Source organism: Sus scrofa, chromosome 6 (assembly GCF_054392235.1).
Source record: "Sus scrofa isolate SSC_HxYL_T2T_F1_AM1 chromosome 6, Sscrofa_HxYL_maternal_Yorkshire_Landrace_v2.0, whole genome shotgun sequence".
Taxonomy (NCBI): domain Eukaryota; kingdom Metazoa; phylum Chordata; class Mammalia; order Artiodactyla; family Suidae; genus Sus; species Sus scrofa.
Genome location: NC_139388.1, coordinates 32,177,671 through 32,321,849, shown reverse-complemented (window position 1 = coordinate 32,321,849; position 144,179 = coordinate 32,177,671). Strand labels below are relative to the sequence as shown.

Genomic DNA, 144,179 nt, shown 5'->3' with positions numbered 1-144,179 from the left:
TCTCTTACCTCTTTTTTCTTCCCCTCTTTGTTAAATGCAGCTTTGGTCCTATCCAGGCCCAGAGCAGTAATGGGAGCCACAAATCTTTTTAAAGTGGTTCCCCACAATGGGGATAGAGCAGGAATCGCAGGGAAGGTCAACCCAACCTGGGTCCTAGGAGAGCCTTCTCCTTGCAACTTGAAACTTGCCAAGTGCTCTCACTTCAAGGCACACAGACCTAAGAGGATTAAGGTAAGTATCCTCCTAAAAGCTTGAAAAAACAAAGATTAGTTTTTAGCATCACAAAGAAACCTGTATTTATATGGGATCTGAAGGAGAGGAAATATGTTAAGACTTTTGGAGTGGGGGTGGAGGTCAGGAGAGAGACTGTAGACAGAAAAGACAAATCATTCCTCAGCAAGAGCGAGAACAATGTTTAGAAAGAAATAGGTTGAAATTGAGATTTAGGCAAAAGCAACAAGACATGTAAAACAAAACCTTATTTAGTTTAACTTACTAACTGAGCATTTGTGATTGGACCAAACAGTGGATTCTTTTTGTTTTTTTCCCACTGTGCAAGGGTGATGAGGATTATTAGGAATAATTAAGTCAGCACTGCAAGGACTCGTCCATCTTCATGAAAAAAAATATATATTTCTTTCAATAACTTCAAAAATACTTTACTACATAATCACAGTGGAGTAAATCACTTAAGCTCTTTTGATCCTCAGTTTCCAATGTAGTTTGATTAAATCGGTATTTAAGAAAAAAATTTTGGAGGTTGCAAAACCATTGAAAAGTCTCAAGGAATCCATAAACCTCAGGAAAATGCACTTACATGCAAAATTATGCATAGCATTATTTTGCACTGAAGATAGATTCCTCTCATATTGTCACCAATAAGATCAATTTTCAACAACATTTTGTCTCTTTCACTTTTTTTTCCCAGACAAAAATGAATGGCTACTTCATCCTCTTTCAAAAGGAAGTAGATAGCAATTTCATAAATAAAATAAAAAGAAAACTTTCATTCTGCTTGAAAGTATATTTCCACTGGAAGCTTCTTTTGTTTGGATTGACTCCAGAGGCAAACCCGTGGATGAGTCTTTGACGTGGCCATCGTTGACATCTGACCCATTTAATTGTTCATTCATTCTGCAAGGGACAAGTGCTGACAGTGCAGACATACCATCATGAATAGTGGCAAAAGGTGTCCCAACTCCCTTGCTCCTATGTCCAGGTAAGAGTGGGACTAGTCAGAGGAATACTAGAATTCCCCAAGACTTGAGCGGAATGCATTTTGCATCAGTACCATTGTCAAGTCAGAGAGGTCATCTGTGCCAGGATCTGCCTCACCGACAATGTCCACAACAGCTGACTGTTCCATATTTCAATGTTAAGGCTCCCTGAGCGTACGAAAATTTCTAAAAGCCCCTGTAGCCTCTCCCGTGTTCATCAGTTTCCACCTGTCCACAAACTGACAAGGATCTGCCACCATCAAGTGTACTTGGGAGGTCATTCCACTAGCACTGACCTGATGCCCCCTCATACTTCCTCCATTCCCAGATGCATATGTTAAAATTTTCCCTCTTAGAGGGGATGAGCATATTGGATGTGAGCAATGGCCCTTCATCTGCTTGTAAGGGCATGTTTTACAGTAGATTTCATCTTAAATTCCAGGAAATAGGTAAATTCACCAGCGCTAGTCCCCTTCCTCAGAGGAGAAGCATGAAGTCTAAAGGGTTCAGAGCTTTTTTTGCAACAGCTTCCATAGCAAGGATGCCAAGACCATGAATTAAGATATTTAACTTCTTTATCTGGCTTTAAAAAAAAATCTACCAAGAATGCCAAACCTTAAAGAAATTCTTCTGAGTTGTTTTCTGAATGGGCACTTATCTTCTGCCCAGCATTCAATCAGGTACGTTAAGATGCGCCCCTGGAAACTAGAGAACTTCAGGATTTTGGAGGAAGACTTCCCAGTCTGCTCTCATTTTCTGACAAGCCCCCCGGAAAAGTGGTGAATCAGAAACTAGCTCTAATGTCGTGGAGACACCTCCCTGTGGTCGACCAGATGTCTGTCAGCATTGTTGGCAGACTGTTTTGACACTAGTGGGATGCTCTGGAAAAAAAAAAAAAAAAAAAAAAGGCAGCATGTTAGGATAATGCACAGACCTTCTTTATTCACCAAGTAGTAAAACCAGATGAGATGTCAAGCTTTGCAGGTGTACAGCATCTTAGGTCAGATTTCCCCCAAAACAGTCCCTGACTGGGGGATGTGAATTCAAGTGGTTTATTTTGGAGGAGATCCCAGGAAGCACCTGTAAGGGAGTGGGGAAATGAGTCGGGGAATGGAAAGAAGACATTACAGAGTACGTCATCAATCTGGTTAGTGCTGTGGGCCACTCAGATGCAGTCCTGTTGGCAAATCCTGGGAGAGAGAGGAGAACAGGCTTCAGCACTGTCCCAAGCCAGAGATGCTTAAGCATCGATTCCCCATTCATCACTGATTAGGGGCTGCTCCGCTAGAGATACTAACTTTTCCAGCATTTCGAACCTGCCTGGTGCATGGACTGAGCTTAATCCAACATTACAAACATATTTTCAGGTAGAGAGAATGACAGGTGTTTACAGCAAGAAGTCATCAGAATTCGGGAGATGGTGAATGCCAAGGAGATATGGGCAAGACAGAGACGGGGTCCGCTACACACAGATACTGTGTGTTTTCTTCCAGACAATATTTTGGTCATTTCCAAGAGGCTGTTGCAATTTCTAAAAACAGGGTCACCAGCAACAAGTTTTCTTTGTTGACATCATCCTCTGTATAATGGACAAAAGCAAGGCTGCACAGAGGACATCTCTAATTGCCTCCAATTGTTTGATGAAAAGTGGCTGGGAAGTCCTCCATGCTCTGCTTCAAAATAGTGGAAAACAGATCAGTGATTCTGGAGGGGTAAGTAAGGTCCCTTGACCAAAGAAGTCCTACAATTTTCTTCTTCCTTCCAAATCGTACTCTAGCTCGGCCATTTCCAAGACACAGGGCTTGAACAAGGCTGCCACAACTACATGGATTATTTCATTGATGCTGAGATAAACATTCTCGTAGTATGCTTTGAAATAAGGTAGGCTTAGCATGGGACTAATGCAAGTTTAGGTAAAGTTCCAGTATTCTCAAAACAAGTCTCTGTTCCACTTAATGCTGTTTGGCCTAGAGGATTTTCAGGATGGACAGATGGAAAAGACCCCTTTAACCTGTTGGCTTCATGTTTTCATTGGTCCAAACTTCACTGCACTAGCTTTTCACTAGGTCTTTTCATTTCCAATGCTACAAGTAAAATGGTCTCAGTATATTTTCTTTGCAGAGTTCCCCTTATGGCGCGGCGGAAACAAATCTGACTAGCATCCATGAGGATGCAGGTTCAATCCCTGGTGTTGCTCAGTGGGTTAAGGATCCGTCATTGCCGTGAGCTGTAGTGTAGGTTGCAGACGTGCCTCGCATCTGGTGTTGCTGTGGCTGTGGCATAGGGTGGAGGCTACAGCTCCAATTTGACCCCTAGCCTGGGAACCTCCATATGCCACAGGTATGGCCCTAAAAAGGCATATTTTTTTTCCTCTTTAAGGTTTTTCAATTTAGGTGTGGCCTAGTGCAATCAAAGATGGATGTGTATCAAAATGTCGGAGGATCTTAATTCTTATTGATGGGGGAAATAATCTCAACACATTATTGTGATAATTTGAATGATTGTTTAGCATATTATCTTTTCTCTGGCTTCTTACATTTGGGGCAGAGCACACTTCGTTACCCCACTGATCTTAGGCTGGGCCATGGGACTTACTTTGGGAAGCAAACAGTCAGAGACCATAACACTGGCAGAAACCTTATGTGTCCTTGTGCATTTTGATTTGGCTCTTGTGCTGCTGCTCTCTGTAAGAAGAACATGTTGACAGTAGCCATTGGTCCAAAGAGGATATAGGGAGAACACCTGAGTCTCACCTACCCCTTGGGTCTTGGAGTTATGAGCCTGAAGTCTAGCTTAGTCCAATCAAGTTGCACCCAACCCAGAGACCCAGGGGTGACAAATAAATGCTTGCTATTTTAAGACATTGATTTAGGGGGTGGTTTGTTATGCAGCACTATTGCAACAATAACTGACTAACATATGACTTCATTGTATAAACCAGCATCCTTTTTATACTCACACTTGCTTAGAGTGAAAAACATCTTGGCACATTGGATTTAAAACTTTTTTTTTCTCTAAAAAGCCAGCATTTGAAAAAAATAAGTGCACTCAAGAAAATATAAAATACATTCTTTTTTTTTTTTTTGTCTTTTGTCTTTTGTCCTTTTTAGGGCCACACCCACAGCATATCGAGGTTCCCTAGCTGTGGGGGTTCCCAGGCTAGGGGTCTAATCGGAGCTGTAGCTGCTGGCCTGCACCAGAGCCGCAGCAATGCCAGATCTGAGCCGTGTCTGCGACCTACACCACAGCTCACGGCAATGCTGGGTCCTTAACCCACTGAGCAAGGCCAGGAAGGAACCCGAAACCTCACAGTTCCCAGCCAGATTCATTTCTGCTGCACCACGATAGGAACTCCATAAAATATATTCTTTTTTTGTCTTTTTAGGGCTGCATCCATGGCATATGGAGGTTCCCAGGCTAGGGGTGCAATTGGAGCTGTAGCCACCAGCCTACGACACAGTCACAGCAATGCGGGATCTGAGCCGCGTCTGCGACCTACACCACAGCTCACAGCAATGCCGAATCCCTAACCCACTGATCGAGGTCAGATCCAATCCGAGTCTTCATGGATGCTAGTCGGGTTCATTAACCACTGAGCCACGACGGGAACTCCGAAAATATATTCTTTTTAGTGTGTTTTATTCTCACGTCAAACCCAAAGTATATGATCTGTGAGAACCGGCCTGTCATTCTACTTCTCATTTTGGTGGTTGGCACTAATTAACAGTCCATTACAATGGCGCTCCCCTGGCTGATGCCTTTTGATGTGAACTTTTTCAAGTTCCATCTCCTTTTTGTTATAACTTTCCAACTCCTCACTCTGCCACAGTTTAATTTGTAATCAAAATTATGAACTAATGAAATAACACCGTCTTGTTTTAATAGGGTGATTTGCTTGTTTGTCTTCAAAATTATACCAATTTGCCATTTTACCAAATTCATATCTTTTTTTTTTTTTTTAATGAAGGCTACATCTTCCCTATCACAATTTGAAATGAGAAGCCTCCTGGACTTGTTGCATACAATTAAACCACAACAAAAGGGAGCCGGAGTCATTTCACTTTTCATAAGGCTGTAATTATTCTTTAACTATTGGAATACGACATCCCTTAGGAGCTAATTATCGAAAAGCTCTCATCACACATAGGAAACACACAAACAAATCCTTCAAGCACAAAGTAGATGTTCAACATTAAAGAGCCGCATCCAGGAAGTCATACCAATCAGTTGGTCCAGCTAATTACTAATCTGATTTTTGGAGTAGTTGCATTAGATAATCATGACGCCTATTCATAACATGAAAAGCACAGCCTTTGACTGACTTTAATAAAGATCTAGCTGCAAGAAAAAAATGTAGTAAAAGCCATAATACAAAATTTGCATTGCAGCGGAAACAAATGTGGTAGACATTTTTTTAATAGAAGATGTTTCACGTATCACGATAGATATATTTAATAGACCTTTTGGTGGAGGTCACGTTGAAAGGCAAAGTGAGCTATTATATTGATATGATCTCATATGAGCCAGGCAATACCGTTTAAAGCCCAGTTTATATTTTAAAATGTGTATTATAAAAGGCTTTTCTGAATCTACTGAAATTCACATTAGATAAATAGAGCATATTAAAGATTTTGTTCTGGGAGTTCCTGTAGTGGCTCAGTGGGTTAAGAATCCGACTCGTCTCCATGAGGATGTAGGTTCTGTCCCTGGCCTCCTTCAGTGGGTTAAGGATCTCACTCAGCCATGAGCCGTGGTATAAGTCACAGATGTGGCTCGGATCTGGCATTGCTGTGGCTGTGGCTGGTGTAGGCTGGCAGCTGCAGCTCCGACTTGACCCCTTGACCCCTGGGAACCTCCATATGCTGCAGGTGCAGCCCTAAAAAAAGCAGAAAAAAATTGTGTACTGGATCATCTTTTGAAGGAATCAAAATCAGAATCCTATTCATAATGTGCTGACTCCTCCACCCATTCTTAAATGTATTCCTATCTCAGGAAATTCAAGTCCTTCTTAATTTTAAAATGGTTATATAAATAATAAACACTCTCATATGCTGTTGGTAGGAATGCATATTAGCCCAGCTTTGCAGACTGTAGGCCAATAAGTATTAAAGGTAAAATGTCTATACATTTTTGACCTAGCCATACACCTTCTAAAATATTATCTTGTAGACAGACTTGTATTAGCACTTAAATACTGTTTAAGGATGTTTCATCCCACTTTGGAAGAGTAAAAAAAATAAAATACAACAAATAAAATAATCTAATTGCCAATTAATAGAGGGCTGTATTCATACCAAAGGATAGTAGGCAGCTACTGAAGACAGAGAGAGAGGAGACCTCAGAACCCAGCCACTTACTTCTTCAAGGCCAGCAGGAGAATCGCTCTGTCTTCCAGAAGGATGGGTCCCTCTTTTTAAAGACTCACCTAATTAGGTCAATCCCACCTAAGATAACTCTCTCTTGATTAATTCTAAGGCTACTGATGAGTAATTTAATCATATTCCAATTTTCTCCCATACTCAAAGGGAGAGGATTATACAGAGTACATATACTAGGGAGGTGGGGCAAGGGGGAGGGATCTTGGCAGCCAAATTAGACTATTTCTTACCACAAGGGGTGATAAAGGGATCTGAAGGGCAAGAGTCCTGGGAAGCAGAAGTGTCAAATGGTGGAAGACTTTACAAGACAAGGAGTTTGGAGACTAAGAATGTTTACATTGAGTAGCAGCATAACGAGAACTAGAGCAGAAAATGGCGTATCTTTATCAGAATGCTGTAAAGAGTTGGGTAAAGTTATTTTACTGGCTTGTTAAAAATGAAAATGTTTTAGAGCAAGGACGGAACTCGGTTGCATTCACTCTGATCAAATAGTTGCAGCTGCCCGGGTTGAGGGCCATTTCTGGGCTTCACAGGCAGCAGTGCTGGGATCCATTGGTAATGTCTGGTAGGATGAGGGTGCATCTGAGCCCTACCTAGCTCTGGAGCTGAGGGCCTGCCACCCTGGCATTTGAGAGAGTAGTTTCTGACCTTGTCCCTCTGCAAAGGAAAATAGCATGTCTGTTTTTTCAGGATTCTGTGGTTTAAGCTAGCATCCCACAAAGCAAATCAAAAATAACAAACATGAGGAAGCTCTTCAAGCCCTTTCCAAATGTCAGGAGCTAGAACAAAATACAAATAAATTAATCCACTGGGAACTTTATCTATCCCTTCCTCTCTCCCAGTGCGGGGGCGGGGGGGGGAGGAAAGAGGGCGGAAACAGCTCCAAAATTTAGGAATTTCTAGCAGTCTCTTTAAACACCAGAAAACAGGTCGGTGAGGCAAAGAATTCAAATGCTTTTGCTTTGGACTTTGATGACGCATTCCAAGGCTGCATGGAGACATGTGTTAAGGAGAGTGATGAGAAAGCTAATCCTCTAATGATAGGTCTGAGGCCCGGGGAAGCCCAATCGCAGGGTCATGTGTGTAGGTGGAGGGGAGGATGTGGGCTGGGCAGTGCACACACTCACCTGCCCTCTCCTTTGCTCAGGCTCTCCTGCCATCTCGCACATGCTTTTGGAACGGTCCTCCTTCCAGCTCAGAAGTGAAAAGCCCAATAGACGTCACAGGCATCGCTTCCTTCATGTCCAAAAGCTCTGCCCCGGGTGTTAGAGAACCTAACCCAAGCCGGTCCCCTCCCCGCCATCACCACCCTCCACCAGCCCCGTCACGCCATCCCACCCCAGCCAGGCACGATAATAACGGCTCGAATCAGCTGTCTCACAACAGGAGGTCCTGGCAAGGATCACAGTACTGCCACCACCAGAAACCAACTGGGAGAATTCAAGAAGAAGAGCCAAAAGGCCATAAACACCTGCCAAGCTCCCGGAAACCCTCAGGCTGGAACCCATCTTGGCTGAGAGATGAACACACCACCAGGAAGGACCCTGAGTCAGACCAAATAAAGGCAGGAGCAAGATGACTGGCCAGAGACAACCTAGAAACTTACTCCACCTCCATAAAACCTGAGACTGAGCCACGTGGGAGATTATATTCTGGATCCAATTCGAGAGGTTCATATCCTGGCACTATGTGTCTGCTCTAAATTGGGGTCGGGAGGGAGAGTCAAGTCTGAGAGCAATTACAAAACCAAGGCCATGTCTGCTCTAGCAAAGGAACCTAAATCTGGACCTCCTGATTCAGCTGCGTATTCCTGCATCACTAAGGCCCTACTATACCCAAGGTCCTGGGATAACTCTCAGGACACAGACTTACAGGTATCTAATCTTGGAAGGGTTCTAAGACATGGAAGAGGCAGGAGTGAGGCTCCCAGGGTGCAGAGGAAGTACCCAAGAAGGGCCTACAGATTCAGGGCGCACAAGGCAGCCTGCTCTGGCGCTGGGCTGCAAGAGGCAACTTGCTTTCCCTGAGGCTATGCCTTGAGAGGAGTTGAGGACCACTGAAGTTTGCAGAAAGTTCTGGAAAATCTCATTCCAAGCAGATAAAAATCCAGTACCAACTTGATGCTGGTAGCTTGAAGCTCTGAGTTAAGAGTTCAGGGTCAGAAAGCAAGAGAGACAAGCCAGATGAAAGGTCTGAGCTGAATGCTGTGACCAACTCCAAGACGGGGCATTCAGAATAAGTACAGTGTAGCAAGTAAGAGTTTGGACTCTGCCAGATTGCCTTAGGTTCAGACCCTTGCTCTGGGATTTGTGTGCTGTGTAACCTAGAGCAAGTTATATAACATCTCTGAGCCTTAGTTTCCTCATGGGTTACATGAAAATAGGGTTATTACTAAAATTTATTTTCTCAGGTCTTGATGAGGATTAAAATCATTAAATATATAAAGCACTTAGAATGAACTATAGTGATGTCCATTATTATTATTATTATTATTATTATTATTATTATTATTATTATCATTATTATAGGCTCATCACCCCATATCTCAATCATTGAGCCAGAGGTATGTGTTTTATAATTCAGAATTGTTCAGACTTTAGAAAAGAAATATGACATACTTATAAAAATTATAGAAAAGTAATATGGTGCCCATGCAAAGACTGTAGAACAGAATACAGTATACATGTTAAATCACAACAGGACTGCACTGTATTCTGCAACCCAAATACATGAATATTTATGTAGTGAAATATGTGAATATTTAGATCAAACAAGAACTAGAAATAGCTTCATGTCAGTTCAGGTCAGGTTTTGCTACCATAGAAGATTTTTTTTCTAAAGCAAAACAAACCAATGCAAACAAAACCAAAACTCTTTGAGTTTCTAGCGCTTTGAGGATTTGGGAAATGCACAGACGAGACTGTAGCTTTTATCGCTGGAGGTGATGGAGGCTGCATAAGTGTGTTGGGCCAGGAGCAGGGCGCAGAGAGAGGCCTCCTCCACCCACGCTGGTCGGGAAAGGCTGTGTAGGAGATGGGCTTGGAGCCGAGACCCTCAAGGATTGGCTTGGTCTCAAAGACAGGACCGAGGCAGCAACACGGTTACCAATGATGGGCAGGAATCAGAGCCCAGGATGGATGGCTCAGAACTTGCCAAGGGGTGAACTAAGGCTGGGTTGTGAGTAGCCATGGATGCCAGGTTAAGAACATGGGCTTTGTATCATGAGCAGGAGATGATTTCATTGGGACTGCGTATGGCATCTCAGGCAATGTCTGCCTCTGGCATAGAGCCTAGTGGTTCTTTTAGAGATGGAGGGCCTGAAGCTATGCCCCTGTGTGGATGGGGACCGTGTTCTAGAAATACCCTTTCCTTCACCTTTGAGGTCTTTCTCAGCAACCCCGCACCCTCTGGGACACACTTTGTCGGCCACCACAGTGGCAGACACTGTCAGCTCCACGCCCGCATCACCTTGGCCCTCACCTGTAAGTACAGAAGGATGCTCAGTGAGAAATCCTGCAAGTCTCTAGCAAGGATTTTTTCCGGGCTCATGCACAGAGGTCACCTGGAAATGCAAAATTTTAAAACCCTTAGAAGCAGCCCTTAAGCGGGGATGGACAAGGCACTGAGGACAAATACCCCAGGTCCTTCACCCTCAGGTCAGAATAACACTGAGGCATGTTCTCCACCGCCTCCTAGAGTTTCCCAGGGAAAAGGGGCCCCACAGGTCCTTGGCAGTAAACTTCAATGCACCCTGTGTTGACTTCCTGCCCTTTTTGTCTCACTCCTTACCCTGTATCCACGTTTGTTGGGTTCACCTTGCAAATCTACCATTTGCCCTTGAATCTTTGTCTCAGGGTCTGCTACTGGGGCAACTCAGACTTCGTCCCTCCAGTCACAGGCGTGGCCTCTCTGCTGGACTGACCCATCTGTGCTTTGGTTGATGGTTTCTGCCAGGAGCAGTTAAGCCCCGTGGGGACAGGGAAGACAGGAACTTCCCATTCGCCTTTGAATCCCCATGGTGCGCTGCAGAGCGTCGACTCAAATAAGGCTGATCATGGACTGACTTGGAAGGTGAGGTAAGTTCCAATCACTTGCAAGTAGCTGAGGTTCATCAATGACTTCAGGGGTCAAAGCTTGCTTCTGGGCTCTAAGCACTGGCTCTCCCACTTACTAGCTTGGTGATCTTGAGCAAGTCCCCTCACTGCTCTAGGACCGAATCTCTATCTAGGAAATGAAGATGAGAAACGGCTGCTTTAGAGCTACTGGGAGAATTAAATCAGATCATGCGTGTGACGCACCAAGCTGATTTCCTGGCTTTCTGTGTCAGTCGGAGCTTTATTTTATTTTATTTTTTTCTCTTTACTGCTGTACCTGCGGCACATGGAAGTTTCTGGGCCAGGAATTGAATTGGAGCGTCAGCCGCAGGCCTACACCACAGCCACAGCAACACCAGTTTGGAGCCATATCTGCAAGCTGCACTGCAGCCTGTGGCAACGCCAGATCCTTAACCCCCTAAGCAAGGCCAGGGATCGAACATTAGCGTCCTCATGAACACTATGTTGGGCTCTTAACCTGCTGAGCCACAGCGGAAGCTCCTAGTCAAAGCTTCAGACCCATCTGTTCCCAAATATCCCCATTCTTCACCTCTTTCTTATCCATAACCAGTTTCTCAGAGTCATGGTCTTGAGGTTCTCTTACTTATTGAAGTGGGTTCAAGACCACACGCATGTGATCTATTGCACTCCACCCCCCAAATAGAAAATCTCCATCTGTAAATGAAGACTTTATGGCAACTTTTTCATCTTTCAGCCCCCGACACAGACACAGGCAAACACACACGTACACACATAGACGTGTTCTTTCCAACACACCTTCTCAGCTCCATTTCCTTCTCCTTCTGCAACTGCCACGTGGCCGCCAACTCAACTCTCTGCTGTTTAACCAAGATAACACTTTATCCCCTAGAGTAAGAAGATTCCTAAGCTTGGAGCCTAAGAATTAGGATTTTCCCCTCTGTTATCATCATCCAACATTTCACAAGGCATCATGGCACATATGGCCCCAGGCTAGGTCCTTGGATGCCTGGATGCCTGGAATAATCCAAGGACGGTTAGTACCCAGGTAGGTTCCCTGTGGAGATTGTAAACCTGGAGCAGACACCTGCTGAGCTCAGTCCCACAGTCAAGCAACAGTTAGCACCTGTGTAGTGTGTGTGTGTGTGTGTGTGTGTGTGTGTGTGTGTGTGTGCGCGCACGCGCACACATGTCTATGCAGAAATGCATGCTTATACTAGCACAGATCTTACCTGTCTGCTTTTCTAGTTTTCCTGCAGGTAAGTGTGGAGACAGAAGATAGTTTAGGTAGAATTCAAGGAGTTCCAGCCTCCAGTGCTAAAAACAGTAGAGGCTGGATGACTCCGAAAATCTCAGTCTCCTTTCCAGGCCTCAGTGTCTCTACCTGTAGGAGCAGGTGAGAGTGAATGTTTCCGAGGACTCTACTTCTATTTTTTTTTTTCGTCTTTTTGCCATTTCTTGGGCCACTCCTGCGGCATATGGAGGTTCCCAGGCTAGAGGTCGAACCGGAGCTGTAGCCACCGGCCTACCCCACAGCCACAGCAACGCCAGATCCGAGCTGCGTCTGCAACCCACACCACAGCTCACAGCAACGCCGGATCCTTAAACCACTGAGCGAGGCCAGGGATCGAACCCGCAACCTCATGGTTCCCAGTTGGATTCGTTAACCACTGAGCCACGACGGGAACTCCCATCAAGGGCTCTACTTCTAAAGATGCTGTGTGTAGAAAGTTAAATTCGAGAAAAATCTGGAGGCAGAAAGAATGCACCACATGGTTTTATGTTTTCTTTTCCTTTTGCAAACACCCAACTGAAAACTGATTTGTTAAAAGAAAAAGAAAAAAAGTCTGTGCTATTACACCCATCGTGCGTTCTTTATGAACTGGAGTAAAGAGGAGGGATTTATTTGAAAGTCAATAGACTAGAGTATTTATGGCTGTACGGCTGTTCCGGAGGTGCTAGTTTAAATTCAACATTTTGAATGGGGTAGAAACAATCACATCGGCATTTGACCAAGGATACATTCATATGTCAGTTTAATGCTCCAGCTGTTTAATCAAAATAGGAATAAAAGGTCTAAAGCCCAACAAGCAAAAATATCATAGTTGTGGGATTCAGCGATTGCTTCCCCATTGTCAACCAATTACTGTGTAATTTTTCCCTGTGACTGAATAACTAACTGTTAGCAAATAATGAAAAGGCAATTACAGCGACGCTTTGTTCCTATTACTCCCTTCATTTTATTCCAGCTATAATTATTGTCAGAGCTGGAGGTTTACTGTACCATGGAAGCAGCACCAGGATAGAAAATGGAATGGGCTGGTGCATGGAAAATTGCAAATGTCACAGCTACCTTCATCGCCACTGTTGGACTTCGGAGATTAAAAAATCAGAGGAAAAAGCTCTCCATGTGGGTTTTACAAATGCTCTACCTCAAGCTGTTGTGGCAGCTGACGTGGGGCTGGAGTTGAGGGGGGGCGCGGGCAGGGACGCAGGCACGAGGTTTGTTCTTTCTTCCTGTGTGTAAATCCCAAAGGACAGTGCGTTTTCGCCACAGTCTGCCTCAACCTGACTCGTGGCTGCTTCCTTTAGCCTTTGCCTCTCATTAAGGGTCTCCATGCTGTTTCATAATGGGGAGTGGCATATAAATGATGCAGTTTATGGGGTTTGATCTTTCTGCAGAGAGGAAATATGCCACATATGGACAGATATCTGGAAGAGAAAATGACTGTGCCCTCTTTGTGCCGTTGCTGGGCCCAATTTTTAGAAGCTGATTTTTGCTGATCAATATACCTTCCTTTTCGACTTTATTCGTATTAACCAGAAACTGTAAAGTTAAGACCAAAGGGAAAAAGGTACGCCCCTCATCTTATTATCTCTAATTTATTTATGTATTTTTTTAGTCTTTTTAGGGCCACACGCACGGCGTATGGAGGTTCCCAGGCTAGGGGTCAAATTGGAGCTATAGCTGCTGGCCTACACCACAGCCACAGCGAGGCCAGATCCGAGCCTCATCGGCAACCTACACCACAGCTCAGGACAATGCCGAATCCTTAACCCACTGAGTGAGGCCAGGGATGGAATTTGCGTCCTCACAAATGCTCATCAGATTCGTTTCCACTGAGTCACGATGGGAACTCCTCTTATTTATTTAGTGAACGTATCCTGACTACCCACTATGTGCGAGGTACTAGACTGGGCTCTAGAGATCAGACAGGAGTAAGGCATTGTCCTTGAGCAGAAAGGCTCTGTCTCGAGGTATTTTCACATCCAAATAAATGTCTCTCTGCATGAAAAGCAACTTAGCATAATGGAAAGTGTGCAGAATTATACCTTTGAGGATCCGGATTCCAATTCCAGCTCTACAACTTACTGGCTGGTTTATCCTGATGTATCAGTTAGCTACCGTTGAGTAACAAACTATCATCCAAACTCTGTGGCTTAAGCCAACAATCATATTTAATTAAGTTTGTCAGTCTCTTGGTCAGTGGGAAGCTCTGCTTCAGGTGGGGCTTGTCTGGGGTCTCTTATCTGGGGGAGCTTTGCTCCAATGTCTCTTACCTTCCTCCTTAGAACAGCTGGCCAGCCTGGATTGTCCGAAGAGCAAGAGGATAGGCAGAAACATGCAGGCAAATCCTCCAAGCACTTTCAAATCTCTGCTTTAGCCATGTCTGCTAATAACCTGTTGGCCAAAGCAAATTACATGGTCAAACACAGAGTCAGTTGGGGAAATATACTCTGCCTCTCAATGGGAAGAATTTGAAAGATAGTTGGCAAAGAGAATGAACGCAGTTCAAGGTAAAGAGTTAGGCCAACACATGCAATCAGCTGCACTTGGGTAAAACCTCATGCCTCAACTTCTTTGTCAAATGGAGCCTCCGTTTACCTGCAAGATCACTGGAAAACTTAAAAGAAAGGAAGAGCATTAATATGCCGACCACCATAAAGAAATATGGCTGTGTAGTCTACTATTGCTCCTATTTCTTTCTACCTGTTTTTATACCATAAAAATTTTTATGATTTTTTAAGACTAAAATGGAGATTCTCTAGCGACTTCAAATTTCTGAAAGTTGAGCCATCAGATATTCTTTCATTCATCAGAGGCATTAAAAATGGAAAGTGGAAATTACTTATAGAGGCTATTCATTTTTTTGTTTTGCTTGTAAAACAGGTCCCTTTTCCAAGTCCCTGGTCTGCTTTGAGGATAGAGCGAGGAATCTCAAAGCTATTGTGATTGGTTCCTGCGGCAACAAGCCATGAGATTCCCCTGGGTTTAAGGTAGGAAAAAAAAACTTTTATAGACAATCAAGCTGCTTTGGCAACTGCTAACCTTGGGTTATTTTTGTCGCAAAAGGAAAGCGGGTTATGAGGGGTTGGTTGATTGTAAATAAATAAGCACGGATATATATTCACAAAGAAAGGAGCAAGGCAGATATAGCAAAACTAAAGACAAGCGTGCAGTAATAGTAATAAAAACCCTTAGAGAGTCAGACAGATCTGGGTCTGGATCTGTGCTCTGCCACTTAACAACTGGTCTGTTTAGCTTCTTTGAGCTTCTGTGTCCTTATTTGTAAACTGGGGCTTTAAGATCTAACTCACTGTGTTCTTGTGAGGACTAAATGAACTGTAAAGCCCCTAGCGTCACGTAGGACCTGGTACATAGTGTGTATACAAGAAATAAATTTCCTTTTCCCATGCTGAGTTTCTAAAGTTTATTCTCTTTAGAATATGTCAGGTCACAGTGATTCACTTCTATGATTAAAACTTTGGAATGAGAGTTCCCCTTGTGGCTCAGTGGAAACCAATCTGACTGGTATCCATGAGGATGCAGGTTCGATCCCTGGCCTTGTTCAGTGGATTAAGGCTCCAGCTTGGCCGTGAACTGTGGTGTAGGTCTCAGACGCAGCTCAGATCCGGTATTGCTATGGCTGTGGCGTAGGTCAGTGGCCATAGCTTCGATTCGAACCCAGCCCTGGGAACTTCCATATGCCTCGGGTGCAGCCCTGAAAAGACCAAAAAAAAAAAAAAAAAGACGATGGAATGTATTTTCTCTGTCAACCTATCTCAGGCTAGGATGGCTCACAGTAACAGTAAAGTGTCCAAAAATAACTGACAAAACCAGCAAACTAACGAAAAAATATTCTGCCTGAGAACATCTCAACTACTGCAGGAGTCAGAGAACCCAAAGAACTCTGTTCTCTTCCTTGACATCTAGCACCTATTCATGTATAGATTTTCCTCAAGGCCAGAACATATGCCTCTCTCTCTTTCTCTCTCTCTCTCACATACACCTTGTCTTAAATATGGCCAGAGTCTCTTAGAAGCCAGGTGCAGTGTTTTGGAAGCAAACAGAGAAGAAAAAGCTCATCAGGCAGAGAGAGAACCACATAAAGAGAAAGAAGGAAAAAAAGCGTTTACTTCAGAATGTAGAAGTGAATACCCTATGAAACATAGCTAGCCAAATTCAACGTATCCTTTTTCAAAATAACGCATATGAACAAATGAGATCTATCTGAAAATATAAGAATATTCATATAAGAAAAAATTCAATATCATGAAGCACATTAAGAAATTGAAGGAGATCAATTACATGACTAAGGAGAAACATTTTTATAACATTAACACTGAAGATTTCTTTTTCAATACTTAAAGAATTAAGGAACAGGACTGTCAAGACCTGATAAAGAGGCCCAGGCGAAAGGCATACTCTATGGAGAAGCTTTGAATGGGTTCCCTTTCAGCACAGGTGTAAGTCCACAGGCCTTGCATTAACAATAACCAATTCGAACAGGCATGAAAGATGTGATATTATGTTAAATAGTAGGTAACATTATAAATCATCTAATATGCAATAGACCTCTAAGAAGAAAAGGAAAAACATTTTTAAAGGGCACAAAAGAGGATCTTTCCCCACCCCTGACCTGCCATCATTCGGCTCTTTCAAACACTTCCTGTAACGTCTCCCAGTTCCGAAGAGAACACGGGGCCATGGGACTAAAAAAACAGTGATGCTAAATCTAAAGGTAAAAGGAAAGACATCATTACCAGATTAATACATCGTGGAAAAATTCACATTTCGGATAGATAGTTAACAGCGCATTGGTGATTAAATTAATTGCACGTGGCGAACAGAAAGATAGCTCTTTAATGCACATTAAATATTAACAATTTGAGATAATAGGCGTCTACGTGTCTCCTCTTTACGGCTTCCTTTGTCAATGAAGTGGACTTTTGTGAAGGAGGAAGAGACAGTTTGGAATGTGCCAGACTTCCCCAACAGAGGCCAGCCCTGCTCCCCCCCCAGCACCAGAGCCACCAGCAATCAGCTTAATCATAAGTGACCGGAACCAAATGGATTCAGGCAGCCATGCTGACTACTGAGTTAAAAAGTTTTATATATCAAGAGTCTGAATGCCAACTAAATCAAAACCTTTCAAGGCAAATCAAAGGGCCAGCAGCCCTCTCCCTGCTTCTGCCAAAAGCTTTGTTTCGCCATTTCCTCCCAGGGCTGTCACGAGGTGGCAGCTGCTGTGGTTCAGCTCAGCCTCATCTGGGGGCATCCATACATGTCCCATTATCCTCAGAAAGTCAGCCCATCACCTTTACATTAAGAGCATGGGGGGGGGGGGCAGACGGGGAGCAGAAAGAAGCAAAACAAACTGATTGATTGCAAACCCAGCTATGATGTCAGCATGAATTAATGTTTCCCACAGGCATGCTAATCAGCTCCATGACATAATAACGGCTTCTATTACACCGGTGGGACTTCAAAGTTCTTCCAAAGATAACACAACACAACACTCGAAGCCCCAGGAAACTTCCACCACGCTTTTAGATGTTTTATAAAGTTACCAATCTTTTCATTGCTCGGGAAACACAAAATAAAAGGCTGAAAGGAAACCGAATATTGAATTTGGGATGAATCAGGCCTGGAAAGTGATTTCATTACAAATTCCAAATGTTCAAAGAGATAGTGGCAATTAAAAAGCTGCGAGGGGTCGCCCATTTAAAAGCAGCTCTACGCCAACTTTTCTCAGGCAGGTAAATGGGCGTACTTCCCAATTTGGGGAGAAAAAAAAAATCTACCCCTGCGTGAAAGGTATTTGTTCAAATGAAGACGTGAACCCACTCAAAGTGTGTCAGAGAGGCGAGTAAGGAGATCAATGACCTTTGCTGGTCTGATCTCTCTTAGGTATTTGTCTTTGGGCCAATCATTTAATATCTCTGAGATTCAGTTCCTCAAATATAAAATGGAAATAATGATACCTGCCTCACAGTAGGGTTGGCAGGTCTAAATCAAGGACACTATTCACAGCACTGCTTCGAAGCGGGCACCCAGTAATTGCTCCTTTTATTAGTCTCATCAGTGAACATTTGATGTACTGAACAGTGGTATGTGATTCCTCCTACAGACGTGTGGACTCACACACATCATCACCCTTCTAAGTGCTCATAAGCCTGCGAGTGAGGCACCACTGTGCCCAATGTACAGATGAGGAAATGGAGGTGGAGAGAGGTGCGAAGTGACCTGCCTGAGATAATACAGAGATACAACGGCTGGATTCAAACCTGTACCATATGGCTCCGTTCTACATACCCACAACTTTCTCTACACATGTACACACAAGGGGACACATATGTACACATGCCCTCTCACACAGACACACACTCACACACACTCATGCTCCCCCTGGAGAGTCTTGCTTTTGGATTATGCATCTGATACGTTTGGATTTCTAGAGACACTGTGTTCTGTCGTGGCACAGCAGAAACAACTAGGAACATGAGGTTGTGGGTTCGATCCCTGGCCTTGCTCAGTGGGTTAAGGATCCGGCATTGCCGTGAGCTGTGGTGTAGGTCACAGATGTGTCTCAGATCTGATGTTGCTGTGGCTGTGGTGTAGGCCGGCAGAACCCCTAGCCTGGAAACATCCATATGCCATGGGTGCTGCCCTAAAAAGCAAAAATAATAATAATAATAATAATAATACACAGCCAGGAAAAGGTGCTTTTGACTTTTAATCCCCTGGATCAATATGGCTTTTTTCCCAAATTGGGTAATGGATCAAAATGAAAGCTGTCAATGTGAATTTAGCTATTGAACGTGTTACTTGTTTTTGCTAGAAATGTGATTAATAGAATAAACCTCAATGTGGGAGATAAGAGAAAAAAGCATCATACAGGGCTTAACCACCTCCCAAGATGATTAAGGACTCAGATTCTGCAGTTTGTCCTTCCTGGGGGTGAGGCCACCAATGCCCCTGACTTGGTGTGACCTGGCATAAGTCCTTTCCCCTCTCTGAGATTCAGGCTTTGATCTGTGCAATGGGAATAGTCATAGAATCCAGGAGACATCCCTGGGAAGAGCTTCGCACGGGGCCTGAACTTGATAAACACCCCCTCGATGTGTCAGAAGTTCCGAGAGATCACCCACTGGCAGATTCCTGCCACGAGCTGTGGCCCCAATTCAGGCCCTGCCTGGAGGACAAGCCTTCCATGGCCTAGAGGCTCCTATACCACCCCTGCAGGCCCACTGGCTCATTTTCTTTTCCTTTTCTTTCAGTTTTTCTCGGTATTTTACTTAAAATTGTCTCCATATATCTAGCTGTAATATTTTATTTATTTATTTATTTATTTTACAATATATCCTCGTAGCTTATTTATTTGATTTTATTTTTTTGGCCGCACCCACTGCACACAGAAGTTCCTGGGCCAGCAGCTTATTTATTTTATAGATAAGTTTGTACCTCTTTATTCCCTGTCCCTATCATGCCCCTCTCCACTTCCCACTGGTAATCACTAGTTTATTCCTCACATCTGATTTTTTTTTTTTTTCTTTTTTGGCTGCCCGAGGCATATGGAGTTCTCAGGCCAGGGGTTAGATCCCAGCCGCAGTTGCAGCTTAAGTCTGAATCCTTAACCCACTGTTCAGGGCCAGGGATCGAACCTGCATCCCAGTGCTCCCAAGACGCTGCCAATCCCGTTGTGCCACAGTGGCAGCTCCTATTCTGTACATCTGTGGATTTGACATTCTCTGATGATTTCCTACTAGCTAAGGACTTGAGGTTTGCTGGGAGAAAATGCCCCTAAGTGTCTCCAACCATGGCCTTAGCTGTTACCCATTTAACTTAATTTATCTGAGGCTATTCCTTTGAATGAAACCAAATATCAGCTACAATTTTGCCTCAGAATTTGCTGATATCTTTGAGTGAAGAATCCCAATGAACCTAGTTTCTTTTTTTGCTTCTGGCAAATTTATAATGTGTATGTGAATTTCCTTGACATGTACTTTCTTCCAACTTTTTAGAATGGACAGAATTGGGGAGAAAAAGGGCTATGTGAGAGAGACCAACTCTTAGGATTTCTCTAAGCTGAGTGGTAAGCAGCTTTGCTGAAGCTGGAACTGAACGAAATTTGGTATCTGTTGCATTCATGCAACAGGTTATCATCAAACACTGTGTCTAGCTGGGGACCCAATGGTCACCAGCCCCTGCACTCTGGTTGCTTATGCTCTAGAGGAGAAAAGGTGTCAATACAGAGCAATGAGTGCATTGCTAGGCACATCTGGGGACCAACCCACCCGCTTGGCCCTCCTTCTGATTTCAGCCAGGACTGGGTGGACAGCGCCAGGCAGGTCACTGCCAACAGGAGTGACACACAGTTTTGTTTTCTGGGTGTCTCCTCCAGCTCTGCCTAGAGAGCTTGGCCAGCCCATGCAGCTGCACAGCTGGAAAGTGCCAGGAATAAGCAAGTTCTGCGGGACCCTCAGCTAATGGTCACCATCCCAGTGGGTAAACGTCCCAATTTCCAACCTCCAGGCAGTCATGCTGGAACCATTTCACACGCTTCCCAGGAGGATGCTGTGGAACTGAGCTCCCTTGCAGACACCAGCAACCTCAACAAGCCCCACCCCCCAATATTGCTCTTCTCCCTCTCTGGCTTTACTCTCCCAGCTCCCCCATCCCTGCACCCTGGGACCACTTCCCAATGCACTGCCTATACCCGAGTCTTTGTCTCAAGGGTTGCATTCAAGGGAACTCAAGTCAAACACGGTGTTATAGGAATTCACTCTAAGCGCGTGGAAGAAGACATCCTGGTGATGTGTAAATGGTACACCGGTTGTGGAGCGTATGTTCAGGAAATAGAGATGCAGGGAGAGGGGAGGGGTGGGAAAGTAGCTTACACAGAAAACACAGGCAGGAGCTAGAAAATGCATGACATGTTTGCAGGGCTGCAATTAATTTATACAGAAAGGGAGTCCACCCATGTCGGATTAATACGTTCGTGGAATCAGATGGAAAGATTCTTCCCTGTCCTTGACGGCAAACCCAAGAGCAACCTCTTTGGCATCACAAATAATTACATGAGCTTTGGCAAATAATTTTTTTTAACAAAGCACCTTTGTCTATTGCAAAAAATACAGGAGAAAGCCTTTTGTATGGCAGGTGGAGGCCTTGGCAGAGAAAGTAAGCAAAGACTGGGGGTTCCCATGGTGGCTCAGCAGAAACGAACCTGACTAGTATCCATGAGAATGCGGGTTCGATCCCTGGCCTCGCTCAGTGGGTTAATGGTCAGGCGTTGCCGTGAGCTGTGGTGTAGGTTGCAGACGCAACTCGGATCTGGCGTTGCTGTGGCTCTGGCATAGGCCGGTAGCTGTAGCTCCAATGCATTCCCTAGCCTGGGAACCTCCATATGCCAGGAGTGCAGCCCTAAAAGGCAGGAAGAAAGAAAGAAAAAAAAGGAGATCCCATTGTGGCACAGTGGTTAACGAATCCGACCAGGAACCATGAGGTTGCGGGTTCGATCCCTGGCCTTGCTCAGTGGGTTAAGGATCCGGCACTGCCGTGACCTGTGGTGTAGGTTGCAGGCGAGGCTCGGATCCCGCGTTGCTGTGGCTCTGGCGTAGGCCGGCAGCTACAGCTCCGATTTGACCCCTAGCCTGGGAACCTCCATATGACGCAGGAGCGGCCCTAGAAAAGGCAAAGACAAAAAGACGAAAAAAAAGAAAAAAGGAAGGAAGGGAGGGAAGGAGAGAGAGGGGGGAGGGAGGGAAGAAAAAAAGAAAAGACAGTGTACCAGGCAGAACCTCTCTGATCCTCAGTTTCTTCATCTGTAAAATGAGCCCAAGTGTCTCAGGCAGAACTGAGATAACTGGTCCCCACGGTGTCACAATACAGCTGGTTTGCACATCCAGTCCAGTCTGGAGCAAGAAATTTGTCTGGCCAAACCTTTTTGGACCCAATGACAGACTACCTCCATCCAGCTGTCTCTTCAAAACCCATTCATAAATAGCTTCCCACAAGGAAGATATTCCAGTTGAACACAACGGGACCAGGGAGAGGCACGGGGGTAAAAGGCAGAGGGGCTAGAAGAGTAATTGTACATTTTGACATTAAATGAATTACATGGAAATTATATGCAAATCATTATGTAAATGTGGCATATGTTGTTTTCGAGTTAACAGCTTGGACACTTTTAATAATTACAGCATTTTTCAGGGTGAATTAAGAGCCCCACTAAACTATATTTAGGATCCACTTCAAGTGAATAGGATTTGATAGCCTTTGTGTTTCATTTTAAGTGGCTCAGGTTAAGAGAGAAACTTGAAATTCTCTCTCTTAGCCCTGTAAAGGCCACTATATATTATACAATAATCTTTTGATGACAGTGACGATCTATGACAATTAATAAGCACATTAATGCCAAAAGCCTTTGAAAAATATGGACCTCTCAAGAGAGCACTGCTTCATCTTATTTTATCCTTCTGTACCTTGTGAACAGATGTAAAAGATTAAAATGAAATATCCTTCCCACTCCTGCATTGTTCTTCCATAATTTAAGAAAAAGAAACCATCACACCATGAGATGTCCTACAAGGCATGTCATTGTCCCTTCAGCAAGGGCAGGGGTCTGAAACTCCCCTCACTTATTTCTTTACCTAAAACGGAGAAATCGGATTAGCTCCTCTTTCTTCCTCACTCTTTGAAACCTCCTCAAAAACGCTTAATTTCTGAGCCAACTCCATCCCTGCCCATCCAGGGTAGGTAGCGCTAGCAAAGAGGGGGCTTTCAGTTTCTTCTGCGGACTTTTGTTTCTAGGAATATTTTGGACCTGATAACCTAATGAATCTCGGATCACACAACCTCCAGGACTATGGATGACATAGAATGAATAGCCTTTTAAAAGCAGCAAAGCTGAACTGGCATTAAAAAAAGAAAAAGAAAAAATCAGGGAAATTCCTAAGGTCTTCAAACTAAAAAAGGATTCAAAGTTTTGAGAGTTCTATGTGAAATGATACTGCTAGAGTTTCCTGGTTGCCTAGTGGTTAAGGATTCAATGTTGTCACTGCTGTGGCTGGGGTTCCGTCCCTGACCCTGAAACTTCCACATGCTATGAGTATGGCCAATAATAATTAATAATAATAATACTGCAGCTGCCTCAAGGTGGGGTTCATGGTAGCCAGTCTGGACCAAACAGGAGCTTGGACTTTTACCACTGCCTAGGGGTAGGAGTTAGGCTTTATGAAAACATCAGGCCGGGACACTCAAAAAGTAGTACGCAGGACAGACTAGGCCATCTTTCCAGCAAAGACACTAGCAGCAAAGATAAAGCAGTTTGACTGTCTAGACTTGGACCGGGTGGGGGAAAAAAATGTCAGTCTCTCTCATGAGCATTCCCAGGGACAAGGCTTTTCTTACCCTGCAATCTGAGTGGTTTCAGCGGGGACTATCTCTAGGGGTACCTAGCAGATATAAACAAGCACCCTCCCAAACCGGCTGCAACAAGGTTCCCTTACATAAAGCTCCACTAACAAGAAGGTCGCAGTGCAAAATTACAAAGTGCGCGAAAGAGGAGTTTGCTTTATGGATCAGTGGGTTACGGATCTGACTGGCATCCATGAGGTGGCGGGTTCGATCCCTGGCCTCACTCAGTGGGTTAAGGATCCGGTGTTGCCTTGAGCGGTGGTGTAGGCTGCAGACCCGGCCCGTGGCTGTGGCTTGTGGTATAGGCCGGCAGCTGCAGCTCCAAATCAACCCCTAGCTTGGGAACTTCCATGTTCCACAGGTGTAGCCCTAAAAAACAAAGCAAAAACAAAAACACAGCAGGAAAAAAAAATCAGCCCCCTGGGGACCCAAATTTGGGCCTCCAGGTTTTGCCTCAGTGTTCAGAGACAGGCCGATGGCCTCCGCAGAGAGCCATCTCTGCCCCACCCGGCTTTACAGACCCTGCCGGCTGTTCCACTTGCCTCAGGAATGTGGTTTCTGGTGGAAGAACCTTCCTACTCTCCACACGGGGAGTCAGGCCGAACCAGGGGAAAGGAGAACGTCTCATGCCTTTGCAAATGGAAAGGTGACCCTGAACTTCAAATCTCCAAATCCCCCAAGCCTTTGCCCACTTGAAAGCCCAACTCTCTTTACCTGACACAACATCCAGGAACTGAAAATATCGCCTCTTCTAGAATTTTCGACCTGAATCGGTGGGCCCAGAGGAATGGATTCATATTGATGGAAGGTGAAGCGGCGGGAAGGGCATTTTGGCCAAAGACCCCTAGATGTGGGAATGAGGTTTGCCTCACAGACAAGGCAAAGACAAATTTGGGGGAACCCAGGTTCCCGAGGCAACTGAGAGCTGTGAGCAACTGATGCTAATAATTCCCACACCCCATCGAGGCGCCCTCAGTGGACTCCAGCCCCATTCTGAGATAAGTCCCATCTCCTTGGCCTATTTTTAAGGATGTTGCTGATGATTTTGCTGCAAACTCTTCCAATCCCATGTCCTGGTGCTCAGAGCTAACTGGACAGTAGCTGTTTCCCAAACCCAGACTGGACTTCTCCACTCTGTCTCTCTGCTCCCCTCTCCCGCCTCTGTATCCATATCATCCACGGCTGCCCATTCCTCGCAGCCTGACTCAACCGCTTTTTCCTCCAGGAAGCCTTCCTGATTCCTACTTCCAGATGTGACACCAGATGCCTTCAGACTCTACCACGCTCCATCCAAGCCCCATTTCCAGTCTTTAGCACACTCCGCCTGCTGTGACAGGTCTACCAGGGCACCATCTCCTCTGCCCTCCACGAAAGCCGGAGCCTCGGGAAAATGTCTCTTGAATAATCTGAAGAGCTGTGTGACTCAATTCTGTCAAAGAATTCGAGTATCACAAAGTAGGAGCTGTGCATCCAAAGGAGCTGGGCATTCAAAGCAGAAGCGCCAGTGTGTCCCCCTGTCTGACTGTGCCTCACGTGGGCCTGGCTTCCTATGGGTCACACATAAGTGCGGTGTTGAGAAGAGCAACGCTTCCAACTGTTCCGTCTCCGGAGATCAGTTTTACGTCGTTTCTCTCCGCCTATGACTCATACCCTCATTTACTTCCCATTTTTCTTTCAATTGGCTCACTTTGAAACATCTCAATTGAGGTATCCTGAAAGGAAACTTTTCATCACTGCCACAAGTGGGAAATTAATATCACTTGGAATAAAAAGAAAGTTGCCATACAAAATAAGTACAAGTACAAAAACAACACCGCTATTAAATTCTAGTTGGACGTAATTGCCTGCCCAAAGCTCAGTGCTGGAGGCCACCGTCTCTTTATTAAAAGGGGATATTAACAAATGTCAGGCCGGGGTGAGAGGCAGAGAGCTCCTGCTTCACGTAACCTGTGGTTTTGAAGGCGCGTAGGAAAGCAAGTGGCATAGTCACCACCGATTCGAGGTCACCCGGTACCCTCGGAGGTCTGAGAATTGTCTTGTCTGTTTCCAGCGGTTCACATCCAACCTCTGGCAGGGGATGTACGTTGGCAGGGATGCTGGCTACGGAGTAAGTGAGCCCCAGATTGGAAGCGCAAATGGTCACAGAATGCATACGTGACCTTAGGAAAGTCTCAGTGTCCCTGAGCCTGGGTTGGCTCCTCAGCAAAATTAAGATCATAAGGACCTGATTTGGGGGGCTTGCCCTGAGCTCAGATATAGTGTATAAAAAAAGGACCAGCGGAGTCCCTGGCATGTGGTAGAGTGCCTAGCACACGGCAGCACCATTCGTTATTGTGGCTGGTGTGATGATCAAACACGGGTAACCTCAAAGATCACTTCCAGAGGAAGACGAAGAGATGGAACCAAAGCAAGAGTCACTATGAGCCAAAGAGAGACACAAAAGCTGTGCCCAGGGCCTGAGAACCAGCACTCTTCTAGTTCCTGTTTGTCCTACTTCCCCAGCAGCCTCATGCAAGCTAAAGTTAAGAGCCATGCAGACCTCAGCTTAAATTCCTGCCCCACTGATTACAACCAAATGTCCTTGGACCAGTCTCTTTAAACTCCCTGGGTCACAATATCCTAATCTATAATGCAGATGAGCAAAATAAAAGTTAAGCAGGAGTAAGTACCTCTTATGTGCTGGATAGCACACTTGGAGTTTAATCAGTGTCTGCATTATTTGTAGAAGGGTCATTACAGTTGTCCCTCGGTATCCAAGGGGACTGGCTCCAGGACCCCCAGGAATACTAAAATTCACGTATGCTCAGTTCCTTATATAAAATGGTATCATATTTGCATATAACCTATGCACATCCTTCTGTAGACCTAATACAGTGTAAATGCTATGTAATTAAATAGTTGCTGGTGCATGGCAAATTCAACTTTTGCTTTTTGGAACTTCCTGGAAATTTTTTTTATATTTTCTTTTTTTATTGATTTTACTTTTTATTGCTTTTTAGGGCCTCACCTGCAGCTTATGGAGGTTCCCAGGCTAGGGTTCCAACCGAAGCTACAGCTGCCGTCCTACACCCTAGCCACAGCAATGCCAGATCCGAGCCGCACCTGCGAGCGACACCACAGCTCATGATGACACCAGATCCTTAACCCACTGCGCAGGGCCAGGGATCAAACACGCAACCTCATGGTTCCTAGTTGGATTCATTTCTGCTGCGCCATAATGGGAACTCCTGAAAAATATTTTCATTCCAGGGTCAGTTAAATGCATGGATGAGGAATCTGTGGATGCACAGGCATGGCTGCATATACAGGGCTTTGCTCATGAAGTCTTGCATCCTTTGAGGTAAGGAATGTTATTTCATTTTACAGATGGGCTCAGAGAGGAGACCTGTTCATACACAGTCCAGACCTTAGGGAGCAGTAGCCCCAGGATGCCGTTGTGGTGGTGGTCACCTAATCAGCTGATGGCACCAAAAGAGAGGTGACTCTCAAGGTCAGAATGGATGACCCAAATAGATCACCCGTCTGTGTCATTAACAGCCGGTGCTACTACAGAGCAGAATTTGGTCTTATTTACAGAGTTGTATTTCTTTAGATAAGCTCCCATCTATAGGACGGCGGTACTTTTAACGCCTATATTGACAACGGTGTTGATGGGAGGCACCACGCCTTACATACAGAGCACCTACCCCTGGGAAAATGCTATGCTGGCAAGTATCCATCCTTATTGAATAAATGAAACAGAGAATGAACTATATATTTGGAAACTCCTAAATATATAATTCTTATTATAAATCATAATATTGTAACCACCAACGGCACTAAGCCTGTGCAGGAAGAAACAGAGGGAAGCAGCAGAGCATCTGATGAACCTGGAAACAGAGGGATCTCAAAAGAGCCAGCAATGTGCTCTAGAAAGCAAGAAAGACCAATATAAGAATCATAGCTAGGAGTTCCCGTCGTCACTCAGTGGTTAGCAAATCTGACTAGAAACTGTGAGGTTGCGGGTTGATCCCTGGCCTTGCTCAGTGGGTTAAGGATCCAACGTTGCCCTGAGCTGTGGTGTAGGTTGCAGGTGCGGCTTGGATCCTGCGTTGCTGCGGCTCTGGTGTAGGCCGGCGGCTAGAGCTCCGATGAGACCCCTAGCCTGGGAACCTCCACATGCAGCAGGAGCGGCCCTAGAAATGGCAAAAGAAAAAAAAGAATTGTAGCTAAAACTGGAATTTCCAATCTAATTGTGGGTGAGTAGGAAGGGTCCATAGCAGGCAGCGAGGGAACTGCAGCAGTCGAGCTCCTTTCAACATCTAAAACTAGTATGCCAGGACCCCTTTTCAGGAGAGGACCCCACCAGGAGGAACAACAGGTGCAAACAGATTCATAGGCGCTCCTGTAGCAGCTCAGCAGGTTAAGGTCTTGATGCTGGCTCTGTGAGGATGCAGATTTGACCCCTGGCCTTGGTCTGTGGGTTACGGATCCTGCATTACCACCAGCTGCAGCATAGGTCGTGGCTACAGCTCCACGTCAACCCCTGGCCTAGGAGCTTCCATATGCCACAGGTGCAGCCACAAAAAGAAAAAAAGAAAAGAATTAGGTAGGAGTCAACACACACCAAGGGAAGGAAAGGCCCAGATAAAGGTGGAAGAGGGAAACAGAGTCAGGAAAGATCATCATGCTTCTCAATATGACACAAACACATCAAGAGAGGGAATTCTCTGAAGTTATAAATGCTGTCCCAAACTACGCTTCCTTCTAAAAGTTCAGACAAATTAAAGAATTTCCAGAAATGAAAATTAAATGAGAAGGAACATTGGTATGAATAAATATGACCGATTAGGCCTTAAGATAAATAGGAAGTCAAAACAGAAACATTAAAAATATAAATGAGGACTTCCCACTGGGGCTCAGTGGTAACGAACCTGACTAGTGTCCATGAGGATTTGGGTTTGTTCGATCCCTGGCCTCGCTCAAGTGGGTTAAGGATCCGGCATTGCTGTGAGTTGTGGTGTAGGTCGCAGACGCGGCTTGGTTCTGGCATTGTTGTGGCTGTGGTGTAGGCTGGCAGTGGTAGCTCAGTTTAGACTCCTAGCCTGGGAATCTGCATATGCTGCAGGCACGGCCCTAAAAAAAGACAAATATATACACACACACACACACCAAAACAAGAAATGAGAATGTACTAAACATTATAATTCAAGAAAACTTAACTGAAGAAAAAAAGATATGAAAATATACATTGAAAGAACATACTACAAATCTGAGACTATTGATCCAAAGCTACCAACATATAGACATAGTTTAGTAAAATGATAAAACGGAGAAAGAAAAAAGGAGGGAAGGAAGGAAGGGAGAGGAAAGGAAAGAAGGGAGGGAAGAAGGAAGAGGAAGATTCTTCCGATCACCAGGGAAAAGAACAAGTGATTTATAAGGGAAAGAAACTTAGCCACCAGTTCAAAGACAACACTTCATAGAAGAAGAATATGGGGTACAATATTTAAGAAATTCAAGGAATGAACGTGAGTCAGGATTTTTATATTTAATTATATGCCTTTAAAGTGCAAAAGACACAGACAAGTGGTATCAGCTTATAAGAACTCGAAAAATATGGTTCCCATTTGCTCTTCCCGTGGAAGTTTCTATGACACAAGCTGCAGACAACCAACTTGAGAGGCATCAACGCAAGAGCTCTTTGTAAACTTCAACACATAGGTTACTTGTGGAACTAAGACTAAATGGGGGTTAAAAGGAGAAAGAGTATAATTTCTGAGGGCTATTGTGTTCAGGCATTGCAGCTCTCTATAGCACAACTACAAAACAGGAAGAATGAGAAGACCACATGGAACAAATTTGAAACTTTTCTTGATAATTATATTGGTGGTATAGTGTTAGTATTATTCTAAAACTGTGATGTAATTTGGGGTAAAGCAAATGAATAATGTGAGATATTCCGATTTTTATCACTTCCTGTGTCCCTGAGAACCAAGGTTCCCATCGTGGGAAAAAGGAGATACAGATGCGTTACAGGAAGGGGCTACGTTAATTTTTTTTTAAAACTGTTAGTATACATGCATGAGGTTTACCGATGAGTTCTAAAATCAACCACCCCTAGCACAAAGATTGTGATCTTGAAATATCACTTCCAACGAACAAAAGAAACCAGGGCTTCTTGGAGAAATGGCTGATTTTGTCTGGGGAAGGAGTCTAAAGATGAGCCTGGACACTCTGTCCTACCAAATATCCAGAAAATGTTCAACTACTTGGTTTATGTGAAAAAGACTCAAGAGCCAACTTTGAAGAGGCCAATGAGGACAATTTAAGCTTCAAAAACAAACAAACAAATGCAATTGATTGACTCTCATCCAATATGTTTAAATTCTTGAAATCATAATGACATTTTACACATAAACAATTTAGAATAGTTTTAGTTTATGGAAAAAATCGCAGATATAGTCCAGAGAGTTACCATATGTCCCACACCCACTTTCCCCTATTAACAGCTTATATTGATATATTTGCTACAGTTAATAAACTGATATTGATACACTATTTAAACTAAAGTCCACTAACATGAAATACCTCTCCATTTATTTCAATCTTCTCTGATTTCTTTCATTAGTGTTTTGTAAATTTGATATATACGGATCCTTCACATGTTTTGTTACATTCTTACCTAAACATTTCTTTTTCCTTCCCTTTCCTTTCTTTTCCTTTCCTGTTCTTTTATTTCCCCTCCCTCCCTTCCCTCCTTCGTTACTTCTTTCTGGCGCTCAAATTGTTTCCCTCTGTTTTAATGACAATTCATGATATTTTTGAAGACACTGATTGGTCTCCTTTGGGATGACAGGGAGCCAATTCATTATCTTGAAAAAATCATAAAAAGAGCAGGGAAATTAAGCCTTTATCCAGCCTTTTATATATAAACTGTGCCACTGGGCAACCAAATACAGATAAGAGCGAGTATATTCAGATTTCTATTAAATGGGAAAAATGATTGAGTTAAAATAATGTTTTTTGACTCAGGTAAATGAAAGAATCCAACCATTACAGGTCTATGGCTGCGAATATCACAAAAGACACACACACAGCCCTTCATACGCTTCCAGGGGAAAGAACACACCACCAGCTATATTCTTCCAAACAGAGCAAATATGAGTGTCAGCCGGTCTCTGGGTCCCCTGGCAGGCAAGACAGCAGATAATGGAGCATGCCAAAGAGCACCCTGAATTTGCAATCAGCAAAATCAAGACTATGGGGAACTCTCAGGTCAAATGTCTGAGTTCTTTCAACAGCAATAGTTCAGGGATTGAAAGGATGGTGAGAAAACCCATAGACTGAGAGAACCTTGAAAAACATAGAACATCATTTCAAATGGCCAAGATTCGGGAGATCCTGTCGTGGCACAGCAGAAATGAATCTGACTGGTATCCATGGGGATGGGGGGTCCAATCCCCGGCCTTGCGCAGTGGGCTAAGGATCTGGCATGGCCGTGAGCTGTAGTGTGGGTGGCAGAGGAGGCTCAGATCCCGCCTTGCTGTGGCTTTGGTGTAGACTGGCAGCTGTAGCTCCAATTCGACCCCTAGCCTGAGAACTTCCATATGCCTCCGGTGTGGGCTTAAAAAGCAAATAAGCAAAAAATAAAAAAATAAAATGGGCAAGATTAAATGTAGTATCTAGGCATGTCAACTTAACTCGTGAAACTATAGAGAAAAGCAAAGAAGGGACACAAAAATCAGGGTCGTGGGGAAGGAAGATACTGTGATTGGAATGTGGTCCATAAAATGGCTTTGGGGTGACTGGCAAAGTCTTATTTCTTGATCTGGGTAGTGACGGCAAGGACGTTTGTCCTACAAGAACTCTTTAAACTGTACCTTTTGCGTGGGTTTTTTTCTCCGTGTGTCTTATTCTACTTTAAAATAAAGGACCAAAAATAGAGGAAGAAGAAAGGAAATGGAATATTCTGGTCTTCAAGGAAGCTCAAGCAGTGAAAAGCAAGGTACATCCACTTAGGTGTCACGAGTAGTGAGTTAAATATTTTCACTTCACACAGGAGCCACCGATATCAGATTAGGCTTATAAACCCTCTATAGGGCACGCCTATGTCCTCGCTCTTCTGAAATCCTTAATGGAGCCTTTGTGACATTTCATTGAAATGATTATTCCAAGAAATTAGCAAGTGGGGGGAGAGAAAAGAGAGAGAGAGAAAGAAATGAATGCAGAAAAAACCCCCAATTCAGCAGCCTACCCTCCTGTTTTTTGCAAAGAGCACTCTGCGAGATTTTTCAAAAATCCAGCGAAATTGCAAACGTCTCCAGTACAGATGATCAAAGCCCTTCCTATGGGATACTTCTTCATAATTGAATCATGCAAACTGCCGGGAAGTTTATACCCAACCTACATTTTCTGTGATGTTAACCTATTATTCCTGGCCCCCTTGTGTACTTATATTATTCTCAAAGATATCTTTAAATAGTCCCTTACCTTCCATCTTACCAGTCAAACAAACATGTACAGGAGAAGTTGAATGCATAAATAGTCTCAGCTCATCTATTTGCAGTTCAAAAGATTGGCCCACAAAGGGGAAAAAAACTAGAGTGGAAATTTGCTTTTTAGAAGTGTTTAGACATTCACGGGAGCAGAGACAAAAACATCCATTGCAGAGGGAAGGCAGCATCTTTTTATATGCTACGGGCAGCGATTCCACCGCTGGTGTTTTAAGACTGGTTATAATTTGGCTAGCTCTTACAGATGCAAAATACATTGGCATTTTTTCAGAGATGGGCATATCCATTGTCTAAATTCAGGGGTGTGATAACCTCGTAAAATGGATTCATCTTGTGGGTTTATTTACCCTAGACCTTAGCTAATACCTTCCATTTTATAGATGGGGAAAACTGAGCCTTGGAGAAATGAAAGCAATCTCCCAAGGCCAACTGGGATTTGAATGCAGAGTTCTTGACTTGTTTCTAGAGGGTCTGAGCAAAGATGAACTAAGAGATACTTGTCAAGTATCCGGGGACTGGGGTAGGGGTAGGGGAGCCGTTGAGAATTTGGCAAGTAAGGCCTGCTCTTAGGGCATGTGACTCCCTGGGGCTCAGGGTCTGAAAGCCACAGCTCTGTTGGGCTTTCTGAGGAAGTGGATAAGCCTGGGAAACATGTTCAGAAAGGATTGAAGGATCTACCTTTTAGGAGTTGAGTCCACCGGAAGTCAGGGACCAGGGTAACCCCGGGATCACATTCGGTGGAACCGTGGGATGAGGCGGGTAATAGCATGAGGACAGAGAATGGAGAAGCTCTACCCCTGGGGGAGAGCATAGCCCTGGGACAGAAACAGTGTCACAGCCAATTCCACTCCCAGGACCAACCTGGGAAGAACTGCATCCCATCAGATCATGGTGCATGTTGGCAGAGCTTGGGGCCAGCCGGCTGCCAGTTGGATTTCTCTGGCTGAGAAGAAGAGAATATTTCACCAGTGTCCTCTGGTTGCCCAAGGAGTTTGGGGGAACATGTCCTACATAATTAGGATAGGTTTCTGAGACCACAAACTGAAAAAATAATTTTACCGCTGTCAATAGGGTATGATCTTCCCTCCAGGCCAGGGCGTCCAGAACGTTAAATGTTATCAGTGGGAAAATTGCACATATTAAAATCTTTCCAACTTTAATGTTGTTCCAAAGGAAACGACATCATTTATTTCCCTGTACTTTGGAAGCAGCCAAAGTCCCTCCAGGTCAGAACCAAACAGCTGCAATTAGCCAACTAATTTGGACAAATGAGAACAGGTCCGTGTGCCCAAATTACCCAATAATTGGAATTTTGCAATCTGGGGTCTGACCCCCAGATAACATCAGCTGAAATCTGACTTTTTGTGGTGATCTTCCTAAAGGGATCAGTGCATGATACTCTGTACTTTGGGAAGATGGTCTTTTTTTTTTTTTTTTTTCCTTATTTTTTGACGTTAGATCGGTTGGAAACCCATGGCAGGAGAATTCCACTCAGATAAGGGAGAAAGAGATGCAATTCCATAGGAATGCTAACAAGCGGCCCCAGTGAGCTCAAAGGCATGCCTGGATAGTACATGTCCCCCCCAAAAATATTAATGTTAGGCTCAGAGAAAAAAAATTCAAAAGGGGAATTTAAGGGATGTGGGTGGGGTGGGGAGAGAGAAGAAAAAAGTGTCAGGATATTTATATAAACTGTCATGCCTGTGTTTTCGAGAAGCCTCATGCCCTCTGCGCAGTCAATCAACGCTCTCTCTGATCACAGACCCCGCTCTGATTGAGTGGGGAGATGTCAGCCGGGGAGAAAAACATGTGGAAAATCTGTTAACCATGTGTGTCATTCCTGATGTCAACATGTGAGGAAATAGGGGAGAGACCTGGCATGTGCGCCTTTCCACGCCAGCTCCAAGGAGGCCAGAGAACACCGCTAGCTTTTAAAACCATGTATTTCTCATGCCCGTTGTTGCTGCGATGATGATGATGGTAAGGATGATGAAACTACACGGGAGTCGGGGTTAGAGTCAACATAAGTAAAACAAGACCACCCGATGCCTGGGGTTAACGGAGCGTCAGCAAGGCGTGCGGTGAGGAGCTTAACCTTGCATTTCTTGCCAGTGGAGAGCGGAAGACGGGCCCTTGTTTGGAAACACTGGGAATCGTTTTTTTTGTTGTTTTTTTTTTTTTTTTTTAAACCTCGCTCCTGACAGGGTATACACTTCAAGACAGCTTCAGCGGAAGAGGTCAGGGAGAGCACCCCTGGCAGTCTTGCGTCAGGAATCTTGTGTTGGCAGGTGGGTTGAGGTGCCAGAGGGAGCAAAGTTCCGGTGGTAGCAGCACTTAATTGGGGTGACTTTGGAGAAAGCATCACAACTTCTGAAGCCAGGTTTCCTGCACAGTGAAAAGTTGCACCTGCAGTGGCACTTCTCATGCCATGACAGGCACGCAGGTCACCTGGAGATGAATGCATATGTCAAAATGCAGATTCTGGTTCCGGAAGTCTGGGAAGGGATCTGTGATTCTTCCTTCCTTCCTTCCTTTCTTTCTTTTCCTTCTTTTTTTTCCTTTTTAAGGCCGCTCTCGCAGCATATGGAAGTCGAATCGGAGCTTCAGCTGCCAGCCTACACCACAGCCACAGCAATGTGAGATCTGAGCCGCGTCTGTGACCTACACTACAGCTCACGACAGCACCAGATCCTTAACCCCCTGAGTGAGGCCAGGGATCAAATCTTCATCTTCATGGATACTAGTTGGATTCACTTCCGCTGCACAGCATGGGAACCCCCATCTGCATTTCTAATAAGCCTCGGGGTGATGCTGGCCTATGGACTCTTTGAGCAGCAAAGGCTTAGAGGCTTAGATGATCTTCACAGATCATCTGCTTCTTCCTGCTCAGCACCCAAAGATGAGAGCATACTTGTTTTCTGATCAATTACCAGATATTCTTTTGGACAACTACACACACTTTCTCCCTCTGATTCGTGCACCCAGATGAAGCTGATGCTGACCACAACCCCCAGCTCTTAGGAGGGGCCCGTGTCTTAGGCCTAACCAATCAGGGCCCTCCATTTCTGTGATTGGTTCATACATGGGCCCGTGACCCAAGGCAGCTTAATACAACACAGGGCTTTTGCTGCTGCAGCTATTGTAAAAGTCATATAAACTATAGTCAGACTACTAGCCAGGGACTTTGAGAAGTCATTTTATCACGTCATGGAAATCCCTGCCTGAAAACACAGTTAAAAGAGAAGAAAGCAAAGCCGCGAGATCCCATGACATCATTTGAACTCCTGGATACAGCCATGCCTGAAGACGAATATCCCTGGATCTTTAGTTACATGAGCTAATTACAAATGAAATGGCTACAGACATGCTACACTTCTAAATTGCAACTGCATTGTCAAGATTTTCTCCATTACCTTCTTATATAGACCAGAGGCCAGCAACATTTCTGTAAAGAGTCAGATAGTAAAGATTTTAGGCTTGCAGAACATATAGTCTCTGTAGGAACGACTCAACTCTGTGGTTGTGGCACAAAAGCAGCCATAGAAAATATATAAACAAATGGGCATGGCTAGGTTCCAACAAATGTATTGACTAAAATAAACGTCCAGCCCACAAGCTCTAGTTTGCCAACCCTGGTCTAGACAATTAACAAAGCCTCGATTTGTAGTATTTGCCAATATCCATGGCATGAATACCTGCACTACAGCTGATGGCAAGCTGCCAATGTCATGGCAGCTCTGACTGCAGAGCTGGGAAGAGATGAAGCATCAGGTCTCCACTGTACAGTCTCTACCATAGAGATACAATAGAGATAACCTCAATAACATAGATAATAGTAAAATGTAGCAAAGGAAAGGAAGTGATAAGCTTTAAGTAGAGTAATTATCTCTTTCGTCTTGATATCATTTCTTCAGTCAGAAGTTTATCGAGTTTCCTTTCTCAATAATAGTATGTCTAACCCAGTTTACAAAATGTCTGAAAATTCAGCAATTGGCTCTTGGGAGGGGGCACGAGCTGGCATTGTTGCACCCTCTGTTGCCATTTTGCAAAGTTCAAAAGTGAAACAGAGAAATCAGGGTCCAAAGACATCACAACAGCAGATCAAAGTTTGCAAAGGGATTAGCGGCATCTTCAGGAATTGCAGTTTAAAATTCCAATGTATGAGACGAATCCTTCTTGAAATGGTAATGCCTCGTACCTGAGTAGAAAAGACAATTAAGATAATGTGTTAATTTTCCTCTCGAATCTGACAGTAATATTTTGATCCTGTTAATTATCCGGAGAACAGAAAATGTATATAATGTGATAGCTCAGTGCAGAGCTGACATGCTTGCTGCCTGGATAACTAGAGACACTTATCCTATAATTAGCTGCTTGGAATGCAATTTCCATTCCTCCCTAAATACACCCACTAAGAAATAAACCAATGTGGCGTTTCAGTGCCACTCCAGCTTGGTTTTCCCCCTGGGAAAGCAGCCAATGATTATTTACTAAAACTTATCCTCCTTTCAAAACTATCAGAAAATAGCGATCCGGTTGCTAACGATTTCTGGCAGGTGAGGGTTAATCAATGCCTTAAGAACACGGAAAGACCATGTCATTATAGCCCCAGCAAGCTTGCCTTCTCCGAGGGATAAACTTATCGATGTCACTAGCTGAGCATTTTAATGAGAGTTCGTTTCCAAAGGGCGACCTTTTAAGTGGGCAGGTCAATCCACCGGGGGGAGAAACATGGACCCCAAATTATTTTTGTAAACTGGCAAGTAGGGGTTTTTAGCTATCGGTATGAGGTTCGGGACGATACTTTCTTTGGAATGGAAATTGTGGCTGGTTTAATCGTGCATTTTACAAGGCGTTTTTATATCCTTTTCAACCAATGCACTCCAAGACATCTCCAGGAAAGCTGAGAAAGGAGGTGAGTGTGGCGTTAGGATGGTGGCATTTTGGCTGTCACATCATGGTAATCTATAGCTACCCATGGTATTTAATATGTTCTGTAAAAGCACAAACCATCTCTTTCTTGTTTTATTTCTATCCCACGTCTGTGTGTCTGATCGCCTCTGGTGTTCTAAACAAGCTTCTTAGGGGAGAAATAGCACTGGGTCTGCGGTCAGAACATCCAGGTTCAAGTTCTGAGTCACTCTCTTTCTAATCACATGACCTTGAAGAAGGCGTGTAAGTTCTCTGGGCTTCAGCTGTCCGCATCTGTGAAGAGGATCATTGGACCATCAAGGAGATACTTTCTAAAACACTGTGCAAGGGTAAGGAATTGCTATTTTTGCCTTTGGATCCCTACGGAGAGGCTCTCGTTTATAACAGATGCTTAAAGATCTGCAGAATAAATAAATGCCTGAATGCATGCATGCGCCCCTTCAATTAAGAGTCTTCAGATGTCAGATGAGGCTGTGTAGTGGAGAGTTGGAGATCATGCCTTCAGGGGAGCCTGGCTGCCTGGGTTTGAATCCCAGCTCTGCTCCTTACTCAGCGGCTCTGTGACCTTGGCTGAAATTACTTCATCTCCCTGCCTCAGTTCCTCATCTGTACGATGGGAGGGTGATCATAGTTCCTCACGGGATTGTTATAAGGGTAAAATGAGTTGATATAAGTAAGCTTCTTGGAACAGTGCCTAGCACAGAATGCATGCTATAGGAGAATGAACTATTATTGCTTTCATCATACTGTAGAAAAATTCCCAAACAATACACTACGTTCCATGTTCCACACTCAGCATTTAATATTTCAGACCTATTAAAGTTCCCTGGTGTCTCCGCGGGTTAAAGATGTGGCATTGTCACTGCAGCGACTCAGGTCACTGCTGTGGTACGGGTTCAATTCCTGGCCCAGGAATTTCCATATGCCCCAGGAATGGCCAAAAAATAATAATAATATATTTCAGACTTATTTATCCTGAGAATGTGACACAAATAAGAAAACGTGGTTTCTCCTCTGAAGCTTTGCCCGGACATGCAGGCCTTGATTCAGATGTATCACCACCCTCTCAGGGGTTATTTGCTCTCCTTTTTCCTCTCCCTGTGGCTTGGATCTGCTCGTGGGATCCACTGCAAGGAGCACAGGCGAGCCCGAGGCTTGGCTAAAACCAAGGGATTAGGACTGTGCTGTGTCGATGAATAGTAGCAACAGTTGAAGTTCAAGTTAAGCAAGCTTTGTCCAAGTTGGGAATAATAGGGTCACTGTTTCATAGACCAAACAGTTTGGTTGGTTGTTTTATTTTAATGCCCAAACAGAGGCTTGCCCCATGTTCCTGTAGAAGTCCCTCAGGGCCCTTTCTTCAACTAAAGCCAAAGCTCCACCTCTTGGGCCAGTGGACAATGGCCCAGCTTCTCCCCTGGGGAAGCGTTAGGGGTATTGCCAGCTCCGTCCTCCGGAGCTCTGTGCCCATAGCAAGAAATCCATCATGGACACGCCTGTGGAGGGTCCATTCACCCAGCATTCATCCATTCCCTCTTCATCTGGACCAGACTCTCATTCAAACATCCCTCCCTCCGTCTTTTCATCCATTGCTCATTCATTCGCACACTTTGTCCTGCCACCACTCCAGGCCATGGGAATGCAAGAATGAACGAGAAAAAGTGTAAAAGTGTCTGTCCAAAGTTCACATTCTTTCTTTCTTTTTTTTTTTTTTTTAGGGTTCCCAGGCTAAGGGTCTAATCGGAGCTACAGCTGCTGGCCTACACCAAAGCCACAGCGACACCAGAGCTGAGCCGCATCTGCAACCTACACCACAGTTCACAGCAATACCAGATCCTTAACCCACGGAGCGAGGCCAGGGATCGAACCCAAAACCTCATGGCTCCTAGTCGGATTCGTTGCCACTGCGCCATGACGGGAACTCCGAGGTTCACATTCTAACAAGCTCCCAAGTTCCCAAGTGATGCTGGTGTGGCTGGACCACTGATCATGCTTCCCGTAACAAGGCACCAGACAGCAGGGTGCCTTCCAGACGTTGAACCCTCAAAATGGAAATGCCTTTTCTCAGAAGCATACATCTCTCCAGATGGTAATCGGTGCAGTTATCAGATCAAAAATTATCAGGCACAGGGAACATTCCAGGTCAACTGAGTTCACCCTGCCTACTCTTCAGTTCTACTCCCAGGGAGGGGAAGGGTGCTTTTTCTTGAACCATATTTCTTACTGTAAAATGGAAGCCCTTAGCTTGCAGTAGAGGGGTCAGATGGGGGCCTATTTTTAGGACAAAGGGACCTAGCAGGTATTCCCCAAATCACACTTTCAGCAATTCCTTATTTTGCCCCTCAGTGAACATGTATCTTCTCCCAACCCTGTGCCAGGCATTGTGCAATCTGCTAGGCATTTAATGGTGAAGAAGGTTATTCAACCTCTGTTCCCACAGATCACGGGGAAGCCTGACCTAGCCCGTGGGCTCAGGAAAGCTTTCCTCATGAAAGCAATCCTCCTATAAAGACCTGATGGCTGAGAAGTGTTTGACCAGGGAAAGGGTGGGGTCCAGACAGAGGGCGTGGGATGTGCAAAGGCCCAGTGACCAGAGGGCAGACTGTGTTTGAGCAGCTGAAAGTCAAGAAGGGAGAAGATATCAGAGATGCAGGCAGTGGGGCTGAAGAAGGCGGGGACCCAACCAGGCGAGTCTTCTCAGGCCAGTTAAGTCTTGGGGGCTTCATCCAAAAAGCAGTGAGAAGCTCTTAGAAGGCTTGGAACCGAGTAACATCGGTGACATCAGCGTGACAATCACTCTGGCTGTAGTGATTTCAAAGGCTTAGAAGAGGGAGTTCCCTGGTGACTTAGGGGGTTAAGGATTCCCTGCAGGTGTTGTCACTGCAGCGGCTTGGGTCACTGCTGTGGCATGGGTTTGACCCCTGGCCCAGGAACTTTCACATGCCACGGACACGGCCAAAACAAAAGCAAACAAACAAAGATTTAGAGGGGACCAGACTAGCTTTAGGGGGTCAGTTTCAGGCTCCTGCAGTTGCCTCACAAAGAATGACGGGGCTGGGTCTTGAGACGAAGCCTGGAATCATGGAGAGACCCAAAGAAGTTCTGCTCTTCCCTCAGGCCCGTCCTGGCTGTACTTCCCTGGGACCCACTGCCCACATCAGCTGTGCTCCATCTCATCTCACTTTCCTTCCTTTTTTTTTTTTTTCTTGCTATTTTAGGGCTGCACTTACGGGCTAGGGACTGAATCGGAGCGGTAGTCCCTGGCCTACGTCACAGCCACAGCAACTTGGGATCTTCCCACATCTGTGACCTACACCACAGCTCACAGCAACGCCCGATCCTTAACCCACTGAGTGAGGCCAGGGATCGAACACGAATCCTCATGGATGCTAGTTGGGCTTGTTACCACTGAGCCACAATGGGAACTTCCTCATCTTCTCACTTTCAAAGCAGGCACAGGGACCTCTCACGATCAAACCCCTCCCTGGAGTGTGGCCCAGCGTCTGGCTTGGCTGTAAGGAACAAACTCTCCAGGTAACGAGATAAAAGAGAAATGAAACTGTTGGAGAAACTGCAGCGCAGTGAATGACATGATTGCTGGGTGAGTGCAATTCGAATGTGTAAACACTGAAAATGCATGGAGTAAAGACATGATTCAGGGGTGCTGGATTATGAACTGAAAATACGTAAGGACTCTTATAAAAGGCCCTCTAGTCCCCAGGAAGCAAACTGGTGTTCCATAACCCAAATATGGCCCATAGTTCTCCTTTGTGAGGCCAGCATGCTGCTCACTAATATAATGATTTTTTTTTTTAATTTTAGAGTTGAAATTAGATGCCAGTTTTTTAAAAAGAAAATAAAACATCGGGAGATTTTATAGATTTTATATTTTAATAAACCTGAATTTCCAAAGCCTATCGGAGGTGGGGAGAGCCAAGCTCTACCAATCCTGGGCTGCGCAGCACATCTTCCCTCAGCCTGGATGGGTGTCCTGCTCACCAGTTACCACAGTCCCCACTGCTCCCTATTGCATCCCAGAGGCTGATGTCATCTGCTATATGGCATCACAGCTGTGCTGTGCTCTTCTTAGAGCAAAGAGGAGTGTGACCTATGCCTCATCCCCTCTCCATCCTTAATTGGAAAATGAATGCTAGACAGAGCGGGTAATGCGTTTCAGCAAAAGATAAAAGCAAGCAGGTTTCAATGGGAAAGGGAAGAATGTAAGTATTAGTTAATATGCAAGCAAAGTGTATCAGTTTTATTTTTTGTTTGTTTGTTTGTTTCAGAACCTTGCCATTGGGTTCGGAACTGCCGATCCCATCCAGCTCTCTCATTGTATAGATGCATACGTGGGGCCCAGAGAGGGCAAGGAACCTGCCAAGGGTCACAGAGCATTAGAGGGCAGATTGGACTGGACCTGACAGGTGGAGGGTGTAACTCAGCAGAGGGGAGGAGGATGGGGAAAAGGAAATGGACAAGGATTGAGAGGTGGAAATAACAGGACTACCTGGGCGGAGAGGGGTTCAGGGCCTAACTTAGCGAGTAGAGGGACGGTAAAAGCTAGAAAGGAGGGATGGGTGGGAGAAGGAGGTTTCCCAAAGGCCCTGAACCCAAGGCTCTGTCTTGGGAAGTAAGACGAAGACAATGGAGGGTGATTAGCGTTACTTTGGCAGCAGCAAGAAATACAGGGGGTCCAGAGAGGGTGTCCCTGCAGTAACCATGATAAGAACCAAGGAGGTCTTGGAGTTCCCGTCGTGGCTCAGTGGTTAACGAATCCGACTAGGAACCATGAGGTTGCGGGTTCCATCCCTGGCCTTGCTCCATGGGTTAAGGATCCAGCATTGCCATGAGCTGTAGTGTAGGTTGCAGACAAGGCTCGGATCCCACATTGCTGTGGCTCTGGTGTAGGCGAGCAGCTACAGCTCCTATTTGACCCCTAGCCTGGGAACCTCCATATGCCGCAGGAGTGGCCCAAGAAATGGCAAAAAGACAAAAAAGAGAAAAAGAAAAACAAAAAAGAAACAAGGAGGTCTTGCCTCGGGTGGTATTGACCAGTGGAGCCCAGGGTACGCAGACCAGAGAACACAGACCAGGGTGAAGAGGAAAGTCGATCTAGCGCAGGTCTAAGGGGCGTGGTCTGGGAAGCCCAGACTCTCTGCCTTTTGCCTTTTAGGAGGTTCATGCTGTTGACCCCTGGACTTGGGTTGGGGACAGCAGAACTGCTGGGACCTCAGCGAGGATTCCTCTTTCTCGTTCTTGACAAGCAGACTTTGAAAGGGACACCTAAGAAATCGAAACACTGATATTCCTTCTAAAGAAGCTAAGTGGTTGGAACAGCCTCCGATGTCCTGTGAACTGTAGCTTTCTTCTCTACCTGGTTAATTTGTAACTCGAGACCTGGTCATAAGTAATGGAAATAGATGACCACCTCTGTCACGTAGAAGTCTCCCAAGTGAGTTGTTCTGTTTGCAATTTCAGTTGGACAGAGGCTAAGACACACACACACACACACACACACACACACACACACACACACTTAGGGCAACACTTAGGGCAAGTTGAAATCGGGATCTCGAAGATGTATTTGCACCCCCTTGCTTATTGCAGTATTATTCACAATAGGAGACATGGAAGCAACCTAAATGTCCATGGTCAGATGAATGGATAAATACGGTACATACACACAGTGGAATACTATTCAGTCTTTAAAAAGATGGAAATCTTGCCATTTGCAATGAGGTGGATGAACCTGGAGGACATTATACTAAGCACAATAAACCAGACATGGAAGAACAAATACTGCGTAATCCCACTTATATGAGGAATCGAAAATAACTAAATTCATGAAAGCAGAGAGTGAGGTGGTGGTTGCCAGGGCCTGAGGGGAGGGAACAATGGGGAGGTGTTAGTCAAAGGGTAGAAACTTTCACTTACACCAAATGAATAATTAGTAATAATAATTATAAGTCCTAGAGATCTATGGTACAGCATAGTGCCTCTTGTTCACAATATGATATTGTACACTTAAAAATTTGCTCAGAGGGTAGACCTTAAATGTTCCTATCAAAATACTAATATTTAATAAAGAGGGCAGAAAGAAACTTTTGGAAGAAATGGATGTGTTGATGGCATAGGTTTTGGTGATGGTTTCATGGGTGTATAATTACCTCCAAATTCAACAAGTTGTGCATTAATAGCTTTTATGTCCAGCGTACATCAGTGAAGAGGTTTGAAAGCAGTAAATATTTCCATTGGTCTAAAAGGATCCATAAGACCAAGTGTTGGGCTTCAAGGCCCCTTTAAGGGATTGAACTCAGAGCCTCTGGCCAAGACAAGAATCCCTAGACCCTTATCTTCGCCCCACCGCTCCTCCCACCTCAAGCAAACTGGCCTACTCCTTCCTGGCCCCTAGTAGGAAAGGTACGTGGCCCACTCCTCAGGCTGCCCTTACAGGACCTTATATGTCCTTAACCAACCAGCAGGTGCATCCTAAGACCGCCCCCCACCCCTTTCCCCAACCAGTCAGCAGGTCAGTAGGTATATCCTGAGACCTCTTTCTCCCTGGGCTATAAAAACAGACACGAGCCATGCAGTCGGTCTCCCACTGTGTTAATAACGTCTCTCGCCTCAATAAACTTGTCTTCACCTTGCTATGAATCCAGAAAATTCTTCCTTCCGACCGAGTGCACAGACCATGACACCAAGCATTGGTGCCAACAGTAGGAAATGGGAATCTCTCCTTAGACGTGGCCGATGAGAATGGAAATTGGTGTGATCATTTTGGAGAACAATTCCGTAGACCGTGTCGAGAGGTTGAGGTCTCAGAATACCCTTGGTCTGCGTGCACAAAGAGACATTACTCCCACCATGCCTATTGCAGCCCTGTTTCCATAGCCAAAAACAGAAACCATCTAAATGTCTATGAGGAGGGCGAGGGTAGTCCCAGAAGATCCAGGTCAGTTTTATCCAATCAGAGCGAGGATAGTGTTTCCCCCAGTGGTTGCCGCAGAGATAAAGGCCAAGTAAAGTGTCTTGTCCCTTTAGGGTTGTCAGCTGGGAAGAGTCATGCCTCTTACAGAGGGCATGGACGAGACCACTGCTAACAGTTCACTCACCCTCTCAGCTGGTATTCCTATTCCTGACAACCTATCAAAAGCAAGCCTGGCATCTGTATTCAAGCTATTGCGTTATCCACAAGTTATATCATCCTGCTTATATTTTAAGATCGAAGCTCCCTGTCAGGAAATGCTTTCATTACAAAGTGACATTTGTTTGCAAGCCTCGCATCCCCAAAGAGCATTTTTCCCAGAGACTCCGACTCATGCACACAGTATACCATGAGTGATTATAACCATAGCTCTGGGTTATCAAGAGAGGTTAAAACCCAAGGGGAAGGAAAAAAAAAAAAGGCAAACAAAAAGCAAAGAAAGGAATGTGTAACTATCAAAAACCATTGAGAAAAAAATTCCCAGCTCTTAAATATCTAGGGTTGAGTTATCCAGAAATTTTACTCATGTGAAACATCTTACTCCCATTGATACCAGATTAAGGAGGTTCTTTTTTACATTATCTCAAACGAATAAAGCACTGTCTCATTGTTTCTCCAAGCATTTTATAAGAGCGTGGTGACAGAGGAAAGGTCTGCCTTTGAAAGGAAGTCTTAAGGGGTTGTGAAGCCTCAGAAAGGTTCTTAAATGACCTAACCAGATGTTTTGAAGTCTGATACACCCTTAGCCCAAACTGAAATTCATAACAAAGTCAAAAGCAATCGAGTCAAATTGATTCCAAAATGCCTTTTCTAACAAATCTAGCTGTTTATACCAACTGACTTTACTGGAGCCTCATTCCAACTTGGAAGAGACTACAGAGCCATGGAAATAATGGGATGTATCATAAAATTTGAAGAGGAAATGCAACTCAAAATTCAGGTAAGCTCTTAACAATAGCTAAGTTAAGAATCCACATTTCTGATCCTCTATGGAATCAGGGTTAAGAGCTGGAGCCTGTAACCAGACTGCTAGTGGTTAGCCTCCAACCTCTCCACTTGTTAGCTGGGTGACCTTGGGAAAGTTATCACCCCTCTGACATTCGGTTTTCTCACCTGTAAAATGGGAATAAAAATGGTACCCACTTTACTGGCATGTTGTATGGATTCAATGAGATAATACAGTAGAATGACAAGAACATAGTAAATGATCGATAAATTTTACCTATTGCCATTATTTTTTAATAATAGCAATATTATGTAACCAGCGAAATTATGGACAAACTTTTTATATTTAAATGTAAGACATTTAAATTTTGTAAAAAATATATTATTTTAAGGAGGAGGAAGAAGAGTAAGAAGTTACCTATGTCTCTCTACCCAAGATATTAAAATCCCCAGGAAAAGTGTGCTCCCTTTAATTGGTGTGTTTATTTTGTGGAGGGGGGAGTTATTTAAATTTGAACAGATTTAGTTTGGTACATCCCCTTTGAGACATGCACCAGAAATGTACAGACAGAGTCATTCAAAATGGCACTGAGCTGCATTCGCTCCAGGTCTAGGACCACACAACATCAAAAGAAATCCAGGCTGGGGGCTGGAGACCTGATGTGCCTGCTTAGCATGGTTTGACTGCTAATTTGATGGGGACTCTGAAGAAGCGAATCAGTTCTCCTCTCTGGGTTTTGACTTCCTCATCCACAAAATGAGTGGGTTGAACGAAACGACCGATAAGGTTTCTTAAGGCTGGAACTGCTTACACAAAGCTGTGGTCCCTGACTGTTCCAGTGGAAGACTTGACTCTGGACTTGACCCTGGACTTGAGCTCTAGCAGCAGGACAGTTTGGTCCAGAGCCAGCCACACACTCCATCTCTGCCGGAAGCCTTCTCCCTTCCTGCTGCTGGTCTTCAGGCACCTGGATATGAGGATGTGAGTGGATGGTCCACACCCGTTGTACCTCCGGGAGAAATGGCTCAAAGTACACGTCCTGCTGCCGCCTCAAGTTCAAGCCACATCCCCATCACACTCAAAGCCCTGCTTATATCCCACTGGAAAGGAAGGTAGGAGCCACTTGATTTAAAGCAGAGCTGAAGAAATCAATATTCAAGAAGCAATAGCTCATTATTTTGGAGGACTCTGGATGAAAGTCCAAGGTAGAAAAGCAACACAACAACCACTAGCATTTCCATTCTGAATAGACAATATATGCCAGGAGCTCTGAAATAAAGATAGTGTGATTCGTTTATTATTCCTTCTCTTTAAAACCTGCATTAATTCTGATTTCTATTTAAATAAGAATGATTAAATTTTATCAGCTGAGATGGAAATATTGTGATAAACACTGGCTCGTGGCCAAACTAATCTCCCAAGCCCACAGCTTAGGGCCATTGTCTTGTATAGATATTTGAATGGCAATGGGCTTTTATCAGTATTTCTAAAGGCACTCATTTAATTATGTGGTTGTAAGGATTTTCAAAACCCAAAAGAATACCATCAATACATATTCATTTCTTGGATTAATTCAACATTAACATCAGAAAATATTGTTATTTAAAAGATGCTAGTACTTGTTTTTGCTTTTGCAAAACAGGAGGCATCTAATTCTGGTGCAAGGATGTCTTTTAAAAGGTTCTATTGAGCTGAAACTAGGAAAATGCAATGCACAGTGAGGTGAGGCTGGAATTTAGAATTATAGGGATTAGGAAGAGGACTCTACAAGTCTTTAACAAAGAGGTTGGACTCTAGCAAGGGAAAAAAAATCTCTGAACTAGGAAGTTTGTACACATGTGCACAACTTGTCAATCAAGTGTAACATATTTGAAAGCCTCAGGAAAAAAGATTCAAGGGCAAGGAGAGTCTAGGTGCTTCCTGCTCCCAATTTCCATACCCAGAAATTTGAGTGATCTAGATTTCATCACCAAAGGTTATAATATATTTCTTCAAGAATGGATAAAAGATACAGGGAGTTCCCATTGTGGCGCAGCAGAAACGAATCCAGCTAGTATCCATGAAGATGCAGATTTGATCCCTGGCCTGGCTCAGTGGGTCAGGAATCCATAGTTGCCGTGAGCTGTGCTGTAGGTCACAGATGTGGCTTGGATCTGGTATTGCTGTGGCTGTAGTGTAGGTGAGCAGCTATAGCTCTGATTGATTCAACCCCTAGCCTGGAAACTTCCATATGCCGCAGGTGCAGCCCTAAAAAGAAAAAAAGAAAAGAAAAGAATTGATAAAAGATACAAAAATACATCTGACGTATTTAGCATCCATATTTCCTCCAAAACACGTCTTTATTTTTCAACATTATGAATCTGTTTGGGAAGCAAAAACTCACACTGTCCTTTAAGCTTGGGATGTCTTGTATCAGGTTGGCTGCATGGGACCACTCCATTCATTGGAACTAAGGACCATAGGGTTTGTGTCTGCAAACTCAACCCCTACTGCTCTTTTTTGCTTGTATCTTCAATCTGACCAAACCACCAGGCAGTTCTTCCTGTGCTTATCATTTGAGGGGGGCCACTTGGGAAATGGACTGGATAGGGCAGGGAAGAGAGAGAAGGTGAATGGAAAACAAGTCTTGTCAAGAAGGATCTATTTTTAGGGTTACAAGCTACCCTGGTCTGAGAGGTTTCCTGAGAGGAAGAACTTTCAGTGAGGAAACGAGGACAGTCGTAGACAAAGCAGGATGGTTGGTCCCCCTATACAATTTCTCTTTTGACTTAAGCTTCTAGGTCAAGACTAAAGGCTCAGATAAGCTGAGAAGGGAGACATTTAGATTTGGTTGAAGATTACAGGCAGGACCAGCCTGTCACAACCCAAATGCTAACAAAAATTCATAGAGGACATGTGTTTTATAGAATCAGGGAGGTGAAGAGGACTTTGGAAACAATTAGCGGAACCCTAATTCCATAGGATGGTGTTCAATTTTAGTGAAAAATGGTTTAGAGATCAAATAATGCTTCTTTTAAAAGTTTCCTTTATTGCAGGACATATCAGTGCCTTTCTTAAGCTAATACACGTTGTTCATTATGCTGGTAAACACGTTTGGCCACAGAATCCTTTTTTCCAAGGCACACCTTATGATGCTAGTGCTTGGAAGATCCTACTTTAGGAAGAACTGTTTTAGGCCAAATATCTCCTTTTAAAGATGGAGAATACCGAGATCTGTGTAGTTACAGGTAAGGCTGGTGCTGCAGCAGTTTCTCAGACTTTAATGTGCATAAGAACCACCTGGGCCTTTTGTTAACCTGCACACTCTGATTCTACAGGTCAAAGGTGGGACCTGAGATTCTGCATTTTTAACAAGCCCTTAGAGGATGTTAATGCTGCTGGTCTCTGGGCCACACTTTGAATAAAAAAGCAAGTCTCCTAAGTTTACGTTTGCCCACTGTCTTGTAGCCTCCTTGTAAGTGGAACTAACTGATGCTTCTGTCATTCTTGCTTTATTCTGGGTTCATTTGCTGAGTTGATATCTCCAGTTCTTCAAAGCTATTCCCTGTAGGCACAGGACACCTCAAGAAGAAGGAAGTATTTCCTGGCTCCTAAAATAAACTTTCTTTTTGCCCTATGATAAAAGTAGAAACAGGTAAAGCTTGTCACCAAAGTGTCTTGTTTGGAGACCCGGTATGAAAATGTAGATCCAACGTCATCTGAAATCATGATTTAATGGAGTCAAATCAACAAAGGACAATTTTCCATGACCATTTTCAGGTATTTTTTAATTGTTCTGGAAAAAAACATGGCATGCATCTGACTAATTTGCCCAGTAACGGGGCCACTCTCTGGCTATTGCCAAAATAGGAGTGGACAGTGACTAGCAGATGTTCGCTCAGCAGGCAGGTTTTATACTACAAGGAAAACATACCCATCCTGATACATCAAGAGTTTTTGGACCCGTCTATGTACAATCCCCATGTTATCCCATGTTGTTGCTGTTGCCAGGACCAATCAGCTCATTGAGATGGTTTCTATATGACAGCCATATGCCTTGTCAACGCAGGGTGGGGGAGGGGTGGGTAAGGAGGAATGATCCAAAATGAAGACAAATGACTTCCCATCCTTTTCTCTGACTTCCATTTATTAAGAGTGAGTCATTACATCCAGCCAATAGCCAAGGAGAGGAGATCACAGAAGGGTGTGTGAATACTGGGCGACTGGGAATCTTTCCAGGCCCTCTTAGAAGGCAGCCTGGGACAAGGGAAGAAGCAGGATTGGACCACAATGCAGATCTGATGCCGGTGAAAGGGAAAGTAGGGAAGCAGCAGAATTAGGAAGAAAGAGTCTTAGAAGATAATGTCCATCTGATAAAGTCTTAGCCGATTCAATAGGAAGTTCCTGAACAAAGAGTGCCACTGGCAGAGCTCTGCCTTGGGCAAAAATGGCCAAGACCTGGGGACTGCCTAGGAAGCCCATGGTCTTGGCTGAAAGTGGAGGTGGATTCTGAAGGCCCAACAGCCGGATGCTGTCAAGTCACTGCCTTCCTTGCAGCTGGATGGCACGTGCTTTCTGGAAGGGAGATGTGAGTGGCACACCTTTGTGGCTGCCACCTCTGCAGCATGGAGATCAATGTTTTGTACAATCTGAGCACTCATCAGATGCTTCCACCAAATGCTTATCAAGGGCATGCATTATTAATGATGCTTATTAAAAGATCAATTATCTATTATTTATGAGAGATGAATATTCATAATCACATTGAGACAGTAGCCAATTGATGAGCCAGACAGGCAGGCAGTCAGCTAGCAGTGCCGTCTGATCCTTTGCCGCAGCTTCAAAAGTTGAGCTGTTTCCTGCTTCCTCCAAATGACCTTGGCTTTGTTCATACAGCCTCAGAAGAGAGGCCTGTGTGGACCAAGGTAACCCTAGATCTGATGGGTCTCTCTGGCTCTTGGTCTCATAAGCCTTCCCCTGAGCACAGAAAGACCCCCAGGTGCTCCTGGTGGGAGTGTGGACATGCCTCCTACCTGTGGAAATGACTTCATACCCCATCAAACCCCAGAACCTATGTTATTAAATCTGTTCAGCTCTTTTCCACTAAAGTTTTGCTAGGACACCAATTAGGCGTTCCCATTGTGGCTTAACAGTAACGAACCCGACTGGTATCCATGAGGACACAGGTTCGATCCCTGGCTTCACTCAGTGAGTTAAGGTGGTGTAGCTTACAGATGCAGCTCGGATCCCATGTTGCTATGGCTGTTAGGCCAGTAGCTACAGTTCTAGGTCAGCCACTAGCCTGGCACCTTCCATATGCCATGGGTATGGCCCTAAAAAAAAAAAAAAAAAAAAAAAAAAAAAGAGGTCATTTATTTACCAATCTTCACACGTCACATCCTGTGGCACAGCCTTTTGTGAAGTGTAACTACTATGTTGTACTAGTTGATGGTTATCTGTTTAATGTCGATTGCTAGACCATCGACTTCATGAGGGTAAACACAAGGCTTTGGATCTCCAACCTTTAGTACTGTCCCAGCAAACATAGAGGCACTCGATGAATGAATGACTAGTGAGAGTCACTCTTTTTTGATCTGTTCTAGGAACCCGGATTTTCATGCATCAGACTTGGTCTAGAAGGAGGTGTATTTCCAGGCTCCTTATGAGAAAAGATAGAAGAAAGTTCATCTAACTCAAGGCTCTGGAATAATGCTTCCTGTTCAGTTAAGTTAATGGTCAAGTTACATTTTGTTGCAATTTTGCATCTTGAAAGCTTTCTAAAATATCTTAATCTAGCCCTGCTGCCAACCCATATTCATTAAGCATCTACTGCATACCAACCTAAGGGATTCACACTTGTTGATGGACTGTCTCTCTTTTACCCTGCTTAGCCATTTAGCCTCCTTTTCACTTTTATGTACTTTATTCATTCATTTATTTATGCACACCTTACCTTTTTCCAATATGGATTGAAGGTGGTTTATAGAGATTCATAAAATAGACTACTCTAATATAAATTATGAGTAGGTGAAAAATGAAAAGAAAAAAGCATAAACTCAATATGTATGGACTAAGTCCCTAATAATTTAAACTCTTACTGGCAAAAATAATGATGGACTGGACTTTTACTAATCACAGCAAGGGCTCATTATAAGATACGGGGGGAGGTCGACCATAAAAAAATTCCCTGTGGAGAACTTTCTTCATTTAACCATTGGAATCAATCTTCCTCATGTGTGTGGTGTGTGTTTAGGGGGAGGGAAAGGGATGAACTGGGAGTTTGGGTTAGCAGATGCAAACCATTACATATAGAATGGATAAACGATACAGTCCTATGGTATAGCACAGGGAATTATATTCAGTATCCTGAGATAAAGCCTCATGGTTCTTTCCATAAAAATGTATGTATATATAGCAGTTATAACTGAGTCACTTTGCTGTACAGCAGAAATTAACACAGCATGGTAAATCAATGCTCCTTCAATAAAAAAAATTCCATGTCAACAAATATTTAACCATCAAGAAGGTTAAATTGCCCTTTTACTTTGGCTGTCAGTAAGCAGAGGTCTGGGCCATTGTCTATGCTTGTTCTGAAATTTGAGCCCAAGACAAAGGAAAATATATTCTCAAATATCTACAAATGCACACATGAAATATAGGTGTATTTTAAAGAATAACCTAACAGAAAGTACTTTAAATTTCACAGCCACTGCTAATGCAGGCAGCTAATCCTATTTACATTCATATTAGCCTTGGTATCTTTTTCCCTAAGATTTACCTATTTGTATGCTTGCATGAGTTAAACTGCCGTTTGCATGATATCAGTACTTTTGTAATTTAAATCTATAAAAGGCAATTTCTTTTAAATATACTTCTTAACAGTGGGTGAAAGAGGCACCCAAGTTATTTGAGGGCTGTACAGCTCGGTGAACATGTGCGCTGAACTCCAGGCAATATGCAGAATGTGGGAATTAATCTTATACTGTAGGAGCGGAACAGAAAATAAAATCAAGGCTGAGAAAGAAACAGCCTTTGCAAAAGGACCGGTTGGCGTTACGGAAGGAAATGGTGTGGTTTAGAATTGGTATTTGGACAAGCAAAATGTTCTTCCCTTCAAGAGTGGTGAAGACTCTTTGATTTCTTCATTGTGATTTTTTTTCACATCCCCCAAAACTTTAGCCACCTGGTACAGCAAGTTCTACCATTTGATGTTAGTGTTGGCTGATAAACAGAGGACAGTGGACCATTTAGTGGTCAGGGGGTAAGAGAGACTTCCCATGGAACAGAGGAAGAGGGGTCAGTGGGTATGAAGCAGGGGCTAGGGTGTGAGACTCCAAAGATACAAACTGTATCCAGTTGGAGCTACATTTTTTTCCTTCATATAATTCCTATGATATGTTCACCCTTACCATCTCCAGTTGACATAAATGAGATGCAAATAGGTTAATGTACAATCTTGCCCCAAAGAAGTCATGTCTTCCAGTATGTAGGGCACACACATCACCCAGATTCTTTTCTAAGCAGGGCTGAGATTTTTCTGAGCAAAAAACCCACGCGGGGTGAAATCAGAGGGGAGGGACTTCCAGAAGCATGCGCTCACCTCTGGCTCCATCGAGAGCATGTCCTCCCAAGGGTACTGACCCTCGGATTAACTTTCTCTGATGCTCTGCAGGGCATGTCTCCCAGAGCTGACCAGGTCATGGGCTGGAAGGATCCAATTCCAGATTTTAGCATCGTGTAGAAAGTCATCACATAATGAAGCCAGGGTAAAATGCTGCTCCACACTGGGCCTCCAGAGCAGTGGGATTGATCAGACTCAGGGCCTGGACCTGCACAGAACTAGCACCCCCTTCTCACCCCCTCCTTTTCAGGGGCACCCCAGGAAGTAAAGCCCCCCACTTAATCTCTATGCTTCCTGCTGTTCTCATTGCTCCAGCTGTAGAGTCTACACAACACCAAGTATCTGGATGGAAATGGGGCACCTTGTTCACTACCCAGGTGATAACATAAAGCTTCAGCCACTGGTTTCCTGAAGGACACTCATGCCCATGTGTAGACACACACACACACAAACACACACACACACACACACACACAACCAAAATCCACCACCCTGAAAGAAGCCATTATAAATGTTTCATGTGGAACTTTCACAACCCATCAGACTCACCAGAGTTTTCAAATTAACTCCCTTTCTGCCCAAGGGGATCGCCCTGAAAGAGCCTCCAACCTCTGCAAGAAAATTCTGAATTTGAAACAGAATGCAAATAATGCATTTTGACTCCCTAATCAACAAATGGGATCAACTTGAATTGATTAAGAACCTTTGAAATTAGCTGTCTTTAATTCTCTCCATGGCCTGCTGCTGGGACTCCGAAGATAGGAGGGGCTTGTGTGTGTGTGTGTGTGTGTGTGTGTGTGTGTGTTTGGGCTGAAGTTGGAAAGTTTTGGTCTCCTTTTCTTCCTTCGGAACCCACATAATAGCCTTTTAAACACACACTTTTTTGCTTTTGGTGGTGACACACCTCTAAGAAAGCAGTCACCTGGTGCAATTATACGGCTTGTCGGGAAGTACATTTCCAGTACTTACTTGACTGCATAAATCCTGCACAACTTTAGTGAAAAAAAAAAAAAACACATAAAATCTGAAATGAATGTATAAATAATATGCAACTGTCTAGACAGTATAGGTCCCTTGCAAAGGGAGCAGTTCGGGAAAAAATTGTCCATCAGTCCGACAACCATAACTGATTCTGCTGCTAAATAATGGTGGAGGTAATCAGCATTCTCTCTCAGGCTTCGCTGAGCAGTCTGCTCTTCCCAAGTCAGTGGGCTTCTGCTTATCCTGTGCTTTATGCAGCCTTTGGAAAATGCACTTGCTATATAACCATTAAAATTAATGCCCAAAGAAGAGTGGTTAAGCAAGAGGAGGGGAGATGCCACTGACCTGTGGGATCAGCCTTTGGTAAAGCAGAAGTAGCCCTTCTAGATCAACAACATGGGCTCTCCCTACCCACAAAATCTCAAACAGATGGAGTTATGGAACGTTTAGGCTAGCCAAAGATCCAAACACACACACACACACACACACACACACACACACACACACACACACACACGCAAATTTCATGGAAATTTGTACTCTCTGGTATTCATGTATAAGGATGGATTCAGGTTCTTAAATCGTATACTGTTTTTTTAAGTGATAATAATCTGTGTACAAACCTAGAAAAGGGCTTGCCACTCCACCAAATGTTTTAAATAAAGAGGGCAGGTTTTTAGCACCCTAGAATGCCATGTCACAGAGCCGGACGACGGCTGTGGCCATCACTGCCTTTCCAAACTAAGAACACAGGTGAGGGTGGTCAGCTTGTGCCCAGGGGCGGGCATGACCAGCAGCCGGCCCCCCAGCCCCCGGAGGCCACCAGGCCTTTGAGAGAGGAACCCAAGGCCAGGCTACCGTGCGTTAGGCCTGACGCCCACAGGAGGAAAGAGCCCTGGTCACTCTGCCTGGGTGGAAGTCAGTGGGCAGACTGAGCATCCACACTGAGCCCATGGCTCAGACACTTGGGGACAAGAACGACCACAGTAAAATAGGAAGAAGAGTAACAGCCACCATGTACGGAGAGCTTATGAAACGTCAGGCCCTGAGCGCCTATAAAGGCCTCGCTCTGGGGTCCCGCCTCATCCCACCCTCACCGCAGCGCGATGGAGTTGATCTGATTTATTAGCCTCATTTTTACCTTGGAGAAACTTGAGGCTCAGAGAGCTTAAATAACTTGCCTGAAGCCAAACAGGAGTAAGTGGCTGAGTGCCAGTTCGATTCCGGGTTCCTTTCAAGGGAAGCTCACCTCTTCACCTCGGTCATGTTTGGCCCCCCCAGATCCGCCCACCCCCCACTCAGGGCTGACTTTCCCTCGGTGCCCCTGAAGAATGTCAGCTTCTCACAGTAAGCAAGGCGCCTCCCTTCACTCTGTTCATATACAGACAACTACAATCCAGACCTGTGTCTATGTCTCTTCGACCAAAGCAGCAGTAAAATCTAACTTGATTTGTTTTTAAGTGGAGGAAGGAGCCATGAAGACAAAAGTGCTTAAAACCCATGAAACTCATAAAGCCCCTCTGAACCCACTAGATCCTAGAGATCATTTACAGTCTGGCTTCTCGCTTTACCTAGATGGGAAGTGAGGCCAGGAGAGAGGAAGGGACAGGCCCCAGGTCATCCAGCAGATGCCTATTAAACCTGGACCCTGGATCCTCCCATCCCAGTTTCTCTACCAGAAATGAGTCAGAAACTAAGATGCTTCCTTGTGGTCCTTCTCGTAGTTTTCCACTGAGTAGGTAAATGTATCCATCTAAGATGGCATTTGATCGGCCTTTGTGTTTGGCTATTCAGCATCTCCCAAGTTAATGTCTTCGTGCCTCTTTAAATTACGTACAGGTGAAAAGCACAATGACTCTGGGAGTTCCCATCAGGGCTCAGCGGTAACGAACCCGACTAGTATCCATGAGGACGCGGGTTCAATCCCTGCCTTCACTTGGTGGGTAAAGAATCCAACGTGGCTGTGGCTGTGGTGTAGGCCGGCAGCTGCAGCTCCAATCCGACCCCTAGCCTGGGAAGTTCCATACACCCAGAGTGCGGGCCTAAAAAGAACCCTCTTCCCTCCCCCCCCAAAAAAAAATACCCCACGGTGACTCTGGGTGGTTCATTCCTTAAGGAAAGTCTCTCTCCTTTTATATTAAATACAACCCTGTACGTGAAAGGGTCCTGAGAAGGTTAAAAAGCACTCGAAGGGCTGAAAGAGACGACCCTGGAAAAAGCACGTCTGAGGCTGGATGTTTAGAACTCAAAAAGGAAAACAATTGCCTTGAAAAACTGCCAGCGGACATTCTGGAAGAGCCAGCTCAGTAATCTGCCTTTGAGTTTGAAAGGTGTCAGAAGCACCCTTGCTCGGCTCCTCCCCCCGAGATGTGGCACCTGGCCCCTTTCCCCCGAGGTACCCCTCTGCCATCTCTTTCTTCCGACAGGCAGAGAGGTCTCTCTATCCGCCACCCCCGCGCCCCGTTCGGCCCTATGACCGGGGCCATTTCATCCTCTCATCCCTTCCTCCTGGGCTGCAGTGTTATTTATTTTTAATGCCTTTGATTCATTTCCCTCTTGTTTTGACCAAGCAAACAGCACACATCTGCTGCCACCAGGAGGTGTCAATAGTTCATACTGTTCAATTTGTATGCCCCAAACCCACTGTAGGGCCGATTCTGCCTTTTGCCTCTATCTCAAGTTTCAATTTCAAAGTATTATGCTGCGTTCTTGGCATTAAAGATTCATAGGTTGAATTAAAGATTTATTTTTTGGGGGGGTGCCTTATTATAAGGCAAATCACGTTCTTTTCATTTTAGACATACTGGCTATTACGATTTCATCTTTTTTTGCTAAAAGCTCAATTACATCAATATCACTCGAGACCCTCCAAACACTAAGCGAAAAGCCAGGCTTCTCAGCAGCCAAGTGCCTATTGCCCTGGAAGGATTAAGTTTTCTAAGAATGAATCCCATCCCTCCGATGCAGAGTTATCTCCCTAATAAAAAGCTGACAGAGTTACACCTCTGCTTAAAACCTCGGCTGGCTTCCTGTTACTGACCGAATGAGGTTTACAGTCCTTCTTCTGCCCGACAAAGCCTTCCATGGACTGGGCCCAGCTTGCTTTTCACCGTTCCTGCTGCACCTCCCACTCTCCTTCCCATCGAAGGAGACCAGGCCCTGCCAAAATGCTTCATCTTCTACGCGGCAGGCTCCCTCACCCTGCAGCCTTCACACGAGACCCAGGTTCAGGGACACCCAAGGGTCCCTCACCCTAGGGCAGAGTGCTTACACAAGAGTCCGTGTGCCTTTATGATTCAGTTTACCTGCTATCTTATAAGCGACCGTATGTCCATCCCCAGCTGAGTGGCCACAGATGGGGACTGAGCATTATCCTTACTGGTAACCCCAGGGTTCAGCACAGGGCTAAGTTCACTCCATAAAGATTAGTAGGTGTGGCATTCCCTTGGTGGCTCAGCGGTTAACCAACCCGACTTGGATCCATGAGGATGCAGGTTCGATCCCTGGCCTGGTTCAGTGGGTTGAGGATCCAGCGTTGCCATGAGCTGTGGTGTAGATGTGGCTCAGATCCTGCGTTGCTGTGGCTATGAAGGCCAGCAACGGTAGCTCCGATTCGACCCCTAGCCTGGGAACTTCCATATGCCAAGGGTGCAGCTCTTAAAAAACATGAAAAAATTAGTAGGTGAATGAACAAATGAATGAGTTGAATGATGAATGAATCCAAGAACTCACATGCACCATAATCAACAGAACACACCAATAAAATTGGTGACATCAACTTTTCAAGTCTGACTCTTGGGTGTGTATAGGAAAAACGAGTGCATACAGAGAGTAGTAAAATTCCCTATGAAGGCTTCTAAGACTGGCCGTGACTACAGTAAGTCCTCAGGAAATAATCCAAATGGTCCGAGGCTTTGGGGGAGCCTCTAAGATGTATTTTCTGGGTAGGGGGCAGTGTTTGGGAAAGGGAGAAAAATGTGGGTGATGGCCACCTGGTCTTGAACAATAGCATGAAAGAGGAGGGCATTTTTAGCAAAAAAGGGCTGCAGAGTTTTAGTTAGGGATGAAGAAAGTGACCAGACAGGGACCTCTGGGGAGGGAGTAGGTATAATGGAAAGGGAAATTTCTACAAAAAGTCAACCAAGGCTCTCCTGACTTTGAAGCAATGAGACTGGCTTCTTTGAAAGATGAAGGCACTTTGACTCAGGGACTCTGAATAAAAGTTTTCAAAGTGCTCTTTGAACTGTGGGACAGAAAGGGCAAGGCTAACAGCTAGTCCCTAATGATGCTGGTCCCTTTGTCCCCTTCACTGGCTCTGCAGAGGAGAAGGAGTGACCTGCCTGACTGGCCTGAGCTTGGTGTGGCCGGTTCTGGCTCTCCATGTCTCTCTTTCTCTCTCTCTCAGGTCCGTCTGCCTGGAGGGGGCATCTCCTCCTGCTCCTGCATCCACAGGAGAAGCACATCTACCTGGGGCCTTGGGGGATGGAAGTCCACTCCTATTGGCCTGAACTCATGAGGTGTCTCAGACAGGAAGCAGTGACCCCATCTGCTGTGGACCAAGGCAGTGTCTGCTTCACAAAGGGGCCGTCCTAGCATCTTGTCCTAGAGGAGGACCTGAAAAGCAAGATGCAGAAACTCCATTACTGGGCCACAGACTCCAGACACATTTTCTACTTGAATGACGCCAGCAAAAAAGATGGCATTGTGATCTTCATCTGATTCTTGTAGATATTTCTTGATTAATTCTGAACTTTGAGGGGTAAGGATTTCAATTAGCCATTTCTGAAAACACAAGTTGCTTGTATTCTTTTAGCTCTGAATTAAGTGACGGCCCCCCTGGACCACGCACTGCAGGAACCCAGGGAAAGATCTTTCTTCAGCTGACACTTCGGATTTAAAGGGTTTGTATCATTGATCTCATTTGGGATCTTCATCTACAGGTCTAGAGGAGAACCCTAAGCCCCACAATAGCTGGAGGTATGAGCTAAAACCAAAGCGTGACAACCACAACCACACCGCCGGAATGAAATGTACAACCATTGTGAACCACAAGCTGAACTGAATCCAATCCAACCACTCATCACACTGAACCTGAAATAAGCAAAATTTTACTAAGAGAAACACAGGCACAGCTCAGTGATACTGCAGGCTCAGTTCCAGACTACAGCAATAAAGCGAATATCGCAGTAAAGCAAGTCATGAATTTTTTGGTTTCCAGGTGCATTAAAAGTTGTGTTTATACTACACTGCAGTCTATTAAGTGTGTGATAGTGTTACATCTAAAAGTAATGTAGATACCTTGGTTAAAAAACCACTCAATCGCTAAAAAATGTTAACCATCATATGAGACGTAATATTTTTGCAATAGTAACAGCCAAGATCACTGATCACCAAAACAAATATAATGGCTCCAGTGGACTTGGTCAATGCAGGGTTGCCACAAACCATCGATTTGTTAAAAAAAAAAAAAAAAAAAAAAAAAAAAAAGCTGTTATTGGTAAAGGGCAATAAAGAAAAGTACGATAAAAAAAGCTGTGCCTGCCTGCAGAGAGCTGGTAAAGGATCATTCATTCAAACAGAATTGAACTAGCTATTTTCCTAAAAAAAAAAAGACCTCATCTACTGCATTGAAACAAAGTTACAGCCTCAAAATATTTTCTGAATCGAACTGCTATTTAATTCTGTTCAAATATCAAATGCATCTTAGTTAATATTTTTTCCCAGCATAGAAAAACATTCAGCACACTCAACCATGTTTATTGCTTCCCTCTTATCCTTTTAATTCCCCTAAATTAAAGTCACCTCCCCTTTTGGTGACCACCTTTCAATTCCGTTTCCTCTTTAATAGTATATAGGCATGAATGACCAATAAGGGTGGTCAAAAGATTGTATCTACGTCGGTATAACATTTCACCTTTTCTCAAAGAAGAAATTTTGGAATTCATGGCCGAAGCACACGCGATGATGGAATTTCCTCTTCTTAAGATGCTTTAAAGAAGCCTTGAAGAATCGTCGTTTAATAGATTGCAGGTAGATGAAACCTTTCCCGCTGCTCTCCAGAGAGTTAGCCTCTGGGTCTTCTAGTTCTGACTTGCCCACTCCTCAGTACAGCACTATTTAAATAAGAGGGTGAGAGAGTAGTATGTCTGTTTGGTTATCTGTTCACTAGCTAATTCATTCATTCATTCAATACATATTCAGTGAGCCCCCCTGTGATAGGCCCATCGTGGATCCAGGAAATTAATAGTGAGTAAATCATAACCCTCCTTGCAGTTCATGGATTGGTAGGGGAAACAGAAACACCAGTGGATAAATCAACCATAGAATAAGGGCTACAGAGAGGTAACAGGGACCTCTGAGAACTCTTTATGTTTCTGATTAATGGCAGGGATCATTTCTTTTATCTGTAGATGAAACATCTATTTCCAGAGAATTGGAGCTCAAGGAAGTAAGCTTACCAACTCTATTTTTCTGCATTCTGGCATGCAGGAGGTATTTCTAAACCTCACAAGGACTTCTGCACCTTGTCAGCTATACAACTGTCAGTAGGTTGGGCTACGGAGAGAAATGACATGAAAAACTCCTCCAGGCCAGTGTTGAGCATTTACTTTTATTTATTTAAGAGAATATAACCTAGAGAAGCTCTCTTGAACTAGCTCCCTGCTATTGGTTCCTTCTCTTTCTCTCGTAAAAAAATAATGTGCAAAATTTTAAAGCAAATAAACAATAACAAAAAAATGTGCTTTTCTTGAGTTTCAGGGTTCTACGGCAAAAGAAATGTTCTGCTTTCTCAAAAACTGAACTTTTTATCTTCTATGAACACTCTCATATCGGTCTAAAACATACAGCTTATTTTTTTAAGCAGCAACTTGAAATCTAATAGGTAAAATTTATATTTATAAAAGATTACATAAGATATATAAAAGTAATCATCAACTGTTTCTTGCAATGAGACAGACCAAATTTGAAACAAAATCAGTAAAAATTCAGGTCCCTAAATTCATTTAAGAAATATGCACATAAAATAACTGCAAAAATCATAGATTATTCAAGAAAAACCATAAAAACAAGGCCTTCCCTTACTTGTCAAAGATAAAAGAAGATAGGTTTATTGAACACTAGTGAAATGAAGATTTGAGCATTCATTCTGCCTGAGGGACTGTATCTTAGTTATCATGCCTAAAATTCTCACAACTTGAAACAATCCTTTGAATTAAAACATCTGCAGAAAGCCTCTATACTCTAGGAGAAGAGGAAGTTCCTTATAACATATTACCATCTTGTGATAAATTATAACAGCTTAATTTGTACTATTAGCCAACTACAACCTTGCAAAGCATTCATCGGGATATAAAAGAATAGGACTCAGAAAAGTAAATTTTAATTAATGACAAATCATCCTGGATTTTCATGGATTCTTGAAAATACTATTTCTTATCGCTTTGTGAGACCTCTTTATATATGTTAGTGAAAATCTACTGATTTTTGTCCCTTCCGGTTTCCTTCACCCTTCTTTTGATAACAGAATCACTCAGTATGAAAAATACATTCCAAGCATTTGTGTGGCACAGACCTCTTTCCCTGCCACAAGTGTAACACACGATCCATGCCTGACCGGAAACATGAGTGGGCACCACACTAGAATCTCAGAACAGAAGAGAAACAGGAGAAAAGAGAGAGAAACCTCCCTTCAACCCTCCTACACTGTTGGTGGGAATGTAAATTGGTACAACCACTCTGGAAAACATTATAGATGTTCCCCCGGAAAACTAAACATAGAACTACCATATAATCCAGAAATCCCACTCCTGGGCATATATCCAGACAAAACTTTCATTCAGAAATATCCCTGCACACCCATGTTCATTGCAGCGCTATTCATAATAGCCAAGACATGGAAACAACCATTCATCAAGAGATGAATGGATTAAGAAGAGGTGGTACATATACAAGATGGAATACTACTCAGCCATAAAAAGAAAAAAAAATAATGACATTTGCAGCAACATGGATGCAACTAGAATCTCATAGTAAGTGAAGTAAGTCAGAAAGAGAATGACAAATACTACAGGATATCACTTACATGTGGAATCTAAAGTATGGCGCAGATGAACGTATCTGCAGAACAGAAACAGACTCACAGACATAGAGAACAGACTTGCAGTTCCCCGGGGGAAAGGGAGGGAGTGGGATGGACTGCGAGCTTGGGGTTGGTAGATGCAAACTATTACATTTAGAATGGATAAGCCATGAGGTCCCGCTGCACAGCCCTGGGAACTATATCCAATCTCTTGTGAGAGAAGATGATAGAAGATAACATGAGAAAAAGAACGCGTGTATATGTATAACTGGGTTCCTTTGCCGTACAGCAGAAATTGACAGAATATTGTAAATCAACTCTAATTTTAAAGAATTTTTAAAAAAGAAAAAGAAAGCGTCCCTTCAGCCACAGGAATGGACCCGTGACCCAAACTGGATCAAAAATCCTTCTGAATACTTCTCTGCTGGAGCGGTCAGAGAAGCAGCACTCATTCCTGGAGGACTGTTAGGCTGGTAGGATGAGAGGAGCTGGGCTACTGGCAAGCGACTTGGCTTCCTCATGAAGGGAGCTGCTGGCTGCTGCAGGCCTGGGCTCTCCAGTTACAGATGTTGCACACTGCCTTGTATGTTTAGCAAGTTTGAGCACGACGCTTCTTCCGTTGAAAGCAACCATCCGAAAGTACAGATTGAAGATATTAACATTTCATCTCTCCCATATGCAGTAAGTGTTTTCCAAAGTGTTTGTTTTTTTTTAATTTTTGTTTAAGAAGGTTTTTGTCTTGTGGAAGTTTTTTGTTTGTAAGGAGTCGATCGTTTCCTTTTTAGAGTCAAGCTTTGATGATATACCTCAAAAATCCTCCTTAAACTTCTTCTCTAACCAAAATTAACAAATAGGTATCTATTTTTCCTAGAGCCTTTCTGGTTTGCCTTTGCATTTAACTCTTAATCCAGGGTGAATTTGTTGTAAGGTGGTAACAGGAAGTCATTTTTATGTACCGATAGTTCTTTTCCCAATTATTTCAAAGATGCTTTTACATTGTCCCAATCTATATTCATGCTTTTTTTTCTTTTTGCTTTTTCGGGCCGCACCCACAGCATATGGAGGTTCCCAGGCCAGGGGTCTAATCGAAGCTACGGCTGTCGGCCTACACCACAGCCATAGCCATGACAGATCTGAGCCACATCTGCAACCTACACAAGAGCCCATGGCAACGCCAGATCCTTAACCCACTGAGCGAGGCCAGGGATCGAACCCACAACCTCATGGTTCCTAGTCAGATTCATTTCCGCTGCACCATGATGGGAACTCCTGATTTTCACTTTGGCTCTCCATGACCTTCTGTCAGCGTACCCTTCTTTCTGTCCTTATTCTGCATCAACATTAATTAATGGATTCTTACACCTGCTAGAACAAATTTTACCCTTCCTCTCTGGCTACTTATTCTTACACATTTACTTCCAGATTTGTTTTAGGATCTTTTTTTTTTTTTTCAAAATTTATAAAAATCCTGCTGGGATTTGCTTGGAAATGGATATATGTATGAATTTAGAGAGAAACAATATCTTTATTACTTTGAGCATATACATGCAAAGACAAGAGGCACTCGAATTATTAAAGTGATTTTTGTGTCCATCATTAGAGTTTAATAACTTTGTATACATTGGTCCTGGGTATTTTGTATTTTTGTTAATGTTTAAAAAGAGATTGTTTTAACCATTATGGTTTCTAAATAGTGTTTACTATTACATAGGAAAGCGATTTGTTTTACAATTAGGAAGGTAAACCCTCTTGTTTCTAATTTCTCAGTGTTTCTTGGGCTTTTCAGGTACACAATTTCATTAATGATAAATAACAATATTTTTTTCCACCTCCATACTAATACAGAAAACTTATTTTTTATTTTTACTAATTATTTTGGTAAGCACTTAGAGAATCTTGTTAAAACCTATCATCCAGGAGTTCCCGTTGTGGCTCAGCAGTAACGAATCTGACTAATATCCATGAGGACACAGTTTCAATCCCTGGCCTCAATCAGTGGGTTCAGGATCTGGCGTTGCCATGAGCTCTTGTGTAGATCGAAGATCCAGCTTGGATCTGGCGTCGCTGTGGCTCTGGTATAGATAATAATACCAAATAATAATAATAATTTTCTGATGACTAATGATGTTGAGTGTTTTTTCCCATGCTCCTTAATCATTTGTGCTTCTTCCATTGTAACTTCCTGTTCAAGTCTTTTGCACATTTAGGAAATTGTGTTATCTTTTTAGTAACAAATTATAAAAGATGCAAATTCTTAATACCAAATACAGGTTCTTTGCCACCTAAGTTTTTGTGAATATTTTTCCCAGTCTGTAGTTTGTCTATTCCTATAGTTAATGATGTGATTTGATAAGAGAAACATCTAGTTTTGATGAAATCTGATTTATCTTTTTTTAATATTATGGTTATTTCTACCAGAGTTCTTTCTAAGACATCTACTTCAAAATCATAAAAATGTCTGCCTATTTTCTTCTCCTAAAACCTTTATAGTTTGCGTTCTTACAGTTAAGTCTCTTATTCACCCCAAATTAACTATCTTATACAGACTGAAGTAAGGGTGAAGATTCGTTTTTTTTTTCCATCTGGATATTCAGTTCCTCCAGCATCACTTGTAGAAGGTTTTTCTTTATTGAATTCTTTCCATGTCATTGTCAAAAATCAATTGATGGTATTAATGCGGGTTTATTTCTGGAATCTCTACTGTGTCTTATTGATGAGGCTATTCTTACACTATTCACGCACTAAAGTGGTTTTTTAAGTTAAATATAGTTGACATATAATATTAGGTTCGTTTCAAGTGTACTGCATAATGATTTGGCACTTGCATGCATTTTGAAATGCTCATCAGCATCTGTCCCCATACAAAGTTCTTACACTCTTTTTGACCGTATTTCTTTGGCCGTGTACTATTATGTCCCCGTGACCGGCTGACTGTACCACGGGACGTTTTACACGTCTTAACCCCCTTACCTACTCTGCCCACTCCTCCGACCCACCTCCCTTCTGGCAACCGCCCATTCGTTTTCTGTATCTGTGAGTCTATTTTAACCTGTATTTCTTGAGATTATCTACAGAGGAAAAAAAGGGAAAGTGATATTTAATAGGGAGAGCAATCGCAACATGATTAAAACAGGTGGTTTGATGTTTAATTTCAAAGCTAACATCCCCTGCAAAAATACACACATATAATCTTTGCTCAAAAGAAACTGAAACAGGGAGTTCTTGTCATGGCTCAGAGGGTAAAGGGCCCAACAATGTCTCTGTGGGGATGTGGGTTAAGTAGCCAGCTTTGCCATAAGCTGCGGCGAAGCTCTCAGATTCCGCTCGCATCTGGTGTGGCTGCGGCTCTAATTCAACCCCAGCCTGGGAACTTCCACATGCTACCGTTGCGGCCATAAAAAAAAAAAAAAAGAAAAGAAAAGAAAAAGAAAAAGAAAAAAAACCTGAAACAGGTGACTTAAGAATGATTAAGGATGTGAAGAAGGTACAAGGACGATTGTTTTCATATGAGTAAAGTTAATGCTCCGGGCATTGCTGAAAGCCCTCCTACAGCCTGAACAACTCAGCGTAACGTCTTCTGAAATTTGCCTTCTTTATCTCATTTCCCTTATTTTTCTTCCCTTCTCAGCAATGTTACATTTCTGGTAACTTTGCTCAAGATGGCCTTTGAGCTTTGTGACAAACATCGTCAACTCGAGTGATATTCCATGACCTTGTTACACATTTTGGGACCTACAGGTCATCTCTGATTCTACCTGGGGCAGAGTTCTTTGTAGACCTAAGCTATTTATTTATTTATTTGTTCGTTTTTGCTTTCTAGGGCCACACCCGCGGCATATGGAGGTTCCCAGGCTAGGGGTCAAATCGGAGTTGCAGCTGCTGCTCCACAGCCACATCAACACCAGACCCAAGCCGTCTGCTGTCTACACCAGAGCTCACGGCAATGCCGAATCCTTAACCTTCTGAGAGGGGCCAAGGATCGAGCCCTATCCTCATGGATACTAGTCAGGTTCTTAACCTTCTGAGTCACAATGGGAACTCCCAGGACTGACAATGTTTTAAAACTAAAATTTCCCAAGAACTCCTTTAGTTCTGGGGGGACTGGGACACTTCGTCAACCTGGGTACTAGTCTAATGTTCCCTTTTGTGTGGGGCCACTGTGCCCCCAAGACTTTAGTAAACCCTGGTTGGAAGTCCCAGCTCTGTCTTGGCTGGTCTTTGGGCAATGAAGAGACGGGCACTCATCCACAGGTGAGGATAGAGCTGTGACAACCTGGCCCTAAAGTGACTTCCCAAATGTGGTAAGAGGCAGCCGGGTGAGATGCTGAGATTTACCCAGGATGGGCGAGTGGTCTTCTTAGGTCCCAAGAAAAAGATGGAGAAGCCAAGAGTGATAGGATGAAGGCTGGACTTCCTATGGGGCTTAGAGTATTGCTTGAGTATTAAAGAGAAGTCTTGACCTTGAAGCTGGTCAACCTGGGGACATCTGGGTTTCGTATATTCTAGACATCTTCCTAGATGATACGGAAAAACAGATGTCCACCTCAGAATTAATTTTCCATTCATTTCTTTGGTACCACATATATAAGCGACATTTTTCATCCCCAATGCCAGGTGTTCCAGTGTAGAATGTAGAATTGTCTATACATTAAGCCCTTTTTCAGTGGAAGGAATTAGACAATAGTCTAAAGACATGCTTCTACTGCTTCCTCATTTTAGAACCTTCAGAAAATGTCCTAAGTCTTCGAAGCATCACTTTCTCCGGTCTTTCAGTCTTTTAGAATTACGCAGGAGAATTAAATTTTTTTTTACTTTAATTTTTTTTTCTTTTTAAGGCCGCAACTGTGGCATATGGAAGGTCCCGGGCTAGGAGTCGAACTGGAGCTGCATCTGAAGTCAACACCACAGCCATGGTAACACTGGATCCGAGTACCATCAGTAACCTGCGCTGCAACTTGCTGCAAGGCTGGATCTCCAACCCACTAAGTGGGGCCAAGGATTCAACCCACATCCTCATGGACACTATGCCAGGTCCTCACCCTGCTGAGCCACCATGGGAACTCCCAAATGAGAGCACTTCTATCAAGCAGGGCCACATCATGGAATCTGCAGACCCTTGGCACTCTGCCTTCGTGAGCCCCCTCCATAAAAAAGGATTAAAGGACAAATAGAATCCAGGTGAGGTTCACTATTATATCCATTTTTGTTATCATAATGTTTCATTTTTATATGAATTGATAATATATTAATACACTATTATTATATTACTGTATTATTATTATATCCATTGTTTTCTCCTGATTTTCAAAGAAAGGAAAATCTAAGTATTTATTCCTGTGGGCCCTAGGCCCTGTGCAGTACCATCACTTGTCAGCCAGCCCTGAGGTCAAGTGCCTGCTAGAGAATGAGCGCATAGGAGATGCTCCATAATTTCTAGTCCCTTCCTCTTCCAGTGCACATTGAAAGAAAAAGGAAGAATTTCCAAAACTTCAAGTGGCAAATTAAAATTCAAGAAATAAAGTCAAAGGAAAATGTTCCCCAAGCCGGTGGATATCTGTAACAGCAGGTTTCACTTAGACTGAATATCACTTTACTGCTTTTAACCAACTTCAAAGAAAATGTTGTAAGGCCATTCATTCTACATGTCTGTTTCACATCAGTCACAATTATATCCCAGCTTCACTCCTCTCCCCTTGTTATACCTCATAAATTGTGTAACTAGAATGTATGGGTAGTATATGGATCACATTAGGAATTGTCAGAAGTAGCCTGATAGTGAGCATTTGCAGTCACGCCCCCACCCCCACCCCCACCTTTTCTGGCATCTCTGAACCGCTCCCTGAAGGTATGTCAATACACCGCACCCGCGGAAATGGGGGACAAAAACACAGCTCGAGAAAGGGACCCTACCTTCCAAAGTCCCTACAGGGAACCAAAACTGCCGCGGCGACATTTACACCAGAGTGCTAGAATTCTGTGACAAATAGGTTCGCCTACCTGTTGAGCCATCATACAAAAATTAAAAACACAAATCAAATTTCCACTGAGAGTGAACCTTCATTTGCGGTCTGGAGGGGACAACAAGGTGGGTTTCCTGAGCATGTTCTCGGAGCCCCAGAGACCTCGTTTTGGCAGTGGAGAGAGGCTGTGATCCTAGAAGAAATGCTCTCTGTCGGATGTGGGCCAATGCGGGAAAGGTCTCTGGGCTTCCAGCTTGGCTGTCCTGTGCTCTTTTCACGTATGGCGAAGACCCCTGGGTGTCAGCCACCATCCTTCGCATAAGGAAACAACTACAGAGATGAAATGGCCATCTGAGGCCTCTCTGGCAACCATTTGGACAGCAGCAGAGAAATCCACCTTCCCTCCAACCTCCCCACCCCCGCCTCGGGTCCGTTCTCCTCACATTGTAAAGAACCAAGGAAGTGACTCATCCATGGCCAGCAACTCTTTTTTCCTGTTTGAAAGATGCATTAAAAAAAAAAAAAAAAAAAAAAGTTATATGGTCAAAGAATATAGATGCCTTGTTCTAAATGAAAGCGCTTTAATAGATTTATATTTATCACTCCTGTTGCATTTATAAGATCATTGAAATTCAAGCCTGTCTCATTTATCTCGCACTGCTAGGCAGAGAGCTGCTTCCCACATGTGGCTTTTCCTGATAACCCAAGCTTCCTACCCTTTGAAGCACCAGCACTTGTTAAAATTGGATCTTTTTTTTTTTTTTTTCTGATAGAAAACTGTCCAAAATGTTACACATGTCTCCCAGCCTTTTAAAACAGACTTTCCCGAAACATAATTTGGCCTTTGTTGAGAGCCATCCTGTGGTGTTATGCTAATGCATGAGAGGCACGATGGGGAAAGGACTCTGAAATCAGATGCTGCCATATTGTCCATTTGGGCAAGTGCAAATCTCCACGTGCTGCCATAGAGATGGACAAAGCCTGCTGCCTCTGGGAGCTGCTGAGGGCGTTAAGGGACCTGCTACACATCCAAAGTGTTCCACATGATGCTCGGGAGACAGCATTTTTTAAAAAGTGTAGTAAAAACTAAATGTACAATAAAATACAGAAAATGAATAAGCCAAATAAAAATGTAATGAAATTGTAATAAGCTGAAAAAGCATTGCAGTGATACAGAGACATCCTCAAAGCCTTTACAGGAAGCATCGGTAATTCCACTTACCCCTAACAGCCCCAGATCCTAATGCTTTTTGAGTTCCTTATCTTCTTATCACAGTTTTCCCAACTTTTTATCACCCAGCCGTTCTCCCTCCCTCTTAGGGTCAGTACCTAACTCTGGTGGCTTTCCCTCTGGTATTTTGCTCCAAACGGCCCATGAGATGGGAAACCACATAAACAAATGGGAGAGAAGTATTTTGGGGTAAGGACAAATGAGTTCTCAAGCATGACTTTAGTTTTTCTGAGAGGGGAGAAAAAATACGACCTTGAATCCATTATATTAGTCAGGATGGGCTAGATTTTGCTGCAGGGAAAAAAAAAAAAAAATCTCCAAAATCTCAAGGGGGTTAACACAGCAAAATTTTGTTTCTCATTCATTTTATGTGTGCACGTGGGTTGCAGGAGAGCTCTCATTCAGGGATCCAGCATGGTCATGGCATTCAGGGACCCAGGCTGGCAGAGGTTCCATGTCAGCACAAGCCTCAGGGTCCCCAGGAAGCGGGATGGGGCATGGTGAATTGCTTAGTAGGTCTTACAAGTTTGTAGGAAATAGAATATATTTTTATGCTTATATTTCATTGGCAAACACAAAGAGCAAGGCCACGCTCAGCTTCTAGAGGGCAGATAAATGCAATTATGTCATGGGCTGGCAACAGGATGGGGGCAAACTGGGTTACCTCATGCATGGCTTTGGGTTTACCTATTTTAGGTAATAATAACTCAGCTGATGTTTCCTGAGTGCTTTTACTATATTCCATGTGCAATGCTGGGTGATTTCCACATAAAAACTATTTCCCCCTTTTCATACTTAAAGAAATTAGACTCGGAGTTCCTGATGTGGTGCAATGGATTAAAATCTGACTGCCACAGCTCTGGTTCACTGCGGAGGTGTGGGTTGGATGCCCAGCCTGGCGCAGTGGGTTAAAGGATCTGGCATTGCTGCAGCTGCAGTGTAGGTGGCAGCTGTGGCTTGTATTCAATCCCTGGACCAGGAATTTCCATATGCCAAGGATGTGGCCATAAAATTAAATAAATAAATAAATAAAATTAAGACTCAAACTAGTTAGGTTGCCTATCCATAGTCAGAAAAATAGTAATTACTTGGCTAAACTGCTACTCAAAGCAATGTCCTCCCTCCAAAGTAAGTGATGGCAGAGAGTAAGACCACAGTGTTTTTATAACTTCTTGAAAGTCACGCTACTTCCATCACCTTCCATTTGGGAGAAGTGAGTCAGGTCATGAAATGGGGTCCATGTTCAAGGGGAGGGGAGGGAGGGAAGCATGTCAAAGACTCTGGAACTTTTTTTTTTTTTTGCTTTAGTTTTAGGGCCACACCATGGCATATGGAAGTTCCCAGGCTAGGGGTCAAATCAGAGCTACAGCTGCCAGGGGAACATATTTTTAACCCATCACAGTAGGCAAAGCGGGCGTTGGCATCCAAAGACAGCCTCAAGCAAAGAATGCAGGTGCCTGTAGATGTCTGGACGCTGAGGCGGTCAAGGCCCAGGGGATGGGTGGGTCCCACCAGTGTCCTCTTTAGGAACAAATAAAGGTAAGGCTTGGGGAAACAGACCTGACTGATGAGAGGAATCATAAAGTGACATCCCAAAGGGCGTGGAGACAGAGAAGGGTCAAAACTGTGGGCTTTTTAGGTACCAATCTGCCGCAACCACAAAGAAAGGGAAAACATTACCAATTAGATTACGATACTCCATTGATTATCAGCTGTATCCCAGTTTTGGAGACACAAGGAGGAGAGAAAAGTACATATTGGAATCAGCAAATACAGTAGTTGCACAAGAAATTTCAGGGTTTCACATGTACAGTTGTTGCAAACACAAGCACCTCTAACTTTTCCATCTTATATAGAGGTCATTTAAAAGTAAGTTTAGCCATGAAATACGGAGTTTTTAATTTAGTCCACATGCTTCCAAACTTAAATCATGTACACTCTCTAAGCCTCAGTTTTCACCTCTGACATGCAGATAAGGTACTGCTTTGATTCTCCAACCGATCGACTCAAAAATGAATTCAAAATAGCTTGCATGTTAAAATGTTCTCGAGATGTAAGGTGCCGTGACTGGGCAGCAGCAGCTATAAAACTCCCAGGCGGCAGGAAAGGAAAGGATCGTTTTCTCCTTGAAAGCTCAAGACCGAGGTACTAATTCCTCATGCTGCTAGTCAAGCTGGAATGATTCCTGCCTTTATTTTTAGACATTGCACCGCTTAAAGGCAAAAGGGGGGAAAGACGGGAGGTGGTGGGTGGGACGTTGAGGATGGTCCTGCACGGGCTGTGAAAACGAATCTGACTAGGATCCATGAGGATGCAGGTTCAATGCCTGGCCTTGCTCCGTGGGTTAAGGGTCGGGCACTGCCGGGGGCTGGGGTGTAGGTCACAGACGTGGCTCGGATCCCATGTTGCTATGGCTGTGGCGTAAGCCGGGGGAACCTACACCAGCTCCGATTCAACCCCTAGCCTGGGAACCTCCATATGCTGCGGGTGCGGCCCTAAAAAGACAAAAAAAAAAAAAAAAAGAAAGAAAGAAAGAAAGAAAAGCCCCAAGTGGTCATTTCCTAGCCACTGCGGTAAACCCAGGCGCGTCCCTCACTGGCTGGAGTGAGCAGACCTTGTCGTTGTTCACACATGGCCGCTTCCCAGTGCTGCCTGTGCAGCCGGAACAGAGACAGACCTTGGGGCTCTCGGCCAGAAAGACCCAGGCTGCCACCTGGGGAGCTTGAACGCTCCCAATATAAAGAAATGACACACACCTGAGCAGGTCTGATATATATTCCTTTCTGCAGAGGGCAGGGGACTGCATTCCTGGGCCATTCATCATGTTGCTAAAATTAGATCCTGCTTAGAAGGAATGATATATTACTGATTACATAATAAAGATAGCTATATTTCTCATGAGAAACAGAAGGGAGAGATATAGTTAGGCGGAGGGCAAATATACCCTGGATATGAAAAATGGATTCATTAAGTATTTAATCTTTATACCATTCCTGTGAAATAAATGCACACATACATCACACATGTGTTAAAGTGACTTGATAATTAATACGGTTACACTTGAGCAACATCCTAGCTCTCCATCCAGAAGTCGTGTCAGGAGTCAGAGGACGCAGACTGAGGTACACCCTCGGCTGAACACTGAAGGGGGCAGCTTGGCTGCCTTGTAAAGCCAAGGGATTCATCCCATGTGCAAGAGGAGGTGAGTTGTGTGTTTCCATGAGGATTTCATCTTATTTGGGGGAGGCCCAGCAGGAGTCACTGGGGTGCTTCTGAAGTAGATGGATCAGATGTTTCTAAGGGTCACAGAGACTGCAGCTGAAAAGACCCCAGGTACCAAAGGGTCTCTGTTAATTGAGTACAGCCTTCATTCTCCCCTTTTCACAAATAAACCCTCTTCCTCTCCATCTCACTTTAGTTCCCTCCTCCAAGATTCTTGCCAGAAAGGGCAAACCTTACTTTAAAAAAAAAAAAAAAAAAAAAAAAAAAACACCTGTACCCACAGTGGAGGAATTTCCAGATACCCTGGTGATGATATTACAACTTAAAACAAACATGAGTACGTTTGGTTGGAGTTTAAACAAACACACAGATTTGTAGCACCTCAGTGTCAAAGATCAGTAAAAACAAATCTGAGTGAAATGAAAGAAGAAAATAATTCTAAGAATAATAGCTGGGAATTGTAGATTGATCTAACTAAAGATTATTCCAAAGAGATTATGGTCAGGAGAAAACAATGAAAAGGCTAGCAGCGGTCAAAAGCTCACTGCTTGTTGGAGTTCCCCTGGTGGCTCAGAGGAAATGAACCTGACTAGTATTTGTGAGGACACGAGTTCAATCCCTGGCCTCGCTCAGTGGGTTAAGGATCCGGCGTTGTCATGAGCTGTGGTGTAGGCCAGCAGCCAATTCAACTTCCTGGGAACTTCCATATGCCACGGGTGTGGCCCTAAAGGGAAAAAAAAAAAGCTCTCTGCTTGTATGTTTATCCTACAGGGAAAAGAATATCGGTTTTGTAGTCAGATGGACCTGGGTTCTGGTCCTGGCTCTGTCATCTCTTAGCTTGGTGATTTTTAGATAAGTAATTTAATTTTGAGCCCTTCTTCCTTATCGATAATAAAAAAAATCAAAATGCTCTGACCACACTGTTCTCAAGATTATCTACACACGCAGCAGCCCTCGAGGTGCCTAGCATGGAGTAGGAACGCAGCAGGTATTAGTTCCCTCCCACTCTTCATCCCCTTGGTTCCCCCACCTTAGATGAGCATGGAAAGATAATGCCAGAAACTTCTCTCACTAATGAAAAAACTACCTCTTTCTACCTTACCAGGCTAGAAGTAAGTTCAAGTTCTAGACAGTTAACAGGGGCACGTCCATGGGGAAGGTTCTTGCAGTTGTCAGGATTGGCTCTGCTCTGCTGCAGTAATAGCCACCCCCGATGCTCCATGGCTTTAACCCGATAAAGGGTTCTGTCTCCTTCATGTTCTCTGCCCACTGGGTCAGCAGGTGGCTGTGCTTCGTTTAGTCACCCAGGGACCCAAGATTCTACCATCTTTGGATGCCACCGTCTCAACACAATGTTGACAATTCATTGTCAGAGGGAAAGAGAACAATGACAAAATATATCATGGAGGCTCTTCAGGGCTTCCACAAAGTGATATATGCCACTCCTCACATTTCAAAGGGGCAGAGAGGTACAGGCTGCCCCAGTGCCTGGATAAGAGGAACTTCAGGGCACTGAGGCCCCTGTGTCAGCAGCAAAGGGATGAGCTGGGTGCACCTCCTACGCCCACATCCATAGCAGCTCCCCAGACTCCTGCTGCAGTGGCTGTGGCCCTGACTGCCCTGTTCCTTTCCTGGGAGGGGGCAGCTTTGCCTGGTGGGCCCCCCAGTCTCTGCAGGATCTCATCTGAATCTGTTCCCCCCGCCCCCCAGTTCATACTTGTGAGCAGCACTCTGAAGCTGCCATGATTAATTTGTCAAAATAATCCATATACCTTTCTCAACCCACATCCAAGTTGCCAAACTTTTGAATGCTTCATGGCAACGTGATCACAGTTGTCATTTTGTCACCTCGTTTTCACCTCAGATCGAATTAAACTCCCCATAGAGCTGATGTTCACACAATTTTTGCTTCTTTCCCAGAAATGCTCAATCAATATCTCCCTTATTTGCTTCCCATCTGTGGTTGGCTGACTGCATTAGTGGCCCCCATTTTTCACCCCTCCCCATGTTCAGCCCCCCTGTGCGTGTCTTGGGTGTCCTCCCATCACGGATGTGGAGTTTATGTCTCCAGGAGTTCGAAGGCCTTGTTGAGGGGCCAAGTTCGAGGAGGTGGTTCTGTTGGGGGACTTGGCTGAGTTTGCCACGCTCAGATGAGTCAGGATGGAGCCTCTACTGTGATTCTGGGTGGTTCAGTCTGTTCAAAGGGGGGCCCCGGGCGGCAGCTTGGACATGGGGAACAAGGCCCTGGGTCCATGAACAGGAGTCATCAGGGGCTAAGCAAAGAGCAGCCAGGCCTAGGGGAGCCGGCAGAGGTTTGGGCCCATCAGGAATTCCAGACAGGAGACCAGAATGGAGGAGAGGGTGCCGGGGTAGCACCGCGAGGCTCATTGGGCCCTGCTGAGGACAGCGAGACCAGTTCTAGAAACCGCCAACCACCAGAGAGGAGCAGCCTAAGTTCTTTCCAGGTTGGGTCAGGGCTGGATGACAATCGGGCGCCTCTACCTGGCCAGTGTGGGGAAGGCAGGGCTGACGACTGCTACCCTGTCACTCATTCTTCTCAAGAGTGGACTACGGCAGCTGCTAACCCAGTGCTTCTCAGCCCCGGATGCCGATCAGATTGCCTGGCACAGTTTAAAGACACTAGCGCCCGGGCTCACCCCCCAGACCCTGATTTGGTTGGTCCTGGTTGGTAGGATCTATCATAATTATTAATGTTTAGCCAGGCTGGGAATCACTTACCCCATCTGCTTGTCCCCAAACCTCCTTCCCAGGGCTGACTTCCACACTCATCTTTCTAAACCACAGTTATTTAGGCACCCTACCTATGATTCATAAAGAAAAAAAAATTAATATTCACACCCATGTATCCAAGGATAAGAAAAAAAATTTTTGAGAGTAACTTTTTAATCTATTGATTACACCCACGAGTTATTTACATTTAGAACTTGAAAGGTAACCAAATATGGGCATTTGCTCTGAGCCATATATTTGTATGCCCTCCAGAGTAATGATCAGAGTCCTTAAGAAGACAAGGCATATATTTATTGTAAGCCTTCAGACTACTTTGCACTAAAGAGATTCCTTCTCTTTAATCTTTTAAAGATTGATTTTAAATCAGACCATAGCAACTTAAAAATGACAAAATAGTACCTTATCAATATATACATATTTTAATCTATTCTCACCAAAGCCTGGAAGTCCAGAGTTCTTCATACAGTCTTATGGGCTAAAGAGAAGATAAAAGGCAATGCCAGGACCCACCACCAGCAGGAGGTTCTTGAGGATCAGGGCTCAAGGCCAGGTTCTTGGAGAAGGTGCTATTGGGACTTCCAGGCAGAGGGAATCATGGGCAAGAAACCTCTGCAGAGGCTTCTGGCTCGGTGATCAATGAAGACAGGCCACCAGGCAGTCTCATCAGATGCTACTCGGAGCAGTTTATTATCTAAAATGTTGAGCACCCCAACCAGCTGAATGGCAGAAAATGAGTACCACCTAATAAAGGAAGAATAGACGCCAAACATAGTTTCAAAGCACCATGAACAAGCACAGCTGGTATTACAGACTGTGTGCTGGGGACCTCATGACGCGCTTTTGTGTAACATCTATCGAGAACGGAGGACGGTATGGCCCTGCTCCATTTTCCCTCAGAGTGATACAGAATAATCTTTTATTAATCTTATTTTCAATTTGTTACCATTGTACATGATCTCAGAAGACCAAGTGGAGAACATTTGATATAAATCAAAGGAATAAATGAATATGAAAGACAATTATATGCCCCAATAAAAATTTCTGCTCATTCTGTTCCACTATAAAGCATTTTGTAAACGTAAATATTGTACATAAATGTTAAATAAATACATTCATATGATCTTCCTCTGGGTTTTTAAACATAAGAATCTCAGCAGGCAAAGAGTTATGTCACATTTAAAAGCTCCCCCAGGCCCACGTCTTCTGGCCTCTAACAGTTACCGCTGGGAAGCCGTGACCTCAGAAGTGACACCCAGGGTGATGGTTGAAACCACTGGGCTGGAGGCAGACAGAACCAGGCTCCCCCTCCTACTCGGCCGTTAAATGACTGTGTGACCTCAAACAAGGTGTGCCATCTACCCAGGCCTTTGTATTGACATGTGCCAAATGTGATGATTCTTTTCATTTCAGATTGCTGTTGCTGGAAGAAAATGGGGTGACTCAGAACACGGCACAGTGGCTGTGACGTGTGCACGTTCCCCACGACCACCAAGCTCTCGTCAGAGGGCACAGGTGTGTGCAGGGATCTCATACTTGTAAACGTGTCCCACCTGCGAGACGGGCTCAGGACAGACGACTGTGGTGTGGCTGCCCCGCTGCCGCTGGAAGACTTGAAATGGAGAGCAAGTCCTCTGGAGCTTAACCCATCAATCCTCTCTGAGAGGTAAGGCTCTAGGAAGGATGCGCTCAGGCTATGGCCAATTGGCTGGCTGTGCCTTTAGCCTAACTAGTTGGACTTCTCATTCTTGATTCAGGAATTTGGCAATACACTGAAGAACAGTTTCTGGAGAAAATTCGTCATGCGACAAACTGTCACCCAGAAACTCATAAAGGATACCTACTACCCATCCATACAAACAGGGAGCCGACCACACAATAATTAGTTACTTTGGAGAACTGTAAAGATTAATGTGACTCGGGATGGAAACAGATATGCCTCTTTCGGCATACTCTGTATGCTGGTAGCAGAGGTTTAAACATATTTTTTTCCCCTTTTCCATTCAAAACAAAGACAGTGAGTGCGTTAATGAGAAACAGTAGAATTTATTCTAGGTAGAAACTCAGAATATAAACTGAGAGATGAAAAGGACTCCATAATTAGGAATCATCCATCATGACCTCATCTGCTGGTGAGGTTGCCCTCCTAGAGGTCCAGTGCTGTAGGTCCTGAGCTTACTCTGCTTCATAGACTCGGACCCTCAAGAGAGTGACAGCTCAAAATGACCTCGGCCTTGTACTTCGCCAGAATAACCATGGCCTCCTCTGGACAAAACCGGTGGTGCTTGAAGCCTTTAGCATGGCTGTGGCTGTTTTCCTATTGACATCATTGAAGACTTGCTGTATCAAGATGAATAATTTTGTTCCCTGTTGGTCCAAAAAGACACATAAGGTTTCAAAAAAACTGGCTGCCCCTTTTAGCTGCTGCAACTGATTACTAAATGATCTTACAAACGCACATTCTTAAGGGTCTAGCATGGATACAAGCACACTTAAGAATCAAAATGCCAGAGAGATTCTGTAGAAGAAACAGGCCATTTAGTTTCATGGAAATAAAATAAGGACCCCCGAGTGAGGGTCAAGTCTGAGGTCAATGCCTGAGCAACTGAGTGATCTCAGGTATGGTCATTTTGCTTTTTAGAATGTATGTACTCATCTATACAATGGGAACGATAATATTTATTTCAGGTTCCTCCTGCATTGTGGTGGAAATTAAAACAGATAGTGTATGTGGAGCTGCTCTGAAACCTGCCAGAGGAGCTGCCGTGTAAATGGTATCGTTATTACCAATTTCTAGGAATTATTGAACACCATAGCCTTAGACCATATCGGCAAGCTGACACCTGACAAATGAGAACTCATTACTGTGTCATATCCCATTGTCTCTGGCTGCTTTCATCCTCAGCTGATAGGGTGGGCCTATGGGGCCCTGTTAGCAGAAATCCTTGGTAGAGGGCATTCTCTAGAGGTGGAAAGAATTTCCAGCTCCTGTCCCATCCCATCTCTTCCCACATACTCATAAAGCCAAACAAATGTCACTCAAAATCCCTAAAGCAAGGAAAGAGAAACACAGGAAGCATATGTGTTTTAGATTTCCCCACTTTGGTCAGGATTCTTTACAGATCCAAATGGCCACAGCCTCAACTCCTGAGATCTTTGTAGAGTAACTATTTATTTACCATTGGTCGAGCACTTAGTGTAGTTAGTCACAGTGAGGAGTATCTTACTTAATCTTTACACCGAACATGTGAAATACTATCACTGCTCCAAACTGAAAGACTGGGAAATTGAGACTTAGAGAGGTTACACAACTTTCCTGAGGTCATACAGCTAGCTACTAAGTGGCAGGAATGGGACTAGACTCTGGGTCTGCTTGGCTTCACAGTAAATGGTCTGACTACTACCTTATCAAGTTTTTCCTGAAAAACTGCTCTTGTGTACTGTTAGTTTTGTGTAGGACCAACCCTTAGGACAGGTGGTTACAGAGCACTTAAGATTTCCTTCAGCATCAAACTAGATACTGACAAATGATTCATTTTTCCATCCAACAAGCATTTCCATCAAATAAATACTTACTGTCTTCTGGGTACTGCGCTGGGGAGGGAGTGGTCATAAACTATGAATGAGTCTCATCCCTTAATCCTAAGGAGCTTCTGGATAAGGATAACGGATTGACTGCAACTCTCTCCCTAAGATGTGATGTGCATTGCACTGGGAAAATGCCTTCAAATTAAAATACAAACTCACGAGGATTTTTCTTCATTGTCTATAAAATGATCCACCTTAGGTTTTCTTCAATTTTATTCATTAAATACATGGAACAATAAATATTTGATAGGTCTCTATTAGGAGTCAGCCACCATGCTAGCCAATCTAAAGATGCAATAGCATCTATAAACCTTTTGTTTACTCCTGGTCATTCCAGAAATAATAGAGAACACTCAATGTTAACATGTACTCATCCTCGGTTATCCATCTTGACGAGGAGGAAAGAATGTAGTTGAGATAAAAGGCCTGCTGCCTGCCTCCTGCTCTCCCTCCTGTCCTTCCTTCCTATTTATCTATAAACCACAGTGACCATGAATTTGACTCTTCCCACTTTAAACTTTTACAAAGATCTTTTGAGCTTATAGACAATCCAGTTAATTCGCTCTGTGGAGGAAATATCAATAAGTAGTACAATAGCAGTAAAATTAAGCTGCCAAAAAAGAGGTAAAGGGAGAACTGAAAGCACCATGGGGAGACCAGACACTAAGAAAACTCTTACTAAGTAAACAACTGTCACTGTTTTTAATCAGTTTCTTGAGCTTTCTGAGCACCCAGATCAAATCAAGCTTTCATTTTATTGAATGATGATATTACTCTGTACCATTATGCTTATTTTCAGATACGTGGGGGCTTTCTCTTGGAGAGATGTAAACTTCCTGAAGGAAGTAGCCCTGCCGCCTTTCTTTATACCTCCACAGTGAACAAACCATTCTGTGCACATAACAGGCACCGAATATGCACTTGCTGATTAATAAATTAAGATTCTTAGAGAGGTAATAGTAGTACATAAAGGATTGCAGAGACCAAAGGCAAAGACGTTACCCGAGAGCTACTGTCTTCCCATGTGTTGGAGGCAGCTAGAATATAGTGGCTAAGAAGCCAAGTTCTGTCATTTTCTATTTCTGCATCTTTGGAAAAATTACTTAATCTTCTGTGCTCTGTTATCTTCATCTGTAAAAAAGAAAAAAAAAGAAGGCCTATGTTATAAAGCTGTTGTCAGAATTAAATTAGTTAATACAACAGCAGCATTTGCAACACTAACATATAAGTATTTTATTATAAAAGCTAGCCATTATTATTTGATTCTTTTCCTCATTTTTGAGAATGCAAAAGTCCTTTAAAATGAGGAAGTATGATATAATAGATTTCAAAGAAAATAGGAAAGTTAGTCCTTATCACCATTATGCTTAATTTACATAATAAAATTCACACTAACCTCCACATAAAGATGGCAGATGGCCTATGTGCATCTACTCTGACTCCCTTCCAAGAGGCTGTAATGGCAGAAAACAATCTTTTAAAGGGATAAACCCACAGGATTTGGAGAGTAAGAGAGGACACAACAGTGACAAAGTTTCTTCAGTCTGACCCTCACATATGTGGACACTGGATTTACAACAGTGCTGGTATGAACTGCAGAACAGTGAGGAAGGAGAGACAGTGGGTAAAAAACACAACAGAGCACCCAGGAGATAGGGGACAATACCAGAAGATCCAACCTATGTGCAAGTGGCATCCGGGAAGAAAAAAACGCAAGGGAAAATACACAAGAATTTTCTTTTTTTTTTTGGTCTTTTGTCTTTTTTGTTGTTGTTGCTATTTCTTGGGCCGCTCCCGCAGCATATGGAGGTTCCCAGGCTAGGGGTTGAATCGGAGCTGTAGCCACCGGCCTACGCCAGAGCCACAGCAACGCGGGATCCGAGCCGCGTCTGCAACCTACACCACAGCTCACGGCAACGCCGGATCGTTAACCCACTGAGCAAGGGCAGGGACCGAACCCGAAACCTCATGGTTCCTAGTCGGATTCGTTAACCACTGCGCCACGACGGGAACTCCAGAATTTTCTAAAATGAATGACAGACACTAAACAATTCCAAGACATTCAAAAAACACCAAGCAGAATAAATGTTCCCCTCCCAAAAGCAATCCCATACCACAGGCATATCATATTCAAGCTGCTGAAAACCAGAGACAATGGAAGTTATGAGGAAGCCAGAAAAAAGGACAAGTAACACACAGAGAAATAAAAATGAAAGTGTTACAGCAGACTTCTCCAGAAACTACACAACATAGAAGATGAGGAATGAGGTCTCTGTAGCTGAACAACAACAAAAACCTATCAAGTCAGAATCCTATACCCAGCAAAAATGTCTTTCAAGAAGAAAGGAGAGTCGCTCTGGTTGCTTCTATGGTGTGGATTTGATCCCTGGCCTGGGAACTTCTGCATGCTGCAGGAGAAGCTTTAAAAAAAAAAAAAAGGAGAAATAAAGGCTTTCCTGAACCCCAAACAAAAAACAAATCTGAATGAATTCATTGTCAGTAGACCCACACTACAAGTAATGTTAAAGAAAGTTGTTCAGACAGAAGGAATATTATAGTAGCAGACAGACATCTGAATCTACACAAAGAAATTAAGAGCATTAGAAATGGAACAACTTAAGGTACACAAAGTTAAAATTTCATTTTTTTATTATTTTTAATTGCTATGAAAGATAACTACCTAAAGCAAAAATAGTAGTATTGGAATTTCTGTTGTGGTGCAGTGGAAACAAGTCCTGCTAGTATCCATGAGGATGTGGGTTTGATCCCTGGCCTCATTCAGTAGGTCAGGGATCCAGTGTTGCCACGAGCTGTGGTGTAGGTCTCAGATGTGGCCTGGTCCTGCATTGCTGTGGCTGTGGCCTAGGCTGGCAGCTATAGCTCCAATTCGACCCCTAGCCTGGGAAATTCTACATGCCGTGGGTGCAGCCCTAAAAAAAAAGAGAAAAGTAGTATTGTGTATTTATAGCATATGCAAGAGTAAATATGCAGCAACAATAGAAAAAGAATGAGAGGGAGAAATTGGGGATATATCATTACCCTTATACTAGACATGAAACAGGATATTATTTGAATGTAGACTTTGATTAAATAAAATGTACATGATAAACCCTAAAGTAACTACTAAATTTTTTTCAAAGGAGGTACACATGATAATCCCAACAGTGGAAATAACACTGAATCATTAAAAAAAAAAAAGCTCAATTAATCAAAAAGGAGGCAAAAAGAAAGGAAAAAGGAAACAAAGAACAAATGGAACAAACAGAAAACAGCTGGCTAGACGGCAGATTTTAATTCAACCGTATCAATAATCACATTAAATGTAAGCCACACTAATTCAAAGATAGATTGTTAGATTAGATAAAAAGCTGGACCCAACTATATATTGCCTGTAAGAATCCACTTTGAATATAAAGACATAAAAAGATTAAGTGCAAAAGGATGAAAAAAAGATACTCCATACAGACACTACTCAAAAGAAAGCTGAAGGAGCTTTATTACTATCAAAGTAGGTAGGCTTCAGACAAGAAATATTACCAGTGATAGAGAGGCTTATTACATAATGAAAAGGGATTCAATTCTCCAAGAAGACAAAAACATTAATGATTTTATGCCTATAAATTCAACAGCTTAGAGCAAGTGGACAAATTCCTCGAAAAGCACATCTTACCAAAATTAGCACAAGAAGACATAAAAAATTCAAAGAGCTTTATATCCATTTTCAAAACTGAATTCATAATTAAAAACCTTTCAACAAAGAAAACCCCAAGCCCAGATGGCTTTACTCACAAATTCTATCAAAGGTTTAAGGACAGAACTAATACCACAGTTATACCAACTCTTTGCGAAAATAGAATAAAATGCTTTTCACATAGTTTAATGAGGCCAGGATAATAACTCTGTTACCAAAACCTGACAAAGACATTACAAGAAAATTATAGACCAGTATCCTACATGAATAAATACACAAAGTCTTCAGTAAAATATTAACAAATCAAATTCAGCATTGTATGAAAATGATAAATGTTATTAATAAGTGGAGCTTATGCCAGGATTATAAGGTTGGTTTTGCATTATCAAATCAATAGTTGTAATTCATCACATGAACAGAATCAAAGAGAAAAAAATAACATCTCAGTTGATATGAAAACATTTTTGACAAAATGTCACACCCATTCATGAAAAAAAAAATTCTCAAAACAATCGGAAAAGAAAGGAATTTCATCAACATGATCATGGCATATATGAAGAAACAACAGTTAGTGTCACACTTAATGGTGAAATACTGAATGCTTCTTAGTTCGGGAACAAGATATCCACTCTCTCCATGTCTATTCAACAATACACTGGAAGCCCTATCTAGCACAACAATGTAAGAAAAAAATGGTATACAAATCTTTTTAAAAAGAAGCAAAATATTTTTTTTGCAGTTGACCCAAACTAATATAAAACAGTCTACGAAATCTACCCCCCCAAAACGACTAGAACTAAGAAGCGAATTTAGCAAAGTTATAGGAATTAAGGTCAATATACATAATATTATATTTTAATATTTTCCTAGAAAACTCTAAGAAAACAAAATTAAAGAGCAATTCATTTATAACTATAGGAAAAACATAAAATACTCAAAAATAAAGATAGGTAAAACTCATATTCTAAAAACTACTACAGAAGTTCCAGTCATGGTTCAGTGAAAACAAATCTGACTAGCATCCATGAAGACGCAGGTTCAATCCCTGGCCTTGCTCAGTGGGTTAAGGATCTGGCATTGCCATGAGCTGTGGTGTAGGTGGCAGACGTGGCTTGGATCTGGCATTGCTGTGGCTTTGGTGTAGGTTGGCAGCTGTAGCTCCAACTCAACCCCTAGCCTGGGACCCTCCATATGCCACAGGTGTAGCCCTAAAAAGACAAAAAATAAAATAAAAATATCAAAATATAAAATAAAAACTACTACATATCATAGAAAGTTATTAAATAAAAACTTAAGCCATATAACTTAAGGATGGGAAAAATTGATATTGCTAAAATTGATCTACAATTTCAGTGCAATTGATATATAAATTCAGTGCCGTCCCAATTGAAATTCCATGAGGCTTGGAATAGAAATTAACAAGCTGATTATATATGTACATGAAAATGCAAAAGATGAAGAATGGTAAAAATAACCTTAGAAAGAAGAACGAATTTAACTTATCCTACCTGCTTTTAAAGAGTGCTTAAAAACCATAATAATTAAGACACTGTTACCTACATAAAGATATATAAACAAGTTAGTGAGGCAGAAGAAAGTCCTGAAATACACACACACAAACACTCACTCAATGGAGAAAGGAAAACTTTCCTAACAAATGATGCTAGATCAACTGTACGTCCACATTAAAAAAAAAAAGAACCTTGACCTCGCACCATACACAAAAATTAGATTTCAATAGGAAGCCTTCCTGCACAATTTGAAACTAGAAACAGCTTCAGTGTTTTCTAAAGGGGAATGTCAGAGAATATCGGCACAGTCTCCTTGTCGGCAGAGTCCTCTGACGGGATACAAAAAGCACGAGTCACTAAAAAAATCCAAAAAATGAACATAATCAAAATTATAAATTTCCACTCATTGAATGGCACCATTAAGAAGATGAAAAGATAAAACACAGACTGGGAAAGATATTTGCAAAGCCTAGTTCTGACAAAGAACTTGTTAGCTAGAATATGCATAACTTTTACGAATCAATAATAAAAAGGCAACTCAATAGACCCCCAAAATGGAAGCAACTGAGCATCAACAAGTCAACTGATAAAAAAAAAAGGGGGGGGTAATATTCTCATACAATAGAATACTACTTGGTAGTTAAAAGGAATAAAGTTCTGCATGAATTTCAAAGATATCATTTTAAGCAAAAGAAGCCAGGCACAAAAGAGTTCCTACTGTATGATGCCAAATAGAAAGTTCTAGCACAGGTAAATCTAACCCATGATGAAAGAAATCAGAAAAGTGATGGCTTCAGGAAAGGGGACTGACTGCAAAGGTGTACGGGGGACTTTCTGGGCAGGTGGAAATGTTCCGGAGTTTGGTGTACAGTTACGTGGGTGTATTTATTTGTCAAAACGTATCGAACTGTATGTTGAGCATCTGTGCATTTATTGTACATAAAGCATACTTGGTTTTAAAAAAGAGTAATTAAAAGAAAACCTACCTTCACAGTATGTGGAAGAAGCAAGTCACAGCCCTGTGATCCCATTTCTGTAACATCAAAGAACAGGTAAAGCGAAACAATCTATATTCTCACTGTGAAATTATTTTCTAAATAATCTGCCGCCAGAATTGAAAGCAGTTGCCTCCAGGGAGGGGCTGGGGCTGGGGAGATGGCTATTGCCATCACAAAACTTGGAACAATCTGACACTTCAAAATCTGTGCATACATAACTTCAGTAAAAACAGAGAACAACAACAAAGAAAATCATACCCATTTGCAAGGTGGTGATATTAGCTTCAGTAGAGAATGGTTGACATTCATTTGAAAAAGGAAACTATTTCTGAAGGGTGAATCTGGCAGAAGCTTCAGGCCGTTAAATCCAGGAGACTGAGTCCATTTGCTGTTGGCTGTGTAACGTGGGCCACCTTGTCACGAGTCAAGCATAAAAGACAGCGGGGGGAACTCAGCACATCAAATGTGATAATACACTGAAAAAGGGGGGCATTAAATGAGAGGAAGTGAGCAGAACTGTGACAGAGGCCCGATCTGAACTCCCTAATTACAAAGTCTCACTTTCACCAAACTGACACGAATGTTAAGGCAAATTAAATACTGTCTAATTGGCCAGCATACACAAGAATTCAAGCCCGATGACTAGGCGGTATCCAGCCCAATAAAGAAAACACAGGACTTGGAAGTTTTCGGTCCCTCCCCCTCCCCCCACCCGCAGCTGCCATCTCAGCCCAACTGCTACAAGATTTGTCCATTTTGTTTTCACACATCTCCACTTTCAGGGCTCTGTTTGTAATATTTACAGAAAAAGGCAATGCTGGTAAACAGTCTCACACAATGAGGTGTGAGGGTTGATAGGGTCCTAGCCAGGCTCTGAACTCTGATGAGCTGCCAGAAGTTGTTATGAATGGCCCGGCTGACAGGGTGATGACTGATAAAGGAAAAAACAAACAGCTCTGGTAATTCATGAAAACACACAGCCGAGACAACTCCAAGTGGCGAGTGACAGTTAAGATAATGGAATTTTGGAAGCTTTTCTTAAGGGGTCCTCTCTATACAATTATTCTGCTAATAGATTCTCCCTTAATGTGGCTGGATCTTCCAACTTTTTTTTCTACTGAAAAATATTTATCATGATCCCTGGCAGAGAGGTGCCAGCCTGAGCTTTTTTATACTATGACCAGTTTTTCATATGATTTCCTCTTCCCTGAACAGGATGAATTTTAGTTGAGGCCTGTGTCTGCCATTTAAAGAACTAAAATATCCTATTTCCATTTCTATTACTAGAAACATTTTAAAGCATTCTTTCCTCATTTCTTTCATTTATAAACAATTTGCCGCAAACCTTTGATTAGAAAATAAATATTGGTTTACACACTCAAGCGCTAATATTTTAAAGGAGAACAATTTAAATGTGGTTGAAGTCAATTTCCAATTCACACAGCCCATTTTGGGTTCATTTCCTTAAATCAGGCGTGACCAAGCAAGAAAGTATCAATTTGTCAATGTTTTGCCTTTGTACCCACTGTTTTTTTCATGACGTGCGCTGTGGCTTCTGTAACAATGGCCTACTTCTCAATTAATGTTTTAGAAAGCAGGACTAGAAAGACATAGAGAGAGCATGCGTATATGCACACACAATACCAGTAAGGGAATGTGTTCAGGAGATTTGTATTTTAGAGCCTGGTTCCTGCGAGGTCTGGGGCCAGGCAGCTGGGTAGAAATGCGGCATCTCAGGCCTACCCGAGCCCCCCACCGAGCCCCAGCGTTTACATTCAAACGAGATCCCCAGGTGATTCATTTGCACATGGAGGTTCTGAGAAGCTCTCTCCTTTAGATGCTGGACTTTTCCTTAATAGATTAAGTTTTATAGATGAGAAAGTTTAAAGGTAGGAGGACTCATGTTTTCCACGAAGTTTAAAGCTACATGGTAAATTATGCAAAAATATCTCCAAGTCATTTCAGGTCTTCATTCCAAGTTCTCACCTTCTCTCCCTGCCTCCAAGGAAGCCTTAGAGCATCCTCGAGCCCATCAAGCCTTCTGGGGAGGTTCATCCCTTTGTGACCCACGTTCCTTTATCCCAAACATCGAAGGACTCACCTGGCACATTTCTGAGGGGGAGGCATGGGGCCAGAGGCTGGATTTTAAAAACTCAAATCACTATAGTGAACCCTATGACTTTTATAACAGTAATAAAAGCAGTTTAAAAAATACTTTAAAAATCATACCTTGACTGTAACGTCCACTGTTCAGCTGCTACAATGCCGAGCAGAGTATTTTACAGGAGAGATGACAGAATCCTTGAAAAGGCCTAGACCATAGAAGCAGCCTTCACCTACCTGGTAAAGTCTGCAAAAACCCAGCACTGGACCTGCCTTCCTCTCCTTTGGTGTCTGTTAGTATTTGTAGTCTTCTGTTGACGCAAAGGGATCTTGAGATTTAGTCCAACTCTCAACAAATTTCCTCTTTGTTGAGAAACTGAAACACATGTAAATTTAAAAACTTAGGTTGGACCAAAATACTACAAGCAAAGCCAAAAGACAAAAGGTAAACTGGGGAAAATATTTGCCTTAAGGGCTCGTTTCCTTCATTGCCAAAGGGTTTCATTGGAAAAAGACACACCCAGCAGAAAAGTGGACAAAGGCTATGAATAGGCAATTCGCACCCAGAACTAAAAAATATAAACAGGGAGCAAATGGATGAAATGGTGTTTAATCACAGTCGTAATTACAAACATACAAGTCACAGCAACTACGGAAGAATGGATCTTAGCTATCATGTCGGTAGAAATGAAGATGTTTGACGATATCAAGTAAGCATCCACTGTGGGTGAGAATGTGTTGGTTCAACGGGTTTGAAGGACAGTTTGATAATATCTATGGAAATTGCAAATATCCTTAACTTCTAACCCCGAAACTCCACTGCTAGGAATTTAATCTAGAAAAATGCTTGTAAAAGCACCTTAGACTAGATAGATGAGGCCGTGCAGCCCAGCACGGTTTGCGATGTTACATGTCTGGAAGCAACCTCAGGAGCATCCCTCCAGGGGGCTGGCTCCGTGACAATGCAGCCCACCAAGGAAGACCATGGCAGCCATGTGGGGTCTGGTGGACGAGCTAGGCTCTCTAGGAACTCTTTCTGCAACATTCCAAGTGCCCCGTTTAGGCCTCTGCATAACAGAGTGACGGCCAAGCCACTGTGCAATGGGGCCACTCGAAAATCGGTTTTGAGGGAATAAAAGCAACAGTTCAGCACGTCACCTAACTCCAAGGAAACCCTGCTGGTCTGTCCAACAGTTAAAAGCAGGTACTGTCGGTCTGATTCTCAGTGCTGTGCCACATTTATGACACGCAGCCAATGAATTAAACCCCTTTCGATGTGTTACACAGCCTCTGACATGTTGCCAATGAAAATGACCTAATACGTTGAAAATGATATTTAGAACTATGTTAATACACAGATCCAAATAACCAGCATGCAATAACACTTTCAAATGTTAAAATGCAGTGATAGAAATCTCTCTGTCCCATCCTGAAAATGCAACCTCGGAGGAACGATAAATCATGTACAGTGACAGCTACCAACATCTACTTAATATCTGCTGTGCACAGACACTGTCACGGAGACGTCCTATGGATGATCTCACATCCTGCTCACAACAGCCCTCTCAGGCAGGTGCGATTAATATCCCCATTTGACAGACGAGAAAACCAAGGGCCAGAGCAGAGCAATAGCCTCTGCTCTGGTCATGCAGCTGCTAAGTGGCAAAGGCCCCATCAGCAACATGGCGATACACATCTCCTTTTAAAGGATTCCCAAAATTTCGATGTGCCTTTTCAAACTCACTTCATAAACTAAATGATTCCTCTGACACACACAGCTGAAAAAGAAATACACAGCATGGAAGTGGTATGCTTGGCTTGCTACATGAAGGTCAACAGGCCAGTGACTCAGCTTTTACCAGCCTCTGTTTCTTTATCTCTAAAATGGAGATAATGATAGTATCCTTATTACAAAAATTGTGGTGAGGATCCAACACAGTTATGAGCTGAATTGTGTCTCCTTCTCCTCCATCCTAAGTATGTTGAAGCCCTAATCTCTAGTACCTCAGAATGTGACTGCATTTGGAGATAGGGCCTCTACAGAGGTAATTAAGTTAAAATGAGGCCATTAGGGTGGGCGCTAAGCCAGTCCGACCAGTGTCCTTATAAGGAGAGGAAATGTGGACAAAGAGAGGCTGCGAGGGCTGCCCCTCTGTGTGCGAGGCCTGCACACAGAGGAAAGGGCTTGTGGGGACACAGCAAGGAGGTGGCCGTCTGCAAGCCAAGCAGAGAGGCCTCCAGAGAAACCAAACCTGCTCACGCCAGGATCTTGGACTCCCCAGCTTTCAGAAGTATAAAAAAATAAATCTCTGTTGTTTAAGCCCCCCAGCTGTGGTATTTTTTTATGGCAGCCCTGATAAACGACTACAAATACATTTCAAATGACTACCATAGGATCTGGCAAAGAGTAAGGGCTCGATAAATGGTTTTACTATTAGTTCAGCTGTGAATATACACACAGACATTCAGACACACACACACATACACACACAGGGACATGTACAGTCTTTGTTTTGGATTAAGGGACATGTATCCTAAGGTATATAATCTGGAAAATGCTTCTTTTCCAAACAATAGACTTTTCGTGAAAACTTAAAGACAGAAAATAGTTCACTTCTCAAACTAATGAAGTCTAGTTAACACAGGTTAAAAGTCAGTTACTATCACATGGCATCATATTATGATGTTAAAATTGTGACTTTGGAAAGTTCCTTTCCTTCCTGGTAGCTGTGTAATTATGAGCCAGCATATGCAGTCAGTCCAGGTTGGAAAACGATGCCACTTGGACAGTAATACACAAAAGCCATGACAGAAAGAGAGTGAGAGTGTCTACAGGACCAGTGTAGACCCAAAGAAGCAGAACTCTGAAATGTCCTTGTATGAAGCTACCCAGGTCAGAGCTGGTATATAAATCTCATCTCAAGGGCCAATCCAAGCACTTGACTTATACACCTGTGTTGAGAAAAGTTCTGATGACACATCTGGGACTCAGGAGAGAACTCAGGGTGGATCCGAAATGGCTGTTTGCACATGGGGAGAAGAAGAGTTACTTACTATTCTGGCTCTGGAAGTTGGCTGCTGGGCCCTTCTGACATCCATCTTTTAAGTTCAAGGCCTCGTGTGCATATCAGATGCATTTCAGCACCGTAAGTCAGCAATTCTGAATGTACTAAAAAGTAAATGTTTTTCTTTACACATAAGGAAAACACGGCCTTAAGATGACAAAGGTCATCAGCTGAATCACTTTTCAAGCTGCTCTAAAATTCAAGTTGACAAAATGGAATCAGAGATTTTCAGAGGACGACAAGTTTTCCTCAGAAAGTCACCCTGCAGTCTTTTGGTTACCACCAAAAAATAGGCGTGTGGCTCACACATGGGCACCAGTCTCTAGTACTGTTTAACTTAACTCCTGATGGATGCATATTAGCATCGCGGAGGAGGCTGGTCCTGGGATGTGTCACCCACTGGGCCTTCCCTGGAACGTGAGAGAGAACATGCTGGCCCTGCCATGCCTGAATTCCCTTTGCATCTGCAGGGACTGCCAAAGCTCCTACTATAAGTGTGAGTCAGGGTTGATGCAGCGGCCAGCCAGCCCCCTTCCCTCTGGGACCCCCAACAGAGAAAGTCATTTCTAATGATTAACCATTAGCATTTGCATCCAAGGTGTCTAAAGCAAGGTGCTAAGAGGTCTAAGAATCTGGGTTGAAGCCCCAAATGGGCCAATTAGCTTCACACAGGGAAATCTCCAGCTCAGCTTCAACCACAGGCCACCCTGTGGGTTAGACAGAGGAGAGAGAAGAAACCCAGAGTGACAGAGACGGACTCAAGTTGGATTCAGCATCAAAGGGCAGGTGCTGCTGAGAGGGCCCCACCCCCTTCCTCCCCAAGATAATCATGATTGATTCACAGTGAAGACTCAATAAGTATCACCACAGAAGGAAATCAGAAGCTGTGTATTGTGAGCTCACACAATTCCTTACACCTAGGGATGTGCAATAAGTTGACTACATTTCAAAATAAAAGGCAGCCTATTATTGTTCATTTGAGCTAACGAATTATGCTCACATCTCTATTAAATTAGTTGGAGGAAGCTGGCTCAGGCAGCGACATATTGTATCATGTTAAGGATTCTGCCGGAAGCTTGCAAATTTAAAAAAAAATAAATCCAGTACTATGTAACTTTAAATTTTCATTCAAAATATAAAGCAGAACAAAATAAGGATTGTGTTGGCTTATTTTCGATATTGAAAATGATCTAGCAGACTTGAAAGACCTCTTCAAGCTTTAAGAAATTCAAACAGGCAAAAAAAAAAAAAAAAAAAATTAAAAATTCAACAGGCTAGCTACTGTTAAGACGTCCCTGATCCAGGGGGTTTTAAACTAGCCTGTGTTGACTCCAGCCTCATTCATGCTTTCCGGCTCTGCACAGCGAGAGTTGGTAAGTGGCACATTTCTCACGCCATTCTGGAAGCAGTGACGTCTCATGCTGGCTTGGTTTGCCACCAGCAGAATTGTCATACTGGGGAAAACACTTTAAACGACTGCTTTTTCCCTGAGAGGTGCAAAGAGATGAGCTTTTATAGACAGCAAGAGAGCCCTTCACTGAGTCGGCATACCTTGCACATCTGTTGTAGGAACCCTCCCAATTGAAATTACATTGAGTTATGATTTTCGAAAGTTAATTCTAGGAGAAGGCAATCTCTCCTTCCAACATCGGGGCTTCAAGCACCTTAACTGAAGAAACACCTCAAACTCCTCTGGCCTTCCATCAGCTCCTGTGTGGCTCATAGCCAGAAAGTACAGAGATGGAAAGTGAATTCAGGCAGTGGTAACCCTCTCTACATCTTGGCAACCCTGCGGAATGCTTTTTGAAGTCAGAAGGCGCTCCACAGGAGGTGAGAGCTGACTCTGACTGCCAGCAAGCAGAAATGTTCAGCTACTTAGTGTGGCAGCTACGAGAACGTCCCCAGGATGGGAAATCTATTTACTTCGGTGGTAATCCCCTTGCCCTCAAATCTTTGCAAAACCCAAGGAACTATGGGAGTAGGGGAAGGGTGGGGGAGAAATAGCTTGAGATTTTAGTCCAAAATCTGTACTAGATAGTGACTTTTGGAACTATGTCCTGCTGTTTTTATTCCACACTCTGCAGTCTTGGGCCGTGAGTGCTGCATTTGACACAAAGCCCAGTGGCACAGGAGATGTGGAAAGGTGACCAACGGACTATTAGGTGTTTTACGGTAATTGTAAGTCAGAAGGAAACGTGTGTCATCTTTCTCAGGCTGAGCTCTGTACTTGTTTAAGTAACTCCAGCGTATACCTTCCTCTACCCTGTGGACAGAGGGCTGTGTGCGTTTGCGAAAAATAATCTGAGGCCAGCTCCTGTGCCCATTTTCTGCCTCTGTGAGCTATGGATTCTAGTTCTGTTGTTTCCTGTGAGGCATGAATGCTAAACGCAGGGCTCACCCTGCAAATGATGGGTGGCTGGAAATGTCAGGCTTGCATTTTCTCTTCACCGCCAACAGGAGTTGGGCCAGACAGATCACCTCTATGATCTTCCCCTCCTCTGGGATGTCATGGCCCCGGCCAGGGATGGTGTGATGCCGAAATGTAGAGGGAGGGAAACTCCAAGGAAACCAGCAGAACACGACTATACCAGCAGAAGCTTTGACATTAGACAGACTTGGGTCCAAGTCCTAGTTCTCGCATTCACAAACGCCATGAACTTGAGTGAGCAACTCATCTTCTCTGAGCCTCAGCCTCCTCACTTACACAAACAGGAATAACAGGGCCAATCTACCCCTGAGAGGAGTTAAATGATATCATGCACGTTACACAAGCAGCATGGTGTCTGGTATACAGGAAATGCTCAATAAATGCACATTCACATTATTAATTTTGTGGATCAACTTCCAGCCCCTGAGCACTGATCTACACACTTTCATCCAAAAGGGACAGGGCTTAAGTCATCACAGCTGGAACACAGATGTGGGGGAGTGAGAAGCAGACAGAATCTTCCTCTCTGCATGGATTCCAATTTCACCCCTTAGTAAAGCAGCATATGGTCTCCGATCTGGCAACCTGGGTGCTTCCGATGGCAGCTTCCTTCAGGCCAGGCATAGGCAAAGTGTCACACTCCCCCCAGTCTAGAACAATTGAGCTCTGCTTTGGTTAGCCTTGTTTATTTGCTCAGCAAATATGTGTAAAACAGGTGCTCTCTGAGGAGGTGACGGTAAAGCTGAGACCTGAAGGAAGAGACAAGGGTTCCAGGCAGAGGACACAAGTATGTAAGGAACAAGAGAATGAAGTCATGACTGCATGTGAAGTTCCCCTGTGGCTCAGCGGTAATGAGCCCGATTAGTATTGCTGAGGATGCAGGTTCAGTCCCTGGCCCCATGCAATGGGTTAAGGATCTGGCATTGCTGTGAGCTGTAGTGTGGGTCATAGACATGGCTTGGATCCCGAGTTGCTGTGGCTGCTGTGGTGCAGGGCGGAAGCTGTAGCTCCAATTCAACCCCTAGCCTCCTGGGAATTTCCATGCCACACGTACGGCCCTAAAAAACAAAAAACCAAACGACAACAAAAAAGACATGACTGTGAAAGATAACAAGGTCATCTTCAAAGACATCGGAATATTTTTCAAAAGCAGAGAGTAACTGGAGAGGTGTTAAGTTGGCTTTAAAGAGCAAAGGAAGCTAGAAGCTAAATTCTGCAAAGGAGAGCAAAACTTAGAATGAAGCCCATGGCACCTAAAGGCTCAGGAATGGGAGAAGCAGGTACGGTGGAGCGTGGGGTGAGGGTTAGCATGGAGACAGGCCCAAGGTCTGGTGCACGGCAGGCAGTCACACTCCCAGATCTCCTCCCCTTTCCTATGCATCCAGGCAATGCCTGGGGCAGGAGACATTAAGTTAGAGGCTCCAGACTCAGAGACACCAGGCAGAAAGAAGGGCTATGGTGAGGCACTGGGCTGACAAAGGAGTGCCCTGAATGAGGAGCTCCCTGGCCCCTTCCTCCTCTCTGCTTTCAGAAGTCAGCCACTAAGTAATACCTCCCAGAGGAGACTGGAAGGTTTATCTCTTGAGACCCAAACCTAAGGAAAGGGAGACTTTCAGGTCCAGAAGTTCAAGGGCCCCCCACAGCTAAGACTGGCTTGCCACTTATCCAACAGTGAAATCCATCCATCAACAAGCTCCATAAAGGTACACAGAGCTTCCCATCAGCTTTTGAGTAGCTTTTCCTTTAATATCACAGCAATGATCACAAGACATTGAGTAGATCCTCCAACATGAAAAAGAAAGACCTAAACATATGGAAAAATGGGATCTGGAGGACACTGAGGCCATGCAGAGCACAAAAGGAAACAGTGCTTAAAATCAAGGTACTAACAACCTCAGAGAAATGAGAGGAGATACCGTATCTATGAAACAAGAACAGGCAGTAAAAGAACAGGAGCAGAGTATAAGATACAGCTCTCAGAAAAGCACGATACCTACAATAAGGACATCTGCACGTGAAAATGTTTTACCCCCATGCATATTTCTGTAGAAAGCTGTGGAAGGATGTGCTCCATGAAAATGAGAAGAAACAATTAAAACAAGAAAACACAGACTCCAACACAGAAAAATATAAAGTTTCAGGATGACAGCCAGGTGGCAAAGTAAGAAAGCAATCCATCCAAAGTGGAGAAGGAAAAAAGGTTTCCAGAGAGAGTTCTCTAGAAGAGAAAAAGCAAATAACCAAAAGAGAATGGATAATCATCTAATACCTATAACTGTTTTGAAACTACTGCTAGTGAATAACGGATTTGATGGAGCATACGGAAATTAATCAAATATGGGAACAAGTACATTACCAGCTTCAAGGAAAAAAAAAACTTTAAATGATTAGGAAAGAGGACTATTTTTCCCAGCAGTAAAAACCAAATTTAACAAAAAATTGTTTTGGGAGAATAAAGTTTTGGAGCAATAGAGAAAGCAAACAAAGCTATGTACTCACATGTCATGAATGGAAGTCAAAAGAACATTCCTATAACTTAGAAAGAACCAAAGCAGAAATCATACTATTTAGAAATGTGAAGGCAAACAGCAAAAGAAACAGCTACAAAATGTTCGAGGGTTGCCTCTGAGGAGTAGAGAGGGAGTGAAGGGGGCAGGGTAGGGACCTCCCAGTTTTCCTTTAGTGCTATCTCATTGCCAACTAATTCATGACTGTTACCTTATGAAAATAAAAGGTACAAAGACAGGAATAGATTACTAGCAATACCAGGGCAAACCACAATCCAAACAGGAATAGGAATGGCTCCCGTGGAAATGAAGGCCGGTCTTCTCAGCGGAGCGCCCAAGAGCAAACTGGGAGATGGCAGACATGAAAGAGCTGGTGTGAGGGATGGGTAATCTCTCCTGAGCGTGGACAGGCCCACCTGGAGAACAGTGGGCTCTGTTAGCAGGCCCAGGACTCAGGGAGGCAGGTGAGGCACCCAGAATGCAAAATTCAGGAAGGCACTCACTATGCATCACACAAGGTCCTCCTGACTTTGCAGATACAGGGATCACTTCAGTTTTGCACCTTCTGGGCCTTCCCTGGCCCACCCCTTAGTGCCAGCCTTTCCCCACCCTCACCCACAGGTACTGTGGGTTGTTGCTGGGTGTTTGCCCCTGAGAATTGCTCACCAAACAGAAGAAGAAATATGCCTGGGCAAGGCTCACTGCTTGAGGGCTGGAGCAGAGGGAGAAGCAAGAAAAATGTGAAGTAACTCCAGATTCTGGAAAAACAGGGAGGAAAAAAAAAAACAATCAGAAGGAGTGTCGTACAAGGGCAAAGGCTTCCTTCTGTAATCAAAGGGAGCAAAGAGAGAAGCTTTATATCAATTAAACATACAATCCACCAAGAAGATACTCCATGAAACAAAAAAGCATCAAAATATATAAACAAATTTGGAAATACAGGAGAACATCTGAAAACCACAAGTTCCTAAAGACTGACAGTTTACGATGTATGCAAAATAAGAATGTACAGTGTTTGAAAAACATAATGAACAAGCTTGATTTAATAAGTGGATTAAGATAATTTTCCTAAAGAGAGAAAGTATATTTCTTTAAAAGTATAGGATATTTATGGAGTTCCTGTCGTGGCGCAGTGGTTAACAAATCTGACTAGGAACCATGAGGTTGCAGGTTCGATCCCTGCCCTTGCTCAGTGGGTTAACGATCCAGCGTTGCCGTGAACTCTGGTGTAGCTCCAGACGTGGCTCGGCTCCCGCGTCGCTGTGGCTCTGGCGTAGGCTGGTAGCTACAGCTCCGATTCGACCCCTAGCCTGGGAACCTCCATATGCCGCGGGAGCGGCCCAAGAAATGGCAAAAAGCCAAAAAAAAAAAAAAAAAAAAAAAAGTATAGGATATTTATACTTTTCCAAAAGGAGAAAGCACATTTCTTTAAAAATGTAGAATATTTACAAAATTAACCATTTGACTACAAAGGAAATCTCAACATATTACCCAAAGTGGAAATCATGTAGGCTCCATTCCCTACCTATAATGAAAAAAAAAAAAATCAAAAAACTAGAAATAAACAATAAATGGATAGCTCTCTCCTCCTTACCTGTGCCTCTCCCCCCAGAATATCACTCTAATCACCCCCCCTACCCCCTGCGCTTGCGACATATGGAAGCTCCCAGACCAGGGATCAAATCTGAGGCATTGCTGTGACCTTTGCCACAACTGTGGCAACGCTGGACCCTTAATCCACTGTGCCAGGCCAGTGATTGATCCCACGCCTCAGCAGTGACCCAAGCTGCTGCAGAGACATTGTCAGATCCTTAACTTGCTGTGCCACAGTGGGAACTCCTAATCACTTATTTTTTAAATGCTCTTTTCAAAATAACTCTTTGGTTACTTTTTTAAAGTGTAAAATTTTGGACTGTTCATTTATGAAAAAAAAAAAAGAAAGCAATATACACATAAGCTACTGGACTCAGCCAAAACAGAACTTAAGAGGGTAATTTACAGCCTAAAAATATGCGTTAAAAACTAAGAGAGCGAGTTCTCAGGTGGCTCAGTGGGTTAAGGATCCGGGGTTGTCACTGCTGTGGTGCTGGTTTGATCCCTGCCCCAGGAACTTCCACATGCCATGGGCACAGGCAAAAATGAAAAGCAAACAAACAAATAAAAACTGAGAGAAGAAAAAAAATAAACATACTATACATTCAGCTGTCCAAAAGACCCAGGAAAAAGTCAATCATATAAACCAAGACAAGTAAAAGTATTAAGTATTACAAGTAAAAGTATTAAGATGAAAGGAAAGGAAACAAGTGAAAAACAGAGCATGTCAATTAATGCAAAATTTTTTAATACACGTAAAGACCAGTAAAATAAAACTCTGGCAAGTTTGACAAAGGCAAAACGTGGAGAAATCAAAATAAACTACATCTGAATTAAGAAAGTGGATATATTTAGCAATATGGGGAAGATTTTAAAGTAAATATATTATGTAGAACTTTACAATGATAAACTGAAAATCTAAGTGAAATGGATCGTCTTAAGAATTTTAAAAATATTTAGAAAATAAATATCTACTCCCTCTTCTCTGAAAACAAAGCACCTATTTATTCCTTCAACAACAATGTATTAGCTATTACTCTGAGCTATCGTAAGGAGTCAGGATGAGGAAGACTCGTACCTTCCCCTAAATTAATCTATAAATTCAATGTATTCCCAATAAAAATCCCAAAAGAAATTTAAAGTGAAATTGGCAAACTGAGTCAAATGTTTATCTGAAAAAGCAAATGTATGAGAAGTTAAAATATCACTTGAAAATTTGTTATACGTAATTTTATATTATATATAAATATATATGCATACATAACTTCTATAATTGGATTGAGTATTTGATGAGAGTTTTTAAATTTTTTTTCCCCTGTGGAAAGGTTTATTTGTGCCATATATTAGATTCCAGATATAAGTGATATCATATGGTATTTGTCTTTTTCTCCTTTTTTAAACTTTTTATATAATGCTTTTTATTTTTTTCCATTATAGCTGGTTTAGTGTTCTATCAATTTTCTACTGTTCAGCATGGTGACCCAGTTACACATACATATATACATTCTTTTTTCTCACATTATCATGCTCCATCATAAGTGACTAGACATACTTTCCAGCGCTATTCAGCAGGATCTCATTGCTTATCCATTCCAAAGGCAATAGTCTTTGCCAAATGTTGCTGCAAATGGCATTATTTTGTTCTTTTTGATGGCTGAGTAGTATTCCATTGTGTGTATATATACCACATCTTCCTCATCCAATCATCTATCAGTGGACATTTGGGTTGTTTCCATGTCTTTGTTATTGTGAATAGCACTGCAATGAACATGCAGGTGTATGTGTCTTTTTCAAGGGAAGTTTTGTCTGGATACATACCCAAGAGTGGGATTGTTGGGTCATATGGTAGTTCTATGTATAGTTTTCTAAGGTACCTCCATACTGTTTTCCATAGTGGTTGTACAGCTTACATTCCCACCAACAGTGCAGGAGGGTTCCCTTTTCTCCACACCCCCTCCAGCACTTGTTATTTGTGGACTTATTAATGATGGCCATTCTGACTGGTATAAGGTGGTATCTCGTGGTAGTTTTGATTTGCATTTCTTTAGTAATCAGTGATGTTGAACATTTTTTCATGTGCTTGTTGGCCATCTGTATATCTTCTTTGGAGAAATGTCTATTCAGGTCTTTCGCCCATTTTTCTACTGGGTTGTTGGCTTTTTTGCTGTTGAGTTGTATTAATTGTTTGCATATTTTAGAGATTAAGCCCTTGTCAGATGCATTATTTGAAACTATTTTCTCCCATTCTGTAAGTTGTCTTTTTGTTTTCTTTTTGGTTTCCTTTGCTGTGCAAAAGCTTGTAAGTTATTTTAATTGTAAGATTTTGGAGTTCCTGTCATGGTACAGCGGAAACAAATCCGACCAGGAACCATGAGGTTGCAGGTTAGATCCCTGGCTTCTCTGAGTGGGTTAAGGATCCAGCATTGCTGTGAGCTGTAGTGTAGGATGCAGACATGCCTTGGATCCTGAGTTGCAGTGGCTGTGGTGTAGGCCAGCAGCTATAGCTCTGATTCAACCCCTAGCCTGGGAGTCTCCATATGCCGTGGTGCAGCCCTAAAAAGCATATATATATATACATATATATGTATTATTCATACACATATACTTGGTATAAACAAACACTGGGGCACACTCAGAAGTTTACTGTAATCCTATCCACCACAGTGAAAAACGGGAGGTGACTTCAAATGACATCAGTAGCAATGGATAAACACATTTTATATCTCCAAAATGCAGAGTGACAACTAACTGTGAAAAAGAATGAGGACAATCCAGGTACCAATACAGAAAAATGTCTGTAATAAATTAAGTGTGGAAAAAAGTAAATCAATAGACTTCTACAGAACAATACGAATTATGTTCTTTAAATATGCTATGTGTAATGTGTATAAATAAACACACATCTGTAAGTGCATGTGTATAATATGCCCAGAAAATGTTATGAATGTTTGATATGTGGTCAAACTGTTAGCAAAGATGACCAGCAGGGAGGGTGGGAGGATTGGGGAAGACGGTGAAAGGGAGAGTTTATCAAATAAATTTCTACAGTTTTCTCCTCTCGTTTTACAAAAATAAGCATGTATGTTCTAAACTTAAAAAAATAGAAAAGAAATCCTCATCAGTTGGAATAAATTCTCAAAAATACTGACTTAGACATTGGTAAGCAAAAGAAAACTGTGAAATCAAAAAGTCCTGCAACTTTTTCTTTTTTCAAGAAAAGACAGAATGATTGGCAAAGGAATTAGTCGAGTTATGCTTCAAAGAATGTCAGTTTAGCTACGGTTTTTCAAATACTTTGAATGTGGGCTAAACATGTCAAAGTCATCCATCTCTCGTGGACAAAGATCCTACAATAAATAGTCTCCATGAATTGTTTCCATTGTCCATAATATTTTGTAAGTTTCACATCCCCCAGGAAAATAATGTTTGCCAAATTCAAACCAGGGACCTTCAGTATTACTTAGATGACATAAACAAATTAAAATGAGACCGACCTAAGCCGGTTGTGTTTATCAACCTGATCCCCTCTGAAAACGAGAAATGAAGTCAAATACCCTTTAATACTATTTATTAGTGGAGTAATAGAATACATTTTGACAAGTTGAACTGTTGTCACAGGCGGCTGTTAAAAGTCTCTATAGGGCCTGTTTAGAATGAAAACAGGAGTGAGAGACAGCTCTATAACTGGGTTTTAAGAACAGCTCAGCCATCAACTATATCCTAACCAAGTACTTTTATCCAGTTAATATACACAGGGAATCCCTCAGGGTCTCCAGCCGTCTACCACTGCAGCTCATTAGAGCTCAGTATCCAACTTTTCTCATTGTAACACTGCAAGCATTTATGCTTAAAATGTAATTAAACTTAAAACAAACAAGATCTTTATTCCCTGACAGTCCTGCTATTTTTAAATTGACAACGGCATGAACTTATATAGGATTATTTAGAAAGCACTATACATTGCAGCCGCTTATGGCAAGACATTTGCCCAACTGTTCATCCTGCATGCAATTAGAAATCTAAATACTTGGGTAACGGGTTCCTATTGGGAATTAAACTTGCAGATCTCTTACAAACGAGTAATGTGGTAAGACTTGCTGTCCAATGAGGTGTCTTATTGAAATATCCCAGGCCGTTTCACTTGTCACAGCTGTCGTTTCAGCCGCTTGCACTCACAGTGTATAGCTTTCATTACGAAAATAGAAATTTGTGTCCTAAGTGCTGTTACATTACTAATGCTAAATATTTAATTCCCTGGGGTTCCAATTATGGTTGAGCACTGGCAACACTGATTCTACTTTTTAATAACAACTGTAAAAGCAATTTGAGCATTTTTCAATTAATTAAATACATAGTGAACGAGTAACCTCTTGTCATTTTGCCCTCCAGGACCCAAGCTAATTGGTGGAGAATAAAATGTTTTGAAAATTAACCGATATTCCGGTCTGCACACTGTTATACCATTAAATTACAGTTTGCAAAATGAAGTTTGTCTTCTAATAGTTACGCTCAATATAGCCTGCAGATGTGAGAAAGTACCTGTGTTTTATATACTTAACGGTGCCTCTAATTAGAGTAGAGTTGAAAGTTGAATGTCGTTTCTCTAAACACCAGTCAGTATCAATAATACTTTGCATTGTTCGCAGATAAATGCAACCAATTTCAACACAGGCGAGCTTCCCAGCTTCCCTTATGCGTATTCACAGTTATGCTCAAACATTTTTGAAGTTTGCCCATAAGAATTTCTAGCTTTAATTTTTACACTCACTCGAAAAAGTTCAAAAATAAATTCTTAAGATTTCTTTCACAAGAGAAAGTTACAAGCCAAACATCTGGGAAAGCCCTTCCTCTTTAAACACTCTGGTGAAGTTCTCCTTCTACCAAAGAACAATGTCATAAATAAAGTCTAAATTGTTTTTTTAAGCTTTAAAAGGATGGTGAGGATGAATCATAAAAGCAGATGCTGTTATACCCACATTTTAAAATGAATCTTTTTTCTGAAATGCAATGAAATCTGATTAAAGAGACCATCTCCCTGCAGAAAAACGTCTCTGACAGGTGTTCCTCCAGCCCCCGAGTCTTGATTGGCCATAATCTAAAATCCATGCTCAGAAAGTGAATGCCTTTTCGGCAGCTGTCTTTCTAACAGAGATGATCCCCTAAACAGGTTTCACTGAATTAGGAATCGCCGCAAAAGCATTACGGTTCATGGAAGGAGAGACAGAAAGTGAAATGAATCACTCTGGGAGAGGAGGAAATAATAATAGAGAAAATTTAATCATTTCCATACCAATTTTTAGGGTTTAAATCTTTAATATTTCTAAGATGTTAGTCACATCTTCGAGAGATGACTTTTAATTACAGGATTAACTTGACAGCACCAGTCTGTTAATATAAATAGATCAGCCTAAATTTCTGATTTTTTAAAAATTCAACTAGAAAATGAGAACATTTTAGAATTCTGCAGTTGGATTGACTTTTCAGGAATCAATCTCCAGTCCATCAACACACACACACACACACAAATGAAAAAAGAAATGTAAGTTTGTTAAAGGTTTATTTAAATATTATTCTATTTGGAATGTAACATTTTAATAGACCTTCAAAAACACTGGAAGCCTATCATTAACAAATCTTAAAATAAAAAGCCATAGAGTTGGTAAATGACAGATTATATCCTGTTATGCAAATAATTTTTGTCAAAGACTAATTTTTTCTAGCTCAAAAATAGCTATATTTTGAAATCTGAAAATAAAAATAAAGGAAACTTGTGATCTGGCTACAAGCAGTACAGATAAGTAGATACCGTTTGCATTAAGAAATGGATCAGACTATATTCCAAAACACTTTTGCAAAATAATTTCATAAACTGACTACTAACATACGGCCGAAACACCACTAAACAAAACAATATTCGGTTCTCTACAAATGCTGGACTGTTATCTACAACAATAGCCAAGGCCACTATATTTAGTCCCAGGGTCTCCAAATGCTTGTACACAACTGACCAGTCGGTCCTCAGATCCTTGACAGACATCTCCACCCTCCTGCAGCAGCAGCAGGGTGACAGCTAGTTGAAGATGACAGACTTCTCCTGTCAGGATCACATGCCCATCAGGTTCCCCTCCTCTCCCCCTGCTGATCTGACACTTCATATACCCAGAGGGTTGGCAGGCCCAACTGCACTCTGAGAACTAATGTGTCTGCACACTGTAATCTACTAAATCTCACTTCTTACTCATTGCTATGATCACTCAGGAGCTAAAGGGGGGAAATCCACAGTGGTGGGAAGCAGAGCGTTTGGGCTCAGTCCTAAGAGCGCTTACAGCAGTGAGGTTGGACATGACACTGGACACCTCTGCCCCTCGGGTTTCCTGGCTCTGACATGGGGGACAAGGTAACCCCTGCATGGTTCTGAGGATCCAATGAGAAAACATGAGGCAACTTTGGAGAACCTGCGAGCCACTGTGGAAATGTCAGATAACCATGTTTCTAGTCTAATGTTCACCTGCCAGCACTTTAATAAAGCACTTTTCATTCTGTTTTTTTTGTGTGTGTGTGCAAAGAAATAAAAGTAAAAAATATATGTAACACATCCATAATAATGACCATTAAAAAATCAGGGCTCTGAAGTTTTCACTAGAGATACTTTTATTTAGAATTAAGACTTCGGCTTTAGTCCCTATAAAGCCAAAAGAGTTTATGTTTAGCACTTTACTTTTTTAAAAAAAAGGAAAAAGGAGCAATAGGATAAAGAAGAGAAGGAGAATCACAGGATATTATCACAATATGGGCAGCAGTTAATAACCTACGCACTTAAAATGAGGCCTATTTTCTTTTCTAAGATGTATTCAACTAATTGCTTTAGTTCCTAGACACAAGGCCCAGAGCTCCCCTCTTCTGGCTGGGATCAGCTTCTGCAGAGAAGCATATTGAGGGGAAGAGTTACAGCAGTTGTGCCCCATCTTACTGGCGAGAACAAAGAGAAACGAAACAGCGAATGAGAGTTTGCAGGGAGACTAGGGTTGCTTGCAAGTTAATACAGAGCTGTGGTATTCGACCCATGAGTGGGTCCCCGGAAGTCCTTTCTCATGCCTGCCAATATCCTCAAGAGTTCTGTCCTCTGGTCTCCAAGTCCACAGAAGTATAAAAGCAGTCATTTGAAGGGCAGAGGGCAGACTACCAGGAGGGCAAGTGAGAAATACAGCTGGCAGAGACTGAAGAAAGGACTGATGTAAGAAATGCCCATGAGAATTAAAAAAATAAAACAAAACAACTAAAAAAACTAAAACCAAAAGAGAACATCCAATCCTTTAATGAGAACTGAGTTATGCGGTGCGATTCTTACTGAAGCCCATGAGCTATTAACAAAGTTCAGTGAGACCTGATATCTTGTTTTCAAGACAAGGAGAAAAGGTATGATCTGTTTTAAAAAGGTTTCCATCACAAATGGTTAAATGTTCATTCTTGAAACTTGGCTCTCTTGAATAACCCACTCCCTGAGGGTTCCAGACTATCGTGGTTTTCACTGTAGTTAGATAGTTTTATGGTTAATGTACTGTGGTATAAATAAATATAGCTTAGCCTAAGCGTCTCCGCTGAAAATATGTATATCATAAAATGACAAATAAAATAGGTCAATAATAAAACCCATAGTAAATAACTCCAGCACTAAAGAACATAATATCAGAATAGACTAAAACTAGCCCATTGTCAACAGTGACAATGAATTTATTCAAAATGGACTTTTCAAAACGAAAAATGACAATGTCCAAAGGTAAATGGTGAGGAGCTATAAAATTGCTAATTTATACCCTTTTGATAAAATCTGAATTTTACACACCATACTCATGAGAAGAGGCTGCAGGAGAACACACGTAGCCTATGCATCTGGGTGGTAATCCAGTCATAGCCTACACCGTCCCTACTTGATTCCACGTCTCTATGACCTGGTAAGTCTTCAAAGTGTTGTTTACCAGGAATACAATTTACAAGTGGTCTAGCTGTCATACAAGCAAGAGTGATATCAGGAATCTCATCAACCTTCTTTGGGGGGTGTTCAGACCTCTGAGACCCAAGGACAGCAAAAGAGTTTGAGATTTTAAAGGATGACATTCCACTGACGGCTGTAAGGCACAACTCTGACCGACTGTGGGGGCAAAAGGTGCTGGCTGAATAATGTCCTATTCTGGTTATTCTTCTAAGTAGGAGACTGTGGCTAATCTGAAGATACTCTGAATAGCGTGAGCAGGTGACAAGGACAAAGTTGGAGTCCCCCACCCTACCCCCCATAGCCCCCCTGTCAGGAGCACTCCCCTTTTCCCACTGGGTCAAGCCCACCAAAGATGTCCTGATTTGGAGAAATAGGGTCACAGGGTGCCCTATATGGAGCCCCCTGGGGGCAGAGGGGGATGGCAAAGGCTATCACACTGTAAGAAAGCCTCCTTTACCTGCTTCCCTGGTGCTGATGATGTCAGGGGTTTAGGAGCCCCACTGGTTTAGATTTTAATTTATACGGCTATTTAGTTTGAGCATTTTATAGAGTACATGACCATTTGAGACAGGTGCACTTGCCTTTAATGTCTACTGGCCAATTTTTTGCCTGGCTATACCGTCTACTACTCTACTAGCTCAAAGACAGGCTATCAGTCAGCTTTGCAGTTTTTCCCATGGGCTGTGAAGTTCTAGACAGTACACTAGGCCATGGATCTGGGCAGCCTCTAGGCCCCCAGCATTACTCTGGTTTATGAAAAGCTTAACTCCACTCTCCAAGCCCAAAATCCGGACACACAGCCCACCAAAACACAGGCAGAGCACCAAGGCTATTACCAAATCGCTTTATGGCAAGGTTTCAGGTCTCAAATAGTTGACAGTAAAGAATCGCATGGGTCTGTCTCCTAAAGACCTGGCTTAAGGATTAAGTTTACAATTACACACACACGTTCAGTGTATGCCATGCATCTTTCACTCCACTGGTGGGAAGGATGTTTCAGGCTGCTGAAACTGATTGGCAAGTAGGGGCAGATGACTCATTGTTTATGCGATTTAGGAGGGGAAAAAAAAAATCCAGGAATTTAGAAAAACTATAAAGGTAAACTTAGCGAGGCCTCAAAAGGCTATTTAGAGACAGAGTAGAAGAAAGGGGACATTTTCTTTCCTTTGAGCAGGGGTTGGCAAACAACAGCCCGTGGGCTAAATCCAGCCTACAGCCTGTTTTCATAAATGTTATTGGAACACTTTTGTAAAAGTGTCATTGGAACTCAGCCACACCCGCTTGTCTATGGCTGCTTTTGCGTTGCAATGACAAAATAGTTGCACACAGACAATGTCTAGCCCACAAAGCCAAAAATATTCATTATCTGGCTCCTTTGTGAAAAAGTGTGCCAAGCCCTGCTTTAGAGGCTCTCTCTCAGTGAAGGATGGGAACCCCAAGAAAGCTGCCTCCATCCTGGAAAGCTAGTTTCCCCACCCCTGACCTTGAATGGCCTCTGCTCTGGTCACCTCCAGCTCTGAGGCATCCAAACACTGGCTTCAATGTTATTTGGGAATCACTCGAACCTAAAGGCCTGAAATGCATCCCCCTCTCCAGTTGTGATGCCCAAGGACATGAGATTATCAGAGGTGTAGCTGAATCTGTAAGTTCCCCTGCCAGCTCCACACTCACTCAACACTGACTGAGCACCTGGGCTGGCCTCACCTGTGCATCTGACATCAAAGGCAGGAAAACCTCCAAGAGGATGATGTTAGGGATTTCACCAGAAAAGAGTGAGTGGAGGGAAGGCCTTCCAAACAGAAGAGGCCACAGATGCAGAACTGCTGCACATGCATAAAGGTGGTGGCAGCACAAACTGTGATCCACTCTAGGAAAACCAGCTGCTGCAAGAGAAGGTACTTGGGCTGGCAAGGTAGAAAATGGTGCTAAAGAGGTCCTCTGGTCAGGTAGGGAGCTGACTGAAAGCAGGGGTGAGGGATCCTTCCACAGGCAGGAAGAGAAATATATAACTCTAACCCATTCCAGCCACCCTCTCCTACCTATGCAGGTGGGAGCTGAGAAGGACTGAAGTTCAGGCAAGAGGCGGAGGCTTACTAAAAGGCAGAGAGCTAACTACTTGTCTATAATATGCTTACCCACCCCCATGCCTTATCACCAAGTTACTAAAGGCCCACTTACAATACTTTCTTTACCTAGTATTAAGCCATCTCTAGCTATTAAGAAAAAAATTATAAGACATTCTAAAAGGCAAAAAAAAAATTTTTGGAGAGACAAAACAAGCAAGAAACCACATGTGGCAGGGATATTGGAATTACTAGAATGGGAATTTAAAACTATGGTCAATGTGCTAAAAACTCTTAATGGATAAAGTAGATCATACAGGAGAATAAGTAGGTAATGTAAGCAGAGTTTTGGAAGGTCTAAGAAAGAATCAAAAAGAAATGCTAGAAATCAAAAACACTGTAAAAGAAATGAAGACTTCCTTTGATGGGCTTATTAGCAGACTGGACACAGTGGAGAAAAAATGTCTATGCTTAAGGCTATCTCAATTGAAACCTATAAAACTGAAAAGGTAAGAAAGACTGTGGGGGGAAAAAAAGGAACAGAATATCCAAGAACTGTGGGACAACTACAAAAGGCAAACATATGCATAATGGGAATCCCAGAACGAGAAGCAAAGAACAGAAAAAATACCTGAAGCAATCATAACTGAGAATTTCTCCCAAATAAACGTCAGACACCAAACTAAAGATCCAGGAAACTGAGAACAATAAGCAGGATAAACGTCTACACCTAGGCATTTCACTGTTAAACTGCAGAGAAGCAAAGATAAAGGAAAAAATCCTGAAAAAAGCCAGAGGAAAAAAACAACTTAGCTATAGAGAAGCAAAGGTAAGAATTGTATTTGACCTCTCAAAACTGTGCAAACAAGAGTGTGGAGTAAAATATTTAAAGAAGTGAGAAGGAAAAAAACCGCACCAATCTAGAATTCTGTACTTTAAGAAATTATCCTTTAAAAGTGAAGAAAAAATAGACTTTCTTAAACAAAAAGTGAGATAATTTGTTGCTAGAAAACCTGCCTTGTAAGAAGTGTTAAGAGGAGTTCCTGTCATGGCTCAACGGAAACAATCCGACTAGGAACCATGAGCTTGCAGGTTCGATCCCTAGCCTTGCTCAGTAGGTTAAGGATCTGGTGTTGCCATGAGCTGTGGTGTAGGTTGCAGGTGTGGCTCAGATACCGCATTGCTGTGGCTGTGGTGTAGGCCAGCAGCTGTAGTTCCAATAAGACCCCTAGCCTGGGAATCTCCATATGCTGCACCATGGGCATGGCCCTAAAAAGTGTTGAGAAGTTCTTCAGAAAGAAAGAAAATGATATAGGTTAAAAACTTAGATTTATATAAAGAAAGGAAGAAACCTGGAAAAGGAATAATTAAAGGTAAAGTAAAAACTTTTATTTTTCTATTCTTAATTGATCTAACAGATCAATTATGTTTCATTCAAAATAAAAATAGGAATAATGTCTTTGATTATAAACGCCTATGTGTAAGTGAAACAAATGACAGCAATTATACAAGGGACAGGAGGAAGGAATCAGGATTATTTTCTTATCATGAGATATGTGTACTACCTATGAAGCAGTATAAAATTACTGGAAAGTGGATTAGTTGGCTTAGTTGTAAATGTACATTGCAAATTTTAAGGCAACCATGAAAAATGTAAAAAAAGAAGTGTAACTGATACACATTTTATATGCAAAATCATATAAAGTGGTCAATTAAAAAACACAAAAGGCAGAACAAGAGTGGAAGACAAAAACAAACAAGGACCAAGGGCAACACAGAAAATAGTGACAAATATGGTAGCTATTAAACCAGCTGTATCAATAACCACTACAAACATCAATGGTCTAAACACATCAATTAAAAGAGATTGTCAGAGTGGACTAAAAAACCAAGACCAAAGCATATGCTGTCTATAAGAAACCCACTTTAAATACAAAGACATACAGATTAAAGTAAATAGAGGAAGATATACCATGTTACACTCATCAAAAGAAAGCAATATTAATTTCAGGAGGAGAAGACTTCAAAGCAAGGAAGATTATGAGGGATAAAGAGGGGAATTACATAAAGATAAAATGATCAATTTTCTAAGAACATAACAATCCTTAATGTGTCAAAAGGGCATCAAAACATGCCAGGCAGGAGTTCCTGTCGTGGCTCGGTGGTTAACGAATCCGACTAGGAACCATGAGGTTGCAGGTTCGATCCGTGACCTTGATCAGTGGGTTAAGGATCCAGCGTTGCCGTGAGCTGTGGTGTAGGTCGCAGATGCGGCTCGGATCCCACATTGCTGTGGCTGTGGTGTAGGCCGGCAGCTACAGCTCTGATTAGACCCCTAGCCTGGGAACCTCCATATGCCACGGGAGCAGCCCTCAAAAGGCAAAAAGACAAAAAAAAAAAAAAAAAAAAAAAAAAAAGTGCCAGGCAAAAACTGATAGAAATATAAGGAGAAATAGACGAATCCACTGTTACAGTTGGAAACTTGAACACTATTGTATCATAAATGGACAGATGTAGCAGGTAGAAAAGCAGTAAGGATATAATCGTCTTAATAACACCATAAATAAATTAGATATAATGGACATTTATTAATTACTTCATCTAACAACAGCAGGATACACATTCTTCTCAAGCTCACATGGAACATTTACCAAGACAAACCATAAAACACACCTTAACAAATTTAAAAGAACAGGAATCATACAATATCTGCTCTCAAAGAAGAGTGGAATTTAACTAAAACCAATAACAAAGACAACTTAAGAACCCAAATACTTGAATATTAAACAACACAATTCTAAATAACAATGGCCAAAGAAGAAATCTCAAGAGAAATTTTAATATATTTTGAGTTAAATGAATACAAAAACACAACTTACCAAAATTTGTGGGGGAGAGAAAGCAGTGCTTAAAGAGAAATTTATAGTCTTGAATGCATAGCCTAATAAAAAAGAAAGATCTAAAATCAGTTTCCAACTTAGGAAAATAGAAAAAGAGGAATAAATTAAATCCAAAGTAAGCAGAAAGAAATAATAAGTATTTTATTTATTTATAATAAATAATACATGTTATTTAAAAATAATAAAAATTAAGCAGAGATCAAAAAATTGAAACCAAAAATTCAACAGAGAAAAATCAATGGCACTTGGTTCTCTGAAAAGATCAATAAAGGTGATAAGCCCCTAGCCAAGTTAATTAAGAAAAAAAAGAGAGGATGCAAAGTACTAATAACAGAAATGAAAGATGGGACATCACTACAGATAAACAGACACTAAAAGGATAAAAAGGAATACAATAAATGCTATGCTCACAAAATTGACCACTTAGCTGAAATGGAATAATTCCCTGAAAGACACAGTCTGCCAAAACCCACACCAGAAGAAACAGAAAATCTGAATAGGTCGCTACAGAAACTGAACCAATATTTAATAACCTTTCAAAATAGAAGGCACTAGGCCCGGATAGGTTCACTGGTGAATTCTACAAAACACTTAAAAAAGAAATTATACAGATTTTCTACAGTCACTTTTGAGAGAAGCATAGGGAAAACTTCCTAACTTATTCTATGAGACTGGCATTATCCTAACACCAAAACCAGACAAAGACATTATAAGAGAAGAATATCACAGACCAACATGTCTCGTGAACATAGAGCCTCAACAAAACATTAGCAAATTGAATCCAGAAACATATGAAAACAACCCTACAACATGGACATAGAATCATATGTGAGTGTATAAAAAGGATTTATGCAGGTATGCAAAGCTGGTTCAACATTAAAAAACCAGTTAATGTAATCTATCACATCAACAGGCTAAAGAAGGAAAAACCAGACGATTACATCAATAGATGCAGAAAAAATCCAACACTCATTCATGATAAAAATGCTCAGTAAACTAAGAACAGAGTGAAATTTCCTTAATATCAACACAAATCTAGAAAAAAAATCTAGGAAAAAAAAAAAAAAACTCACCCCTGCATCTAACATACTTTATGATGAGAAACTAGAAGCTTTCTCACTAAGATCAGGAAGGATACTCCCTCTCACCACTCCTTTACTACCTTGTACTACACAAGTCTTAACCATTCCAAAAGTCAGGAAAAGGAAAGAAGGAAGAAATAAAACTCTGTTCACAGATGAAATGATCATCTTTGAGAAATTCTAAAAGAAACAATAACAACCTCTTGGAACTTATAAGCAATGACAACAAGGTGGCAGGATACAAGTTTAATACATAAAAGTCAATTGCTTTCTTACTTATTAGTAACGAATGAACTGAATTTAATATTAGAACTATAGTATCGTTTATAACACCCCAAAAGTGAAATACTTAAGTGTAAATTTATCAAAATATGTACAAGATATGCATGAGGAAACCTCTAAAACTGATGAAAGAGATCAAAGAAAAACTAAATAAATGCAGAGGTGTTTCATGTTTATGGATAGGAATATTCAATACTGTCAAGATCTCAGTTCTTCTCAACCTCATCTATAGATTTCACGCAATCTCAATCAAAATCCCAGCAAGTTATTTTGTGGATATAGACAAGCTGATTTTAAAATTTACATGGGGAAGTTAAATGCCCTAAATAGCCAACACAAGACTGAAAAAGAACAAAGTTGAAAGACTCACACTTCCTAACTTCAAGGCTTACTGTTAAGCCACAGTAATCAAGACAGTACAGTATTGGTGAATGAATAGATGAATAGACCAATGGAACAGAACAGAAAGCCCAATAACAGACCCACATCAATAGAGTCAACTAATTTTTGACAAAGGAGAAAAGGCAAAGCAATGGAACAAAGAGAGTCTTTCCATTAACTGGTGCTGGAACACCATCCAGCCATCCGTGAGGAAAAAAATGAATCTAGACACAAATCTTACACTTTACAATTTAAAAGTGTCACGAAACTAAATGCAAAATACAAAACTATAAAATTCCTAGAAGATAACATAGGAGTAAATCAGATGACCCTGAGTTTGATGACAATTTTTTACACATATCAAAGGCAGGATCCATGACAGAAAGAATTGACAAGCTGGGTTTCATTAAAATTTAAAAAAATTCTACTCTGAGAAATACACTGTCAAGAGAATGAAAAGTTAAGCTGCAGATGGGAAAAAACATTTGCAGAAGACATATCTGATAAAGGACTGTTACCCCAAATATACAAAGAACTCTTAAGACCCAACAATAAGAAAATGAGCAATCCTTAAAAATGGCCCAAAGTCCTTAACAGACATCTCTCCAAAGAAGATATACAGATGGCAAGATTATGCAGATGGCTTAAGCATATGAAATGATGCTCCATATCACATACTATCAGGGAAATGCAAATTAAAGGAACAATGAGATACCAGTACACACTTATTAGAATGGCCAAAATCCAGACCCAAATACCACCAAATGCTGGTGGGGACGTGGAGCAACAGGAACTCTCCACTGCTGGTGGGAATGCAAAACAATACAGGCACTTCCGTAAGACTATTTGGCAACTTCTTATAAAAAATGCTCCTACCATATGATCCAGTAATAGCACTCCATGGTATTTACCCAAAGGAGCTAAAAATTTATATCCACACAAAAACCTATACACAGATGTCTATGGCCACTTTATTCATAACTGCCAAAACCTGGAAGCAATCGAGACGTACTTCATTAGGTAAATGGATAGACTCTGGTACATACAGACAATGAACTACTATTCAGCACTAAAAAGAAGTGAGCTGCCAAGCCATGAAAAGACAGGGAAGAAATGTAAATGCATATTGTTAAGTGGAAGAAGCCAATCTGAAAAGGCTATATACTGTGTAATTCCAATTACATGATACTCTGGAAAAGACAAGACTATGGAGACAGTAAAGAGACCAGTGGCTGCCAGGGGTTGGTGGGGGTAGGGAGGGATGAACAGGCAGAGGACAGAGGATTTTTAGGGCAATGAAACTCTTCTGGATGCTCTGACGGTGGATAACATGTTCGTCCAAATCCACAGAATGTACAACACGAAGAGTGAACCTCAAAGTAAACTACAGACTTTGGGCGATGGTGTCAATACAGGTTCATCTACTGCTAACAAATGTCCCACTCGAGTGGGGAATATGGACAGCAAGGGAGGCCCTGCACACACAGGGGCTGGTGGAATATGGAAAAACTCTGAACCTTCCTCTCGCTTTTACTGGGACTCTAAAGTGGCTCTGAAAATAAATCTATTAACATGAAAAACTTGTGGTCTGTCACAGTCCATGGACCACACTTAGAGGTGCCCTGTGGATTGTGCCTTTCCAGGTACAGAGACTTTGATTTCTCAACGCTGTGTCCCCAAGGATCCCAATAGTGGGAACAGACTAAGGTGTGGAACTTGAGAGATTTCAGAAGGTCGAACTGATCTAACCTGACAGAAGTTATGAGAGCAACACTGACCTGATTTGGTAATTGTGGCAAGAGCAATGCCAGGAACCAAGACAAGATACTCAGGCATAGAAAGAAGGCTTGGGGCAGAGAAGACAGAGGAGGGGTGATCCAGGAGAAGTCCCAGGAGAGAGCTGAAAATCCAAGGTCAGGCTCAGAAAAGGGGGCAGTCGTGAAGCGGAGGGCGGCGCCCCAGAGAGCAGAACCTTTGAGAGGTACGCCCCGGGAGGGGGCCAGCAAAAGTGTCGGAGGCCAAAGACCCAGGGACAGCAGCAGTTCAGAAGTCAAGGACTCTGTTCCGAGCACAGAGAGGGTGAGTTGGGTAACAACTGAAAATCAACAGACCTAAATAACTTAAGGTAACCAAACCCAGAACACACCAGATGAACGGAAAATTCGAGTGGAGAAAGCTGACAAAAAGACACATTTCTACAAACACATCTTTCGACAAGGAATAGAAATATTCTGAGTGGAGCCTGGATGGAGAGACTGGGCCTAGTGGGACTATTTTAGAACGGGAGCAACAGAGGAAATGAAATTAAGTGCAGAGGGAGGAATTTTAAGATACACGAGAGAGGTAAGAATCAGGAGAAAATGGAAAAGAAGAAACAAGTGGTGAGCCAGACAGTGGAAGGGAGGGCCTTGCCCCTGAAAAATGCGGGATTATGTTAGGTGAGGCTGGGCACAGAAAACATACAGAAACACATGTTGTGGTTTGTTCATAAAAGGATCCCACCTGGTTTTACAATCAAAAGCCTGTGTTTGTTCAGCTTCCCAAATGATGCCAAGTTTTCAAAGTCAAAATTTCAAGGAAGTGAAAAGAAGGAAGGAGGGAAGGAAGGAGGGAGGGAAGGAAGGAAGGAGGGAAGGGAGGGAGGGAGATAAACTACCTTCTCAGGAAGAAACAATTCAAGGGAGTACTAGGCTCCCACTTCCTATATTCAGTCTCAACTGTTCTGCCCTTTCCGTTTTGAGCAAACAAGTCTTAAAGCTTGTCTTCTTTATTTCTTGGTTGCTCAGGAACAGCCAGGAGCGACTATCCACAGGTGCTCCATTCCCTGCTCTGAGGAACCACCAGCCCCACCTCTACAGAAAGTCAAGGCAGCACTGAATCCTTTCTTTTCTTCCTCCTGTGAACATGGCAGTGCCCTCTGGAGGCATAAATGTTCATTTTTATGGGATTTGAGAGTCGAAGGTATCCTCCCAATGTATGTCGACTATATTGAATGGACAGAAACAGGAAGAACATAAAAAGCTACCTCAGGATTTATGAAGGGCCGTGTCCACTGTGGTCTCCACTCTATGGCCGATGCTGTCCAGCTCCCAGTGCCCAGTTCATGCTGAGCGAGTACTTGTGGCTGATGCTGCGGGTAAGAAGAATAACATTACTTGCTAATCACTTCGGCATATGTTGTAATCCGAACTCATCAAGTTTCTAAAAACAAAAATATTCTCCAGTGCTTTTTCGTGGACAAGTTCTGCCCCTTCCTCTCCATCTTTAAATCTCTCTGCACAACTGACACGTAGTATGCTTAATCCACTGAAATGTTGAGGGGACAGCTATCACCAGCAACACTCTTTTGCCTTCCTTCCTTTATATCCTTCTGAACCCCACCTTTTTTATAGACAAACACTGCCTGGTCATATAGAACATTTCTCATCTCAGACTTGCTTTTTTGGGCCACACCTGTAGCATCTGGAAGTGCCCTGGCCAGGGATCAAATCTGAGCCTCAGCTGCAACTTACACCACACCTGTGGCAATACTGGATCTTTTTCCTGCTGTGCTGGGCTGGGGACTGAACCTGCACCAGCACAGAGACAATGCCGGATCCTTAACCTGCTGCACCACAGTGGGAACTCCCTCAGATCTGCTTTTCAGGGGACCATTACAACTGTATCACACAAGAAAAAAATGAAAACATGTAATGATGAAAGAAAATACATTTTTTTTGAGAAATGTGCCTTCGAAGAAAAGAAAATGGACCAACATGAAAGAACAGATTGTGTTCCCCACCTGCTACTAGACTGTGAGTTCCAACACCCCTGGATATTCTACTAGCACCTCAAAAACACCTGTTCAGCCCGCACTGTTTTCTCCCATTAGAGCAACTTCTTCCAGGTCCCCTGTCTCAAAACACCAGCACCACGACCTAACTGTTGCAGCCTTCTGGACACCCCAGCTGACATGCTTCACCCTCATATGTAACCAGCCAGTCCCATGTCCTTCTATCTCTAGCATCTTAGTATCGCCCATCAATCCATCAACATCTCTCCTCCCTCTGGCCACTTCCTCAGCCCTGGGAACTGTTCTCACCCCAGGAGAGTTACTTGCAAAAATCATGTAACAGGTCTTTCACCATCCAATCTTGCCAGTCCCCAGTGCACTCCCCACACGGCCGTGGAAGTGAAACCTCTACCGCACAGGCCTGAGCAGGTGGAAGGAAGATGAAGGCCACGGGGCCCTGTCAGGCAGAGAAAACACCCTGCACAGCCAGGCCCCCGCTTACTCTCACCTCCTTTCCATCTCCACACACACCTCTCCTTCTTCTCTCAAACTCCTCACTGGCTCCCAAATGCACGGTGCTTTCCCTTGTCTTTCTTTGCTCCCCCTTCCTTAGGGGTCAACCCCAAAGCCCCTCTCCTCCAGGAAGCCTTCCTTGACTTTGCCCATCCTCTCTCAGGTATGGTTGGGGGCTCTGCCCTTGTGTTCCCACAGCACCTTGCCTGTCCCTCACCACACTGTGCTGAAACAGTCTGCAGCCACAGAAGACATGGAGCTCCAAGCGCCACAAAGGCAAACACGGCGTGCTGTCCACCATTTCACCTCCAGGCCTGAGCCCAACGCCCACTTTGCTGAGTTCAGGCAACACGTTGTATTCATCTTTGATTCCCTGGATTTGTCACAATGTTAAAACCCAGCAGGTAGGTATAAACAGTAATGAATACGTAGGACATTCTATTGGTTAAAATTCAGTTCTGAAATGAACACACGGAACATATCCAAGTTGTTAATGGCACCCGTGTCAGGTGCCAAATGTTTGTGTGATGCATACAGATGGCAAGCAAACATTTATTTCTGACATGTATAGCATAAAACATGCAGAATGGGGTTGAGATACAAACATCTGCACACTGAATTTCCCGAACTGGGGACAAGCATCTTCAAGTTGGCAACATTTGCTTTTGGAGTCAAAAGATTCTTATTACCACTTACTAGCAAGTCATTTCATCTTCCTGGGACTCAGTTTCTTCTCATGAAAAACACCTCTTCTCCAGCTTCAAAAGGCCTGCAAGTGGAAGCTGCCTGCTATTTTTATGCATTGACTTTGAAAGGTGTTTTGAATAAGAAGGTTCCTGGAAAAAAAAAAGTAAATAGTCGGCTAATGTGTCTTGCAGCTGACACTTCAGTATATTCATACATCGACTTTAAAGATGGCAGGTAGGTTAAGGTAATTTAGCAATAAGTTGTTCTAAAAACATTCTGTAGAGAAAATATATATAAACAATTATAGACAAAATTATAAAGTGCCTAGTATCTTAAAAGAATAAACAGAGAATACAGCAATCACGGCAGAGTCAGGAAGTCTAGTGGTAACCAACCTATGATTTGCAGTATTTGTAAAAAAAAAATTTTTAGCTGAAAAAAATAGCACCGTGTTCTTTTTCTTTTCTTTTCTTTTAAACTCCTAGGTAAACAGTATAAAAGAATTCCAAAATGCTGGGTCATTATCTATACTCAGAACTTTTAAGTCACCTACCTAATGTAGCACTTTCATAAAATACAATTCATTTTGGCCTCCTCATTGGTAATGGCATGCAGCTGAGGATGCTGGAATCTGTACTATTACATGCAAAATCCTGAGTATCTTAATTTTGATGTCCTTTAGAACCACTTTAATCAAATCTATTATTTATATAAATTTAAAAAACTCTAATAGTCCCTGATGTCTGTTCCTTTTTCCAAGTTCCCAAGTTAAAGGGCCTCAGTCATACTAGAGCTTCCTGTTTTAGCTCTAAAATTAGATGCATATTTAGAAAAGGCTCTCAGCTCTCCTTCTACCTTGAACACTTGAAAAAATGTATAGGAAATACCTGTATTTTCTTAGGGTACCCGAATTAGTTTCTTAGTGAAACCATCAGCATCATATACCATCTTATAAATGTGTTCTTTATGTAACTCGTATCTATGGAGTTCCTGTTGTGGAACAGCAGAAATGAATCTGACTAGGAACCATGAGATTTCAGGTTCAATCCCTGGCCTCGCTCAGTGGATTGAGGATCCGGTGTTGCCGTGAGCTATGGTGTAGGTCGCAGATCCGGCTGGGATCTGGCGTGGCTGTGGCTGTAGAGCAGGCCAGCGGCTATGGCTCTGATTAGACCCCTAGCTTGGGAACCTCCATATGCCGCGGGTATGGCCCTAAAAAAACAAAAAGCTAAAAAAAAAAGAAAAAAAAGTATTCTTTATGTAAACTGTATCTATATGTGATCTTGCAGTTTTAATTTTGGAGTGCTTTTAAAAGAACGTCAAGTTCTGTTGTTATTTTAAGCCCAAAATAAAAATATTTAAGAGCATTGCAGTCTCATAGATTATGCATTTAAGACATGAGAAAATTACAAAACATCTTATCCCTTATCAAACATAAGATGAGGAAAATAATATTTTGTTTTTCACATATACACACACAGCATGAGCCTCAAAATCGAAAAACTACTTCCGAGCCCTAGGTTTAGAAGGAAGAGTATCCATTTGCTTTTTCACTCAAATCCACATGTTTAAATTCAAATATTACTCTTAAAGAAAGCATGCTACAGTCCCTGTAAGTTCCTAAAACTCAGGAAGCTGTTACATATACTTTGGGGCAGTAACATACTGTTCGGACGTGCTAAGAAATTCTAGCCAGACCAGCTTGCCCCCCCCAACCTGTTTCCAACAAAACACAGTGCAGCTCGTTTCCTTCTCCTGCTGATGGCCTCCTTCTCTGTGTCACATACTTGCTCCTTCCAAATTCAAGCCCTCCCTTATCTGTGAGGCCTGCTTTGAGCAGTTTCAGGTCTCTTAGTCTCTTTTCTGAATTCTGAAGGCTCTGGATTTCTAGTAACACATAATTATGTTGGTCTCTATCTCAGCTTCTTTTCACTTGTCCCCTCTCCCTACTCCCTAATCTAAGAGCCACGAGAACCAAGCAAAGAGATCAGGGCCTGTCTACCCTCCTTTACCATTAGGGTCCCAGTGCCTAGAAGAGCTAAGGGATGCTTCCCTAGCTGCTTCATGATGAGTGAGTACTGATATTTCAAGATTTCATAAACCTAAATGTCCAGCACAGATGAATGGATTAAGATATATGTAAGATATATATGTATGTATGTACATATATATAGGAATACTACTCAGCCATAAAAATGAACGTAATAATGCCATTTGCAGCAACAGGGGTGCAACTAGAGATTCTCATACAAAGTGGAGTAAGTCAGAAAGAGGAAGAAAAATACCATATGATAACACTCATATGTGGAATCTAAAATTTGGCACCGATGAACCTATCTACCAAACAGAAACAGATTCACAGACATAGACAACAGACTTGTGGTTGCCAAAGGGGTGAGGGAGGGAGTGGGATGGACTGGGAGTGTGGGGTTAGTAGATGCAAACTACTCCATTTAGACTAGATAGACAATAAGGTCCTACTGTACAGCACAGGGAACTGTATCCAATCTCTTGGGATTGAACATGATAGAAAATAATATTAAGAAAAGAACAGATACATGTATGACTGAGTCACTCTGCTATACAGCAGAAACTGGCACACTGTAAACCATCTATACTCTAATTTAAAAAGGAAAAAATAGATTCCATGTGTCCGCATTATCTTTTGTCATATTTAAGGATGATTTTATTTTCTGATGCCATTTATATCACTGTGGTCATGACCACAATGGGCTAAAGATTAAACTATATTTAGAAGCAAGGCAAGATGGGGTTCCCCTGGGCCTAGGGCCTCACTCGAAAAAGTTAAAGATGTATAATAATGACTTTTGTTAGGATTATTGTAACCAGTTAATGACATCCAATGTTACTAAAGGAGAAATGGAGCTACACCTTCAGTGTAAGTTCTCAAATCAATGTAAATGGTGGAAAATCAGAATCAAAATTATCCTTGAAAACTCTCTCAGTGTGTCTCTCCCAAAGAATAGCACACCTAGTTTTGTCCATGCTTCACTATGTCTCAGTAAGTCTAAGAGTGTAATTTCCACCAGGATCAGGAACAGAGTTGTTCCTTCCATTAAGCATCATGTAAAGTAGCTGCATTTAGGGGGCATGTACTAGGAAGAGATACTTTCGGTTTTTTATTTCCTTCTTTTTCTTGTTAAGTGCATATACTTGAATTAGATGGACCTTAAATGCAACACTGCTGAACACAAATCATAAAGATAATGAATTAATTCTACAAATAAAAACTACAGGCAACATGGCAGTGACAAAAGCTAGAGTCTAGCAACTGAGAAATTATTACAACATATCCTTGAATGTCGAATCTCTATTAGCACTTGGAAAATTCTCCCAAGCAACCTCTCAGCTTTGTAGCATCTTTTCTATGGTGTACATCTACCTTTATTCTTTACATAGAAATTGCTTACCAAAAAAAGTAATTTTTCCTCAAAAGTATTTCTCTAAAAATAAGAACAAAATCTTGGTTGTGGAAAAAAAAGTGTTTCGATAACTAGCTACAAGTTCTTTAAGATAGTCTGCACTTTTTTTTGAAATGATAAGCAAATCCAGTTAAAGCAAAAAAAAATACCACAAAAAATGCAGATGTCCTCTCTGTCTCCCCTTCCATACACACAAAATAAGCTCTAGTCTTCAAAAGAAATAGTCTATGTAATTATCATATGACCCACAATCGTACTCCTGGGCATTTATCCCAGGAAAATGAAAACTTACGTTCACACAAAAATCTGTACATGAATGTTTATATAGAGTTTTATTTGTAATAGTGAAAAACCAGAAACAACCCTGAAGTCCCAACTGATGAACGGTTAAACAACTGTGGACAACCATATCATGGAATACTACCCAACCATAAAAAGAACAGACTATTGATATATGCAAGTTGAATCCCCAGAAAATTGTGCTGAGTGAGAAAAGCCAATCCCAAAAGGTTACATACCATATGATTCCATTTATATCACATTCTTAAAAGAAAAAATTACAGAAATGGAGGCAGCCTGGTGGTTGCCAAGGTTAAGGAAGGGGAGCAGGAGAGAAGCAAATCGGGATATAAAAGGGCAGGAGGAGGAATCCCTGTGGTGATGGGATGCTCTGTGTCTCGGCTTTACTGATGGCAATGCCCAGGCTGTGACACTGTACTGTATATAGTACCACTGGGGAAAACCAGGTCAAGGGTGCAAAGGATCGCTCTGTTATTTAGTACGACTGCATGTGACATCTATGGTTATCTCAAAATATAAAGTTTAATTAAAAAGAAAAAAGAAACACTCTAGCCTAGTAAATTTACTTTGCCATATGGAGACCCAAGCTTAAGAATTTATCCTAGCACTGTCTTTGTAAAAACTACAGAAATGGATGGAGTACAAACTGGGTCATTTACCAAATGGCCATTCACAGCACTTGCTCCAAGTGTCACAGGCATCGGTGAATGGCCCCAGTTCCCTCACTAAGGGCCCCCTCGGTCAGACATACCCCTTGACAGTGTTCACACCACAGAAGCCGGAGGCCTGCCTGCCACAGAGGGATCCCTCCGTTTTCCTACAGCTGCCACAAAGGCCACAACAAGGCATTTCCCAACGGCGAGGCAAACCGTCATTATTCAGTCTACCCAAACGTGAGAACCCTGTGCAAGACTGGCCATCAGCCTTCTTTACATAACCAAGTGTTCAAACATATAGCAAGTACTCTGCCAGTTAAGAGGATTTTTTTCTTATATCTGAGTTAAGAGATTTTTCGAGGAGAAAATGTTCTATTCCAAAGGGACTAATATAGAGAATTAAAATATGTATATGGAGACTTTTCAAGTCTTTTGACACCCATAAATACCACAAAGTCACATTAGAAAGTGATTTTAATCCTATTCTAATGATAGCAGATTGCTATGATGGAGAAAGGATTTTTTTTTTTTGAACCCTCTTTTACAAGTTATAGATATTCATTCAATCCAATGGGGTCATTTTAGAAAGAAAACCCAACATATAAAATTGATTTTATTTTTTCTAATCTTTGATTGAGATAGTGTTTGGCAATATTACTATAATGCGAAGCATTTCGAGCAGAAGTGGTGATCAGGAAGGGCATCACCTTCTTCTGCATGACGACTGTGAGTTTTAATTGCAAAAACACTGTCGTCTATAAATAAGAACATCCAAAACATATTTCAGCTATGTGAGCATTTGATTTTCCCACATCCTTCGCATCTAGATTGAACAGACCCCGGGAAATTCCAAAGACCGATAGCTGAAGCTAAAGGGGTGAGAAAAAACCATTTAGTTGTCATGATCATTGTCACCATCAATCTCTAATATCTTCTTATACTTCACCGACCTCACTTAACTTTGCCCTGCCGCTTTATGCTTGGGAGAAGACAAATCGCTAATCAATTATGTACACTAATTAAAAATGCTACCTTTAGAAGTGATTTTAATACCTTAGTAATGAGGGTATAATAATTGCCTCTAACTGCTTATTTTTAAACACTTCGATAACACATTAGCCAGGATGCAGTGAACAGTTGCAAGCATGTAATGCTACAGTCTACAGAAACTATCAAATTGCCACCCCCCCCCAAAGTGGCAGTACAATTCTGCAACTGGTTGAGGTCACATGGAAAATAGAATTATATGCTAATTTGTTCCTATATTAAGTTATCAGAGAAGGTCAGGACAAACACAGTAAAATGAATTCTGGAAAAAAAATTACCTAAGTAGATTGGTATGTACCGTATCAAAGTAAACTGTTTATCTTAATAGATACAAATACAAGAAAGATTTTTTTAAACCGGGGCATTTTCTCCTTTTCAAAAAAATAAATGTTTTAACCAACCCCAGGCAATGACCTGCATGATTTAAGAACACTTTATCTAAATAGTTTTTCCCTAAAGGAGAACAAGGGCAGAGTATGTTTTTTCCAAGAGGAGAAAAGAAATGGAAAAGGGCAGAGTATCCGAAAGAGAGTAATTTCCCCAGAAAAGGCCTCTACTTTATCTATGTATTTGCTAAATTTAATTCACATAAATAGTTCTGCACATGTACTATAAAATGGTCAGACAAGTTTAAACTAAATGATGGGGTCAGGTGGGCGCTTACCAAACATATTTATTATTTTACTCCAAAATAAAGTAAACAATACAGATGTTTTCCTTAGCATAGATTGGTCTGAAGAAAATATACTTTCTTTTAAAAAACTGAGTTAGAAAAATCCCTATTCATTTTTTTCTGGGAGGCCTATATAGATAGGCCTTATCCATAAGTCCTAAAGATACACGATCAACTTAGAAAACTCTAAACCAAATTAATGGTTGAGACTTTGAGCTACCAGTTTCCTATATGGTGATGGTACAAGCTTCATATTTCTATTTTCAAAGGTCCTTTATAGAAAAAGGGAAAGAATGCGGGGGAGGGTGGAGAACTAAAATCCTACAGCATTTGAAACCAAGGGACCAGTATTTTATAAAGCATCCAGTTCATTGCAGGATACATCTAAGACGAGTAACAGAGATCATCTGTGTCATACCCTCAGGCAAATTCCTTGGAAAAAAATAAAACGATAATTTTTTTGTTCTAGAGTCTGTCTTATTTTCCATTAAAAGATACGTGTTTATTTTTCATTTTATTACAACTTTTCTGATGCAATGTTACAAAAGAACCAGCGCTCGCACGCAGCCATCTGAATTTCCTTTAAATCATAACTCATTTTTAATTTCTAAAGGGATTTTATCTATGGCTTCCAATAAAATTTGATTACTGTTCGTTATAAAATATGTTCGGTTCCCATGGAATATCAGTTAGACATCTTCAAATACTTACTTTTCTACTCTATATTCCTGGCATTGTTTACCCTATTTTCTCCTTACCAAGGCAGATTTGGAGGTACTTACTCAGGCATAAGCTCTTCAGCCTCCTTGATGGACTATAAAACAAAGCTATATACTACTATACTGCCATTCCTGTCTGAAGGACCTTAACGTGTTGGGATCTTAATCCATTAAAAAGTTGAGAATTACATTTAAGGGGGCGGGGGGGGGGGAACGTCTGACAAAAATGAAAACATGCACCGATGCCTAAAATATCAGGACTGAAGTAAATTAATCTTCATTCCCACTGAGAGCAATCTGATGTCCTGGGATTGGGAATTATTCCACCATAAAATACGGCACATTAAATACTACAATAGACCCATTCGAAATGTCTTAAGATAATTATTATGTCATCTACCAGTAATTGTATATAGACTCACATTTTAATATTCACTACCAGAGGCTCTAATGCGAAATGTGCTGAAAGTGTCGATATATTCAGTTGGTTAAAGATAAGAGCAAGCAAATCAGTAGCTATTCGAAGACTAAAAGTAAGACACCAAATAAGATTTCAAAAGAATCAATAAAAGCAAGGGCAAAATATTTGGATCCTGGTTATCACAAGCAACACTATCATTCCTGATGGTTTGCATATAAAACTCCTTATCTCCACGAGCTAGTTGAAAAGAATGAAAAGCTTCTTACAACCAGCTAAAAAGAAAGTCTTTACCATGCTCCTTGAAAAAGCTCATTTTCACATTACTCAGGCTTCATTATGCTAAATCAATATTCGTTTAGTCACTGGGGTTATTGACATATTTTAAAATAAAAGTATACCCTTCAGCTACTGCACTCATTACAGGTAATTTGTCTTGTCAGAGAGCAGGGAATATTATCCTAGTCTTTCAGGGGCTGACAGCCCATGGAAATACCTCCCCATGGTTACAACTGTAAATAATTTTAAGGTAAAATATTGAAAAATCAATGACTGTTTCCTGCAATCTGTCACAAACAAATCAATCATAATCTGTACTGCCAGAGAGTATGATTTGAAGGAGATGGGAGCAGATGTAATTCTTGGCTGAAATCTCTCATTTCAGAATCACTTCACATAATGGTGTCATCATTTAAACACTTAACAGTCAGTGCAACTGCCACTGTAACATCTAGTTGGACAAAACCACAAGGAGGAGGAGGAGAAAATGCCATCACTATTATGTTAACAAATATTTAATTTAAATGGTTGCTACATTAGTAAATTTCAGATGAAAACAGTTTTACCTGCCCCCCTTCACAGTTTTAAATTAGTCAAGCTGCTTTCCTGGGTACTAATGCTTAATAAATTAGCCCATGACTCAAAATTTTACTCTCTAAAGCACATATTCCTTTTCTTTTAAAAGTCCCTTACAGAGAACAGAATTTGGAATTAATAAATAAAACATTTAGATTGTAGAATATCCATGGTTCTATCTATATAACAAAGACAAAAAATCATGTCAGAGATGTCAAGATTATAATTTTAAAGCAGATTCAAAGGTCTCAGTTACCCAGATATGAAATTTTATATTTTCCTTCTATTAATAAATATTACATTTCAACTTTGTAATACTGTAGCACATTTGAGAATGACCAGCGAGACCCAGTCAATTCAAAAATACCCCTGCATTCCATACACAAGCTATACCACAGACTGCTATTTTAAAAGCTGGAGTAATGACCCAAGTACATGAAGTATAAAAGTTGGTCAAGGTCATAATATTGAATTGTTCTGCAAATGTAAACTGCTTTCCAAGTAATCACTTTGATACCACCATGTTTTTTTCTAGGATTCAGGTGAATGGCTCCTTAGCTGCTTCCAATCTCCACCTAGGCATGAGTAAAAGCATCTGAGATTGGTGTATTTCCTTTTCCTGTTGTAGTAACCAAAAACATCATTTGATTTAAAGATTAAAGAGTCTTTTTCCTGAAGGATTTTGTTTTTAAATGTATATACTTGCTCTTTAATGGAAGAAAGTGATTTTAGCCACCACAGTTGCTTACCAATTTTCTAATTACATAATTAGACATCACGAAGCCTTTTATTATTCCATTAATAGCCCTCCACAGATATAGTTCAGGGAATAGATATTTTTGATGACTAAAAAAGTGTATTTTTTTCTTAGAAAAGGAAAAAGAGTAGATATAAATACCATTATACAACTTAAGCCTGTATAAACATTCTTAGACATTTTTTATAAAAGGGTTTTTTGACTGTTTTTCATTTAGCTTGCATAATCCATGTAGCAACATGGCATGAAAAGACAGAAGCTTCTTGTATTGATAGAAATTTTTCATTTAAAATTTTTGTTCTTCAAGAACCTTAGAGTCATTCTTTAACACCAACGTTAGGTTTCTGAAAACGAAAAAAGCTTGCGGGGGCAATGATCAAAGACCTCATCTAGAATAAAACAGAGTTCTCCATTCCATGTGAATCCCTGCAACAGCTGCAAAGAAAGCAGCAAGCCAACCTAGCGAGGGGAAAGGGAAAATATTACCCAGAGCCTAGGATTACACAAAAAATGGAAAGGGACCTAGAGCTAACAACTAGGGAAGGCACCCATGTGTGGGAGCTCCTGACCTCCAGGGCGCTAGAGCAGCCCAGGCTGGGTCCCGCCAGCTGCTTGGCAGAGCCCTGGAACCAGTCCTCGACCAGCAAGACTCCCACTCAGAACTGGGTGGTGGCTGGCAGTCAACCGCCCTGCAGAGAGCGTGTCCCCCGAGAAGGCAACGAAGCCTGGGAGGTAAATGAGGACAGCCAAGCAATGTGCGCAATGCGTGCACATCAGCCACAAATGAAAATGACATCTACTAGAACGGGGTAGGCCACCATCGCAGACCTGATTCTCAGAAAGAAGCTATTTTAAGGGTGCTGAGTATGCCTCGCTGAGATTTCTCAGCTCTTCCAAACACAGCCCATAACCCCAGGAGAAGCAGCTCAAAGGCTCAGCATGGGAAAATCAGATCGTTTCCATACCTCAAATTTAAAGAAACTGCTGTCTATTAGATACAATTCTCATATGTAATCAAGGTGCAGGATTCCAGAGGAAAGTATCTTTTTAAAAGAGATAATATTACCTCCCTATCTTCAGAATCTTCTCCTTCCAACAGCCAGTGCAGTTGCTCCATTATGAACTGTAGACTCTTAAAGAGAAAAACAGCAATAGTTAGCTTCATCTTTCCTACAACCGCTTCCTTCCTTCATTGAATTACAATTTAATTACCAATACTTCAATTGATTTTATTCCTGAATGATATATTTCTCGAAAAGCATACTCCAGCCATTTCCACTAGAGAACATTTAGCATAACCTTCTCAATTAATCAACCATAACCTATTACTGTTGAAAGGACATGTTTTCTTCATATTTTCAAGAGTGGGGAACCCCTCCTCCACCGACCTATTTTATATAAAAGGAGTATGGGTTTTAATACATTAAAATACCATTAATATATAAGAAATAAATATGAATCTTAGTAATAAATTTTGGCTGATAACATACCAAAAAACTCAACCAATGTGCAAATATGTTTAGATTTCTCCTATCTTAATCCTTAGGAGGGAAAAAAAAATCTAATCCTCCCATCTTTTAAATTCAATAGCTTTACATGTGGTCAAAAAATAGAAACAAAAACTAAGCTTAAAAACAAAGAGGAATCGGATGGCTTAACATTTTCTTTATATTTTATCTGTGTGTTTTCTCAGTCGCTGTAACACCAGCTCTTGGTTATACATAAAACCCCACAAGGCCCAGTCAGTGATAGGAGAACACACATATGTTATTTAAAAACAATGATAAACTACTTCCTACAATGTTTAAAAAAAAATCACCTTAACACCTTTGAAAGTATTCACAGAGAAACATTTACGCTACTGCCGGCTGTGTTAGAGTTGCCTTCTATGGAAACAGCTTTTTTTTCTTGGTCATGCAACCATGTTTTTGACTTAATATTCGCTCTCACTAAATCTCTAACACTAAATTCTGCACGATATTTTTTTCTCATAGGCTTTTCTTATCTTCTTGTATTCAGCAGCCCCTGTTTTGATGTGGGGGGACAACTTTGGTGCACACCTGTACACCCATGACTAGACCCACTAAATTTATTCTTAAAAGAACTGGGTAATGAAAATAATCAAAAACTCTAATTTCATACTATTTATACCAAATGATAGTATTATTATAACTATAATTTGGAATCATTTTTTAAAGGAAACATTATTTCCTTTAAAGAATGATTCTATTTCTATAACATATCATAACCACAGTCTTGATTTTTATGAAAAGCATTCAGTTCATAAATTTCATTACCCAATGATATCATTAAAAAATAAATTATTCAGTGCATTTCCGTGAATCAAAAATGTTCCTACTTAAACTTTTGTTTAACGCATTGGTAAAACTTTAATAATAAAAGGCCTCAAGTGACATTCTCTACATTCTGGACTTTGACCATCCCTATTACCAACATAAATACAATGCTCTTTGGGGTTTACTCCACACACAAGCACAACTGGGCAGACACTCACTTCCAGAGGAGCCTGGGGACAGGCAAGAACAAATTTCGGTCAACATTTGGAGGTACCCCAAATGTTGAAAACATCCAAATGTGTTATAGAAGCATCATACTTATAACCTGTGCATAAAATGGAAATGATTCTGTTCAAGGAAAAAACAGACTGGTTAAATACTTTGGGGATATTAGATATGAACAGCTAATCTAATTTTCTCCAAGTTATCACTCTATATTACCACAAATAAACAAGTAAAGGCTGTATCAAGGTGGGAACATCATTAGCATGAGAAAGGGCTAGAAAAATGGATTACGTAAATGACAACTGCTGGAGAAAATTACATTCTTGTCTCCTGAACAAACGTTCAGTGCATCCTCGCTAATAAAGAGTTAAACTTAAACTACATTAGAATATACTGGTTTTCAATTTTGAAGCATCTAAGTTAATTTGCCAACCTAAATTGTTGCTTATGTGTACTTTAGCTATAAAAATACTGCAGATTTATGCAGAAATAAGTCATGAGTATCACACTCCAGAGCAGTGTGTAAAAGCAAACCAGAGTCATTACTGAACCAGAAGAAAAATAATTCCAAGATTTTACATCTTCTTAGAGTTGTATCTGCTGCCAGTCGAGTAAATATTCTCTAAAGAACAGCTAACAGTTATACCCAAAAGATGGTAAAACTACAGGAACCAGCGCAGTGGAGACACTGAAGGGAAATATACAAAGATATTGAGCTATTACCCCACAAAACATCTGTACTGTCTCAGAGGTAACACACTATTACAAAATACGATGCTGTTTTCATTACCTATTTTAAAGAACATGTTTAATTCACTCAGGATTACATGATTTCATTTACTCACATGTTAGCAATTGAAGAACACTGAAATTTTCCCGACGATTTCTATACTGTAAAAATATACTAATAATCACCTGGTGTTATTTATTAAAACAGATGCTAGATTATTAGTTTCTATTTCTACTTCCTTTCTTTTACCATAGCATACCCACTTTGAAAATAATACACAGATAACAGCATTGGGATGCTGATTTTCGCTGCCAGGAAAAAAATCCTGCTGGGGGAGGTGGGGCATAAGTGAAGCAATTCTGGCAAAATTAATGCTCTTATTTTGGTGTCAGCAAACAAATCTAAATAAGTCATTCTCTGATTTGAGTTTACCGTGTAATGCTAGCCAGCTAATTATCTGTAGAGTCAGATGAGTTGTGAGTGTACACCTGGACTCTCGGATCACACGCCTGTGGCCTCCTCCACTTTCATTTCCTTTTTCTACAGTGAGTTTTAATATTAAAACACTCACACATCTTACATGTACACTGATGGACAGCCAGCTTCCAGGAAATCATGGGCTACAAAGAGAGGGGGGGAAATGCTAATGCAATACTTATGTTGAAGGGTATTAGGTGCTGGGTAAGCCGAGGGGTAATATAATCAACAGCATCCATCCTGCTATTGTTTTGGCATTCAGAGATTTGAAGTAAAGGATAGTAATATTATCTTAGTGATCACCTATGTTATGATTCAGCTCCTTAAACTAATAAGAGGCTAAATGCACTATCTTCACTTGCTCATCAATTCAAATTTACAGAAGCATATTTTAGAAGAAATAAAACCGTTTCCTTCTATATCTGGAAATAAAAACAAGGCATTCCATAAACAATGTAGCTAAGTAATTGATGATAAGAAAAAAGAAATGGTTTTAGATCATTAAAACATTCTAGGAGACATTTCAAAAAATGAAGGGACACAAATTTCTGGTATATCTATCTTTTTGTTATATACCTGTTTCTGCACACTAAGCCTACTTCCTCTCCAGAATTTTTTTCCTGAACACGAAAACATTTGCTTAATAATATACTACTTTGGGTTTTTTTTTTCTAAATCAGGAACCATATTCCACCAAGACAGAACACAAAGAAAGCGGACAAAGACATTGCCAAAAAGCCACAAGTAGTATTAATACATGCCAGAACACTTAACAGTGAACTATCATTTCTCTCTAAAACTTCTGCTGCCAAAGTGCTCACAAAATCTGGAAGCTCAAAGACAGGTTTCTAGTGCAATTAAATTCTCCAAAAGCAAAACTGTACAAAAATATGCCACCCTTCTTATGTCACCATTTTATAGACATTTTCTCAGGATCTTAAGATAACGATACACACCTGTGTCAACATTCTCTGGCAAGACAGCCTTATCAATCATAATCCTTTAAGTACACTCCAAAACAGCAAAGCGATATGACAGAAGCAATCTGTTGCCTTTCCTAGCGTCAGTGTTGTGTTTCTCCCACAAGAATGATGAGATCCTTAAAATACAGCAAGATCTACTTTTATGAGTCTTTAAAGTTTTAACTGTAAACAGTTATTACACTAAATAAACAGGGATAACCTCTTTTGCACTTGATTTAAACAATGGCAACTGTACAGCCAGAACTCCAAGAGCAAGCTGGATGGCCACGTCTTAGCAATACAACTGTGGATCTTATTTTAGAGCTTTAAATGTTAAGAGTTATGCATAACAGGATCCGTGCAGACATGACAAACCAATAAACCCTTAGGAAGTTTTAAAATCTGAATGTTTTAAAGTCTTACTTTAAGTATGATCAGGGCATACCTATCCCGAGTGTAAGTTAAAATGTTCAGAAAGACACAATTGCAACAGTAAGCCAAAAAGGAAAACAGTCGTCTTGGTAACCTGGAACCACAGGGAGTTAGCTCCCACCTCTGCTGGGGAGAAAGCTTCAGTGACAAGAAACCAGCTAAACTACTGCTAAAAGCAAGCAGGCTCCCAAACTGGAAAGCTGATGAATAAAGGGGGGGAATGGGAGGAGGGGGGAGATGAGGAAATGTATCCTTACTACTGCGAAGACTAAAAGTTAAAACGTCCTGTTTACCAACAAAAACTTCCAAGCTTTCACATGAAAACGGCGAAAACCCGCCAGATGCTATCTGAATCCCGTCTGCCTGCTAATGATCATCTCTTCCCTTTCACATATTAACACGAGTCTATTTCAGACGCCGGGCGGCCGTGGCCAGCCGAGCAGCAGAGCCATCAATGTGCAAATAAAGCAGAAAATAGAGACATCCTTAAGAAATGAGTCTTAAATTTGACGTAGAGCGGAGGTGACAACCACAGCAACAGAACCATAAATTCTAAATGCTTCAATATCTTTCAGGATTCTCTCCAGTCCCTGACACCAAAAGGAAGACAGTAGAAGAAAATGAGAGGGTGGGAGGGGGTTAGTGTAGTGGGGGGAGTAGCTTAGCGGCCCAGAGTGGCGGGATGATGTAATGAGGTTGTCTGTGTGACAGACTCAGATTCTCGGTGGCACAAACCTCCACGGCTCCATTTCAGAAATCAGCATCCCGTTGGAGAGCCAGCCTAGCGTGTGAAGCCGCCGCGCGTGGATGGAGGGGGCACGCCCACGCCCGCCTGCCCGGGGACCTTCACACCAGAAGAAGCCCGCCCAACATTCACGCAGCCCATGCCCACCAGGCGCCTGGCGGCGCGCGGGGCACCGCCGCGTCCATCCGGTTCACGAGGGGAGGCGGACGCGGCTCCAGGGGCAGGGAGCCTGGCTGCGACTGGGCGGGTACGCGGTGGTATTGGGGAACCCGGGGCTCACCTCTCCGCTGTGGCGCGGGTGCGCAGGCCGCGGACGCTCCCTCGTGGCTGGCGCTAGCCCCCGGCTGGCGGCGCGCGCGGGCCGCTACCGACCGTTAGCGCGAGGGGCTGCGGTGGTGGCGGCTGCGGCGGGGGCGGCGGGCGGAGCCGGGGGCGGCGCTGGGGAGCAGAGGGGCCGCAAGAGGCGGGAGAGACAGGAGCAGGGCGGGGACGCTCCCCTGGGCACTCCCCGCACTACCCGGGAGTAGACTGAGCCTGGGAGGACACTGCCCCTTGGCTGCTTGAGAGGCAGCCAGTGGTCGGTTCTGCACAGTCCCGGCTCGGCCTCGCCTCAGTCACGGCCGGCTCGCTGCCACCTCCGCTGGGCTGTGCGGGCCACCACCGGCGCCGGCTTCCCGTCTCCATGACAATGGGGCGCCGACGCCCCGCCCCGCCCCGCCCCCTCGGCGCACCGACTCAGAAGGAAACGGGCTCACGTCGCTGAAGGGCGGAGCCAGTAGAGGCCAGCGTCCAATCAGCGGTGAAGGCAGGGAGGGCCGGAGCCGGGCGGAATGAGAGGCTGTGAGAGAACGTCCGCCTGAGGGGCGGAGCCTAGGGAAGCTGACGGGGAGGAGTCAATGCGCGTGCGTGGAGTCGAGCAGCTGGGCAAGTGAGAGTGCAGAGTGGGTTTGTGTGCCGGGGCTGGAGTTCAGGAAATAAAGTGAATCTCGCCTGTCAGAGTCATTGTAGGAAATTTGGTGTATAGTCAAACTTCGGCTTGCCTGTGACCCCATTCATTATAGAAGGCCACAAAGTCCTTGATCTGCTGGGTTTCAGCGGAGTGCCCACCACTGTGCCAGCCCCGGTCCGGGTTCACCAGCGCCTGTCTGTCCCAGAGTTCGAGTGCGTCTATGGCTTGTGGAGGCGCGGGGTGGAGAAACAGGCAAAGGGTCTCTTTTGTATTCTGTGTGGCTTCGTGGGCAAGGGCTCGGCCTGTGACTCAATTGTGTGTGTGTGTGTGTGTGTGTGTTTGCCTTGCCAGCGGCTCGCTGAACAGTGGTTGGGTTGGTTAGTGCTCCGCGGAGCGTTAGCAGTGGAGCGTGGGCGGGTGCGAGGGTTCCTGCGAAAGGGAAGGGGACCCGCACCGTCCACCACCACCACCACCGGCCTGGCGGGGCGAGCTGCGGCTGATGCAAAACCCCAAGAAAGAGGCAGCGAGGCATGGTGGGAGGGGGTGTTGTAGAGTCCGGAGACCTGTTCCTGTGTAGCTGCTTCTCCGCCTGACGGCTCTTGCCCACTACCTCTCTGGAGAAAGGCTACCCTCTTAGTACCGGGTCCCCAGTGTCTGACCCTCGCTGTTTGGCAGGGAATTGGTGGAAGGGAGCCCGGGCTGAAGCCGTCCAAGGCCTGTTTCTCGCCCACCTGCTGCTGCTGGCGGAGGGGGACAGTCCACCCTGGACTTCCTGCGTCCTGGACTCTGGCATTCATACGACTCTCCTAGGGGCCCTAATTACGGATCTACAACTCGCTCTCGGGTCCCCTCGCTTGGGGTAAAAGCTAGGGGAGGGTGGGTAGCAATCCGCCTTGGAGCCCAGTCTCCTGGCTAACAAGAAATCCGCTAACTCCGCGATTTACTGTGGCGTAGAGAGCAGAGCGTTCACTGGCGCGCAGTCCGCGGCGTCGTTCCCTTTGTGCTTCGGTACAGGCGGACAGGCCACCAGGGCCTGCCTTGCGTCGGAACCGCCGCTCCACCCCGACTTAGAAGGGGACGAAAGTTGGAAGAGATCCGCGCGCCTTGGTTGTGATTGTCATCCTGGGGCCGGCGCTCGAGAGTCTAAGTCAGAGAGAGAGAGGGAGAGACCGTGGAGGGGAGGGGGGCATAAGAGGAGGGGGGAAAGGAGGGCCGTGGCGGAGAGGCGGGCGCGAGGGAGGGGCGAGGGGAGAGCCAGCGAGCGGGAGAGGGAGCCGGGGAGGAAGAGGGAGAGGGCGAGGCGCGCCTGGCGGCCGGGTTGGCTGCGGCGGCCCAGAGGCTCCTGCCAGTCCTCCCACCGACTACACCCCGGGAAGGAGGAGCTTCAGGCGCGCACAAGGCGTCAGAATCCTCAATTTCCAACTTAGCATCTTGGCAGGACCTTTGCGAAGCCAAAAGCAGAGCCCCCCAGTGCAAAGAGCGAGGGGGAAAAAGAGAAAGCAGCAAGGGAGGGGGGAAACCCTGCTGGGGCGAGCGAGGCGCGCAGAGGAGCGGGTTCGGCGGTCGCAGCCGGAGGCGCGCGGGAAGCCAGCGAGGAGGCTCTGCGGGCCGGAGCCCGGGAACCGGGGCCCGAGGAGCGGCGGCCCGGGGCAGCCGGAGACCAGGTGCCCGCCCGCTCGCCCTCGCAGGGCGCCGCCCGGCTCGTTGGCGGCCGCGGCGCGGAGCGCCCCATGCCCGTGTGTGGCCATGTCCTATCCGCAGGGCTACTTGTACCAGCCGTCCGCCTCGCTGGCGCTCTACTCGTGCCCGGCGTACAGCACCAGCGTCATCTCGGGGCCCCGCACGGATGAGCTCGGCCGCTCGTCGTCGGGCTCCGCGTTCTCGCCCTACGCCGGCTCCACCGCCTTCACGGCGCCCTCGCCGGGCTACAACTCGCACCTCCAGTACGGCGCCGACCCCGCGGCGGCGGCGGCCGCCGCCTTCTCTTCGTACGTGGTGAGTAAGCAGGAGTTGGGGAGGGCGAGGGCAGCTGGGGCCGCGCGGGGAGGGCGGGGGCTTCGGGGACACTGGTCTCGGCTCCGCGGCGGACCGCCCCTCCAAGCCTCGCGGCCCCTGCAAACTTGGGCGATTGTCTCGCTCGGCTTCGCCCGGGCCTCGGGCTCAGGGATTGTTCAGAAAGGAGAGTCGCGTCTTGCTGGGATCGCTGAGTTGGCGGAAAGGGTTTTGGGGGAGAGGTCGCTGCAGTTAAAGAGCAACATTTGATTCAAACGTGAGCTCCAGGCCGCCCTGCACACTTTACTTCATTTTTTTTTTTTTTTTTTTTAGTTTTGCCATTTGGGGAAAGTAGTTCAAAAGAAATAGATCCGAAATCTGAACAGAAGCGTGCTAAATCTGTGTAAATGTGTTTGGCCTCGCCTTTAATTAGTCCTCCAAAATGTTGCAAATCCGTAATCCTATCTTCGCAATCCGATTTAGAGGTATTAAATTTCTGAAAAGTCGGCCGAGCTGCGGTGCATCCGGGATTTTTTCGGCCGGGTGCACTTTCTGGAGAAGAACCGCGGCTTCGGCTTGGGGTAACACTTTTGGAGGGGCGGGAGTGCCGGATCAAGGCATAGCTTTTCGTTTGCCTTTCTCTGCAAGGGAGAAAAAATTCCATTACTTCCTTTGCTCACCCTTCTTCTCCTAACGCGCAGCCACTTGGGCGCCGAGCGCAGGGTCGCCGGCCGTTGCTCAGACCTCTCGCTGGGCGGAGGGCCTGGCCGCGGTGGCGGGATCTGCGCACGGGGACCGCACTGCGGGGGGGCGGACGTACTCAGGCAGACAGGGGCCTACCGTGTGCCGCCAAGGCCAGGACAGCTCCAAGCGCCCCCAAGGACTGGCCTCAGGAGTTGGCGCCCCCTCTTCCTTCTGAGGGGGAGGAGTGGTTGCCCCCAGGGTCTAAGCCCTCCAGCCCTACCCCAGGGGAAGCCAGAGTGCTGGCCTCGAAGCCCGAAGACCCCTGGGCTCAGCGAAAGTGCGTCTTGGTCGCCCAGGTGGCCCCGAGGACCACGGCCCACTCTCACTTTCTCTCTGCCCGTTCCTGGCAGGGCTCTCCTTACGACCACACTCCGGGCATGGCAGGCTCCTTGGGGTACCACCCGTACGCGGCGCCCCTGGGCTCATACCCGTACGGGGACCCCGCTTACCGGAAGAACGCCACCCGAGACGCCACCGCTACGCTCAAGGCCTGGCTGAACGAGCACCGCAAGAACCCCTACCCCACCAAGGGCGAGAAGATCATGCTGGCCATCATCACCAAGATGACCCTCACCCAGGTGTCCACCTGGTTCGCCAACGCGCGTCGGCGCCTCAAGAAGGAGAACAAGATGACGTGGACGCCGCGGAACCGCAGCGAGGACGAGGAGGAGGAGGAGAACATTGATCTGGAGAAGAACGACGAAGATGAGCCCCAGAAGCCCGAGGACAAGGGCGACCCCGAGGGCCCCGAAGCAGGTTGGTGGACACGGGAAAGGGTGCGTTGAGCACGAGTAAGAAGCAAAAGGGGGGCCTGGAGAGAGGGTGCACAGGGCCTGGAGGTTGGGAGCAGGGGTCATTGCCTTTGCGATCGGGGCCCTGGGCCCGCTGCCCGGCCTCGGCGCTTCTCACCGCCTGGGTTTCCCCCGCAGGAGGAGCAGAGCAGAAAGCGGCTTCGGGCTGCGAACGGCTGCAGGGGCCGCCCACCCCCGCCGGCAAAGAGACCGAGGGCAGCCTCAGCGACTCGGATTTTAAGGAGCCGCCATCCGAGGGCCGCCTGGACGCGCTGCCTGGGCCCCCCCGCGCCGGCGGGCCCTCCCCGGCTGGGCCTGCGGCAGCTCGGCTGACCGAGGACCCGGCCCCTCACTACCCCACCGGCGCGCCGGCACCCGGCCCACACCCAGCCGCGGGAGAGCTGCCCCCCGGTCCCGGAGGGCCCTCGGTCATACACTCGCCGCCACCGCCGCCGCCGCCGCAGGCGGTGCTCGCCAAGCCCAAACTGTGGTCTCTGGCCGAGATCGCCACATCCTCGGACAAGGTCAAGGACGGGGGCGGCGGGAATGAGGGCTCCCCATGCCCACCGTGCCCCGGGCCGGTGGCCGGGCAAGCCCTAGGAAGCAGCCGTGCATCGCCGGCACCCGCGCCATCGCGCTCACCCTCGGCGCAGTGCCCCTTTCCAGGCGGGACGGTGCTGTCTCGGCCTCTCTACTACACGGCGCCCTTCTATCCCGGCTACACGAACTATGGCTCCTTCGGACACCTTCACGGCCACCCGGGGCCCGGCCCAGGCCCCACAACGGGTCCGGGCTCGCATTTCAATGGATTAAACCAGACCGTGTTGAACCGAGCGGACGCTTTGGCTAAAGACCCGAAAATGTTGCGGAGCCAGTCCCAGCTAGACCTGTGCAAAGACTCTCCCTATGAATTGAAGAAAGGTATGTCCGACATTTAACGCGGGCTGCGTCGGTCCTGGACTTTCCTAATTTATTAAAAAACATGGCCTTGGCAGTTATTTTTCCATCAACATGAGAGAAAAGCAAAACTATCCCTCCTACTAAAAAGTTTATAGTTCATGGAGATGGATGACATAAAAATGTAAACATCTCCACACACACACACACACACACACACACACACACACACACAAATGTCTTAACCAACCTAAAAGAAAAATTTAAAAAAGGATTTGTATTAAATCTTATTCTGTATATTTAATGTAGCATTTTTGTATTTAAATTGATAATTCAATATCTTTGAAGTAAATTATGAAATTAAGACACCTGTACAGGCATTTAATGTTTTTTTGTAATATAAATATATACATTTGTGTTTCCCCCCAAACTGTTTCATAGTTTAAAGATACAAGTTTAATTTAATTTTTTACACCTATTGATTTTTCTGGGTATGAGCTAAAGTATTATTACGGAAAAGAAACAGGTTATACTCTTAGATTTAAAAAGTAAAAGAAAACTGCAGCCGCCTTTGTAAAATGCAAAATATTTAATTAAAAGAGATTTTAACATAACCAGAGCCACTCATTACTTTGTAGAAGCCTCAATAAACTGTCCATCGCCCTGGACAAAAGGTGCAAACTGCAACTTTTTTTCAAAGTGGGGAATGAAAGCTTCCACCGAACCTAGTGTGCCAGCGGGGAAACCGTAATTAGGCATCCAGCCCCGGGGAACCTGGCCCTGCCGGGAATGCAGATTTGGATCACTGATGCAGGCTGCTGGGGGGGAGATTGGACCCTGGAGGAGGGAGGAGAGAGACCCAAGTGTGTGCCCAGAAGGGAGAAGAGATGGCAAAGCCGGCTAGAGACATGCACCACCCGAGCTCCATCGCTTAACCTAATTACTTCCAATCAGTGTCGTGTTTTATGCAAAGCAATCAGCTGGTGAACTTTGCTAATGAGTTCGATTTTATGCCGGATTTAGCCCTTATTACTATTTCAAAGGTGCTCTGGGCTAATGCGGGCGGGGAGCGTTCGGGGATGCCAAGGAGAAGGCCTTCCCAGTCACTGTCTTTTTCTACTCCTTCAAAACTGGGCATTGATCTCTTTGCTGGATTTGATTAAATTAGCAAATGTTCCATCCGCGACTGTGCGGGTGGTAGGCAGCGGGGTAGATCCCCGCGCAGCCGCGGGGCTGGGGCCGCGGGACCAGTGAGGGGACGGTTCCCCCCTTTCACAGGTAGGTGTCACACTTGTCCTGAATTACAAGCCTGCACTTTGCAGAGTCGGAGACTGGAGAGTGGGCGGAAGGAAGTGAGGGAGGGAGCGCCACAGGCGCTTGGTGGAAGCGAGGGGAGTCCCAAATCGATCATCACAGCCCCCCACCCCACCCCCACGGACCCCATTTTGGACAAGGGGCCTTCAAAAGTTCGAGGACATTTGCCTAGATAATGAGGCCATTGTGGACTTGATCAGGCATGTCGTCGCTTTAGCACTTTTCCTATCTCGGATTCAAGAGTCCGAGGAGCTACGAAAGTAATTTTGAGGTTTTATTTTCTCCGTTTAACCCCGCATATTTCATCTCAAAATGAAAAGTCAGGTTGCCTCGCACTCCCAAATGAGGAAGAGATACCTCTCTGTGCCCGAGGCCCGCCAGCACTGTCGGTACGCAGGTCTCCATTTTGCGCGGGAGATGTGGCATCACGGACGTGTGGAATTTCGTGGGAAAATTTCAGTGGTCGGGGGAGGGGAGGGTTTACAGCAGAAACATACCCCAGCGAGGGGAATTAATTTGCTCTATTAAACCCAAGACTGAGACCAGAGAGAATGTGTTTGCACATAACACTGGTTTAATTAGGCTAAATCAAAACGCACATATTTGCATTTCTACTCAGGACAACTTTAACCCTACTTGGTTTTTTAAACACAGCCCCAACTTTCACCGAGTTTTTACTTTTGCTACTTTTAAATTTTTAACCTGCAAAGGGCTTCTTTACCTTATTCGACTTTAAACAAGTTTGAAAGCGACATTGTCCAGATGTTTTTCGCGAACAGCAGTCGACTTCAGAGTTTAAATTAGTGAGAAAATTCACGCAGAGAAAATGGTTTCAAAGCTGGAAGTGTGAATGATTAAATATGCATGAGACGATCGTATTTTATTTTGTCCCTTTAATTATAAATGATTTTTTTAAACAATTGAATTCCAGAGATGATTTGCCCTATCCCCCGCGCCCAATCCCTCCTCCATCCACCCCCCGCCCCCAACAGCCCGGCTCACAATCAGCTTTTGCCCCCCTGTTGAATATGCAGCCCCAGGAGTCATCTTCTTTTCTAAAAAACTCAAAATGGGCCAGTCCCCTTCTCTTAAGAGACAGTTTAAGGACATCAACTCTGCGGGGTTTGGAAGCACTGGCCCTAAACCCTGCCCAACGATTTTAAAAAGAAAATTACAGGCCTCCTTGTGTTCCTGGGAATATGCAAATGGCGCGGCTCGGGCCTCCCGGGTTCGGTTGCAAAGGCTCGGGGGCTGGGAGCCGATTGCCCGCGGGGCTGCCTGGGAATGGGAACCGCACACCAGGGAGCCCGCGGCGTTTCTTCCCAACGAGGGGCTGAGCGAGGCGTCTCCCGGCTGGGCAGCGAAACCGCCAGAGGCTGCCCCCAGCCTGCATCCCTCCTGTCCTTGGCCTCTGCAGGGTCTAGGGTTTTCTTTGCGTACTCCTAAATACAAGCCCCAAATTAAGTTTAGGGTTTTCTCCTTTGCAGAGCTGGGTTTCACTAGCCAGTAATTTTCTAGTATCTAGAGACTTTAATGTTTGGGGCGGCCTGCCGAGCAGATCGAGGTACGTGCCTATAGGAAATGCCTCCTGTGTCTAATCCCAGAAGTTGTTCCGTGTCTGTAAGGTCCCAAGTCCCTCCTCGAACCTCCAAGGCTCTGCTTGGGTGCATCTTGGGCCGAGTCCAGGGCGATGCGCCTTGCAAGGGGCGCCGGGGGAAATCGTCCGTCCAGGATTGGGGTTTGTTCGAAGACTGGAACTGCGTCTCGGATGTTATGCGAGACAGCGCCTAAGACACCTCGGTGCTGGGGCTGCGCGGGCATTTGCCACCTGCGCTTGGCTGCACTCGTTTCAGCCCCTAAGCGGAGCCTAGCTTGGCACTTAGGAACTGAATCACTAGTCGCTGAATCCTTGGCGACGGAGACCCGAGAGCCACCGAGTAGAGTCCGTGCAGTAAGTCCACCCGAGGCAGCGCCAAACTGGGAGCCGGCTGGGTTTCTTCCCTTACCCCTCTGTGCAGGGCCCAACCAGTTTCTGGGATTTGGGGTGAGAAGCCAACAACCCAGTCAATCCCTGAGGGCGCATACTTGGGCACTGAGGTGAGGCTGCGGAAGGGGCCATTTCCCTTCCGGCTCCACGGATCCGATCGAGGTGCCAGGGCGGAAGTGTTGCTCCCGGCCCTGGGTGAGGGGCCTTCATTGAGGCCTCCAGGTTTGCAAACCCCTCGGGGTCTTTCATTCCCGGTGATGTGCGCAGCTCTTGGAGTCTGGAAGGTTGGGGGCTGCGGGATGGGATGGGGTGGTCGGGCATGCAGTTTCCGAACTGACCGTACCTCCCAGCCCACCTGTCCCGCATAATAAGCTGCCAGCTCGGGCAGAGGCACAGAATAGCGCGCTGCAAAGCGCCCAAAGTGAAAGGAATGTGATTGCGTTCCCAAGAGGGAGCCGGAGGAGGATGCAGTTTAGGAAGGGCGCCGCCTACTGGTCCCTGGGCGCCACGCGGCTCACTGAGAGGAGGAGTTGGGAGAAACCCGGCTATGCCCCCAACCCACAGCCTGTTCTGATCCCCAAGAGGGCCAAACGTAAACTGTTTCGCCACCCCAATCTCTGAGGCCTGGGACCCAGGACCGAGTTAACATCGAGGATTCGGAAAGCGGAGCCTACAGATTCCCGCCATGGCTTGGGCACAGTGTCGAAAACAAGGCGGCCGGCAAATGAGAAACGTGCCGGCGGCTGGAGCAGTCTGCGGGTGGGGGCCGCAGCCTGCGGGTGGGGGCCGCAGCCATTCGAAGCCCAAGGAGTGTCGACGCTGCCGCTCCGCTTCAGGTGCATGCATTCCGTTTCTGCTGGCCTTCCCTTGGCCGGCCTCTGGGCCCCACACAGGTTTGGTATGGCCGGGTGGGGTGGGAGGGGGGTCTACCACGCAGCCGCACCCCCAAAGACCGTTTTGGCCTGTGGGTTGGGCAATCTTTAGGAAAAGGAAAAACAAAACAAAACTACCCTCGAATTTTTTCAATCCCCCATCTCGAAAGCACGTTTAATGAGGTGGGCGTGCAAAGCAGGAGGTGCTCAGGCGGCGTGCCCCTCCACCCCTCCGAAGTGGTAACTGGTCGTATCAACTGGTCTCCCCCGGTGCACGGATGTTAGCCTGGCTTTTCTCATTCTTTGCCACCCGGCCACCCAATAGGAGGAAGATCGGGCCTGGCGGAGATCTTGCATCCCGCCCTCCCGCCAGACTGACTAAAGCTGCGGGACTGTCCCTAGCCCCACCCCGCGTGTCTCCCTTTTGGACCAGGCCAGTGCTGGTCTCCTTTTCGTTTTCGCTCTAAATGCGACTTGGGTCCCAGGCTTCAGGTGGGGCCCAGGTTGTGGCCTAACGCGATTGCCTCAGGGACCGGGCTGCAGCTCTGGCTGCACACCCCGCGCTGGCCGACCCCTCTGGGCCGTTGGGGAATCTCTGGCCTCCGTTCGGCCGGAGTCCCCAACCCTGGGTCCCCAAGGCCACCCTCCCGGCCGCGCTCGTTTCCGGCGCCCAGACGAGCCCTGTGCTCCCAAACGCCACTTTCCCCAGTGAAACCTGCTTTTATTTGCTCCGAGCAAACCTCGGGCTCTCAGCGCTCCCGCCTGATGGATGCAAATGTAAATGTGCACTTATTTAATTGGATCAGGCCCCAAGATAAAAGAGATAAACGGCTCCCCGTTTGCTAACTTATTTTCCGAGGCATGCAGCGCCGCGTGGAGGGGAAGCTAATGAAGCAGGGGCGCGTCGCTGGACGCTCCAGCTCTCCGCGGCCGTAGCGCGCGGGTCCGTCGCCTCGGCTTGGGCGGCTCCCTCGTCCATCTCCTTTGCTTGGACCCTGCCCGCCGGGTAGGGTCCTCTTGAGCCCTTCCGTGCACCAGGACGGGAAAGTGAGAAGGCGCGGCTTCGGCTTGGGGCTTGCAAATACCCAGCCTCTCCCCACCACGTTCTGTGGTTTGTTCCCCTGTCCTTTCTTACTCAGCTCCCCATACTGGAGTCATACTGGCTGAGCCCATTCGATAGAAAATCTTTTCTTGCTGCCGTCCGCAGGCGATGTCTTTCAGCCCAGGTAGGGGTTTCAGAAAGAAAGACACATGAGGGCCACGAAAAAGGCCAGGCGCGTCCGCATCCCACCCCAACCCCCAGTCGCGTGGAGCTGCCTTTTAGACGGAAAGAAGCCCCCCGGTCTCTATTCCCAGATGGCCCTCTTTCGGATCCTGAGATTTCTTTCAGGATTGGAGTAGATACTCCCCTCCCCGTAGTAATGTATGCCCGAGATCACACAACCCTACAGTAGTTTCAAGAGGTCGCAGCACCAGACATTAAGAGGAGAAATTGCTGCCTGGTTCTCTCCTCTTCCGGTGGGAGTCAGAATTGACCGCCGGTGCGTCCCTCTCCGCCGCCACCCTCCACAAGTTTGTTCCCCAGTTTGGGGCCTCGGGTTTTTTGGGGTTTTGTTTGTTTGTTTTGTTTTTTTCTCAGCAAAGTTTCTCTTCTGTTTAGAAGGGTTGGAGGATTGGGGAGAAGGCTGGTGAGGGCAAGAGGCAGAAGAAGACAGACTTCGAATAGAGCTGGGGAAAGGGGGCGCCCTAGGCTGAAACCTTTGCCCGGTAGCCTGGGGAGGTTCATCTGGGCAGGGCTGCCCGGCCTCGCCCCATCCCCTACGCCCTGATGGATTGGCCTGTCAGGAGAGCTCTGTGCGCTGGAGCCCATCAGAAAGCACTTACCTCGCTAAACTGAAATTACTGTCTTTTCAGGGGCTAATTTGTGTAACTCCCATGGAGGGGCTTGGAGGGGGTTTGATGAGGCATAAAATGATGATTAATGAATTTATTGGCCGCTGCTCATCAAACAAGGGCTGGAGAGCTCCCGTCCATACCTCCATACCCAGCGGCCTGGCGACAGCACTTGACCCAGCTGGGGGGTTCACCTCTGGGGGTTCAGTGCCTGCAAGATTTTCCCTTTGCACCCAGCCCTGGCCCTGGGCGCTTTCCTTGACCTTAGCAGCTTTCTGATGACCAGCTTCTGATTTGGGGTGCAGGCTCCAGCCCTACCACCACCACCCCCTGCAGACCTGCCACCCAGGCCTGGGGGGAGGCTTGGCCTCCTATGGCCAATGGGCCCAGAAGTGGGACAGCCCCTCTTCAGCATCCTAGAAGCCAGGACTCGAGTGTGGCCAGGGCACCCCAGGCAGTGTAAAGATGGAGAGAGATGTAGGCTGTTGTCCTGAGGTGTTAGAATTTACTGCTTGGGTTCTTGTGCCTTGGTGGCTCAGTCCAGCCTCTACAACTTACTAAGCTGTGGGTCCTTCTTCGGCAGATCAAATAACCTCTCCGAACCTCAATAGCCTCATCTGTACAATGGGCCTGAACCACCTTGGTTTTTTTGAGGGTTCTAGTGGGTAGCACATAGTAATCCTTCAGCTTAGTTATTGGGGTCCTGCTCTCTTAAGACTTTACTGCGGATGCTGGCCAAGGCCTGGGGGACGAGGGGAGGGTGGGAGGCTGAGGCATTGGGTTCTGGCTGGCGGAGAAAATGGCTCACGTTCTTTAGCATGCTTCCCCTTCCCCACCTTCTCTGGCTGTACATCACTCTCTGGGGCTTGATTTGAGGGGACACTGGGGAGCCAGGGAAGGCAGCTCTGATTAGAGCTGAGCTTTAGGGAACTGGCTGGAATCTCCTTTGGGGGCAGACCTGAATTTCAGGTTACTCCACAGGGCAGCTCCACTTAAACTGTTCCCTTCCCTCCCTCCAGCATAGGTAACGGAGCCTCTCTCTGTGCCAGGTGCACTCTTCCAGGTGCCGATGACGCAGTGATGAACAAAGCCAGGTCCCCACCCTCCTGGAGCTTGCATTTTAAAGAGGAGGCAGAAAGGAAACAAATGAGTGTGATCATGACTTATCACAATCTCTGGGTGACTGATGAGGTTAGGAAAAAAAATTCAGCCAGGTAAGGACATGGAAGGGAGTGTGCTCTTCAAAGGAGGGCAGTCCGGGAAGCATCCCTTAGGAGATGGCATTTGAGCTGAGACAGGAAGGAAGTTAGGGAACAGGCCATGCAGATATCCCAGGGGAGAGAGCTCTGGAAAGGACGACTAGCAAGTGCAAAGATCCTGAGCTGGCGGCAGCTTTGAAAAATAGCAAGGAGTTCCTGTCGTGGCTCAGTGGTTAATGAATCCAACTAGGAACCATGAGGTTGCGGGTTCGATCCCTGGCCTCTTCTCAGTGGGTTAAGGATCTGGCGTTGCCGTGGCTGTGGCGTGGGCTGGCAGCTACAGCTCCAATTAGATCCCTGGCCTCGGAACCTCAATATGCTGCAGGTACAGCCCTAGAAAAGGCAAAAAGACATAAAAGAAAGAAAAAAGGAAAGAAGGAAAGAAAGAAAGAAAGAAAGAAAGAAAGAAAGAAAGAAAGAAAGAAAGAAAGAAAGAAAGAAAGAAAGAAAGAAAGGAAGGAAGGAAGGAAGGAAGGAAGGAAGGAAAAATAGCAAGAGGACCTTTATGGGAGGAGATGAAGCCAAGGCAAAGCAAGGTTCCAACTATATGGGGCTTTGTGAGTCCTGGTGTGATCTTTGGTTTTATGATGCTCGGGGGTTGGGTGGAGGAAGAGAGGGTTTTGAGAGGAGCAATGGGATCTATTAAGTATATTAAAGGCATCCCCAGGGCTGAGACTCTGGGAGGGCAAGAGCAGAGGCAAGGGCCAGTTAGGAGGCTGATGGAGAATCTAGGAGGAGGTAACGCTGCCTTGGACCAGCATGGTAGCCAGAGAGATGGGGAGAATCGGTCAGGTCTGGGCTCTGTTTTGAAGGTATGGTCAATAGGCTTTGCTGATGGATGGAGGTTGGGCCTAAGAGGAGTGGAGTTCTGGATGCTTCTGACGACTGGGGCCTGAGAATCCAGAGGCATGAAATACCAAACAGTGAGGGAGGAGTGGGGACTTTTTTTTTTTTTTTTTCTTTCAGGGAAGCGGAAGTAAGATACACTGACCTGGTCCCCCAAGCTCTTTGGCCCAAAGGAGTTGCTCTCGTGGACA

General features: G+C 43.7%; 1 protein-coding gene and 2 long non-coding RNA genes across 25 annotated transcripts in view; 2 read left to right on the top strand and 1 right to left on the bottom strand.

Annotated features, from left to right (window-relative positions):
* LOC110260952 (uncharacterized) overlaps window positions 1-50,756 on the top strand; it is a 255,028-nt gene extending 204,272 nt beyond the window's left edge. For 2 of the 3 annotated variants that reach the window (XR_014805881.1, XR_014805885.1), the window contains 9 exons: window positions 929-1,219; window positions 2,585-2,929; window positions 7,743-8,469; window positions 10,450-10,671; window positions 13,351-13,523; window positions 14,840-14,946; window positions 26,621-26,711; window positions 36,944-37,127; window positions 40,014-41,813. This is a non-coding gene — a long non-coding RNA (uncharacterized LOC110260952). Of the gene's footprint in view, window positions 1-928; window positions 1,220-2,584; window positions 2,930-7,742; window positions 8,470-10,449; window positions 10,672-13,350; window positions 13,524-14,839; window positions 14,947-26,620; window positions 26,712-36,943; window positions 37,128-40,013; window positions 41,814-44,606; window positions 44,724-50,311 lie in introns of those variants that run through there. The other variant, XR_014805882.1, reaches the window with a different exon arrangement.
* Window positions 50,757-76,577: 25,821 nt separating this feature from the next.
* Window positions 76,578-130,813, bottom strand: LOC102165609 (uncharacterized). 21 transcript variants are annotated; one of them, XR_014805862.1, is made up of 14 exons: window positions 130,725-130,813; window positions 125,643-125,708; window positions 115,718-115,857; window positions 113,762-113,866; window positions 95,109-95,200; window positions 91,906-94,858; window positions 91,059-91,217; window positions 89,497-89,611; window positions 86,680-86,818; window positions 84,598-84,815; window positions 84,328-84,374; window positions 79,536-79,593; window positions 79,142-79,270; window positions 76,578-76,918 (listed from the first exon to the last, which is right to left on the bottom strand). It is a non-coding gene; the product is annotated as an uncharacterized LOC102165609 (long non-coding RNA). The 21 variants fall into 21 exon arrangements; XR_014805870.1 differs by lacking the exons at window positions 91,059-91,217; window positions 91,906-94,858 and adding an exon at window positions 108,971-109,032 and having other exon boundaries at window positions 130,435-130,813; XR_002344587.2 differs by lacking the exons at window positions 91,059-91,217; window positions 91,906-94,858 and adding an exon at window positions 108,971-109,032.
* A 1,993-nt stretch (window positions 130,814-132,806) lies between these two features.
* Window positions 132,807-136,431, top strand: IRX5 (iroquois homeobox 5). The gene is made up of 3 exons (XM_021094164.2): window positions 132,807-133,388; window positions 134,480-134,885; window positions 135,059-136,431. Exons 1-3 carry the CDS (start codon window positions 133,140-133,142, stop codon window positions 135,856-135,858), a joined length of 1,455 nt encoding a protein of 484 aa, XP_020949823.2. The 5' UTR covers window positions 132,807-133,139; the 3' UTR covers window positions 135,859-136,431.
* Window positions 136,432-144,179: the final 7,748 nt, after the last annotated feature.

Bases quoted from the DNA above. Each gene is read 5' to 3' on its own strand.
- IRX5 (XM_021094164.2), top strand. From the start codon at position 133,140: ATGTCCTATCCGCAGGGCTACTTGTACCAGCCGTCCGCCTCGCTGGCG. The intron at 133,389-134,479 runs GTGAGTAAGCAG...CGTTCCTGGCAG, and splicing joins CCGCCTTCTCTTCGTACGTG to GGCTCTCCTTACGACCACAC. The intron at 134,886-135,058 runs GTTGGTGGACAC...TTTCCCCCGCAG, and splicing joins CCCCGAGGGCCCCGAAGCAG to GAGGAGCAGAGCAGAAAGCG.